Consider the following 144,179-nt stretch of genomic DNA (forward strand, 5'->3'; position numbering starts at 1 on the left):
CCTCCCTCCTACCAGAGGTTACTTTTCTGTCAGATCTGCAACTGTTATGTTTTTAATTACTTCTGTCAGCTTGTTCTGTTGGAGTGACAGGCATTCATTTAAATTCTTCTATTGCCAAATTTTTCTAACCCAGATCTTTTGCAAGAAACATGTAAGGGAGGAATGAAACCTGCAGTTATATGTTGGCCCATCTGAGGGGGCAGGAATCTCTAGCAGGAATATCAGGGACAGTAAAGGTAACAGGGCTGGTTCAACCACAGGCAAGGGAAGGCTGCTGGCAGCAGGCTGAGAAACATTCTATTCCAGAGCACATGGCTGGGAAGGGGTATATCACTGAGAAATATGCCACTGAGGCCTTCTCTTTCCTTTGGATGCAGAATGCCTTTCACAAATTGATTATGTTTTTCCTAGCAGCCTTTCTCATGTGTCCACTCTACTGAAACTGTTCAGGTTTCTCATATTCCTATGTGTGCTGCAATTCTGTGACAGGGTATAGGGGGAGTGTCTGGTTTTTAGAGATATTTCAGAATTTTGGGATAATATCTTTTTCCTACTGGAGCTGAAACGGTAATGTTGACTCCAAATTTATTCAACTACGCATCTTTGAAATGAGAGAAATCAAAAATGTTTCAAATCAAAAATAAATTTCTATTTAAAAAAATTCAGTGTGAAAGGTAGTTCTAACAATAATGCTCTGTTAGAGCTACAGTTCTGTTTTTTCTTGGCTTTAAAAGACTTCCATTCAGGTATTTATTTATGAACATTTGCAGCCAAAAAAGTGGACTAACCCTACAATTAAAACAAAGCATGCATTCCTGTAGTTACATGACAGGAGGAATTGAAAATACTGTTTAAGCAACAACCTTTGCATATCAGAACCAGAAACAGATGTCATAATTTGAGAAGCCTGAATTGGAGGTGTCCAGTCATGTCTGCTTCAATACAGTTCAGCAACTGCCAGGGTTCTTTGACAATTACTGTGATGTTATGCAGAGAATTGCCATTTCCCGCTGTTCTTTCCTATTTTGTAAGAAGGGTTCCCTGAAATGTCGGGGGGGGGACGGGAGGGGGGTGTCAAATGGTGAAGATGTAAATGTTGTGGAACTCGGAGTAGGCAGTAAAACAGGTATCACAATTTTCTGTGATTTTTAATCCTTTTACATGGAGTGGGATTTTGTTTGTTTGTCTGTTTGTTTTTCTCCAGCGTAAGTACGGTACTGGGGGCTTACACCGACATTCGTGTGTTTGGGGATGGGCACAGCAGCAGGTTGCGCGCTGGGTGTGCCCCGCTGGTGCCTCCTGTTCCGCCGGAGGTCGCCGGCCGAGGCGGCAGGACCGGGATGAAAAGAGGCTGGGAGCGGAGCACGGCTGCAGGTGAGCTCTCGGGGCTGCAGGTGAGCTCTCGGGGCTGCAGGTGAGCTCTCAGGGCGGGCCCCGGGGCAGCACCTCCCGTCAGCCGGGGCAGCTCTCGGGGGCGATGGCAGCCGGGAGCCCCGGGCGGGGCGGCGGGACGCAGGGAGCAGCCGGGGACAAGCGGAGAGCAGCATCGGCAGGTGGATCCCAAGGCAGAGCCCTGGCTGAGGATGCTGCGGTTTTCTGAATTTTTGCGCTCTGTGTGCCATCAGCCACGAGGGGTTTTTTTCCCTTTGGTTTTTGTTCGTTTGGTTTTGACTGTTGTTTTGTTTGGTTTGTTTTGCTTTAAAAGAAAACGGACTACCTTTGGATTGATGCTTGCCTTTAGTGAAAAGGTATGCCCGTGACTTCAGTGAATGCTGAAGAAGCTTAGTTGACTGGGGGAATGGTGAGAATCTCTCCCTCCAATCCTGTCTTGGAGAACAAGATGCTGTGGCACTATTTAAGGCAAAGTGCTTCGGATAGTGACTATAGAAAGAAGCAAATAAAAAGAGTAAGGAAATATTTGTGTGATAGGAAAGCTATGTTTAAACTCAGTAATTCAAATTTTTTTTTAAATTATAGTTTTCCTATGTTCTTTGCTCATTGGAAAGAGACAGGATACTTTTTTTGCTGGTAATTCATTGCCTCACATTTATTGAAGACAAAAATGTCTTTAATTTGTGTCAGAAACTGAGCAAAAAAATTAAAAGTAGAGTGATTTTTTTTAAGGCTGTTGTGCAGCATAACCATCAAGTATTAACATAAGGGGTAAAAATGAGGCAGGGCTATTGTATTTGAATGCTGTTTCTTCTGACACTTTACCTTATTTTTGTGCACTTTAATATTAGACTCATGTGAAGTCAAGTCATACCACATGAAGAAAAACATCTTCAATTAATAGTTTAACTCAGATTCAATAAATATCTGCTTTATAGTACCAGCTAGGGAGTAGCCAGAGTTTTTACAGAAAAAAAGTCTGTGAAAGTGTTTCTTTTATTGAATTTGCATTTGTCTTACATAGAAATTTCCAAGCAAATCTTCTGCTACAATATCATTAAAATTCAGTGACCTAATGAAAATGTCATATATTGAGCAAAATTTTCAGTGTTTTCTAGGTTTCTGTCATTATAGTCCATCCCTACCCCAGCCCCACCCCACCCCCCAGGCCACCTTCCCAAAGAAAGGTATCTATCAAAAGGATAGATGTTTGTCTATACCACCATAGTTTGTTAATTCAAGGTTATTATTTTGGATAGGAAGTCTTATTAAGAACAGAAAAATTTAAATAGTTTGGAAAGTTACAGTTGTTCTCTTGGATGAGTACTAGTGAAAAGTGTAAACCCAGATTACCTGCAGTTGTCTCTAATACAACCCAGTAGGCAGTAGACTATATGGGAAGTCAGGGAAAGAAAAAAGAATCTGTTTTGAGTAAAGCAGGAACAGCCAGAAGCTTTCATACCTCTCCTGGTGGCAGGCAGTGCATCACAGAAAGAGCAATAAAGATTATGCTTTACAAGGAAATGTGGTATCACTTGGCTATTGCCTGGTCTTGATGTTTTGTCCATGAGGTTGGTTGTGTGGGGGCACAGACACAGTGGTACAGCAACTGCAGTGAAAAAGGAAAATGTAGAAGTGTGGAGGGTTGATGGTGGCTGAACTCCAAATAGCCACCAAAGCCACTCTACCACTTCCCTCCACAGCTGGACAGAAGGGAGGGAATATAGCAAGAAAAGGCTTGTGGGTAGAGATAGGACAGAAGGGACACCCATCAATTACCATAATGGGCAAACCAGACTCAGCTTGGGGAACATTAATTGAATTCATTGCTAATCAAATCAGTGAGATAATGAGAAGTAAAACAAATCTTTAAAACACCTTCTCCCCACCCCTCCTCATTCCCGGACTTGATTTTATTCCGGAGCCTCAACACCCTCCCTGCAGCATCTCAGGGGGAGAGGGAGTAGGGGTTGCAGTCAGTTCATCACGTTGTCTTTGCTGCTCCTTCCTCCTCAAGTGAAGACTCCTCACACTCTTCTGTGGTGGAAATCTGCTCCTCCCACAGGCCAAATTGGGCTGCAGAGGGACCTGCGTCACCTTGGTCTGCACCATGTTCTGCAGGGGAATCTTTCCTCTGCACCTCCTCCTCTTTCTCCACTGAGCTTGGTGTCTGCAGAGCTGTTTCTCACACATATTCCCACTTCCTTCTGGCTGCAAACATGGTTCCACAGTAACTTTTCCGCCTCATCTTAAGACTGCTAGCCTAGAAGTGCTACCACTGTTGCTGACTGGCTTGGACTTGACCATCGGTGGTTCCATCTTGAAGCAAGCTGGTATTGGCTCTGTTGGAAATGGGGAAAGCTTCTGGCAGCTTCTCACCCCTGTAGTCACCCAGCTACCAAAGCCTTGCCCCAGTAAACTCATTACAAGAAGCATAAATAGCAATTCTCCAGGTTCTGTGATAAAATCCCAGTGGGTTCAAATACCAGGACAGACCCTAAGCAAGCCAAATATTAATGTTTCTGTGTTCTCATTTATCTTGGTGTCCAGTTCAATGGTCATTCCAAAATTTAGTTCTATGTCCAAGTAATGGGAAGTGTCCTGTATCCACCCTTATAAAATTCACGTCAGCTGTTTACATTTATGTGCCGCTTCAGGGTCTTCAGCCTCTGTGGGTGTAAGAGGATGACCTAAGCCATTACCTTACATTTCCAGCACTGATCTTTTCATCATAGTGTGGATGGCCTTGTTCCTTGATGGTGGAAGGGTTTGCATTAGTGATGATTTACAGAGCTGAGCCAGGTATTCTGCAGTCAAAACTTGTTCTTCAGTTCTTCAGCCAAGTAGGTAGACCTCTGCTTAATTACTTTCCTTCTCCTCTTGACACAGCTACCCTCACCCAACTGTTAATACACTCCAGCCCTGTTTATGAACAATCTTATACATTTTTTTATTTTGTTTTATTAATTTCATTTAATTTCTTCCTAGAAATAAGAAACAAAGCATTATCCCTTGCAAGAAGGGTACAGTTAATACACAGGTAAATTGCTATTTCTCTCACACTTGTGTCAGCAGATTAAATTGACCTGTTCCACAGCTGCTATTTTTTTGACTGCTTAAACAATAACCCAAGGGGTTATGCAGGGCAGGCTGCTCACAGCAAACAAACGTTGCAAATTCTCCAAGGGAAGCATAGAAACACAGTCAGGACTCTCTTGCTAGAAGCACCTCAGCATCCCCAGAGTCCTAGCATACCCATTCAAACCGATTTATGATACAGGAGAAGAGTTTTGTTTGTGTGGAGGATGACTAGGTTAGACAGTCTTCAGAGCACACTTATTTTAATAAATTTGTAGGCAGGTTTTTTAAAGAGCTTTAACAGTGAAATCTTTGCATTGTTTCAATAACCTTAGACAAATAGCCGGTTAATGTTTTTTCACCTTTATTGCCCACCAACCAAAAGGGAAATATAATTCTTAGCCTTTGTAAAGTTAGTTTAGTGATGAACCTCATGAAGTTCAACAAGGCCAAGTGCAAGGTCCTGCACCTGGGTCTAGGCAATCCCAAGCATGAATACAGGCTGGGCAGAGGTGATAGAGAGATGCCCTGGGAAGGACTTTGGGGTGTTTGTGGACAAAAAGCTCAACATGACCCAGAAATTTGTACACTTACAGCCCAGAAAGCCAACTGCACCTTGGGCTCCATCCAAAGGAGCATGGCCAGCAGGTTGAGTTAGGTAATTCTGCTGCTCTACTCTGCTCTTGTGAGACCCCACCTGAAGTATTGTGTCCAGCTCTGGGGCTTCAAACACACGAAAGACATTCACCTGTTGGAAACAGACCAGAGGAGAGCCACTAAGTTGAAAACAGCTGGAGCATCTCTCCTATGGAGACAGGCTGAGAGAGCTGGGGCTGTTCAATCTGGAGAAGAGAAGACTCTGGGGAGACCTTATAGCACCCTTCTACTACCTCAGAGGGACTTACAAGGAGGCTGGAAAGGGACTTTTCACAAGAACGTGTGGTGACAGGACAAGGAGGAGTGATCTTAAGCTGAAGGAGGGTTTGATTAGAGAGTTTGATTGGAGGATTGATTTGGATCACCCCAGCCAAGAGAAGAAGTCAACAGTGCACTTTATTAGAATAAACACTGTGTTACTGAAAGGTGTATCTTGTCTGATTACAAATTTATTTAAACTGTAATGGAGTTATTATGTCAGAGATTTAATTTTGAAAATAACATCATCCTGTTCTTTCAAGTACAATCCTGGATGTAAAAAGTCTTTAGGTGAAATTTTTTTTTACAAAGTTTAGATAATTATTAAACAATAGTATACACTTAGATATGAGATTTAGATATTGATATCCAAATTATTAGCCACAAATAATTAATTTCTCTTTCTACTACAGAACCAAGTCCTAAAATCACTGAAGAATGAGTGAATTTCATCCTTTCTGTCAGAATTGTACGCCAGGCTTGATTAACAGATCTTGAAGGGGATGGCACCATTACTAGGTCTGATTTGTTCTCTGGGATTATCTGTTCAACAGGCTTAGCTGGAAATATCCTCATTGTGTTCACAATAATAAGTTATGAAGTGAAATATATTTTTTTATAAGATTTATTGCTGAAAAACTAAAGGATGACTGCATTAAGGAAGTGAATTGCCTAGCAAAGACAAGGATAGAAAGTTTTTCATGTTCCCTTTAGTCACTGATGCTTAATTCTCATTTAAAAAAATAGCTAAATCATGACTATACATAGCAGTAATTTATGTCTGCTTACACTTTTCTGCTATAAGAAAGCATTGAAGTGCATGACTGACTTCAAACATATTCAAGGAAATCAAAATTCATGCCTTCTTCCTGTGTTTCCATTAGAATTGGGAGCAATATTCCCTCTAGCACACAGAAAAGCTAGACTAATCTTTAAACTTTAGTTGTGGTAATAGCAAGGGATTACAATGTTTTACAGAATTCTTTTAAGATTAGTTGAAACACAGTTTTTCCTGCTTTGAAAACTGCATTTCTGCCCCTGACCATTTTAATAACAGAATTTTATCTAACTTTTGCCAATTTACAGCAGCTTCCTAGAACTCATTGCTGTTTTCCAGCATCATCTTACTTTTGGAAACAGGGCCTTAGTGCCAGCTGAGGATTCTCACGTGGCAGGATTAATACCTCAAGATATTTTTGTTGTATGCTGAGAAAGTGAAATTGCTGAAGTTGCTAATTTCTGCGGGGGTCATAAAATCTGACTCAACCATCCTTTACGCAAGAAAATACCTTCTAATATCTTAATTTTAGCATATGGGTTTTTTCCTATGTTGGGAAAAACACCCAAGCTGCCGATGCCTAAGTCAAACAAACTCTAAATCCATAAGCATGTATCTTGAGAAGTGGCTTTTAACTGTGGTGCAAATTTTACATAAAAAATATGATGCATAAAGCGAATAATCATCACACTTTGCATGGACTAACAGAGAGACTCCACCCCTATGTGCTGTGCTTTCAGAGGAAAGATTTCCAAAGGCCAGCTGAGGACTAAGTGTCTGTCAGTCCCTGAGTTTTAGTAAACTTCCCTTGAAACTAACAGAAATTTGGTGCCAGCTACACTCAAGAACTCTGTAGCTCATAATTGGAATGTAGAAGGGGACAAATATGTAAACAGTACATCTAAAGTGAACATTACAGCAATATGACTTTTTTAATGTATGAATAGAGAGGGAGAAAAAATTGGTTATAGTGTCTCTAAAATAATAGAAGGAAACTAACAAGGAACAAAGAAACAAAGATTATTATTTTCCCCTGGTGAATAGTCTTTGTCTAACTTAAATAAAAGTATGAGAGGCAGAGGGAAAGGACACAGACAATGACTTGAAATAAAAAGAATATAATTTAAACCATATTTGCTTGAGAAAATTACAAGCATTCAAATTTATGGGCATGAACATTTATACTCAGGAAAAGAATTTGGAAAGAGTGTGTTAAAAAGTTAATATGGTATTTACCAACACTACAAAAGACAGACACAAACCTCAGATTTAAATTTTAGCAAAATCTTGAAAAACAATCATGTTAAATTCTCACCTTCTACTAACAGATCTGACTGTACTCAATGGCTCTGCTTCTGAGCAGAGCCTCTTCTCTCTTTATTGAACACATTTTCTCATGCTTTTTTTACTTATTTAACTTTACAGAGATAATTCATTTAAGGGAGAAAGAAGCTAGATTATCTCTCTAATAAAGTAGAAAGTTATTTGCAGTAGTAAATGCTTTACTGGTAGTAAAAAATTATAAAGAAAGTACCTTGGAATTTTAGCTCCCCAATTTCATTTGCATGTCTGCCAGCTAGGGACAGACATTTTTAAGTGTAAATTAAAATTATTATATTATCTGCAATTTATTGGGAGAAAATATGAGAAAGTTCTAGTGAACCTTGCATATAATATATGCCTGTGCAGTGAGATTTCATTTAAAAATTTCTAAATCGACGACTTTTCCTGGTCCTCCTTGTGCAAATGACTTTCATCCCTAGGGAATAATAGAGGGAATTCAGATATGTTACTATTGAATTGGAAAGAAAAATGGTGAAGAAAACCCTGCGAGGGTTCAGTGTCAACCTGAAGTACCAAATAATCTTTATCCCAACAACCTAGAAAACTGGTCCTTAGACCCACAGCTCTGGAGACAAGTATTTTATGCAAACCCACTGATTTGGGCGGAGTACCTGTTGGGATAATGCCTATGGCTTTGTATGAAGGAGGAAAATATGATCCAGGCAACCCCATTAGTCCGACTTCATAATTTTGAAAACAGGCAGGTGACTGAAAAATAAAGAGAATCACGTAAAATTTCAATTATATTTAGGTACTTCTTTTCAAATTAACTTGATTTTAGTAAGGTAACTTAGTACCTTAATATAGTAGCCAGTGGTAAAAAAACATTTCTTAGAGTAGATGGTAAGTGTCACAGCACTCTTCAGCTAGAGAAGGTATACTTGCAACTAAATGTAGAAACTGGAAGAAAATTTTTGAAACCTCTAAAGAGGGCTAGATTTTATCTTAGAATATAAGTTATCATGATGGAAGTTATTAGATCTGCTAAAGAACAATTTAATGAGTAGAAGAATTACAACATGATGAAAAAATAGCTAGAGTGTGGAGGGTACTAGGAAATGGTGATAAAAAACAAGTTTCCTGAAAAGATTTTCAGGTGAAAATCAGTTAATGTGGAATTTTCAGGGACTGATTGTGGGGATAAGCAGATATCATATTTTCCCTCAGAGACCTGGGGCAAAGTGTAGGATTGTGTCAATAGTATTCCCAGTGACACCCACTGGGGAGATGTGGCTGATGTGAAGCAGCACAAGGCTGTCAAAGAGAAAGAACCAGATGAAGAATAGAGGGGGGACGAGAGCCATAGAAATGTGTTAACTCTGAATTGCACAAACCCATAGAATTTTTTTCTTACCAGTATTCTTTTATAAATAGGAAGCACTGCTCTGAGAAAACAGAGGAAAAGCTCCTGGGATTACTGCGGGCTGTTATTAGGCTAAAGCTGCGTGAGAAGCACACACAGCTGTAATACATGTAAGGCTTTGCCTTTCCAGGGGAAAGAGGGACATGCTAGTGTATTTCTCCAGGACCATAACAAGGCGTGCAATACAACTCTCACCAGCTGTTTCCAGGAAAGATAAGATACTCAGACTGAAATCAGAACAGGAAAAAAAAAAAAAAACGAACAGAAAATAAGTTTCTAGAATCAGAAGAAGGGAGAACTATTCAAATTCACCTAAATTTTTTTTTTTTTTCAAAAAAGGCTCAAAGGTGTATGCTTGCTTTCTATACTTCGGGATCAGAAACAGCAGACCAGCTAACGGATTTTTTGAACTAAAGGCCAAAACTGGTACAAGAGCAATTGGGTAGAACACAGGAGGTACTAAATGTTGATAACTGGAAGGCGACTTTTACCTTCCAGAACAGTGATGTTCAGTGATAGCCTTTGGTAAGAGTGATGGAAGTAAAAACATTATTTCTGAGATGAAATTACTTTGTTATGAGGATGTCTTTGCTGATCTTGTTGCCTGTGACAGCTGGTAAGTCGACACTGTGACAAGGGTTATCTCTTTCAATCTGAAGTTCCTGGCTTTCCTGTATTTAACAACCACATATATCTATGAAACCACAACACGTTAAACAATGCACCCAGTGCCCTACAACATATCTCAGCTATTCTGTTCTTCATTCCTTGCAGAGATGGAAAGCTAAGTGTCTTTACAGCGAGACAGCGTGCTGTCAATTTTCTCTGATTTCTAAGATTCTGTTTTAGATCTGTTTCAGAAATCCAAAATTTTGTGTTAGAAATGTGGGACTTCCCATGATGATACTTGGCACAGCAGCTGATACATGCCTCTAAGTGATGCTATCTGGCTTGACTCTGAGACTTAGGTAAAGAGTAATATATTTTTGGACCCAAATATCTTGGACAGATTTCTCTAGCTATTGCTAATCTAATGGTAAACATCAAATGATATTGTTATCTAATAACCAGCAAGATAATTGAGCTATTTGTAAGTATTTATTGCTAGATACTGTTAAATGAAGGAAAGCACAGAGGCAAAGATATAGCCATTTCTTTGTGCAGTTTCTCATAACACATACTAAGCAAAATTCAATCTCACAAGATTTTATAGGGCTTACTGTCTTGGGGTGACTTTTCGATGTGTATCCCCTGTCGCCGCTCTATGCCCAGACACAAATCCTGTGCCTTTCTGTGCCTTTAAAACTGGGTGCGAGAGAAAGAAAAAAAAGCCAGGCGAACTTTTCCCAGCAGTTTGTGCTCCAAGGTCACTCTACTCTGTCTGCTTCTGCGGCAGCAAGCATGGAGGAAACACCCTTTTTGCTGCTTTTCTGCCAGCTTTCAGCCCTGTTTCTCTGGAGAGAGATGGGGAGTTAAACTTTTTTTTTCCCTGGGACTTTGGCTTCCTCTTCTTCTCTTCTGGAACTGTTCAGAACACACCGGGAGACTGTATACCATTGATCCGGAGGGGCGCCCACACTGACCCAGCCCTGAAGAGGGGAAGGGAGAGACCACACCCACAGAAAGGACTGTGAAAATTTACCTGGTTCTCTCCACAGCAAGAGGTTTTATTATTTACCATTATTCTTTTCCCATTGTGCATTGTGTCTGTTAAATAAATAGGTTTTTTTCCTTTCACTTTCCTCCTTGGGAAATTCTTTCCGAACCTGGTGGGGGAGGGTGGCTGTAACCTGCCTTCTATCAGAGGACATTCATTTTGGAAGTTCCTCCAAATTTGTCTCAAACTGGGACAATTACCCAATTTGAAAAGAATTCAAGCAAATTTTTTCAGCCCAAGGCAAATCATCTTAGTCTCTCCTTGCAGAGACACTAGTGGAAGTAATATGATTCATCTTTGTCATATACCTATCTAAGAGAACATGAATTGCCCCTGGACTTCTGTTTCCCTGCAGTGCTTATAGGAGCCAAGATGATTCAAAGGAATTAGATGTCTAAATTTCCAACAGAGAAAATTAGCTTAGAAGAATTGCAGCCTCAACTGAAAGGAGAAAAGTCTTTCCTGATAAATATTGATATGTTTTTTCATCCACTAGCAGAAAGTAACATATACAGACATGATCCAAGAGGACACACAATGCATCTGGACCAACACTAAAGGGCTGAAAGATAATGTGAGTATAGGACTGCTGCTTTTGGAACTGCTCTTCTCAGGGACTGAGGATCTAGGTAGATTCCAAGTGAGTGCAGAAAGGAAAAGGACTGTGATTAATATCAGAGCTGGAAATTTAAAATTGTTTCCTCCAACTCAAGCTGGTTTGCTGACAACAGTAAGAGTTTGTAGGGGAGGATGGGCCTAGGTGGGAGGATGGCTTTAAGGCTGGTTTTCCTTGCTATTGCAGACATAGCCCATAAGAGATACCATTTTCACCTTTCTTATGTGAAGGAAGGGTATATGCCTGGGCTTTTATATGTGTGATACCTATAAATCATCTTGTCTTTGACCTGAAAAATCACTTCCAAATTAATACTTCAAGTTAATGAAGACTTTCTGTCCAGGAGGGCCTATATAAATTCTGATGGCAGCATGTAATGCAGTCAGGGAGGCTAAATAAAAACTGATGACAACACATTATCCACTTGTCATGTTCCTTGAAGTTGTCACTGGAGAGACAGTATATGGATTATTATATTATCATGTCTGCTAAACACTTATCTTTATAAAGGATTGGGAACATTCAGATCCATTCTTAATGAGTTTAATCCGTTGAAATAAGAGTTGAAGAGAAGGTAGGACAGATTTGACATATTCCCATATTTTACAGAACAGCAATTGTGTTTCTGTACATGTTTCATAGGGTGGTTCAGAGATGAAATTAACCTGGCATGGGTAGAAGGATGAGAAACTACTGAGAAGCTTTGAAATTTGCAGCGAGACGGTAGAAAGTACTGAAAGGACAAAAAGAAAAAATTTAAAATTAGGGCTATCACTATTCTTTTTAGGGGTTGGGGAGGAAAGGTGTGGAGGAGTGGGTGTCTGGGGGTTATTTTTGTTTAGTTTTTTGTTTTTCTAAAGTGTTAGTTTTAGCAGAAGACAAGCACCTCTGTCTTAAAAGATTAAAAAGTTATAAATTATAAAATGTGGCAAATCTTTTTTGAGATTATAAAATTTACTGCATAAGTTACCATTTAAATATTGTGGCTCTGACATCACAGGCAACAATACAAGAACCTGTGACAAAATAGATGCCCCAGCCTCTGGACATTGATCTAAAATGGCATTGCTTTCTGAACCTCAGCATAGAGCATGAGACAGAGGATATTACAACATTCCCCTTTACATCAGTTGTGGGAGCACAATTATTCAATGCGTAATTTTTGCTGATTGAATTTAACATTGTGCTGGTTTTGGCTGGGGTAGAGCTACTTTTCTTCACAGTAGCTAGTCTGAAGAAAAAAGAGTATGGGGAACCCAGGTGAGTTTGAAGACAGAGGCACAAACAAAAATGAGCTGTGAGGTTGGCCAGTCACTCACACTGCAGTTTCTTGAAATAAGGGTGAGCTGAACTTCTCCTCTCCATCTTCCTCAATGATTTAACTTGCAAGCCCCAGTGTTTGTCTCCGAGCTGCATTAATTCACCAACATGACAAAACAAAAACAAACAAACAAACAAAACCAACAAAAATAAAAAACACCAAAAAACCTGTAGTGGTTCATGCTAAACCATGACAAAAACAAAAACCAAAAAACTTTACAAATAACTGGGCCTTTTAATGCATTAAATAAACCATGGAAGAGTCTGATGAGGTTCAGAGCCAACAAGAGTGTTCTTCTAATGCTACATTTTGGGGCCGTTTTGGATTTGTGCTGTAAACACTGAGGATAACGGTTCTGATCCAGTTAATGAGAGATGCCTCTGCCAGAATTAAGATGTAAATAAGACCATATGCTGAAATCAATAATATAGATTTTTTTAACAGTAAGGTAGAGAGAGAGATCAAGTAGAAGATGGTCACCACCTGTGGATCTGGTGGTGTCCCATTGGTCCTTCTTCACCCTAGGCTTCTCAGTGGTGGGGGTCCCAAGGTAATTCAAAACTTTTCACTATTCATACATCTTAGAAAACAAAGGAATTAATGCTAATTGGCTACACAGTTCTCTAATGCTAATTAGTCTGCATGCTCAGTCTCCCTTTTCTTTTGGTTTTCTTGGGTCAGTGGGCAATGAGAGTTGTGATCTCCCCCTCCTGGAATTACCTTTTTCCTAGTTGGAGCTGATTTCAGCACAGTTGTTGAGTTGGCTTTCCTTATGGCCTGTAAATTCTGCATACTTTGTGTTGATTATTAGTAATATATTCTTCTCCCCCAGCTGTGTTAACCTCCCTCTAGGTCTGAGTTAATACCAGGACAAAAGTAACACCTTCATCTTATCTCAAGTTCCTGCTGCGGCAGCTTAACTTAGAGTCCAAGTTCCAGGTATCCATATCCATGGATGCATGTTTGGGGGGCTTTGGTGGTGGTCACAGATGCCATGTGCCCCATAACTTGGGGTGATCTTTGTTTGACTGGAGGTATGTGTACGAGAAGTTGCTTCTTTACACAGTTTTCCACATAGGGAATTTTTGTCTGGATGCATTACCCAGGATGTAGTGGTCAGATCTTGTCTCCACCAGGCCTAGAGTCAGCGCCATCCCATTGCTCCCTTCTGTGCTTATCTCATGGCAAAGTCCTTCTGTGGCCTTAATAGTGTTTGAGACAGGCAACTGTGCTCTTTAATTCCTTGCAATAACACAGGGATATTGTCATTACTGCTATGAAGCACTTGCACAGGTAAAGGCCTTTTCCGCCTCTCACCCCACCCCACCAGTGAGAAGGCTGAGGGTGCACATGCAGGTGAGAGGGGACACAGCCAGGACAGATGACCCCAGCTGACCAAATGGATAGTCCATACCTCATGGCTGAAGGAATGTTATCTGGGAAGCCACTGCTTGGGAATTGGCAGGACATTTGTTGGCTACATTTGTAGTCACCAAATATTTTCATATTCATCATTTGTCTTTCTTGGACTTATTTATCTGTTATTTTCATTAAAACATTATTATCTTATTTTATTTCAATGACTATTTGTGTTTATCTTGACCCGTGAGTTTTCTCACTTTTATCCTTCCAGTCCTCTTCCTCTCCTTACTGTGGTGAGGAGTGAGTGAGTGGCTGTGTGCTGCTTAGTTGCTGGCTGGGTTAAACCATGACAAGCATAAGGTGTTCAAGTTTTCAATTTGAGATTCTCATTCTGAGTCCAAAAGTAATTTCCAATTTAGCATGATTTATCCTGCCAGTATGAAAGAAATAAAGCAGAAAAAAGGTTCTAACTTTCTCCTAAAAAGACATGGACAAGCAGTCTTCAGATGCTTGAAACCTGTGTGTTTGAGCATAATGGTCATTTGACATCTTGCAGGAAGCACAGTTTGAGGCTTTTCTTTTCCTATAGATTTTGAATCCTTCAACATTCACAAAGCTAAAGGCACTGGAGGAAAAATATCACATATGCGTCATTCTCCCCATGAGCTCGAGTCATTAGTGCCAGCAGATACACTTTATAGCAGTCTGGCTTTGGTTTTAGTATCATAACCAGATGACAGTGAATCATACTTTGTAATTTGGTTAAAATGTTTGAAAAATAACCATTTTGTCTGGCTCATTCCCTCTAGCTTAATTTTTTCTGTGAAAACATAGCTATTTCATAACTTGTAGCATGCAGTGAAGGCAACATGAAAAGTGTAAAATTAGGAACTCTTCTCACACTGGTTCTTTTGGGAAATTATGGTCATAGAGTTGGAGTTCTGAATGTGCTTTGTGGGTGGCCAGGTGGAGTTCTCCTAGCTGCAGGTTCTTCTGCATCTTCCAATGAGATTGAAAAATAAACTGGTACTTTGCAGTAAACTGGGGGAAAATAAATTGATTAGAGATACTGAGAGGCAGTGGAGAAAAAAGCTTAGACCAGACACCTAATTTGTAAGTGAATTTAAGTATGGTGGTTTCTATATGGTGACTGTGGGTAAGGACCTTTTAAATAAAGTTCTGTAACTACAAGATATGTTATAAATATCGATGTGTTTTAAAAGATATTTCACATAAATAAGTACTGTCAGAAACCCTATTTTATAGTCAGGAAAGTTTGTCAGCCAAAAGATATTTCAAACTAAACCTTTTATTCTCAACAAAAATACGTTGTTCACAATTTTGCTTTCTAGTGAGGTTGCATGGGCTATTAATTTATTAACTTCAGCAAAATTATTCATATTCTTCTTGAAAACTATGTTGTTCAAAATGAACATAAGTCTGGTGGACATCTAGAAATATCAGCCTAGCATAAATAGAAGACATTGGAGCTTTCCTTCAATTCAGTAGACCCAGGGCTGAATTCTGCTTAAAAATGCAGACAGGACATTCTTGACTCTCAATGTGAAAATCGGAACTGCTAAAAGAAGAATGATCTTCTGGAGGAAAAAAAAAAATTACATAAAATCAAATATTTAAAGAGAATGCCATCAGTCATGGTTACTGATTTTTTTTGAAAAGTCTTCTTTGGACCAAAGTCATCTCCTATTATATGTCAGAGTGAGCATGAAGGAAAACAAAAATACAGACATTCCTGCATAGCACAAGGCACTGGTCAGTCTTTAAGAAGATGTGGAATTAAACAAAAAGACTCAGTGGGAAGCACAGATGATATTGAACTTGCAACAAAAAGGACAGCATGCTTCCATGGTAGTGGAACATGGTTGCTAAAGAGAGGAAGAGAAAAATAATCAGAAAACAGAAAGAAGAAAGTTATAAATAATTTAGTTAGAAAATTGAAAGTTATAAATAATTTTCAAATGGGTAAAGTATGGCTATTATAAAGAGGCTACACTAATGCATGATAAGAGAAATCTAATTTGATTGACATGCAGTTTAAAAAGAGTCAAGAAATGATCAGTTCCCTTGAAATTCAGTTTTGAAAGCTCGTTCTTATATTTGAGTAATGTGATGAATTACAGTCTTCTCCCATATGTCTAAAGAATTTACGAAGAGCAGTATCTTTATTCTCGTTCTTTAGAGAAAAAACATGCAAAAGACAGTAAGTGTTAAGGCAGGAATAAGACATGACATCCTAAATGAGGAAAGACAGAATATCAAAAACTTTATATGAGAAATAATTCATGTCCCAAGTAAAGCCATGTCTTAAAATAGATATTGTTTTTTTTCCAGAAAGAAAGCTTGTGCTTTCTTTTTTATTTTGAGGTAAGTTTTTCCACCTCAAGTACACTTGCCTAGGGAAAGCTGTTCAAGCTACTTCTCTCCCAGTTTTATCACTGCTGACAGCAATTATGACACTATAGCCAATAAATAAAGGTTTTTCTGATAACAATCTTCCAAACTGTTTTAATGCTTGATAGTTGCAGTAAAGCACCTCTGAATCCACCTAGGAGCTTTTATTAGCCAGCAGTTTTGCTAAAAAACCAACAGTTTGTCAGGCTGACTTTAAAATCACCCCACATTCACAATAAAAGTAAGAAACATAATTTACATGATTTATCTTAGTAAATTTTATGACTGATGCAGCATTGGACATCTCCATGTTCTCTTTCACATTTCTCAAAAATAAAAGCCCTTAGAATTGAAGACAGGAGTAGGTCAGACTCAAGAAGGCACTTCCAGAAGAAGCCTGAGCTGAATAAAATGAGCACTACAGGCAAATTAATGTCTGTCATATAGCTGGATAATGCTTTTATTCCCATAAATCCTCTGCTTCATAATAGGAGTGAACTATGTCAAGCAATGGTCCAACAGAAATGTTAGTATTTCAGCATTTCTTTTTGCAAAAAAAATGTCTTTATAAGGTCTTAAGAAGTGGCAAAAACAGTTGTTCTTGTATGGAGCCTTAGGGGTCATTTTATGAGGGGTACAATGTAAAAAATTTTGGTTTTCATGACTCACTTTAATATGAAATAAAAAGCATTAAGAAAATCTGTAAAACTATGCAAGTCAAGTATGCATGTTAAAATTTATGAGACAGTTTTCTAAATTGATATCAGACACATTTTTTTAATACAGATTTATATTTATGCCACAGGCAGATATAACATAAATTAAACCTGGATGCAACTTTGGTAGCACAACTTTTGCCTATGGGTTAAAAGAAAATTTTGTAAGAAGCAACTCACAACATCTGTTCTCTGGACAAGGATGAACCTAGTTACACATAGACAACAATCCTAATGTAAGTTAACTCCCATGTACATGAAGAGTAAATCTGACTGTCCAACAAAAGGATCACTATGCAAATCTGGCCTGAGTGAAATCAGAACTGTGTGCTGCAGACAGCATCTCCTTGAGCTCATATATTGACAGACTTTTATGCTTTTGTCTCTGGTGAAACAGGAGAAATGATGAGCTGAGTGAAAACGGGGTCCATTACGATGTCCTACTCCTCACTTGGAACATTCCAATGTGCCACTTGACTTTAATTGAAGATGAACATTGCAATTAGAATTGTTAGTAACTAAAATGGCAAAGGACTGATTTGGCCAATGACATTTTAAAAAAGAGCCAAGACTTACACATTCAAAGTAACTGATGCTTGTTCTTTCATGGCACAGAAGATGCAGCAGATAAAGCTTATACCAGACTTTCTGTGACAGAAGGCTATGAGGCACATCTCATTCCCTGTAGCATGAATCCACTGGAACGTGTTAAGGGAAAATACCACCATTTGGGTCCTTCTTGCAGAGTTCACCTGCTTCTGACTAATTTTTCTATGAACTTGGGTTATAAGAAAACGTGTTATCCCCTTGATAGGTGTTCATTTGCCTGTGATTTAAGGTGTACTTTTGGTATGGCACAGCTATATAACCTTGTCTCAGGATCCTGAGAAAGTTGCTAAGCTCTAAGCTGTGTGAAAGTACCTAGAGCAGAACCATGTGTGCCGAGAAAAGTATGATGGATTGAAACCCAAGACAAGATTGCTGAGGTGGAGACAGGCCTTCAGGGGTTCAAGAAGAGAAACATTGGCATGAGGAAATTTAAAATACTAATGAAAATCAAGGGATCTGAAGGTGCCCCTTCATTCCAATTGATACCTGTCCAGCAAAAACCCAGGGGTGTCGTACAAGGGTGGTAAGAGCACTAACACTTGGTCTAGGAGCTTTCTAGTCCTAGCTGTGTGTTGCCTCTATTAGAGATGCCTCTATCATTTATTAGATGATAAATAATTGGTTTTTTGTGAATATCCTGTTTGCAAAATGTCTCTGTGCAGTGGAAAAGTTTTCTGAGCAAGTTCTTGAAGTCTAGGAGTTATGTAGGTACCAGTCAATTTTGAGGGCTTCATAAACATTTATTTAGCCTATACCCTTACAGCTGCAAGCACATGAACAGAGAAGGTTGAGAAGATAAATCTGGAGAAAACAGTTCTGACAGCTGAGAAGAAATAGACAGGTGTTCCAAGCATTTGGAGCAGCCAAGACTGACAAGCATGAGAAATGTGTTCCTGGTTTGCCCATTGTTGTAATGTTGCTCTAAGAAATATTTACCAAGGCAGTATCACTGGTAGGGTGGAGCCAAAACTCTATAAAAATCATGGGCTTTTAGTCATTTAGAACCAGAACCTCTTGATTTGGCATGGACTAATCCATTTACTCATTCCTCACACTCCTTTTTCAATTGCTCCTTACTTCACTTCACAGGCAGCTACAAATTCCCCTGTCACAGGAAAAGGTAAAAGCCTTTTAAAAATTCAATCTCTCGAGCAGCCCATTTGCCTTTGGGTGTAATACACACAAATGCCTCTTGGGCAAGCCTAACAGCAGTATATTTTAAGCCAATCCAGAAAATATATTAATAATTAACATTAAAAAGAATATTTATAGCAATTTTTGATGATGATAATAATAGTGTCAGTATACTATATTGTGACAATATACAATACATAGGAATAATGTTAGGATAGGATAGACCATAGGATAGGTTAAGATATGTCCAGCAGCAGGAAGAAAAAATGAGGAACAATCAAGCTCTACGACACACTTCCCTCTCCTCTTCATATATTCATAACAGAAACACAGCCACATGTTTATGCCTTCAGTAGAAATAAGACAAGATGATTTCTAGTTAGCTACATTAACTAGGAGCACATGCTTTTCATGAAATATTTTCTCTATCCAAGTGTCACCTTGGCTTTCACGATCATATCATGTACTTTGGTGGTCTCAGAGGTGTTCCTCCAGGCAGCATCTTAACAGCGGGTTTGGCAGGAAGGCCAGAAGGAATGAAGCAATAGGCATGGCTAACAAGCACCACACACCTTGTGCCTTGTACTTTTTGAGAGCTCAGCAAGTTCCATCACTGCCTCCTTCTCCCATTCTCTGTGTCAGAGACCCATCTCAGAGACTCTCCTTGTTGTTTGTCTCAGGTAAGTATTATTCAGATTTTTCCCACCAAAAGACTTTTATTACTGATAATTACTTTCTGAGATAAGGACACAGGTCTGCCTTAAGTTCTACTCTCTGTTTGAAGAGGAAATTAGCCCTTACCTGCAAAACAGCATGTTTTCCCAAAAGCACCACTCATGCTTCATTTCACAGATTTATCATCAGAAAACAGACAAGATGGAAAATTACATCCAAACTGAAGGAACCAATAGAAACCCACTGCTACAAAGGAATGGAGACAAAAGCTGCTTGTTAAGCGTTTAGGGTGAGATTAATTTCTTATTGTCTAAAGAAGGCTAAATTGGAACAACAAGCTGGAATAAGTTTGAGTTCTATCAAGAAAAAGAATAATTTACTTTCACATTGAATTGAATTTGTAGTGGTGTTCTCATTCCACCCAGCCTAATGATTTCCTTTTCATCTCTAAATACATTAAATCACTTTTTTTCCTTTGGTTAGATGAATATTAAAAGTGAGAATTAGAGACCCAGATAAATTATCCTTTATAGACACATATGAACGTCCTGCAAACTAATTCATCCAGGAGGCATGAAAAGTCATCTTACAATACCTAGAGAAATACACGTATATGGAGACCAGATTTGCAGGTGTCATGGTGACCCACCCTTCACTTTTGTAGGAACCCTTTGAAAATTCAACTATGTATCCAAGAAAATAGTGTCCACACAGCAAAAGCTGGGATCACCCTACAGACAGGTAGAGATGGGCATCTCTGGAGCTGGAAGATATGGATTCAGTAGCATCCCAGGCTAGAGGGTTCCTATGCACATGCCATGCCTTCCCTTTATGATCTCCAGTGCCCATTTACACACTTCATTTCATTACAAATTGCATTATTCCGATAACCTCTGCAGCTGCTACTGAAATGAGTCACATTTGCTGATGTTAGGTTTCAAGCTGTGCTGGTCTCTGGTCCTTGGAGCAAAGGCAACACCATCCACTAAGCCACACGTCACATGGTGCCTTAAGAGCCTCAGCCTTTTGCACTGCTAACAGGCCTCTCTCTGAAGCTGCATAGCTGGCTTTTAGCTCTGTGCCCGGTCACCCAAGCCGTGGCAGCCTTTCCCAGAGCTTCTGGGGCAGCACTTTCTCAATATTCCCACGCTACAGACCTCGCACTGTTATCCTCCCTGTCCTGCACCTGCAGACACGACAGCACTGTTACAGGGGGTTCTCATGGGAAGTGACTGCCACCAGCGTGAGAATCACCCCTGCTTCCCCTCCCTCTTCCTACCCTGTGGTCAAAGCTTCTGGTCGACATTAGTTGACCCAAAAAACACGCATGACCCAAACTTAATAGCCAGTCAGTCTGCAGCCTCAGCAAAATATGCATTCAGCAACACCAACAGCCTCATAGGCAGGAGCAACTGGTAAGAAGAGAGTCCTGATGAAAACTGGGTTGATACTGTAGAAAAACCATTACAGGCAGAACCATGAACCAGGCACTTGAGCAGAGTCACAGAGAATGATGCTTGCCTGGAATACCAGGAACACCCTCATTGCTCTTCTTCCATCTCACACACTTTAATTCACAGTTTATTTGCTGGTTTGTTGGTTTTGGTTTTTTTGTAACCTCCATTGTTACTTTTTCCTGCATTCATTCTTTGGAAGCAGTTCTGTTAACAATTCTAAAAAGAGTTGTAGTATCATCCCCTTTCTTTGCAGAGAGATGTTGTTGCTTGCACCACTTAAACATATGAAAATTAGCTCAAAGCTTGCTTACACTGTGCTTACATGGAGACTAAGAGGTGAAGTTTTGTGTAAAGGAGGAACAATGACAATTTAAGAACCTGAGAAGCTTGTAAATTACTCTCAATTACACAGATCCTATAAGCAGTATCGGTGTCAGAAGCTATTTCCAAGAAGCAGCCAGTGAAACAAGAGAGCTCGCTGTACCAAGAGTGGTACAAAGTAGCTCTACCATGACAAATGTAGAGGATTTCTATTCCTTCTGTCACCATCATGAGGAGTGAGAATAACTGCGTGAAATCAGACAGCTTTTTAAGATATCATATGCCAGAGGAGCCTTTTGCTGATTCTAGAATTGATGGTCATTACTTTGACCTCATTTAGTGAAAGAACTTGATTGTTGCAAAGCTTGAATAATGAAAAAAATTCTGTTTCATACTCATATTCAGGCAAGACTGAAAATAATTTATTATCACATGAAATATCAATCTTTCTTCATCTTATGCAATGACTCCTGATCATCATTGGCCCAAGGGCAACGACAATAAGCAGCTGAGATTCTGCAGGCATCCTGTTCTGACAGGCTGCTGAGCCTGATCTGTGAAAAGCAAGGACAGGACATTGAGCAACATCCCAAGGTCTTGCAAGCAACACGTTGCTGGCACCTACAGACAAGGATCATCTCACTGGTATCAGATATTAACATTGTAGAAAATGTGCAAGTATGGTTATGTGTTTGTACAGATACAGCAACACAGGAAAGGAGTGACAGATTTTGAAAGTTCAGTGATAATTTCACCAGTATTTAATATTTCTTAGTTTTATCCTTTCAACTTTTTTGGGTCTTAAGTACTCTTAATATTTAAACACAATGAAGCCTACATAATAGAATTCGGTAGAGAAGTTGCTAATAGTCAATCATCAAGAACATTATTTCTAAATATTGTTTAAATTCCTAGTAATTTGTATTTCTCATAGCAGCTAGTAAGTCACTCATTTTCAGTTAATTTCAGAAAATTACAGTTTCAAAATATTTCTGTGCCTAAGACTCAATGTTTTCAGTCCTTTGAAAGGAACTGAGTCAATCTAACTCCCACAAGAGAGCTGTTTCACTGCGTAAACATCTTCCAGAATTTTGCACATAAAAAGACCTGTGTAATACAATTGAAGAGAACAGAATGAAATTTTTGATATGTTTTTTAGAAACCAGCCTTAGTTTTCTACCCTTAAAAATGCCCCAGATCCTCCTCCCTCCTTCTTTTGTGTGAAGTGTTGGCATTCAAAACCGAGTTATCTCCTTGAGTTTCATCTGCCCCATTTCTCTTCAGTGATACCATTCCTCACACACCTACCAGCTCCTACTGCCACAGGCTGGGCTCTTCCACCTCTCCTTTTCATAGGGAGCGAGTTGGTGGGAGTGGAGCCAAGGCAGAACCATAAGCTGGTGGCAATTGATACAGATGCCATTAGCAGGGCTAGAACTTTAGCAATAGACCTCACATCACATTTTGGGAGAGAAACAGTAACTGATCACATCCATAAGCTGGCAGCAGAGTGATGAGAATCACCCTTCTGCCAAGGGTTTTCTGCTGACAAGAGCAGTATCTGCAGCAGCTGCCTGTGCAGCACTAGCGTGAGGTCAGCTGCTGATGGTTTCTGTTTGCCTCATGTGGTTATATCACCTCAAAGCCATCACAGGGCAGTGCTGCAGCTCCTTTCAACCACATTACAGAGCTCAGTGAGTATGACAGCCACAGAGCAGTACCAAGGCCCAGGACAATAAACATTTTCAGCTTCTGTCACAGCCAGTACCTTTTGGCCAGGCGTCATGGGTTAGCAAGCACTACACCAGGGCCATGGCTGGTCCCAGCATGCCAGATTCTGTATGTGCAAAGGATGGACAGAAAAAGGAAGGAACTTATCTCTTTGTTTTGTTAATTTATTCTAAGATGATTCAACACTATTCTTCCCAAAAAATTAAAGTGTGAATTAGTGATCATGTTAATAGGTAGTCTGATCTCATCTGGAAATGAAGGTTCACCAAATGCAGGGGACTTTCTATGTACCCTATCACTCCTGAAAAAATAGAAAGAAAGAATATCCTCTTTTAACATCTCTTACTTGTGAATTGTTGCATTTAATATTCTGCTTTCAGCTCAAAGATCTGAGGGTGGTAAGAGAAACCCTGTGTCTATTTTTCAGGAACAAACTATAACAAATCAATTTAATTTCCTTCTTTGATGGAAGTCACTTGACAAAGAATAAATAGAAACAAAATAACTTGAATTATACAAAATGCCAGCAAACCAACTAGGAAAGATGGTGTCAATTAGACTACACTCACAATGAAATAATGGTTGAAAACCTGTTCTGAGAAGGTGATTATCACTGATCTACTATCAGACTAGAGAAATATCAGGGGACAAAGCAGACTATGTCCTGCATAAATGCTTGCAAGAATCTTCACTAATTGTACAAGTGCTGGAAAAAGCACATACATAGAGAATTTGGAGAACTGAGAGGTATAATTTGTAGCTATCTTGTACTCAACCGTATTCCTAGAAGTGCTGAATGTAGACTGCAATTCTTAGAAGTACTTGCAGTTCTAGGTACCTGCTATTACCACGTATCTCTAAACAAGGATCACCAATCAGAGACCACTTTAGGAAAAATGTCATTCATATATTTTTACCTTTATGAGATGGTCTTTGTATAATGAACTTGTTTGTTCTTTTGTTTTACAGGTATACACTTTATCTTATCATAACAACTTTCTTTTTTCCTTTACCACTGACACTTGTTTGCTATATTTTAATTTTATGTTCCATGTGGGAGATGTATCAGCAAAACAAGAAAGCAGGAAGGTAAAGTATTATTCGTGCTTCTCTCATACTCTGCACGGACTGTAAAGGTTTTATATGTAATAGGGCAAAAGTGACAGTCCTAAAACAATATTTAGGCACTGCATCATGTAGCTTTCAGTCCTCCAGACACTGCATTAGGCTCCAAGGAAACAGGCTACTGATAGGATTCAAGGGAGGGAGCCAAGAGAAACCATTCAGAAGGAAACACTCTGAAGACAGTTATGCCTGGAGTACACCATTCAGGACAACAAAAAGGTACAACTCAACCCTGCCCTTCTGGCTGCAGGAGGACAGCTGCTCATCTTATGACTCCAAGTTCTCAGTTCAGAATTTAGAAAGCCCTGGGAGAATGTGGCTGCCAAGACTAGTATCAGCTGTGGTGCTCCAGAGAGCTGCAGATCAGGTGCCTCCAGTTTGGATTTCCTCTCTTGTGAGAAGGAGACTCCAAGCCTCACATGAATCCCTAGCCACTGTTCACAGTCTCAGAAAGTCTAGGAAATAAAAGAAAATTGGCGCTTGAAACAGGCAAAACACAATTTCCCAGTTTCAGTGAGAACAGCTCCTGGCCAGTCCGTTTTATTTCCAGGACAACATGCTTTGGATTTTGTCTCATAGTAATTTTCTATGGAAAGGAAGTTGATTTCCACTTGAGTGTGGTTTTCAGTTCCTCAGGCAGAAGGATCATATACTTCTTTGCTCTAAGCCTCCTTTAAGCTCATAAGAATCATGTCTTAATTGGATATCTCTGTACCAGTTGATAGCAAAAAAAAAAGTCATAGGTGAAAAGGGATGCAAAGCAATATAGCTCTCATGTTGAAAAAGAGCAAGCATTTTTTACGAAAATAATTGTCAGTATTTCATCAAATACATGTAAACAATACCCAGCAGCTCCTTAGTGTGTGGCATAGGATCATAGCAGAAAAAACAATAATGTGCAAACAACAGAAAAGTGAAGCTCATGAGGGCTGTCCTTTGCTTGCACTGCTTGGTCTCAAATAACTGCTGTTCATGACTGTATTCAGTCCATGCCATCATCTTCTCACGTTGATTTTCCACACTAAGGATTCTTCCTTGTTTTGCAGTTACACCACCAGTATCCCCAGGCAAAGAGTTATGAGGCTTACTAGGATAGTGCTTGCTCTATCTGTGTGTTTGTGATAAGCACTGCCCCCTTCCATGTGATCCAGCTCATGAATCTTCTAGCTTCTCAGCCAGCCCTGACCTTCTACATGAGCTATTACATCTGCCTCAGCTACACCAGCAGCAGCGTTAATCCCTTTCTGTACATCCTGCTTCCAGAAGGATGTCTGGCAGAGCACAAATGTGGAAGACGAGATGGTAGGACAGAATTTCAACATCACTAAATACACCCTCAAGTCAAGTTTTTGAAAGGAGATTCTTCTTCCAACAAAAAAAATGCACTATCTATGTGTAGATTTTATTGGTTGCAATAATTGCAACCAATTATTACAATTGATTTCACTTCCTTCATGAAACTCAGAAGTTTATTGCTGGCTTTTTTGCTGGAATCACAGCAGTGTCAAGCTGATGAAAGAGAAGGATCTGCACCACTGTTTCCAAGGTTAGAGCTCCTAGAATAGGGAATCTGCAAAAGAATTCCTTTCTACTGTGGCATTGTCTTTTTTGTGATGATTTGTACATAGGTTGTCTCCAAAAGGATGGAGACAAAAGTCAGTTTTGAAAGACTGTAGTCCTCTGATAGTAAGAAGATAAAATGACTGTGGAGGGCATTTGGGATCTGACACTGTGTGTGAAGTCATGGAAACTGTACATTAATGACAGCAAAAGAGGCTTAGTTACTGATAACTCAGAAAAGGGTACTATTGATTTTCATCCTAACTACAGCTGTCTCATCTGGCACTCACTTCTGAGCAATTAAAGTCAAGGGAGAGACATGAAAAGCCCTTGTGGAAGAAAATTACTTTTGAATAAACATTTGAACATAATCTTGTAAACAAAGAAGAGAATTCACAGTGTGTGTCATTGGAAATTATTAAATCTAAGTTTTGAAAAGACCTGTATGTGTCAGGGATATGTCTTTGCTCCTCTTTTCTCAAAATCCCTGTTTCTGGGACAGCCCCAAGAAGGGTGCTCCATCCTGAAAGAGCTCAGCACTGGTCTCACTACAAACGCCGAGAGGAACTTGGTGCTTGCCCACGATGTACTCTCCCTCATTTCTAGAGGGGTAGAAGAATGTCTACTTGTCAACACGTAATCTGCAAGGTTTCTAATAGTAGGATGTAATCCAACAACACTATTAGGATCTTGTCAGCTAATACAGAAAATTGGTGAAAGAAAATTCTATTGAAAAAACTAATGTTCTTGAGAGTTGTTTGCATTTTTGGTCTTCATCACACTGTGCGTTTATCCACATCATGCTCTCAGACCACTTTCTCTTATCTCAGGACTTCATTTTTCATTTTTTTGGGGTGAAGATACTATTTCACTAGGACCAGAGATTTTATGACTACAGTTTTCTTGTTATTCAGAGACCTGATTAATCTGAAAAGTTTAGATTACACCTCCTCACACTTGCAGTGAGCTTCCCTCTTGTTCATCCACCCAAATGGGCCTTTTATTTACTTATTTGCAGCACTGTGGAGGTCACACTTAGTGATAACACTCCCTGATCTGCCAGCCTACTGCAGGATTCATGACACAGGGAAGAGGAAAATGTCTTTCAGTGGAAGAAGTCTGTGCCACACATTCCCAAACTGAGAATTGAGGCATTGCTGTCTTATCCTGCCATCACATGAAATGTGCTAGTCCTAGAGGGTCTGGCAAACACAGAAAAAGGCGATCAAGGAGTCTGAAATCACCATTCATAGTTCAAAGCCAAAGTTTTACACAGAAAATACATCACAAAGCATTTGTGTTGGTGTTATTGTAACCATAGGAGCCATGGGGAATACTCAAGATAAACTTTATGAGTGAAAGAAATATCTTAATTAAACTCTGTAGGATAGCTGCAAAATGGTAAGATTTCAATCTGTAAGGGTTTGTTCAGATCTGAAAAGTTTTTCTGCTTTTCCCAGCTGTACAAATTTGTCAATTAGAAGTCTGATCTTGACCTACAGGCCTTGTCATTTAAAATAAATTATTTAATTAACAGTTTGCACACAAGGTGGCTTATCAAGTATTACCAAGATATGGCTGTGCTAAGTATGTTTGTCAGCTCACTGTTCCAGTTTGTGGAATGTGTCACATTTGTTTCTGAATTAGAACTGTGACTTTACAGATTTCTCTTTCTTTTCTTTTTTTCCCTTGTTTAAAATGCGGTGTTTCTGATCAGGATTGTAACGTTGTGCTGTAACTACCACCCAGTTAAGCATTTCAAGCTTTTATTGTATTTGAACCTGCAACAATATGTTGAGGGTGCAAATATTCATCCATTAAATCAGAATATTCTAGCTGAAAGTTTCCAAACCATCAGAAAGCCAGCCCTGACTGTACTACAGGGCACTGTGGACCAGAAACATCTTCCAGAAAATTTAATGTCAAAACTTTGGGGTTTAATATTGTATCACCTGCTACATAAATTGTGATGACTATTTAATCCCACCATCCACTCTAAAACACTGCATGCATGAGCAAACTGGATGCCAGAGTGAAACTGGATAGCTTAAGAGTTGGTAATGGTATGATATATGCAGCATTCCCTATCCAGAAAAAGCATTTAACAGACTTCTTGAATTTTAAGCATGTAGATAGTCTCACAGAAATCAGTGTAGCATGCAACTATGTGACTTGCCATACTGGGGCCCAAACCTTCTGTCCAAATGCCAGTACCATCTGGAGGTGAATTCACAGGGTATAGTCAATTTAAATGTATGTACAAAGGTAGAAAAGAGAGAGGAGATATCTCTGCACAGTTTGTAGCAGGTAAGTGTTTGGAAATAGTTGCAGACATAATTAGCACTTCAGAGGTGATCTTGCAGAGAAATACAATAGGAGGGCTATTCTTGCCTTCAGAAATATTTCCTGGGGCTGGATTGCAAAGGGTTGAGTTTATACCCACATTTGTATTTGACCAGGATACCCTGTCATGGCCATGATTCTGTAGAGCTGTGGTGCCTCCTGTTCCTTGTGCTCTCTGTCAGCTTCCTCTTGCCTTGAAAGAAATTTGTCGCCCGAGTGGCTCTTTAAAGGAGAATAGCACCATCCAAATCAACTTGAATCTCACTAATGTGGTGGTTTCCTGTTTGTGCATACAACACATTTGCACGTGGATATTTGTGGGGGAACTTTCCACACAGCTAAGTGTATTATGTAGAGCGAGAAGTGTGTTTACTGTCCAGTAATTCAGCTAAACTATGTGCAATGTAGTGTTGATCCAATAGTAATGAGAAATCATTTCACCATTAAGTTATTGCAATTAATCACCAAGACCTGTAGGTATCACTAGAGAAGATCCCTGATACTGAAAGAACCTCCAGTTTTGTCCTTATGCAGAGTGACTTCTTACTGCTAAACCTCTACCATGCTGCTAACAATGACCTAGGCCTGTTCCTGGTGCTCAATAAAAAATAATAACTTTTTCTCTCTGACTGGTTCTATGTGAGATAATAAAACATATTTCTTAATTGGGCGTTTTACCATAAAAATTGAAAAGAAACACCTCTGAAGGTGACAAGAGAACCACACAAACTCTTAGGGCCAATAGGTTCTGTCCCAGCTTAGACTTCAAACTTCATCAATATGCCTTTTTTGTACAATTTTCTATATAACGGGAGGATATAAAAGCTAACATTCTTGTTTAGGTCATTTGGACTGAAAAGTAAAATATAGTAAAAGCCTTAGTAAAAGAATTTTTAATATGTTGTTTAAGACAAAAGTTAAAATTTCTTCTGTTTTATCTACTCTAAATACACTGTACTTGCAGCTCTTATTCTGTTACATACTTATGCACCTGCTTCTGCCTATCCAGTTGGTCTGGATTTAGGAATATGTTTGAATATTTTGGCAGGACTATCTTCTGGTCTCTTGTAGAGAAAAGAGAATACCAGAGTTCTCTCTCTCACTATTTGGGAAATCACTCCTTGAAGACAATGAAACTTTGTCTTGGTTTTGTGATATGATGCACTTCTTTGTCTCTTGCATGGTTTGAGATGTGGGCTTTGGCCAGCTTTGCAGCCTCGTGCTAAGAGAGAACAGCCAGGACACAAACCCGCACCCATCAGTTCAGCAAATGAGTTGGATACAGATGAAATTTGATCAAAGATGCATCCTCACAAGATTTTAAGTCATTTGTGTGACTTAAGATGTAGGCTCAAAATAGAAGCCATGCCTGTGAGCCTGGATTTCCCAATTCCTTCATGTACAAACACCTCAGAAAAAGATAATTTTGAAATAGAGCCCATTGGCAAGAAATTAAAAGCAATGCACATGTGGTGTAGAGAAAGGAGAACATGATCAGCAATATTAGATGTTCCAGGCAGGCAATCCTTCCCAGGGCTTCCTCCAGACACGGAGGGGTGGTGAAGTGGTTTTGGGCTGGGAATATGGCAGTGGGCAGCAGTGCCAGCTCTTGGCAAGGAAGGACCTGGGGACTGGCATCTTTCCCTGGGCTCTGGGAAGAGAGAAGCAAGAAATACCTTCCCATTCTGTTTATCCATCTCCTTTCTAGCTTCAGCTCCCAACATTTATTTTCCTCTCCATGTCCGTGATTCAGAAATCACAGCAAAGGACAGGAGGGAGCAGGTAAGACAAAGTGGGAAAATGCATTTCTTCAGTATTAGAAGAATCAGAGCATGGTGTTCTTGAAAGCATTTTCACTAAGGAAAAGAGAAAATACAGAAATAAAATAATTAATAACAAATGTGTTCATTTAAACTTGAGGATAGGTTTTTTTTCCATTTTTTTTTTCATTAGTGGTGTTTTTAACTGCTGACATCATTAAGCCAGAAGCAAAAGAGAACAAAAGTAGCTTGGATAGTCCCATAATCTGCTCTATTCAAATTAATTGGGGTAAAATCTCACCAAAAAAAAATTTAAAAAGAAAAAATAAATTAAATCTCATTAAATCCTTGCTTTTATCTGGAGAGAGAACTAACAGTTGCATTCTTGGGATATAAGCCATTTTCTCTAAAGCTTATATATAGAGTCGAAAAATTTAGTAAGTATTAGTGGCATAAAGAAAATTGAGAGGAGAGCAAGGTCTGGCTTTTGTCAGCACTGTGCTCTACTCCTAATTTGTGTGGATGTAAAATAGCAATTTAACTATAGAAAAAGAGATACAGTAGAGCTGTGCAAGCAGAAAGAGAAATTAATTTACTTTTTTCCAATAATATCTTGTACAAGAAACCTGAAAGGTTTTCGATTTCAAGGCCTAACATTAATAATTTGACAGCTACATCAGTGAAACATTTAATCTTGCAGTTTTTCCATTCATTTTTGGGCAGAAAAAAAATTACTGAGTTGTAATCAGATTTTTTTTACATACACACTGCTTGGCATTTGCTGCATTTCCTTGCAACCACCATATTCACCAGAGTTTGCCTTTACTTTGACTTTTACTACAAACAGAGACAACTGGACTAATGTGGGTGCCAAGCTGTAGCAGCACTGACTCTTCAGACATATTTACTATGCCTTTTGGCCCTCTGGATCACTTTAAAAAGGTCTCTGATGGAACATATTGGGGGAAATTCATATGACTTTTCTATTCTAGCAGGAGCTCCTCCTTTTCACTGTATTTTTACAGCACAGAATAGCTTTGTGTATTTGCCCAACGACCTTCAGCACAAAGCACAAACAAAAATGTCCTAGTAATCCTTTCTCTAAATTCCACTATTTCATTAGTGAATTCTGAAATACAAGTTTTTAAAATAAATTACTGTGGAAGCACATTTAATTCACCTTTAGTAAGACAACTAGCCACTTTTCAGAGCCTCATTTACATAAAGAGAAAAGCAGCAAAATATATTTTTGGAAATCCTTTACAGGTTCAGATGTCATGAGTTTAGCCCCCAGTTAGTGCATCATAAGGGAGATTGCTGTTACAAGTTTCTGAGCATTCACCTTTTCAGTGGAGGATCCTTCCTGTGGGCAAAATTCACAGTGCACATGCACATACCCCTTGTCCAAGTTATCACCCCTTTTCTCCCAAAAGATTAACATGAATGAAAACATTTCAAAAAGTTGAGCATTTTCAATGAGTCAGCTCAAAACTACAATAAAGGGAAAAGTTCCTGTAGCTCATAGAACTGCTCCATTTTACCAGAACAGGTTCCAAAATTTTAGTAATTATTTTGTGTTGAAAAATACCATCTGTTTCTTGGAAAAGAAACAAATTTTAATGAAATTCACTGTGAATGCAAGCTGCAAGCAACAATAATGAGCAGTCCGGTGATGAGCACCCAGTAAGTCACTGAAAAACCCCTGTACAATTACAGTCTTCAAGATCTCTTGGAATGGGCTCAAGTGATTGAGAAAGGGAGTCTGACTTTTCTATTTCATGTTTAAATACTATTTAAACACTTAATTTCCTCCAAGGGGACCTGAATTTGTGTTTCAATAGCTAAGATTTGCCTGGATTTATGGGAGAGCCATCCTTAGCTTGTGACCACTACACAGAAGACTTAAAACAGGATGCCATCCCCAATAAAAAGGGTGAGTAAACAAATGAATGCAATTATGTAGCTTATTCTCAACTGCAGCACAACAATATTTTGTGAGTAAGCTGATATACCTGGCCATAAGTCAATTCATGCTATATGGTGCAAATGATCCTATTTACATTAAAAGGCCTATTCAAACTACTACTCAAAGTCAGTAACCCTAGGAAATAATTGTTTGATCCTAGGGAAGCTGCACTGTATTTTGAATCATACCATCATTTGTTATTTCACACCTCACCAACATGTCATTTAACATCCTATATTAGATTTGTGGTGAAATGGACAAGAAGGTTTTGTCATCCTTCTGCTAACTTTTGAAGGCTAAGGAGGGGTAAATCAATGTCTGGCACAATTCGTGCCAAGACTTACTGTAGAAATCTGTATTAGAATGAGATGGATCCTACCCATTTACTGTTCTTTCATTGAGTTTAGTCTAAGGGGTCCATTCAGATTAGACACAGATTGTCCACCACAAATGCAGCATTTCATTAGCTGAATCACACCTAATAAGTCAATCTATGAGTAGAACATATATAGACTACCCATGTGTACTAAATACTATGCCATTTATTGCACTATTAGCATTCAGATGCTCTCTTGATGACATTAAAATCAAAACAGAATAGAATACAGTTGATGATTTATACCAGTTACACAGTTGTGATCACAGTCATTATGGTGATCCAACTGAAGCAAATTGTGGCTCCTGAAAAAATACAGTTAACGAAAAAAATTTGACTTCCTATCTTTTGAATTATTTGATCCTTGAAGGCTGGGGTTGGAATATAGCCTGAGAAAGCAGATCTCATAGCATCTCATGTCACTTAGTGAAATTTATTTTTCCATGCATATAAAAAAGACCAAAAAGTTTTGAAGAATTTACACGATACAAGGCTTCTGTACTGAATAGCATAAAATAATTCTTTTTAATATAATTTTAATGTAAATTAAGGAAGAACATTTAAAATCTTTTGTATGTTATTACAAGTTTGGATGAAGTTAGGTGCATGTAAGGGTGACAGAAGAGAGGGCATATGTCAGTCTTTTTCACCTGGACACCTAGAAATACACAGGTACATTTTAATTGGCTCTTTAATTTAGAAATAACTTGGTTTTAAGAGCTGATATTTTACACTAGTATGTATTGTTATTTATTATGATCTCTAAGACACTCTGCTGTGGTTCAGGACCTACCCCCAGAATAAGAGCTAGCTGTGCATAGACTAAGGATACATGATTAATGAGAAAATACTAAATCACATGCTAAGCAGTAGTTTCAATGCCACAGCTCACCTGAAAATCAGTCCACATTTTCTCGGGGTCTGATATTAAGCACACTGAGCCTGTGAAAGACACTTCTTGTTTTTGCCTCCTCCCCATTGCATGATCACAGCAATGCATATGCTTATTGCTACACCTATGGTTTCAGTGGCACTGCTCTACTTGCTTCAGGGCCCACAGGTACTGCAGGGTTCTCTCCTTCAGCAAGAGGTGCTGGTCAGGAACCACACCCAGACTTCTGCGAAGGGAGCTGAGCTGTTTGTACCACAGGGCAAATGAGGTGCAGCATTACAGATTTATGAGATAAGGAAGTTACCCAGAGAAAGACGCTCCAGAAATATAATTTGTGCTAATATATGCAACCAGTTGAAAAGTGTGAGATGGTGAAGTGAAAAGAAATCCTACTGCTAATTCAGACCTTATGAAAAGCAAACTGTGTTCAGTGACAGATGGAACAAATACGAGCTAATATGCCCTGTGGATGATCATAAGACTTACCTCAGTGTTCCAAAAAAAAATATGGGAAAATAAATATTGGAAAAGACTTGTAAAATTACTTCAATGACTGTTTGAAATGAACATTAAGATTTGAGCTGATTGTTGGGGCAAACCTGTAAGATATTTAAAAGTAAAAAAGTATTTTTTGACAGTGGGATATGCAGTATATACAATAATCTCAATCAGACTGCCCTGTGCATCTTAAGATACAAGGGACACCTGTCTTGCAGCTGAACCTGGATCTTACATTGCTACATTTCATCCCATTTAATGGCCAGTCCCTAAACAACTGGTCAGGTTTGGGGCTCCCTTCGGCTGTCTGCATGCCCTGGCAAAGGCCACCACCTGGAAGTGTAGGTTGTTAAGCACTTGTTCTTTTTAACTGTCCCATTCTGCCATGTCCATTTTCTGCCATATCCATTTTTTGTGTTGTCCATTTGCTGTCAAGCTTTGTGAGTTTCCTGAAATTTATAGCCAAACACAGGATTGTCATAAGTCAGTTAGACATGAGTATTTCAACTTGACATTTGATGATAAATGGCCAGGGCATCCTCTCCCTGTAAAACTGCAGATCTGAAACAAAGAAAATTTGTCCAATTTGAACCCAGGAAAATTGGTCCTGCATCCTGGCTATTCAACCCTGACAAATTTTTTGGTTTATTTCAGAAAAATTCCATGAGGGGCTATAAAGAATGAGGTAAAAACATTCAAAGCATGGCCAGGTTTGCAAGGGCAGATTAACCTCATCCTTTTAAGAGTAAAGAATTATGACACCCTCAACCAGGGATTACACGACTGCCCAGGACACCACTGCACAGCTTGACTAGCTGGCCTACTGATACCACTAAGAGGACAAAACCCCAACTGGACATGATTTGCAGCACTAACCCTAACCCTAACCTTCCTGGGTTATGCTGTTTGGAGTGACTTTTAGCTGTACTGGAAAATGAGTCAGTTTTTCTGTATAAGCCACAGGTCTATTAAGGAGCTTTGCTATCAAGACCACACTCTTGACAGACACACCAATGGTGTGCAGACTGACCCCAAAGCTCATGTAGGAAAGACGGGTCTTAATTTGTTCAAGCAATTCTACTGTAGTCCAAAACAGCCAAAAATGTCAGGATGTGACCGTTAAGGTGAGAAAGAGAGGGTGGGTTTATAAAAGAGTTTTCAAGATATCTGACAGTCTTCTTTTTGGAAGACTTGGGTTGTTCAAGCAAGCAAAATAGGCTCTGAGAGCAGGGGATGCAGAAGTGTGACCAGGGATGGAGGCTGGCCAAACATTGGCTCTCAGAGTTTAGAGCTGGACTTCCAACAGATGAGGAGAAGGGAAAGGAGGCACCTGCCATGTGTGGACTGCCAAGACCATAGAACATGTGGAGCAGTTTTCCAGAGGTTGTTTTCTTAGCCAATATCTTGGTAATCAACTGCTCTATTAATAGCCCACACCACCTTCATCAATGACCTGAGTAAGGGTTGCAGGATTTAGATATCCAAGACCAGACTGACTATTGAGAAAAGGTATCCTGCTTCCAAAGGTTTATTGTTACTGCCACTTCTTTAGCTAAGTTTGGTCTACTGAACTGGCTCAATTTAAATTTATCATTGTTCAGCACTCAAAACCTGAATTTGACATCTGCACTGCAGTGGCATCTTCACAAGTGTACAATCTGTATATATAAAGTGGTATACAAAATATTACTGTGAATCTGAGGAAAATGTTTTTATTTTCCCAGTGCTCTGAGCCATGTCAAGGGTAAATCTAAACTCCCAGTCTCTGGAGTCACGCTCAATGAGATGTCAGTGTTATACCGGGCACAGCATACCACATCACTAAATATTATGTTGTCAGAGAGGAGAGACTTGCTTCAGAACAATTTTATGAGTGTACAAAGCTACTATGTATGACTTTTGCAATGAGTTTATACTATTATTAATCATCTGTATTACATGAGTTTAGTGGTTTTTCAGTACAGAAACTGTACTGGAACTATATTCCTGTGAGGAGAACACAGAGAAGATGTTGGATTCCTAAACTTTAGAACAAGAATGGGCTGCTAGACTGGGGGAAGTGAGGTTAAATTACTTCTCTTTACACCTGTAGCTTCTGCTTTACAAAATGTAAGCTATACTCAGCTAAAGCATTTTTCCGAAAGGTAAAAGGCATTAATATGCAGATATCAAGAGACAGAAAATATACTGCCTCTCTAGACTATCCAATCAATAGTCACCTTCAGTACAAAAAATGTATACCAAGTCAATCATTTGGATGTATCCGATTCCAGATTTTGGCAATTGGTCTTTATCTTTAGATCCTAGCATCTGTTTCTGGGACTGTTGGTGTATTTTGTATTAAACGGATTCAGAAATACATCAGGCCTAAGCTGTTCTGAATCCATCAGATTTGGTGTTTGTGGTCCTTTTCTCTTTGCCTTTGACTTTACATATTTCTGAAGCTTCATTTTAGCTCCTCACGCCCAGTCGCACCCAAAGTCTGTAACTTGATGATAGGACATTCCCTTTGAGGGAGTTTTGATTAATCTCAAATAAATAAATTCCAATTCCTGTCTTCCCTGTTCAGTGTGAGTAGGGAGGCACACAAGTAAATATTTTTGGCAAAGAAATAGTTTCTCTAAGAATGTCTTCTAGAGTAGAAATGGCATTAGTTGGCACTTTCACTTTTTTTAAGAATGCTCATAATGAAATCTCACCTTGTCTGGTATTGCTGTGTGATGGGGAGTTTCCATGGTGATCAAATAAATTTTAATTAAGATGCAGAAATCTTGACACTGTGTTGCTTGGCTCAGTTTTATGACATTCATAATGCCCCTTAGCTTCAACGAAGTAGTGCTGCAAGTAATTAGTGACAAGTGGTAGATCTCAACACTACTTAATCATGATCAGTTCTCCTGGAATAACTAATTTTTTGAAAAATTATTCTGCAGAACACACCAGCATTTCTAAAGGAAAAATGAAAGAAAATAAAGTTTGAAGTATTGTAAATATATTAAAAGGAAGAGGTTTGATGTCAAGACCTCAACTAGTGTTGAGTTTTGCACTGAGGACCTGACTGAATAGCATCTGCCAATTTTTTTTCAAATCCTTGTAATTGTAACTTTAATAAAAAACAAAAAAAATTTTTAAAAAAGGAAGCAAATCTTTACTTATGATGTGGCATATGTTTAAATTGTTTTCTTCCAGCTTATATTTGCAAAGTTACAGAGGATTATTTTCAGAGCCTGAGTCCTGCCCCCAGGGCCAACAGAGTCAGTTCCTGACCCTGCAGAGAACCATCCCCAAGGGTCACAGCATGCGCCTGAGAGCATTGTCCAAATGCTTCTGGAACTCTGCCAGGCTTGGTGCTGTGACCACTGCCCTGGGGAGCCTGTTCCAGTGCCCAACCACCCTCTGGATGGAGAACCTTTTCCTAATGTCCAACCTAAACCTCCCCTGACACAGCTTCAGACCATTCCCACAGGTTCTATCACTGTCATCTGAGGAGAGATGAGAGCCTGCCCCTCCGCTTCCCCTCCTGAGCAAGCTGAGGCTGCTGTGATGTCTCCCATCAGTCTCTTCTTTCAGCTGAACAGACCAAGTGACCTCAGCTGCTCCTCATAACTGACAGTTTATTTATTGTGATTTTTAGATATTTTCTTTTGCAGCTAAAGTTGCTCAAACCTGTCAAGTGCCGCGTGATGAGACAGGGTAATTAAATAAGATACTCCAGGGTGGTATCTACTACTCCTCTGCCAGAGGCTTTTTTCACTCAGCCCCCTCAGAATCAGCAAAAACTGACCTGTGTTCACTTGTCTGTTGCCACACTTCCCAGTGTTCATTAACTTCACCTCATTGTCAGGCTGAGACCCATGGAGCATCAGACGTGCACATGCCTGCTTCTACTTGCCAGAGAAAAGGGAGGTAAACTGAGGATCATAATTCCTTGAAGTATCCTGCCACAAATTGTGACTTTTTTTCTGAATGGTTTCTTATTCACCCAGTTAAAAAAGTGCATCATACAGAGATACAGCAGCATTCTTTTATTATTCAAATGCATTTAAACTGTGGTCTAGATTAAATCAATGCCAAATCGAAGTTAGTGTTAAGGGAAAAAAGTTCCCTTGACGAAATTCCAGGATCTGCTAGACCTTCTCCTCCATTGTGCTTAAAAATTAGTGGCATACCTTTGGATAGATCTGTATTGCAATAAAGCATAAATCTAGTAACAGTGCATCCTGCCTTCTCTAAAACAGACATTTCTATATGAACAATTCTTTTGAACGCTTGCACTGAAGACAACTTCAGCTTCAAAGAGCAAACCACTGACCTGGGTCAGTGCAGAAAATTTGAAGGATTTATTATACAAGCCTGGATAGCAGCCTTAACTAAGTACATTTGAAAACTCTTTTTTTCTGGAAGACAAAACAATTAAATACTATATGAGTAAAATCACTATGACTGAAAATTACAGGTGTGGAACATCCCTTGTACTCTTTGTTATACAGCTGAGAAAAAGCTTGCCAATTTTATGGTAGTGGTTCCTTCCTACAGTTCTGCTGCTGACTAAAATCAAAGACGTAAGGAATTTCTCTTCCAGCAGGAAACAAGTATAAGATTTTAGAGCCATCTGTGTCCCCTACACACCTATGCTTTTAGGTTTTGCCTTGGTTTAGTCTTATACCTGAAAATTATTTCTATTTTTATTCTTATAACACAGAAGTGGTTGAAACATTTCTGTTATGGCAGCTTCCATTATAAAATTATTTTACTCTAAATGTCTGTGGGAGATCTTTGTAAATTTTTAGGCAAAGCAAACCTCTATTACTATCACTTTCGGACGAAGAATTTTCAAAAGAATAGGGGAAATATTCTGCTGATTTCATATACAGAAAAAGAAAAACACCAAAAAAAGGGCCAGGGGAAAAATGGAAAAGGTTGACTGAAAAGGTAGAAGTGTTTCACTTGAAACCAAAAAAAGTTTGGACCATCCATTTTCTTATCATCCCCAATGGTATTCAAAATGCAAACATCTGTTGCAAACATCCCTCTTTAATTATGTCTTTGGTTATTTTTAACTAGACAAACTTATCTCAGACATTCAGATCCATGCTAAAAACTTTTCATCTTAGATCTTTGCTCATATTCATACTTCAAGCACACTTCAATGTCTTCCCCACTTTTAATGTACCTACAGTTACAATGATGCTTTGGGGTAGGAAAATTTGCCCATGTCATTCAGCAACTGGTTTCTAGTCAAGATTTTGAAGAAAAAGGCAGATGTTAAGATAAATAAGGTAAAGGAGTATGGCATAAGTGAAAGGATGCAAAAATGAAAATACTCTCGTCTTACAATTCTCCAAAGTTAGTTATGAGGTAAGATAATCTCTCTGGTTTTTAAACTGTTACTGTTAGTAGCTGACATGCTCTTTATATACTCATAATTGCTTGGCTCCAAAAAAACATTGGAGGCCAATACATGCAGTTCCTTTCCTATTGTCTCTATAAAAATATCTGAAGATGAATAAAGTAAATTCAATGTAATTTGTGTCATCCCCTTAAAACAATGAGTTACCTATGAGTCTCTTTTACTATACTTGTCATTTTTATTACATTATGATGATTTTGATCCATCTATTATTGTGCCTGTAAATTCATGGAAGGCATAAAACTACACTTCCCAGGATAGTTTAAGCTTTTTGACATGAGATGTTTTCTTCATGTAGTATGCTCTCAAATATTATCTGTTCCCCTGGGAACATCTTTCAAGCCTGTATAAAACTTTTGGATCAATGCTGCCTTTCATACCTGCACATCTGAGTTGTGTCAGAGTCCCGTGACTCCCCTATGGAGCAATGGACAGAGGGCTAGATCAAATTAACGACTTATGCTTAAAATTTGTATCAAATATGAGAAACTGTATTGTAATGACAATGGTAAATCTAGACAGCCTTCTGTTTTCTAAAAAATTAAGGATGAATCTGCAGCAAGTGAAATCTCTGCTCTTAAGTGGTATCAGCAGCAGAGTGCTTTTTCTTCCTGTAGTCAATGTCCCTTATCTAATAAACTGCTTCACATTGTTCCAACTTTTATGAGCCTTTCAACTCTCATCCCCAGCCTCTCACTCCTGGAAATCCTGCCAACCTGAGCTCTATGGCTTCCCTTATCAATTTTCCATATTTCCTAACTTAAAGCTCTTGATTACTTCCACATTTCTTTTCTTCTTATTATCTGGGGGAGGTTTTAAAAATAAATAAATATATCTATATATATACATATGTATGTATGTATTTAAGGCTATAAATCACTGTGCAATGACTCAGAGCAAATGTGCTCTTAAAAGACTGGAAGTGCTTGTTATCCGGGAAGGGAGTACCTGATGATTCAAACACTGCAAGGATCTACTGTAACATGAATGGCTGAGAAATTTTTGTCCAATTCATTTAAGATTACCTCGTAATCTAGTATGGTTTACAAAAATTGTATGTATTAACATCGAATGCACATTGAGATGCATAAATGAGGCAAGCTAGTTGCTTTGTGTCACAGACAATCTGCATAGCTTTAAATACCTATGCAAAAATAAGAATGTTATATTAGAAGTTTTCTGTTGAAAATCAGAGAATGTTCCCTACTGTGTTCTGTAACTTGAGGATATGAAAAGTGTAAACTAATTTGTATGCCACAAGTATGTATCCAGACCAGTAGTTTTTGATCAGGAAACTCAAATAAATTAAATTCAATTCAAAAAGGCCATTTGATTTTCATCATATTCACAGAATCCAATGACTTGCAAAAGTTTTAAAGACTTGGAAAAATAGATAAGTTTAGTAAAAAAAACCCCTCTAGGCACAAAAATCCAAAGTCCACCTTCAATAATGATGCCAGTATGAATTTCAGAAGACACAGCTGGTAATTATTTCAGACTTTATGGAAGCAATTTTTCATGTACAGACAAGCTTTTGGCAAGGCTTGCTTCTCAATAAAGTGAGTTGGACTGCAGATGCAACATGAAAACCCGAAGTTAGCTGAACATTTTGCATAGCATGAACAAGATGCAGCAAAAATTGCTATGGAATGTCAATAATGCTCTCCCAATGTGTTATGAATGATGGAGCTTTATGAAAGATAAGAATTTAATAGTAGCAAGTAGTTATTCCTGAGTTGTGAACCAGGTTTAAGGTACTGAGTCCTCCTGTTTAGCAAAGCATTTACAGACTTACTCAAAGACAAATTAAATGCTTTCCCTGAATTTTAACAAGCTGTCTGTCAGACTCCTCACCAGTTCTTCACTTAAAAAACACAATTAATTCCACTAATTTCGGCTAGACCACTCTCACTATGCCCTTAACTCTATTGTTTAAGAAGAGTCTCAGTCTCATCATGTGCCTATTGATTGCTGAAACCTTATCAAATGTCTTACTCCGTGAAAGACAGGTTACTATGCTTCAACATAAATTTTTCATTTTAACTAAATTATCACCATTTAAAGCCTAATTGCACAAAGGAAGTATCTGAAACTTCTGTAAAATTCAGACACTGTGGAAGGGAACAAATTATTTTTGTCTTCCATGCAATTCTAAGTGAGGGGTGACTGGAAAGCTTAACCCGTTCTGTTGTGCATCTCTCTCCACTGCCTAAAATACTGATCCTCTTTTGAAGCAAATTCTGAACTTCTGGAGTTTACTGCCTGAAATGACAAACCAAATAAATCAGAGGCAGTTTTACTAGCAGATGTCCATGCAGAGGTGTTAAGAGTTCAGCTGAAGGTGGCAATTTTGCCCAGCAGCTCCATGGAATCATCTCGACCACAGCTTCATATAATCATTTTATCATTATGTGAACAGCAGTGAAGATATCTATTTTCTTCTGCAGGCAGCTACATGGGGAATCAAAACAATCGTAACTACCATTGGACTGGTAGTCATGCATATATGCTCTGCCATTACAAAGGACATTTATTTATTATTTTGTAAGAAAAAGATATTGTGTTGAATCTTTATGCAGTGGATTCTTCCAGGAATGGAGAAAAGATTGCACAGCATGTGAGACCAAAATATTGTAGTTCCTAGATAAAACTGAATCCAGGAGTCAAGTTAATCTCTGTGTTGCTGAGAACTTCAGGGGGTTTAAAATGTTTGTCATAGAAGAAAAAAAATTGTGTGGTTTTTCTGTGAAAGAAGAGACTAGACGACAACAGAGAAAAGCTAAATTGAAGTCTATTGAAAAGTTTAAAATATTCAACAATTTTTGTCCGACTTCTCTTATTGCTCAGGTGCTCACAGTAATTTTATCATTTGTCCCAGAGCAATTCCTTAGCTGATCCTACCAGCAATGAGGCCAATGGTCAACTAGAGAAAAAGTCCAAATACACAGCCACCAGAGAAATCCCTCAGGATTGTGCTTTATGTACATCAATTTACACAATCACAGAATATGCTGAGTTGGAAGGGACCCACAAGGATCATCCAGTCCAATTCCTGGCCCTGCACAGCACCATCCCCAAGAATCACACCATGTGCCCGAGAGCATTGTCCAGATGCTTCTTGGACTCTGCCAGGCTTGGTGCTGTGACCACTGCCCTGGGGAGCCTGTTCCAGTCCCCAAACCTCTGGGTGAAGAGCCTTCTTTTAATATTCAACCTAAACCTCCCCTGACACAGCTTCAGACCATTCCCACAGGTTATTGGCATACAGCTAAATTCAAGTCCAGAACTAGCAATTGGGTGCTCTAGTCTAAATTCTTTTATATCGCAAACTATAAAAATTTAGCCAGATGCCATGGAATAGAAACCCACATCTTGGATTGACTGATTCTCTCTGTCCACATGAGCTGTTCAAACTTTCAGACATGTAATTCACCAAGTAAACCAGCATCCTCTGTCAGTGCTAATTTGCCAAAATATGTCAAACACTGGCTTTGTTGGTATTGCTATGAGATGCAAAGATTTGTAGTGAACTGCTCAACCTTTCTAACCTATGCAGAGAATATATTGTCTGAATATCTTGCATCAGAGGACTTCTGCTGCAGTGTGCTATGTGGCAACTCATCCTAAATTAATATTCTATACTGCACACAGGTTTTCTTTCTCCCCTCTCCTTTTCTTGTCCCCTTATGCAAGTCAAACACATGCAGTGGCTTGGTCAGAAAGTGATCTAAATGTCTTACAAATGTTACTGAGAACACTCAACAGGGACACCAAGGACATGTGGCAGATATCAAATGCTTCCCTACTCTTGTGGGTACACAAGATTTTTGGAGGCTCTAGGAGGCCTTCTGCAGAATGATGTAACCATACCATCTTGAGGAGAAGGGATGGCTTCCAGTGATGTCAGAACTACCATATGAAGGACTGGAGATTTACAGAGCTATATAGAGTGTCTATCCTAAGTCCATGGTCCCACAACAGAACTAAGGTCCAAGACCAAAAATAGAGATGTTTGCTCTTGTTCTCTGGCAAGACCTACCTGGTGAACTGTTTCTGTCTCTAACAATTGCATAGAGTTGACCAGTCAGCTGGCAAGATGCAGGCTGTTGGTGCCATTATGAAAATTGTTTCCTTACAGGTTTTGAGAACAAAAAATATACCTCAAACAGTGACTGTCTTTCAGAAAGGAGATTGTTAGTGGTAGGGCCACATTTTCCTGGGGCTACCATATTTATTATGCATTCTGAGGAAAAAATGCATTATGACTGCTCAGTGGACCCAGTGGTTTCCAAAAACAATAGATCAGTGCAGAAGTATGACACAACAATTCTGTACATATACAGCACATGTTGCATTTCCCGCTCATAATGGATTAATTATACTCTCACAGAAAAGCAGTATTAATGCTTGTGCATCACAGGCAGTCTGTGTGCATATGGTCAATCTGGTGCTTGAAAATGTACTCTGCCTTTGTAAAATGTCTTCTACATATGTACATCAGTAATATGGTGGGAGAGGTATAACGGGTAGCAAGGAAGCTAAATATAATTGAGTAAGTGACACTACAGGAACAAACAACCTAACTTGTTACCAAGTCCCCAAAATTATATCCAAGAAGTGAATTTTTCTGGCTGAATAAAGTGTGCTTATAGTCTTCATGTGGTCTGTTTTTTGTAGGCAGCCTTTAGTTATTGCTTAAAGTGGCCAAGAACAAGCAGCTTGGTACAGTCAGTAAAGAGCAGGGCAGATTTATGACATTGTAATTTCTACTCTTAAACAAACCAAAACCCTCTTTCCTTAGAGTTACATTGGTAGGGATGGGAAGATGCGATCATCTTTATTTTGGGGAACTCCTCTTTTTTGCCATGGTTTCTGAAACCAAACATAAATAACATGGGACAGTCCACAAAATTCACATACGTGATGTGACAATAGAAAATCAGCCTGGAAAAGCTGAAGGCAAGAGAGACCTCTCTCCACATCACTATATTCAAACAAAAAACCATTGTCCTCCTCCTTCTAACACAATGTCTCCAAACCAAGGGACTTTCTCTCTATGCATTTCTGAGGCATTGTCATCTGAAATGAACCTGGACGTTCAGGTTTCTTTACCCAACATGCTCAACTAGAGACTACTTCCCTCTTCAGTACAGGGTCCCAGGGTCAAGAGGAAAAGGAATGGCATATGTGTTTACATTCACAGAGGCTCAAATATCTTACTGATTTGACATGCATATGGATTGCACATTACCTCAGATATACTTTTCTTTTACAGATATGAGTTTTTCAAACTCCTGTATTATTTGTAAGCTGATTTTTTTATAGGTTTTAGATACATGATATCAGCTAACTATAAGAGTATGACCCATTTTTTACTTATATGTCATTTAATAGATCGATGTGTCAGGTGAGTTCAGGGGAAAATATCCCTTGAAGTGTTACAAATATCTGATGGAATTTTGTTATGAGTTCACCGTGGCTGGAGGCACAGTCATTGCAGTCATATTTTGACACACAATACTCCCTGAAACCCTCTGTAAAAAGCTCCCATTAGAAAACCCTTTTTTTTTAATGCAATCTCAATGCTCAGTACCTTGCTGGTAACCAACTTAGAGACCTCTGGCTAGCAGGGCATGCTCATCACCAGCATCCTCTGTGTTACAGCCAGACTCTGTAAACTGTTTAGCACACCCCCAGAACTATCTGCCAGGAAAGTTGCCTATGGATGGCTTATCATGGCAGTAACTTATTTCTGCTACTATTGCCAACCTTTTGACTGGATCACCAAAAGCCTTTACATGCTTCCTGTTCCCCACTTCAACACAGTGGGAACATCTCAGCTTGGCAGAATGTACTAGTTTGAAAACTAGTAGGAGACACCAAGTCAGAATAAAAATTAAATAGGGAAATAAAAGGAGGGGGGAAAAAAAAAGTAAAGGCGGATAGCACTGGGTTAAACTGACAGAGTCAGGATACAACCTGGCACCCTGTTAGGCAGGGTGGTGGTAGCAGTCTGGTAGAATGGTAGCTGCAGTCCTCCTGAAGCGGTGATCCTGTAGAAAAAGGGTCTGCTCTTCCTCAGGTACAGTGGTCGCTGTGTAGCTCCTGTCCTCTGGAAATCCAGTGGAAAGGGTTGTCTCTGGTGTTCAGAGTCTCAGATTATATCCACGATGGGCTGCTTGGTTCCTCACTCTGGGTGGAGCATCTCACAATGGGGTAATGAGTCATGAGGCCAAGTGTTGATTAGGCTCATTAACAGAAGATAGTCCAGAGGGAGTTATCTCTGAGTCATGCGGCAGGACAATGATGGGCCATTAACAGAAAGATGGTCTGGGGGGAGGAGGCAAGGAAACATTGCCCCACCTGGTTTCAACAGCTCTTGAGGATGGTAATAGAATACACTGCAACCCAGGACACAGAAAGATAAGGATCTAAATACTGTGTGATAAAGTGCAATATCTACTTCCAGGAAGCAATGGCTTTGGGACAGAGCAGCTGGAAATGACAGTCATTATACCAGACTGTGCTTATTCTAATACCAGGGATATCAGACTGTGCTTATTCTAATAAATACTGGAAGGAAAACAACAGAGTGTTCTGCTCAAAAGTATGAGCCCAAAAATTACATGTACACAAAAAAAATTATTTGAACATTTAGAAATGGACACTTTTAGTGGTGGACTTGGCATTGCAAGGTAACATTGAACTTATGAACATTGATGATCTTAGATGTCTTTTCCAACCTAAGTAACCCTATAATTCTAAGGTCTCCACATTGCTTCTCTTGGTAGATTGTTCAGTCATCAACTTTGCTATGATGTTCTTGAGAGTTCTTAAGGAGGACAGTGCTAGAAAGATCTTTATCATCTTCTTTTTTATGAGTTTATTAAACTCTTCTCTCTAAAAAAGAATGACAATTGCCACTTCTGCCCTTTGAGTCTTACCATTCCCTATAATTCCCTTTATTATTTTAGGGGTTTTATTCATCCTTCAGATTCTTCTCTTCCTTCTTTTTGGTCCTATAAGCCATTGGTAGGTTTTTTGGTTTTGTTTTTTTTTTTTTCTGAAATCCTGATTCTTGTAGTCAAAGCCATAACTGTATGCTGTGAAAAAAATTTGTATAGTTGTTCTATTTTTACAATATGTCTTTAACCACCTCTGTTAATAAGTGGAAGAGCACTGGATTATGTGAGTCCTCATCTGAATCAAAATAACCATTTTTATTGCCTGTTGAATTCTTAACAATTTTGTGCATAACAAACCTACTAAATTACAATGTCTTCTTTTGATTTCCCCTACTTCTGGTTGTGGTATATGGATTTATACTCAAATTTCTGTCCAACTCATTTTATTAACAGTATTATTGTCATAGGTGTCCTCTTTCCTACAGGAGCTACAAGACAATGCAGTAAGTTTGTTGCTTTCTACAAATGTTTCCCATTTCACGTGGTTCAAAGTTTTCAGTGGTATCAATCTGCAAATTTTCCTATGCAAACATTAATCAGTTAAATGAACTGTGAATGGGAGGAACTATGTAAATCTGAATCTTCTCAGAGCTTTTTAGACATCCTACACTTCACTTAGGGGTGGGGAAGTTCATGCCTTCCTGGAGTGTTACATTTATACCAAACACATAATCCTTTCCTCATCTAAGATCCACCCTCTTGAAAGGGAATTGTTTTGTGTTCTAATTTCTCCTCAGCAAAACATTTTAAGAGCTCTCACAATGACTCTCAATAGACTTATTTACTTCTGACACAAGAGCTTGCAAACATACCATTTTCAACACACCTGCAGAACCTTTTTCTGCAAATTCCATTGTTAAAAGCAGACCTGACAGTGGTCAGCCTTGTGATGCTTTATGAAGGGCCTGAATTTGCAACTTAAACAAGACAAGTCTCAGTCAGAACGAGATAGGTATTTTGGATGTTCCCATTTCTATGTCTGTCCCATTTTATTTTGGGTTTCACGTGGGATATTTAAACACTATTAAGTAAAAACAGCAGGCTGGTTTGGATGCACATATAGGTTGGTTGGCTGATTGCTATTATTTCACCTCTTTTCCCTTCAGTTTCTGGGTGAACCAACATTTAGGGTCTAAGTATATCAGCTTTGCTAGAGATGCCTTTTACAGCCATCACGGGTATGAAAGGTAAAGGAAGGATCAGCAGTACTTCTCCATTCTAAAAGTTTTTCCACAATTGTTTCAGTTTCCCAGTCTGGAGCTCAAACACTTGTCAAGGAACCTAGACCTGAAATCAATTCTTCCTATAACCTGTGGAGACAGAAGACATCTGCTAAGACGGTGCCCTAACAGCCAGGCTGTGCTCTTTGCATTGAAGGTTCTCCATCCGTATTGAAGCAGTGTCACTACACAAAAAAAATCATGATTCATGGGTCCAGAGTGGTCTGGCTCCTGTATGAATATGAGGCACTATTTCTTTTTCCAAATGCCTTTTAGAAGAAATGGGCTGCAATCACACTGTGCAGGGGCATCTTGTCCTAGTGGCTGGCAAGTGTGCAGTTTGTTCTGCAAACAAGACCAACGGGGGATCAAAGTGAAGGGGAGTCTGGATTTAATTCATAACTTGATTAATAATTTCTGAATTATGATTAGCCATGGATTTGAACAAGTCACTGGGATATTTGGACTGGGGCAAACAGAGGTGCAACTGCAATTTCAGAAACAAAGTGAAGGATTTGTGTGTTTCAGTGCTCTAAGGATAATCAGCAGCTGAAAAGGCTATGTGCATTTTTTTTTTCATTTCCTCATTTTTGGATTCTGGTTGACCAAATTCTCACTTCAAGAAATAGGGCACAGGATTTGAACTGCTTTTTTGGGGGAATAGGTTGAATTTACGTGCCTAAATCCAGGAGAACAGCTCAGCAAGTTTCATGTCTCATATACCAGTGAATGTTAATAGGACAAGGCTCAAGATTAGAGAATACTTGACTGCATGCAGTAATCATAGCTGATAGCACTTCAGAGAATTGCAAGAAGGCAGCAAGTGTGACTCACAGCAGTGGGCCACAAGACAGGCTGAAAGATGTGAGAGGAAAGGCATTTTGGAATCACAGTCCTGTCACTTTGAATTTTGTTCTTTCCCTTCACTAAATTAGTATGAATGTTTCTCTTATGGTTTTTCTGACTCATTTTTTTCTTGTATGTTTTTATTTCAGATTTTATCAGTGTCATATTCAATCTTTCATGCTCCTTTTTTCTTTTTTCTAGTTTGCATTAATTTGTCTAGCAATATAATAACTAGTGGCATATGGGGTTTTTTCTTTCTTAGAAAGCTGTATAACAGGCCTCTAAATTTCCATTTTTAAAGCCTGCAATATTTCTAACAGCACTAACTATGACTCACCAGCAAAATGTCTTAGCAGCTCTGGAACACTGACAAGAGATCCACTTCCAAAGACTGGGTTATGGTTTAGGTCCACAAAATTTGCAGACTTTTAAAGCTCTGTGTTCAACATTTCATTCTTTTAGGAGGAAAATGAACAGATTTAGACTGTTCCTTGAACGAATTACAGTAATATATTGCTGTAAAGTGCAAAAGCACCACAAGCTTTTACAAGCACATTTGGTCTTGCCAACATTATTAAAATAGTATCATCCAATTAGACTGTGAGCATACAGCGTCTAGTAACAAAAATGAAAACAAAGCCCATCAGGAGTCTTACTGCACCAAAAGTCTAGCACTGAGTATAAATTACATCATCAATGTTAGCCTGTGACCCAGCATTCATACTGGCCCATTGGCATGTGTTATGTGAGTGAAGTGCTCCATCTGCTGTGTGCCCAGGTAGGCAAGGCAGGCACTTTGGGACATGTGTTCACATGCCACTCAGGGCTCCAGCACTCTTTATTAGCTGCATTTGCAAGCACAAAACCTGTGAGAGCTCAGAGTCACCTGGTGTTCAGCCAAAACAAAAACCAAAAACCAAAACAAAACAAAAACAACAACAAAAAAAGGAGGCACAGATGATAGGTTACTTGTCTTGTGTAGGCAGTTCCTACAATGCTTTGCAGTTAGCAAACAGGACACTTGAGAGCATCACCTACCTGTGTGACAGAGATATTTGAGCATTAACAATTGAAACATGATGTCAATGTGCTGTGATTTGAATGTGCTTAATTATTTTCCCACTAGATTCCATTGCATCATCCAGTACACTAGGTGTGCAACAACCCAAACTTCAATTAGTACTTGAGCTCCACAGAAAATCAGGAGGCTGTATCCCCAAAATTTCTTTATTTATTTACTTTTATAGTTATTTTCATTTAGATCTAACATATATTTCAAGGTAAATTACTTGTCTTGGTTTATCCTGAGAATCTTTTCTACATTAGCAATTTCTGAACTAAAACTTCCTTTGTCACAGCTGGTTCTGCTATATATTCCCCTTTGGGCTAGCCTTGGTAAACATGCAAACACACTAATTTGGTCTAGATAGAAAGAGATGCTTTCATCTTTGCAGTACAAACTGTTTTTCCCATTTGAAGAAACCCCAAACTACTATCCTTCCAAATAAATATATAACTGCAGTACCAAACACTTAAGCAAATTGTTGCTTCCATTGAAGTTAAAACTGTTAAAATGATAGTATTTCATACTGGAAATAAAAGATGCATTTTGTGTTTTGTGGTCATATTGAGGCTTGGGAAATATGACCTACTTAATAAGGCTAGAACAGGCAAACACCAGCTGGTTATTCCAGATTTCTAAGGGGGTTTTTTGTTAAATACTAGGTGGTTCCTAAAACGTGCTGAGCAAGTAGTTGACACTGCTGAAAGCTCACTTTTCTAGCTTATGAGAAAGAATTGTGTCTTTGAAAATAATTGTATTTTTTTCATGTGCCTAGATAAAATAGAGTTTATGTTTGGAAAGTCCTTGCTGTGGTTATGCCTACGTTTCTTGCCTAGTTTTAAACTAAAGAGGGAGAGACTTAGATTAGATGTTAGCAAGAAATTATTTACTCAGAGGGTGGTGAAGCTGGAACTGGAATAAGTTGCCCAAAGAGGCTGTGGATGCCCCATCCTTGGAAATATTCAAGGACAGGTTGGATGGAACTGTGCGTAACTCAGTCCAGTGGGGGTGGCATCCCTGTCCTCGATGGGTGCGGGGAAAGGGCAGGGGGTCGAAGTAGGGTGAGGGGCACGGGGCTGTAACAGGGAGGAATGGTTGGAATAGATGAACTTTAAGGTTCCTTCTAACTCAAGCCATTCCAGGATTCCACGGTTCTGGGATTTCCCTTTGGGTTTTTTGTTTTCCCTTTGATTTTCCTTTCCACACAAAAAAAATCTCTAATAAGTCATCTGTCTTTTGGGAACTTAGAGGGATCAGAAATGCACTGGATGTCAGATAATATCCAAGCAAGAAGGCCTGCTTACAAGTCAGAGTTTGGTACAGCTCTCCAGTGACTTGAAAAAAGTGGATTAAGTAGAACTGATCTAGTGCCCCAAGGGTTCTTGCTGGGCTGTCACAGTATTGACATGAGAGGTTCAAGGCTACCTGTGTAACATAAACAACGCAATCTGAGGGCTGAGGATAGAGGAGCTAGCCAAGTTTTGGACGTGTCTTTGACAAGGAACATGGTTGCAAAGAGCAGTGATGGGTACTCCCCTTAGAGACCCCTTAGGTGTCCGTGGTATCAAGTGTTCTACTCATGTTTGATACACAGTAAATCAGATATAGGGAGAAGGAAATACAGAATGGCCTGGCTGGAAATCTAGGACTCTCACTCTTCTCCCACACCACAGATTGCACTTCATCCCTTCTCCCCCTCATCCAGACGTTACCAGCTTCCAACAGGCTTGAACTCCTCTCTTGTACATCTGTACATCCCAAGAGCCTGCAAGCTGTCACTTCCAAATGGTTTAGCAGGATAACCAGCAGGCTTCTTCATCACCACCAGAGAGTTCGTGTGGGTAGCCAGCTGGTCTGTCTTCCTAGTTAGGCTTCAGAAAAGGGTGGGAATTTCAGAAATGCTTAGCAACACAGGAAATATTTGTACATTATTTGTCCATTCTAAAAGTGATACGTCCTTTTTGATTCGGTAGCAAGATCAAAATGGCTCTATTGATTCTTGATACTGGCAAATAAATTGTTCTGGGGCTAAATAAGACCCAGTAGATATCACAATATAGTGTGATGTCACAGTGAAACAACTTGTTGGAAATTACTCAGAGCTTTTCTTGGAAAGCAGTAGTTCAAACCTGAAGGAAACAAGGGCTACATCTTAGCCCAGAAACACAGATTTTAATAATTTGACTAAAAGACTCCTGGATCACTGTGATCTACTCAGTAAATCTGTAACAGCCCAGGACTACCAGACATGATGAGTTTGCTGTTTTTTGAACTCCTAAATTATTTAGAGAGCAAGAATTGAAGTCTAGATCTCAGACCACAGGTGTTATTAATCTCATATTTTTATAAACTACATGGTTTTCTTGAAGGTACTTCTCCTAAATTAGCATGACCCAGCAGGCATTCTTCTTGTCTCCCCATAAATTTTTGGCTTGAATCAAATTCCTACTTGGAGGAAAATATTTTTTAAAAAACAAACACTACAAATAAGATAGTGGTAATTAAGAGGAATTAAATAAATAAAATGCAAGCCATCAGGCACCAAAGTGTCTGTATACTGTATACTGTTATGCCTGTCTTGCAGGGAGAACAGTTGTGAGCTGATTGTTATGAAGACATAAATTTTTCATGAAACAAAGATTTGTAGGAAAAATAATTGTCCACTAATTCAGCTGGGGGGAAGGAGGGGCAGGGGTGTGGAACAAAATAAGGCAAAGAAGTGCTTGGATATGCAAGCTTTCTTTCAGATTCGAACATCTTTTCTCTGTTTCAGTAGAATTTTGTCATATCCAGTAAGCATCCCTAGGGAGAGCCTGGGGCAAAAATCTAGACCCACAATCCCCACACTGCATTGCCTGAAGTTAATTGGGTTTGATCATAGCACTATTAAAGTCAAACCACCACATAATGCATGAATGGAACTCATTCTCACCTTGTAAGATGGTGGTACAGCTGTATCCTTCACTTTACAGTAGAGATTTCAGTCCTTTCTGGATCTTTAAGCTTCAGATAAAATTTTCAGCTGGCTAAGGCTCACACAACGCCACATGCTTCAGAGAGAGGGAAGTCTGGACACTGAAAGCCATGGATCCACACTGGAGGGAAGGTGCTCCACCACACATCTGACAAACTGCATTTTTAATATTGATTCACTTTATGCTGAAGAAATTCAGAAGTCTTGCATAATCAGAGTGACTGGGAATGTGTATACTGTAACTGAGACAGCACACAACTCGATGGAAGTTTGTATTGTTGGTGCTATTTGTCTACTTTGGAAGGGGTGAAATGTAGAGAGAGTACAAGTATGATATGAAAAAACTGCTTAACTGTCAGAAGAAAGCTTCTGAAGAACAGTGACCCTAATTCAATTTAAGGTTAAAACACCTAAGGTTATGTTTCCACATTTAGAGATCCATGTGCTATTCAAGTGCCTAAATTCATATCATGATCTGCAGATAAAAAAGATCAACAGTATTTAACAGTTATTGGGGAGAAATTTAGTTGACCAGCTACTAAGAATCTTATCTTGAGATGAGATCCTACACAATGAGTTCAGGAAAATATGGGGTTTGCTGATAGTGATAAAAAGCTGCTCCCTGCTTACGTAATACCTCCAGGAACCAGGACCTCACAGCAGTACAAATCCAATAGCTATCAATACTCCCGAGAAAATACAAAGTGTGCTCTTTGTGTCTTCCTTCCTCACAAAAGTGCCGTGACAGGAACAGAAAAGATACACAATCTTTGCTACAGGCATCTGAAAAGTTGGCAATATTCCCAGAAAACAGGGGTACTCTGGGCAGAGACAGCATTGCATGACCATTTGTGCCACGGAGCAGAGGGTCCCAAGGGATGCTCTTGAGGCAAGAGGCTCTGCACAGCCTTGAAGGCCAGCCCCTATCTGAAGTAACATAAGGCATTGAGCCTGCTACACATCCCACAGAAATCAATGATAATCCTTTCAATTTCATGGGTTTGATATGCCATTGCTGTCACTGCCCTGTTCCTACACACTTCATCCTGCCTTCTCCCTGCCTCAGCTGCATCCACCCACTGATGCCTCCCAGGAAAAACAAGGTTGCATGAATTTGCAGGCTCAAGTTTTGTGCGAGGAACTTAGATATTTAATATGCAGCTTGCAGTCATTTCTCCCAGCTTCAATAGCCATCTGGAGAAAAGTTTTGAAGCTCACTGACATGCTGGAGAAGTGGACCTGATTGAGAAATGATGTTCAACAGCTGCCAGAGGGGAGGGGGATTGGAGCTGAAAGTTTTCACCAATGACTCTGGCATTGCCCCACAGTGCTACTAGCAAGTAAATATATGTTTGTAAATATCAGAACCTACTGATCGTGCCCAGTTTGCATTTCATAAATCAAAATGTATCAGCTGTTTCTTAAAATTTTATTTTCAGTCTTCTTTTGGTCACAATTTGGCCTAAGGACTACATCTGTTATGAATTCCTTGTAACAGGACCTTGCCATTTGGACTACAGTTGTCATCAAAATATTCTAGCGTGCTCACACAGGCTGAGAGAAATATATTTTTAAAAATATTCTATCACTCAAAAATTAGTTTAAAAAATCAGTATTGCTTACTGAGTTGAAAAATAGTCTGTATTGAAATTCAGTTTCTGCCTTGCTCTGATTGGAAATGTCTATGTGTCTGAGTATATATATATAAACATAAGCACAGCCACACAATAGCAGGGATATGTACAGATAGTAAATAAACCCGTGTAATGTAGTTTTCCAAAACGCAATTTCTCCTCAATTTTAATATTGCATAGCAGCTTGAAGACAACCCCAAGTGTTTGTTTTGACACATTATTTTCTCAAATCTGATTCTTATTTATATTTTGAAATCAAGGCTTGCTTTTATCAAGCTGTATGCTCAGTGCAACAAAAGGTGGCAATTCAGGTGCAAGGTTCTGGAGAAAGACTTGCATTTCAACACTGAAAGGTCCCACCTCCCCTCTGAACACCCCTGTGCCTTTCCCAGCCCTACACCAGGGCATGTTTATATCAATCTGCCCAGACTGTTGAGAATAGTGGCCCACCAAGGCCGGCACGTCAGGAAGAGCTCCACTTCCAGGAGCTGCAGCTGAGGTCTGCTTCAGATGAGGAGTTGCAGGAGGGACAGGGAAGCTGTATGAAATGGAGGTGGTTCATCACTACTGAGTATCTAATGGATTTCAGGAGGGCTGTCCTTGTGGAAAATTAATAACCAAGGTTGTCATTAGATCAAAGGAGAGAATTAAAGCCAAACAGGGATGGTTGTGACATTATTGTCTAACAGACCACAGGCCAAAGCCACCCATTGTGCTGTCCCCATTGGCTGTGATCATACTGAAACAAACTTGGGAGCTGTGGTCCATGTGGAATGTGGGAGTGAGGCCATTGTTTTGCCTCTGTATAGCTGGGCAAGTACACTGCTGTCCAGCTTTCTTATGATTCCTCTCACCTCAACGTGAGTTCTTCCTGAGTATTTGTGCTACAAGTGATCCAAAAAGCCCATGAGCTTTCTCAGTCTCCTTCTTCCTATCCCCTATGTCTGACCCCCCTGGGGAAAGGCAGGGTGTGAGATGCTGTGTGGGAGTTTGGCTGCCATGCAGGGCCAATCCACCACACACCAGAGTGGAGGGTCCAGAAGTTTGATTGACTGCTCCCTAGACAACAATAGGATTTCAGGTGTCACCACTCCTGCTCCAAGTATAAACAAGCAAGTCAGCCAGCAAATATTAGCTTTTGCTTTTCTAAGTGCCTCTTCAGCACAGTGTCACTTCTCTCCTATTCATCTGCGGAGACCCATAATGAAGTGTCAAGGCAAACACAGCATGATGTGGAGAAGGGCTGAGAACCAACATCTGCCCAAGCCCTGCTCTTCAGCTGCTTACCACAATACCTGTGCAGAATAAGGAGTATGAGCTCAGACTGGCAGCAAATGAAAAGGGGACAGGAATTTGCCTATTCATTTTTCTTCAGATAATAGATGCCCCTACCAGTGAGAGCAGTGGAATAGGACAGCATCCTCCCATTGCTCCAGGGGTATGTTTACACTGCCAGGTAGCTCTGTCATGTCTGTGCTATCTCTTCACAAACTAGTTCAGGTACTAGTTCAGAGTTCTTGAGCTGTGACTACAAGGCTAGCAGGATAGATTAGCCCCATGGAGCTCTTTGGTGTGCCTAGGCTTACTTGCAAATTACAACATCTTTGCCCCTGCCCTTATTGCGTAATTTTTTAAAGGCTTCATGCTATCAGTGCTTTTCACAGGAAAGTCAGGCCCCACAAAAGCACAAGTGAGAAGGAAAAGACAAGAAGATCTAGGCCCCAGGACACTTTCTAGTAAGTGATATCAGAAATACTTTTCTGAGGAAACATATTTGCATTTCAAAACTCCATGGCAGAAGAGACCTGTTTGTCTCTTCTAGTCCCCATTGACTCTACTAACCATTCCACAACATTTTTCATACTTTGACAGCTTTGACATCTTTGCTGCTGTCATATGCGGGTACGCACAGTAGTCCATAGATCATAATCTCCCTTTATCCGAGGAATCATGTCATTGCCAGGGACAGGGGCAGGGAGTTTTTCCAAAAAGGGGTTCCTTCCAGTCAGGGTAGCATGGCCCCAGTTCCAAGCCAGAGGGGTGGGTGTAGCATGGCAGAGGGAGAGGTGGGGTATTGCCTATTACCAGGGGTTTGCACAGTGAATAATAATGTTCCTTTCCTTGTGCACTCTATCATCAGTATTGTTGCTGTTACTATTCCTTTTCTTATCTCATTGCTGTTTCCAGTAAACTGTTCTTATCTCAACTCATGATCGGTGCCTTATTTGTCTCCAATTCTGCTTTCCATCCCGCTGCAGGGGAGGGGGAGAGGAAGGCAGGAGGAGCAAGAGAGCAGCGTGTGGTTTGGAGAGTTTCAGTGGGGGCAATGAATTGGGAAGCACCATTCTCAAGCCACAACACCTTTCTAAATGAGAAAGAAGTAGGCATAGAAAGAAATGACAGCCACCTCAGGAATACTCATCTGAGACATGGAAAGCCCAATTACACAGTTGTCCTCTGTTGCCATCTTCAGCTCCTCAGCTGTGTCAGCACTTTCCCTTGGTTTACACTGAGGTTCAAACATGTTCGGTCCTTTCCTGTCTTCACTGAAACATTTTACTGCCTGCAAGCAGTCCCTGCTCATGATATTCAAACAATTGATTTTTCTTGGTTTCTCACCTGCCCAGTGAAAAATTAACATTTTGGTACAAGCTATTTTTGTTACAACTCCCAGAGGAGGAATTAGGTAGGTACAACTTCAGGGCTTCCATTTAGGTGTACCAGGCTCAAGTCTGAGTCATGTGGGAGTCAGACAGCCCAGGCATCCTGGTGCTGTTCTATTAGATGTCTATCCTAGCACTTCACAGTGCATATCACCACAACTGCAGGATTCCTGTACAATTTGAGTTTTTAAAAGAATAAAATCCTGATCAAGTGTTTCTCCTGTGCACTTCCACCTTTCTGGCCTTTAATAACTCTTGGTAGCTGGAAATTGATTTGGAAAACCCAACAGCAGATAAAATTGCTTAGTTGGATGAATGGTCAATTTCGGCTTCCATTTTTTGATCAAGTTCTCATTTATCCTCATAGTCTCTGAAGTTACTGATTCTTTGAACCTGACTGCTATTCCACATAAGTAGTGTTTTATGTATAATCAACTTCTTTATTATATGACAACCAGTAACATCTGAAAGCTTTAAACATATTCTAACATTTTAATGATAGCAAGGAAAGATTTATGGGCAGAGTAAATATCTTTTATTGGCCCGATGATGTAGCTGGAAAAATGCAGACTTACTTTTGGGCACCCAAACCTTTTTCTGAATTTGAAACAGAAGCTACAAAATTGTGGCTTGATGGTTGCCATTTCTTTTTGTTCTGAAGCAGATCATGGGTGTCTGAAGTCTTGACTGGTTTCCCAGCAGTGCAAATAGACAAAGCATTAAGTCCCTGCAAACCTTAATTTGGTTATACCCTTAGATCATCATGGATACATTACACAACTATTTTAGAATATTATCAGATTCATTGTAGATGGAAAGAGTCATATACTTGATGATCTTGCCCTTGAATTGTCATATTATGTTGTGTTGTTTTTGAGTAGTACCTTACCTCAAAAGTCTTTCTAACCAGCCTTTGTAGATACATAATAATTGATGTTATTTTCTAAGTTGTATTTCTTTTTTTAAACCCATAAAAAATGTTTACTTGCTTTTAGGTCTCCTCCGTGAAATTTTCTCCTTAAAGGGAAGGAAAATGCACCATCTGTGGCATAATTTGTAGCTGCTTATTTGAGGCAGACTGTTCAGAAGGAAGTAAATCTTTCCACATTTTCGAAGGCTTGCGAGGGAAGGAATTTATCCACATTTAGCAGACACTGGGGTAAGTACATTCTTCTGGAAGCCGCAGGTTTGGGGGGCAATAAATCCTTCCATTGCTATTAGACAGGAGGCAATAAATCCTTTGATCTCTACCACACTCAATGATTTTACTCCACTCAGAATGTACATTTCATTGAGGTACTGTCTTCATTTTCCCATTTTCCTGGTATTAATTTATCCTCTTCTTCTAGGTTACTACCCCTATTTTTAATTAATTGGTTGTATTTCTCAACTGTTCACTCTAAGGGCATGGCATTCAGTTACATTATCTGTTAAGAGAGAAAATACTTTTTTTTTACTTTCCTTTCATCATCTGGGCAAGAGACTCTGAAGTTGTACCTGTGTATTCCCTCTCTTAAGAGTAACAAAGTATTTTCTCTTTTAGATAAGCAGGTGCCCTTAAGCTTTTTGAAAGAATTTTTCTCTTGAAGAGCTTTTTTACACTTTTGGCCAATTTCACATCGGACATTTTCTCTTACATCTAGCTACAAGCATCACTAGGCTTAGTGTTGGCCTGAGAAACACTAGAAATCTAATATTTTAGGTGGAAAATCTGGAGGAAAAGGTTTTCTATATTAATTCAGCACTATTTTTATCTGCAGCTTGGATTATGATGCCAGTAAATAAATGTAAATGAAGAATTTTAGCAGCACAGCATGCCTCAAATGCTGAGAAGTTACATTATTTTTCTCATTTTCCAACTGCCTTTGGTATTTATATTAAAAATGAAAGCATTTAAGTCCATTTAAAACAAAAGCATCCCACTCCAACATATCCTTTAAAACTCCATCTACTGAGAGGCCAGATGGAGAATTTTAAAATGAAACCTGCATCTTCCAGCATACGAGCCGAGAAGGCACCCGGAGGTTTTGAGCCTAAGTTTATTTCTGTCAAACAGTGACACCCGGTGGTCAGTCAGACCAAGGCATTGCGCCTTACAGCCCCAGCCCCAGCGCCTGCTTCTGCCCTTGAGAGACGGGGCAGAAAGCAGGAGGGTTTCCGGCAGCCAGACGCCTAATTAGCAATGACGGGGACTGAGTAGCAAATGAAACAAGCACATGGTCGGATATATAAAGCGTGAATACACTGAAAAATCTATCTTCCATCTTTTTTCTTCTGGTGTTTAATAGCATCATATTAGGCTAGAGAGGCTTATCTGTTCCCCTAAGGATAAGAAATATTTTAAATTTTGCTTATAAATATGTCAAGTATTCCCTTCTGTCACTGCATTCTTGTACAGCTGGTAAGCTGGGGACAGTTTCCAAAAACTGCACTACAGGGTGAAACTGTGTTGTCAGACTTTATAAACCATCTGGAACAGCAAGCTGCTTTTCATGCCCTGAAATTCCCAAGCCCTGCTTTTTCACACCACATGTAAAATTGATATCTTCCTATAAAAGTATAAGACTTAACCTATGAAATTATAATAAGAAGTTCCAGACTTTTAATTAAGTTTCTGATCTTATTACCGAGGTGGAAGGCGTGTTTCACACATGAATTATCGGACCAAATGTCTTGCAGCAGCCGTAGCAATACCTCAGCAGTGCCAGTCTCCAGCTCCCCAGGGCTCTTCTCTGCCCATCAGTGCCCTGACACATGGCACTAGCAAACATCAGTTCTACAAATTCAACTTAGGGTCCAGTTTACCATCTTGTCTAGGAAAAAAAACCTGAGAACGAGACAGAGACCTTCCATGACCTTTGCGAGGGAATTTTCTCTAAGCAGCTTGGAGTAGGTAAGATTCTTTCATCCAATACATCCATCACTCCTTTATGAAGGGTGCTCCAGATTAGGAGTTGGGTCGTTGATGACAAAAGTGCCTTTCAAGTACAGCCAAAGGGGACTAGTGAGAGGTGGGAGCAGGACTGGTGAGGTTTTGCATGAGGTCTGCTCACACAGCCAGTGGATTGTTCACTGAAAAATAGACTCTTCCCTGATTCATTCATTCTTCTACAAAGCCCTGTTTTTATTCCATGTGCAAAAAAATAACATTGGGAAGATCCTGTTTTCTGGTTTCATCAATGAGGAGAGCTAACATTCTGTTAACTCTGCTTTACACTATAAACTCTGCCCTTTCCTTCTTTTACATCCCTAAATGAATGGAAAGACCAAGTCTGGTTATAAAACTTCTTTGCTATTGTGAAAGATCTACCATTTTCTCTTATTGATTCTTTTCTGATTATCTCAATCAAAGCTGTGAAATCGAATTAAAGATGAGAGGCTAGCTGAAATATATGTGTGTGTGTGTGTGTGTGTGTGTGTGTATCTAACAGGAAATTTCTGATTTTCCTTGTAGTCAGGATTCTGAAACATACTGTTATATTCAAAAGAAACTCAAATATGCTATTATGATAAATGCATCGTAAGACACTCAGCTAGCCATAAATCGTTCATAATGATGCCAGGTATTTAAAAAAATGCACTAGGGTATATTACCGTGTCCCACAGCCGTAGGGAGGATGAGAGAAGATCCACCAGGCAGGAATTGCAGCAAGATTGATTTATTTAATTATTTTACAAACTCTTTTATAGACTTTTTTCTTCATAGTCTAATAGGACAAAGGATCAGTCACCCCTTGGGGTGATTGGCTAAAATCCTAAAACATCCATTGTCAAAATATTTTTCTACTGTACTATAAACAAGACTTTTCAAGGCTGCAGGTGTTTGGTTGTTTACATAGCTCTGCTACTTCTTCTGTGAGAGAGAAAAGTCTCTCACAGGCTTAGAAAATAGCAAGAAAATCCTTGCTAGCAGCATTTTTGTATCTACAGCCAGACAATGCCATGTTATTGTAACAAAGATATGCGTTCTTATAGTGTCTGAATGGATTTTACTGATTTAGACAACTTTCATGCAAGGCAAAATCAATATTAAGAGTGTTTTCTTTAAACTTTAGGAAAGGAGGAGAGCCATTTGACATTAGTACTGTTCGAAAATATTTTCTTTAAGTCTTTCTGACCTGCATACATTAAAATCATGTTAAAGCAATTACAAATCCAGATACTCAAAACTGTCAGTCCACACTTGAACTTAGTTCCTGAGGAAATAATTTGCTGCATGACATCACCAGGGCAAATGAGGTAGCTTCTAAAATGACTTTCAAATAAAATGCAGGAGCTGATTGAACTGGTGCTCTGAGGTCCAAATTTCCCTCCAAAGTAAAACACCAAGTCAATAAGAGGCTCGTTATATCTGCAACCAGAAGAAAAGGAATGCTGATGTATATTAGTTTGGCTGTGCAAAACCACTGTGGTCTTGATTTTATGATAGTAACACTTCTGCATGGAAATGCACTGCTTTCAGAGAAAACTAGAATAAATATGTCTTATTCATTCTTGGTTTACCCTTTTTTCTGTTCTTTGCTACTCTTCAGTATCCTTTCCTTCTTTTTTTCTCCCCTTTTTTTTTGCTACCAGATTCCAAATCTGTTTGTCCCTTTAGTCTCTATACTGTAAATCTGTCTTACCTCAGTTTCTGTCTCTCCTTCTTCTATCCTCTCTTCAGTCCTTCCCCCTTGTATATCTTGTTACACCTCTCTTCCCAGCACTAATTAATGCTTCATCCTTCTTTCATTTTTTTTTCTAAATCCTATCAGGCTACTAGCTATTCAGTTATTTTGAATGTCCATTATAGCCTGAGAGTTTCTAAACTTTAATTAGTAGTTTTTTAAATGCCCTTAGTATAACATTTTTGTCTTTACTTCTTTCCCAGCAGCTGAAGAAGGAAAGGTTCTTGCACACAGACTGAGTGCCTATTCAGTCAGGTCTGAAAGAAGAGCATAAAAAAGATGGAAACATCTACAGTTACCAGAAATTTTTTAAGTCCTCATATGTGAGTGTGCTTGAAAATATGGCTGTTCCAACCAGGTTCATTTTTATTTTTCTTCATTAATTTTCTGCCCTTTGTCTTCATTTCTATTGTCATTTGGCATTAATTAGTTAGCTGAAATGTTTTGTGTAATTGGACTAAGCAACCAGATTGATAATAAGACAGAGCCCTAAAGGTCCCAAATTCTGTAGCCTCAAAATACTTGCAAATTTTCCTTGTCAACAAATGCTGCCCCTGGCAGACAAAATTCATTTTGTGCTCCATTAGGCTTTGCTGTCCTCAGTTTTCTCTATCATGCCTGCCCCTATCTTTCCTTAGCTGCCTTCTACAGGAGCTTCTGTCGCACTTAGCATCAAAAATGCAGTTCTTCAGAAAAACCTGTCAACGCAAGAATTTAAATCTGAAAAATTTACACAGTAATACCAGCTTGGGGCAATGTACCCTGTACATAAAGAGACCTTTTTATCTTTGGATGTTGGTCCTTGTGACCAATTACCAAACCCATCTTTCCAACTTATTTTTATCATGACATGATAACATAGTGGCTGTCACAAAGACCTGTAACATTTCCAGCGTTAATTCTGCTGATGCACAATTGTGCTTTAACATGCAACTCGAAAATTCCTAAAATATGCCGAAAAAAACCCACATATTTTGCTGTAATTCCAATGGAACATGCCTCCCTTGGATCTTTTTTTTTTTTTAAACCAAAAAAAAAATTAAATAGAATGAAATATTTGTAAAGAGAGGCTAGGAATTTCATGTGCATGTTTCACTGTCTTAAAATGTCAAATAATTTAAATTGCATCATTGTGCAAACCAAGCATTCTACTGAGCTTACTGCATGTTTATTTTTTTTCATGATGGTGCAGCCATCTTACCTCCGTGATGATTTTAAACAAGGGGTTAGAAAAAGAACGGCTCTAGGGGTAATATGAGAATGCCAGCGTTCAATAACTTTGTCCCAATTCCAAGACAGGAGACAAGGGAAAGCCAGATAAACCTTTCGGACTGGACAAAGGGATAGATATAAATACAGATATAGATCTAGAAATAGATTATAGAGATATAAATATAGGTATAAAAGACACTATACAGTGTAGAAAGGTAGAAAGGCAGCAAAGAAAATGGCTAATGAATGTTTATTCACTGTTTATAATATCAAAAATTTGCTGAGTACTTATTCATTGATTCTTTTTGGAACTAGGAACTACGAAATTGAATTAGCAAGTAACACATTTTTTAAAATAAGCAATTTTAATCTGCAGTTTGGCAGATGCTCATTACCAAATAAATGTTATTTTTATGCTAAAAGTATAAATGGATGTTAAGAGCAAAGAGACTAAACCATGGAAGTAGAGCCTACCTGGGTTGCAGCATTTCATCCAAAAACCTGGCATCTTGGAGTGAGCATAAAGGGAAGCGTTTCCTTCTGTTTACAATGTTCTTGCAGGTTTTTCCCTAAGGTCCTGCTCTTGGCTAGAGACAGGATACTAGGCCTCAGTACTTGCTAGATGCAATGTGTCCTTCCCACTTCTGGCCATCACTCTGAGTTCAGTACAGCTGTTCTTGCATCAGTATTTTATCAGTACAGGTCTTGTTTTGTCACTAAGCATTTGAAATCTGTTGCTTTCTAAAAACACAGTATTTTAAACGCATTTCAAAAATATAGGAGAGAACACTATGCATGACTGTTGAACAAGGTCAGTGTCAAATCAGCAAAGAGTTTCCCAAATCCAGACAAGAAATGCCTGAGCAGGATACCTTTCTTATACTTTATACAACTTAAACCAGAGGGATGTTATACCAGCAGATTGAGACTGAGCAACCACGATGTCCCTAGGCCAGCCAGAACTGCAGACCTGCCCCATCAGTTGCCCAGTGAATTCAGATCAATGGTGTGAGTGAAATATTCAGCTTATTCCACACAAGTCAACTTCTCTGTCTCCAAAGGAATTCTATGGAAGTGCTGATGGACTCAGCAAAAGTGGCAGGTGGCTTGTATTCCTGGGTCATGTGAAAGACCCAGCTCATTCTGAGGAGGCACCTAGTCCTGCTAAACAACTGGAGAGGGCCCTCAGACTTTATAGTGGGTGGTACAGGATTTCCAAAAATTCAGCTCTTGAGAGCTGCACTTTAAGAGGAGTTTCCTTACTATGGCAGACATGACCTAGGATGCTACAGGGGCCAATGTTCCCTAAATGGAGTGAAGAGCTCTCTCACATCTGAGAAAGCTGTATCAGTTTTCACAGCCACAGCGCATTAAAATCCAAAAACACATAGTACACCAAAAAGCAAAGATTTCAGTGAATAGGCATAATGGCTCTGTTTGTTCCTGCTTTGCTGTTCTGCACACCCTGCAGGAGAAATATCTGCAGAAAAGAATGAAAAATACATACGCTGTAGCTTGTTTCTACATGGGGAATTATCTCCATTCTCTTAAACTGAAGACTGTGTGTAAGTAGCGTCTTGGACTAGCATATATCTTGATGAAAACACACTGATCCGCTCTGAGGAGGTACAGAGACAGTTTGGTGAAGATCTGTGAGTGTTTCTGGCGTCAGCTAACAAGGTCTCACTTTTTCTGTTTGAAGGCAGAGCTGAGAACAGCTAGGGATGGTCTATGATATTCTGGCATAGACTTGTTGCTGTGATAAAGACTGAAAATATCACAAAATATAGATCTCAGGTATCACAATATATGCATACAATGTGTCATTCAAAAAGAGAGAAATATAGGTAGAACCAATTTGATCAATTTTCTGCTCTTGTAGTTTGCTGCTACTTGATGATCACCTTTAAAGCAAAAATTCTTTAACAAAAACCCTTTCAAACTCAGGTGGGGTTTTCTATCATAGGCTAAGCCCACTACTTTGTCATATCAATTCCTACATTTGAAGAATCCTCTTGAATAAATTTCAAGAACATTTTCTCTATTCCATTCACTCTCGGTTTCTCAATTTAGGTGACTGTTCTCTCACAGAGGTTAAGGGAAATTGTTAGCAGGGAGAAAAATTGTGATGTGATTTCACTTCAACACATGGACTCAAAGCAGATTTCAATGGCTGCTGGTTCCAATTTAACTTCCAGCCATCCCATTCCCCGGAGGAAAACTTTAAGGCATATGTAACTCCTTTTATACGGCATCTCTTACAAATTTTCTTCCTTCCATAACCAAAATAACTACTTTAGCCTGATGTTCTCATTTTCTACCTTTATAAAGTACAATTCTTCTCAACTTTCATTACAAATGAGTAACAAAAAAAAAAAAAAAGAAAGAAATAATAAAGGATATGATCCAACGGAAAACTAAATCAAAGCATTCCATCTGAGGCAAAATTACTATATATAGAAACAATTACATTTCTGAAGAACAATACATAAGGCATCACTTCATAAAAACTAAAGTGATGGAAAATCCACTTCTTTCTTAGTAGTGTGTTTCAGTGTTATTCACTCTCACTGCTTGCATTCTGCTATGTTCCCCAATTACATTTGCCTGGTTTCAGCTTCCAGTCATTAATTCTTATGACCCTTTTTCTCTTCTGGATTGAAAAGATCTTTACTAAAATCTTCATTAGTCCTTCTTTCTGAGGAAAAACTTGGTCTTCTTATTGAGGAAGCAAATAGATTACCTTCTTGGCTGTAAGAAATAATCTTCAAGTCTTGAATGATTTTTTTCTCCTCTTTTCTGTGTTCTACATAATTTTTCTTTCTTGTGTGATGTCCAGTAGTGAGATAAACTGAACCCCCAATTCCTATTGCCATCACCTTACTTGTAGAGCTATAGATGTTTTTTCTCTGCTGAGTTGGGCCTCACTGAGACACAATGTAGACCTATACATTAAGATGCTCTGCAGTAAGAATGACAACAAGTAACATGGTTAGTAAATAAATCTGTACCTACCCACAAGGTCCACCTCAAGTGAGCTGTAAGAGCGAACACTTCATGAAAATATTCCACTTGTCCTTTCTGCTCCTTTTGACAAAATCAACACTTTCTGATTAATGCATATTTCTAAACTTCAGATTATCCCTCTCTGTTTACTCAGCTGGGGTTATAGTAGAGCATGAACTACAATTTATTTTGATGTGAATTTTATTAATTTCTAAGATGACTGTCAGAGCATGTCATCCTTCTGCTCACTTTTTAGAATGCAAGGAGCTTGTCACTGGTAGAGAGGATTCTCAGTTTTGCACTGAGCCTGGCAGACAGCAAAACATCATTGTCGTCAACATGTCCTTATTAAGCAAAGTACTGGGAAATCAAAAGGCAGAGGAGAGAGAAATGCTGGTGAACACAGAGCATGAGAATGGTAGGCTGAATATCTGTCTACTGCAGCTTTTACAAAAGACCTTCACTCATGAAAATGCAGAAATAAACTGAAGAGAGGGTGAAGCCCAAGAGAGGTTTGGGGTTATGTCACAGGATTATGTAGGAAATTTTTTCTCATACATTTCAAGATAGAAGAATATCATGCAAGTGCTGGTAGTGATCTCAAGGTGCAGGGCCAAAAACAAAACAAAAAAGTAAAAGAGTAAAATTAAAATAAATGGACTGGAAGGTGAGAAAATATTTATTCTATCTATAAGTATTCCTTAAAAGTATTCCATTTCCTAATTAACAACGACATTTGTACAATCCCAGCTCGTTATGGGTCTGCAGAGGCTGAGCCTCTGCCGCGCCGAAGCCCAGCAGCAGATGGAGCTCTCGGCTTGCGTTTGAGCTGCCTTTTCCAGGCTTGGTTTCATCTCTTTGTACTTTTTTTGGTACATTTCCGTTTGCCAATTAAATACATATATTGCAGTTGAAATTTAGAAACAAGATGAAACAGGAAAAATAAATTTGATATTTTTTTTAACACTAAAAAACTATATTTCTTTTTGCGCTTTCACACCATATATGTCTTTTACAAAGCCACTGCTGCTCTTGTCCAACAACTGTAAAAATCGTTTTTTCTGTAGCTGAATCAGGCCCCAAATGAGATCACACCTGTAAAAACTTTAGTAAATTCACTTCTAATAAAACTCACTTTTTTATTAGAAGTTAATTAGTCATTAATTAGTAAAAAGGAACTATATTATTGGTATGATACTATATCAACTATATTATGTAATTGGTTTCATAGCAGATTTCATCTAAGGTTTAGCCTGGGTTGATATGTATCTAAAAATACTGATTTAGATGCTTTTTTTAGTGCAGAGAATTTGAATTGCCATTCTTATTTGGACAAAATAGTTTCCATGTTACTTTAAAGTTGAAGAAATCAGACACGTGTCTTAGGGTGACCTTATGATGTGTATCCCATATCGCTGCCTATGCCCAGAAATTAATTTTTGTGCCTTTCTATGCCTCTAAACTGACTCTGACAGGGGGAAGGAAAAAAACTGAGTAAAACTTTTTCAAAGCAGTTTGCAGTTTGTTCAAGGTCACACAGAGATAGTGCTTTTTTTCCAGCCGCAGCAGGGGAGGGAGGAGGCACCCAGCTTGCTGGTTTTTCCAGTCAGCTTTTGGCCAGTGGTTCAGCTTCTTCTTCTCTGGAGAGAGACTGAGAGTTGAATTTTTTTTCCCTTGCCTGGAATTTTGGATTTTCTCCCTTTCCTACTGGACTGCTACAATATTAGAACACATCAGGAGGACTTTCCACTGGGCACAGAGGGCCTGGCCCTTGGCCAAGCCCCAGCTCCGAGGAGACCAAAGGGAGGACTCGAACACTTTCCCAGGTTTTTCTCCACAGTGAGAGATTTTATTTAGCATTATTTTCCTTTTCCTCTCTGTTTGTTAAATAAATAGTTTTATCTCCTTCACTTTCCTTTGAGGAATTTTTTTTTTTTCCTGAACCTGGTGGGGAGGCGTGGTTGTGCCTTCCCTCAGAGGATATATTTCTAAATTTGGCCAAACCGGAACAACATGTTTGGTTCAAGACAGCTGATAGGACAGGTGGCAGCATCCTTTTATATGCCGTCTTAGCAGGCAGGAATCCTGAACTTCAGGTCCACCAAAGTCTTATCACTTGATTGTTTGCATCAACTGATTTAATTCCTAGTAAAATGCCATGTTTCCCAGCTCCAGGGATATAGTCTGGCACAGGGCGTTTGGAATGAGGAAGGTGGTGTTTGCAGGTAGGAGGGGTGCAGAAAAGAAACCCAAGAGTTATGGGATAAGGTAAGGAGTAAGTACAAAGCAGCTTGACTGTGATGCCCTTACCAAGGGTGCTTTCCAGAAGTGACTGAGAGGAATGGCATCAGGTTTCTGCTTAAAATGGTATTTAGTTTCCCTGTTTAATTTTAATTGGAAATACATAACCCATAAGCATGACAAGGATTAGAGCCCAAGATTTCCATATTTATGAGAGGAAGTAAGGGGTTTGCTCCTTATGTGCAGGGAGCTTTTTGCAAGCTACAGTCTCATATCACCAGACTGGTTTTTGCAATAAAAAGAGTGTATTGATTCCTCTTTCTCTGAGAGTCATGTGGCTTTACCAAATTTTTGGAAGTATTTTAGCAGACCTCATGTTAAAACACCCTTGCAAAGCACACTAGCTCTATCATCTAAATATGTTCTATTGCCTAAAGACAGATTGTTATCTCTGAGGAAAACAAAAATGCTTCCTTTTCATTAAATTAATAATTCCAAAGCACAATAGTGAAAGTCATAGATATACCATGTAGCATTCTTGCAACATTTACATTTTTACATCTTGGATCTGGTAGCAGAATGTAAAATGTAGTCACTCCGTGCCAGGAAAGCAAAATTAGTGTTTCTGGAATCTTCTTTTTCCTTCAGCAGCAAACAAACTGGTCAATCTGTTTTAATCTCTCAGGAGCAAAACTGCTGGGAGCAGTATCCACTGCTTCTGGGATCAGCTAGCAGACAGAAGTCATATAACCAGCCTGGTCATATATATTTCACAAAATATACTAGAGAGGTTCCTTAGCTTAACCATTTTGATTTAAATTTGTAAAGAAACTCCAGACTCTGTCTTTTGACCTCTCGGGCAATTTTCTGGCTTAAAGAATTTCCAAAGAGTAGAACCTGGCAGAGAAGGAAAATCCAGCTGCCAGGAGCAGGCTGCCAAAGGTTGCCAAGCTCTGTAGTGGATAAAGGGTACAAAGAGAGCATGACTGGTAGAGAAATTGAGCTTTTCAGCCTAGAGAGACAGTTATATGAATGCTGAAGCCAAACATAAAATTGAAACAGATAATTCAGCTCAGAAAAGCCTACTTAAGTACTATTACGCTGGAACCCCTGAAAGGAGAGTCGATTTTGAAAGTACCTGCTGTGTGGGGTTTTGAGCCAGCACAGGGAAATTCAAGCAGCAAATGGGCATGAAACAGGATTCTGTGTTTTCTCTTCACCACCACCATGTTTGTACTCTCCAGCTCAGTCTGTTTGTAGAATATTTATTTCTGCACAACAGTTTGCCTGCATGAAAAGAAGCATACACAACAACCAATAGCTGAACATCACATTAAAATAATTCAACATAAAGTTTTACATTTTTTCCGGTTTCAGAAGCATTGAGAAGCTTTGAGTTATAGCTGTATTTGTGATTTAAGATTCACATCTGAAACCTTTGAGCAGAAACATACAATATTAAATCCTACAATCCTAAACTGTTCAGGATATATGAAATACATTCCAACAGTGAACAGGTATAACAACATTAGAACTGTTTTCAAAGGAAAAGTCGGTGTAGACAGGGATGACTCAATGTAAGAATAACTGAAAAATTATTTGAACTCACATATTCTGCAATTTTTTTTCCTATGGTTAAAAACTACCAGCAGTTTTCACACAATATTCCATAGACTTTCATGAACATGTCTCCATTTACACAGAAGATCCTTTAAAAGCAAACCTAAAACATTTCTGTAAATATATATAGATTATGCGTTACCAAGATTACATTTGTTACCTGGTGATCCAACCAATTTTTTTATGTACCTGCAGTAGGATGATGCATCTATTTTTAAAATCTCTGATATAGACACAGATTAGATATATCAAGGAAGAACTTGAGTCCTTAAGTAAGGGGCAGCAAAAGGATGCTGTTCAAAACAGAGCAGCAGCACGTCTAACCCCAGGAGTCTTGCTCCTATGCATCGCCACCTTAGGAGCATTTGGGCTGACTTGACTTATTCCAGGGGCCGAGCAGGTTCTCAGCTAATCCTAGGACATTCAGCAGTTTGTACAGCTGCCTCTGACTTCCCACAACCATAGCTGAAGTCTTTTGACATCATCAAAATCCTTATGTTAACATGAGGGTGAGTAATACAGTTAAACAGTATAATTGTTTTTGAGACAGCCTTCTCAATTAATTCTGTGCTGTCCTGAATTTGTGACTTTAAAGTGCAGCACATCTGCAGGTCTTCAGAAATATCAAAGCATCAGTAAAAACAAAAAAAAACATTTAAATTAACATCCATAAATAATACTACATCTCATGAGTATGAGTGTTTGAAAACTGAGAGAGACACTCACAGGGAAGTACAATTTTTAAAAAATATTTCCATGCTTCTTCACACTGGACCTTTTTATCTTCTTGTGGAAATGTATGCTGTAGTACACTTTAGTCCCCACTCATAGCTGGCATGGCTTTCATCTTCCTGCTTGATGCATGGTGGCTTTTTTCTCTGCCTTGCTTGTGGCAGAAAAATGTTGCCTGAATTTTTATTGCCTTACCTGCATGAGAGGGGTAGCTTCCATGTGCAAAATGATTTGCCAGCACTTTAGAAAACTGGCCAGTAAGCTTGTAGGTAGCTCTTCTTGTAAGAAGTAATAGGAACTCTATTACATAATCAGTCAGCCTCACTGTTCTTTTTGACAAAACAGAAGAGGGGGAAAGAGCAAACCCATGGAAGTACAAAGACACTGTCAACATTTACCTCTGCGTTCATTCAACTTGTTTCAATTACAGGAAAAGCTCTGGTGAGTCTGCCTGTACTAAGGGCTCACCCAAGCAGTGAGACAATGAGAAACTGATCCCTGTGCTTGGAAGGATGGTTTCTGAATACATCCCCAAGGTTTCCCCACGTTCCGCCATCGCCAAGGACAGTTTCCCCAGTGCTCAACCATGGAGCAGGGTTCTGTCATCCTATACCTATGTCCCCTCCTTACATCTCAAGGATAGTGGCTGTTATGAGCACTAGTCTTTAGGTCTAGAGCTAAAATGCTTTCATCCAAGAGATGACATTCACCTTTAAGCCATTTAACACATGCAGTCCATAATTATAAGAACCTTGGACTGGCCTAGAAAACACTCGTGAAGGGAGGAAGAATATGGCCTTTTTCAGAGTGAGAAGACACAGGCTTAGAAAGTGATTAACTAAAGTCACAAAAACATACATCACAAAGAAACCTCGTGTTCTAATGTATGGCCTCTTACAAGTCCTGGGGATTCCTGCAAGCTGTGAATATACCTGAAACGTCAAGTGTGATTCCTACCTGAGCACAAATGCCTTCTCCAAGCGACTAGTTGCCTTTACTGAAATAGTGCAAGTAGGGGAATGACTTGGACACGACTGTAACTTTTCCCCCTCTCTTTAAGAGACCAGTTGATACTATACAGACCAGATTCTAAGTCTATCCTTTTCTCCTTGGCCCTGAGGAATACTGCTCCTTTCAAACTCTGCTGTTCTGGCTTTTCTTCTGTTTTATGCCAAAGGAAATAAGCTTGCATGGAATCCCTGCCAGTAAAAAACAGTGCACCCTGAGAATCTTCCTCCTGCTCTTTGATGAGCTCTATTGATGTCAATGGCGTTTGTCTGTGAGATGAAGATCCCCGTTCAGAGCCCATCTCATTATCTTGTAACATAGTGGAGGAGAAGCTGTATCCCTCCACAGCTTCCTATCATCACTGCAGTTGTAAGAGCTTCTGCAGCCTGTTGGTGCCCACTAATAATTTTTGTGAATGACAACTGGATATGAAAACAGTGTAACATTCATCATCATTTTTTACATATATTGGTCACATCAACCCTAACAGCTTGCTGAAAACCACCTACAATTGTATTTCTAATCAAAATCAGCAATAAAAAGCTCACCATCAGAAATTATTTACAAGCTACTATGAGAAAATTTTTGTCCCCCACCTTCTATTCTTCATAAAAATCACTGCTTCTGAAAATTGAAGACCTTGAAATTCCTTAGGTCTGAAACTGGAGCCCAGCAAGATAGTAATTATCTCCTATCAATTTTCTACTTGCCCTTTATCCCTGCAAACGTCACATTTGTGTGGAAGGGCAGCAGAACATAATGCATCCAGGGAATGCTGTGACAAAAGCCTGCTTCAGCTCATTTCCCAAGGCTGAAAGTGAGCACCTTGACACAAGGCTCTAAAGGCACCTGAACAATGAAAAATATTCAGGGACTATCTCAGCATAGGAACGGCCTCACATTTTGGATTCTTGAATGAAAATACATGAAGCCATGTCTGTCAGTGTCTCACTAGTTTGATGATTATAGTTTTTAGTCTATTTAGGGGCTACCATGAGCATAAATCAGAAAATAAATACAGCCTTTAAGGAATAGGAGTTTTATCCTGTCTTCAATCTCCATCATATTCACATATCCATAAATTTTCAGGCATCTGCCCCTGCCTGGAGTCTGGACAAAGGCGTAGAGAGGCTGAATAGGGATGATCCACTGCAAGAGCAAACTCTCAGCATGGCAGTCCTATATCAGCTGGGCAGGGTAGATGGTAAATTGGGGTGGGCATCACCTCCCACCCCCTGGATTTCTTCACCTCTTTTACAGTGTGATGCTACTGGAGACATCAGACACAGGTACGGCAAGCAACAAAAAGACTCTTCTGCTGCCAGAAAGTTAGGGGAGGGTTCTCCTCCCAATGCTTTGAGTTAACATAAGCTGTCAAGTAGCCTAGACTGAAACATCAATAAGAGATGAGGCATTAAATGTGGTTAATCTCACAGGGCCTCAGAGAGAAGTGGGTTTGTTCTACCTCTGTTTAGTGTTAGATGGGCTAATGGCTGGCACCCATGTCCATACAGATTTTGAAGACTTTCCTCATGCAATATTAGTTATCCACATCACAGACAGCTTCTGGCTCCTGGCAGGGTGATCTAGTCCTCTGGCAAGCTCCATCACTGCAGCCACTCTGGCTGTGCAGAGAACTGTGCTGTACTGAACAACACGCACCTAGCCACTTCCCTCTTAATTTTTGCATTCCTTCTCAAAATGAACTTAAACTTTTGAAAAAAAATGCTTGAAAAATTTTTGTCAGCACAGAAGTCTAAGTTTTCTGCAGATGATGTAACAGTAATGCAACCCCCAAAGGGATGAATGAGGAGCAGCTCAGCTCCAAGCAACTTCTTCTTCTGCAGTTGGCTCTGAATGCCAAGAAGCTGGGGTGCAGGTGTGCATTTCTGCTTATGCCCAGTGTCATAGTTAGATACAAATTTATGTGGAACAGAATGGCAAAGACAACCATCTTTTGATTCAGGCTAAATCTGAGCATTTTCTAAGGTGCCTTGCCCCTACTTTCTCATACTTACTTGTCTCCCAATAATGCTCTGATTTCTAATTCCAAAAAAGCTACAGTTTTGCCTGTTTTCACTGTCCAATAAGTAATGCACTAGTAATGTGGAAAGGATGAAACTTCAGGGTCACAAGCCACACTAGATTTGTGAAGAGCTGACATCACTGAGAGCTCTGTGTGTGGAACAAGGACAGTACATAACGCTGCTCCCAATGATGACTTATAAATGTTTCTATTGGTTTTACATGGACAGGCTTAGTGGTATTATCTGTGTCCTTAACAGAATATTCATCAAATGAAAAATGTGTCTGATAACCCACTCTACTGGACAGCATGTCCTGACAGCTAGGGACTACCACTGCACTCCCTCAACTTGGAACAAACCAATTTTGCCAATGTCATTTTTCACTAACTGAAGCCTTTTCACCTCATTTTTATCTCACTGACAGCCCATCTCCAGTAACCACCATTTACACTGACAACAATCTCCTTCCACCACATGCTCCACTTGTCAACAACAGCCACTTTGTTAATATAAAAGCAGTTTCTTGGAATTTTGCTCAGAGTCTCACTCAAGTGTAACTGTATAAGATGTATCTTCCTTCAAAATCCTCATCATCTTATTTTGCCCTGCTTTACTCAGCCAGCTAAGGGTCTAGAAATTATAGCCACATTTCCTCTTCAAAATATATCTATTTGTTATCATAGAATCATAGAATGATTTGGACTGGAAGGAACCTTTAAGATCATGTAGTTCCAAGCTCCCTGCCACATGCAGGGACACATTTCACTGAACCAGGTTGCTCAGAGCTCCATCCAGCCTGGCCTTGAACACCTCCATATGTGGAGCATCCATAACTTCTCTGGAAAACCAGTTCCAGTGCCTCGCCACCCTCATAGCAAAGAACTTCCTCCTAATACCTAATCTAACCTACTGTCTTTCAGTGTGAAGCCATTCTCCCTTGTCCTGTCACTACACACTCTTGTGGAAAGTCCCTCTCTGCCTTTCTTGCAGGCCCCCTTCAGGTACTGGAAGGTCACAGTTAAATCACCCTGAAGCCTTTTCTAGGCTAAACAGATCCAATTCTCTCAGTCTTTCCTCATATTAGAGGTCCTCCATCTCTCTAATCACCTCGGTGGCCCTGCTCTGGACAAGTTCACGTCCTTCCTGTAGTGTGTTCCCCAGATCTGGATGGAGCACTCCAGCTGGGGTCTCACCAGCAAAGCACAGAGGTACAGAATGCCCTCCCCCACCCTGCTGGCCACACTGCTTTTGGTACAGCTCAGGACACAATTGGCTCTCTGGGCTGGAAGAGCACACTGCTGGCTCATGCCCAGCCTCTCATCCACCAGGATGGGTGTGTGCATTTGCAGTGGTTCTCATTTCTGTATTTCTTCTTACCTTATAATTTCCATTTAAATTCCCAAAAACCAGGGATGCAGTCTCATTTAACATCTTTCTGTCTCATTATCCAGTTCTAAACCAGGCAAACCAACTCTGGAGTGGAGCTTCAGTGTACATATTGTAAAAGGAGAAAGGGAAGGAGCATGGAAAGATGCATATCTTCCAGTGGAGAGTAGTGGATCAGTGGGTAGCCTCTGGACACTGGGGACATTTTCTGGGATGAAGGTTGTCCAACAGACCACTGTTACCACAGCCACCCATCAGGGATACCTGCTCCATATTCCACTGATTAATTTGGTCCTCCTGACCTTCACCTATCTTATCTGTTGCATGTCAAAGAGACATTTCTTTGCATTTCCGAGTCAAAGGCCAAGTACAGCAGTTAAAGGGAAGTCAAAGCAGGATATTTTGAAGACTTTGGAGAAAGATTAGATAGCTATACTGATACTGTATAAACATGGGAAGGGCAAAACATGGGATTCCTGTGTTGTCTGCTAAATCATGGAGCCTAAGAGAAGCAGAGACCCTCAAAGCAATGAATCATGAGGAAAAGAATACCAAAAAAAGTAAAAATGCTTGGTGCTCCTGCTTACAGTTGATATCAACTGCAGTGAGAGCCTATACACATAAATAAACACTCTGAACATTAAACAGAGAGTTTCTGTTTATCACACATTTTGGCTGGCAGTCTTTCTACTGAATGCACTAAAAAACTTGCCTATTGCCCAGAGACCTGGATCCCAGCAAAAGCACAAAAACCTGCTTGGAAGGTTTGGAAGGTTTTTGAACAAGGAAATTGAAACTGGGATCCATCGGTGGTCAGTTTTTTCCCTCCCAAAGTCTCAGGCTTCTGGTCTCTTCCAGGACTATTGCACATCAGGAGGTATCTTCCCTTGGTCCTGGTGGATGTAAAAAGGAAAGTAAGCATTAGATTGCTTTCAAGACAAACAGAGGACTAGAAGGGAAAGATATCACTGCCAGATCTACTAACATAACTGTTCCAGGCTTGGATTATTTTCCCACTTTTGTATGTTGATTCACTGTTGCAGATTTGTACCATTTTTTTTCTCACGGTCTCTGTTCTATATTCCCAGTTTTCTTTCTCCTGTTCCTTTTTTTCTCCATCTGCCATTTTTGTACACTGTACTGCTCCTCCCAACCCTTTCTTGTCCTCTTTTGAGGTCAGAAGTATGTGCAGTGCAACAGTTGCTTTCTCTAGCATTTTCAATCATACATGTATACACAGACAGACAAATTCATATACTCGAGAAGACAAATCCAAAGCCCTTTATTGCTTCTTCATCAGGAGCAGAAGATGGTGATGTTTGTGATGAATGTCATGACTCACTTAAATCTGGGCCCTGAGAGCCCTGTCCTCTGCGCAGACAGGTTTTGTCTCGGTGTAGATGATCCACTAAGAGAGCACTACAACTCTTCGGTTGGATCCTCATCCCAAACCTCTCTGTATTTCAGGCCACTGAAAGCCAGTTAGAATGTAAGACCAGCCTTGGAAGTAGGTTTGATACTCTACAAAGACGTAGTGCAACCTCACAGAGGTATGGTATCCTTGTAGTAGCCATCCAGAATGATGCTTCAGGGCTCTGTGCCAGCCAGAGCATCAGGCCTAGGAAAGAAGAATTGTATTGCACTGTTACTTTTCAAATGGCCCTCTCATTGCCCAACCAGAGAGATAGACTCTGGTAGATAATTTGAGTTAATACAAAGCTTTGTTGAGGCTACAAGAGTGCTTAGCATCAGCAAGGAAGTCTGTTGGAAACTGAAGAGTTAAGCTTCAGGTGAGAGGCAACTCAGTGCCTCACTTGATAGGAGGAATCCCATTGCTACCCATCAGACAGGTTAGTGGAAGGACTCACATCTCTGTTACTCCTCTCAGCCCTGTCACCTTTCAGATGATGAATTAAGGACATATTTGAATGAACACATGGATGTTGTATGAGGAGGAAGGAACTTCACTTATCCCAGACACCATGTAAATATGTCTTGCAACTTTTCTGGTCAGTGCTTGTTCCTTCTGGTACATAACACTGCTTAACTCATAAGAAGGGGTACTAGCAGATGAAATAAGAACAATTTGTCTTAGGTCATGACAAAATTGACAGTGTCGCTGGACATAACACTGAAGCCTATAAAAGGCCTAACAACAAGGCAGAGTAATGGAATAAATAAATCAGAGATGACTTATAAATCATACAAAATTAATAACAAATTTTTTCTATAATACTAAAGCCCCTGTTCTGAAAAAAATTTACATGACAGACCACAAAGGATTGTTAATATTGTATATATGGAAGTACACACACATAGAAGAGTACCTTGAAAAGGCTTGAAAAGCTCACAAAACCAGCACTTCCACAATTATGCAACCCAGAATTAAAGTTTTCCATATACCCTTAATTTTGTCTGTTTATGAATGACACAACAATCGTTAGGTAAATTTGTAAAGTTATCTTTTCCACACAACTTGGTTGGTGATTGAAAGAAAAGCAGTTTATTGGATTCTTTAGCTTGGTTCTTCAGGCAGAGGTCCCAGACACAGCTTGAATATGGTGTTCACAGCCTGTTCGGTTTGGCATTATTAGTTTCCAACTGGGATTTTCTCTAGCGCTTGCTCTTTACTATATGAGTGGTCAATTTCCACCAGAATTTAGCATTGCATGATCTCTTCTTGGTACCTAATCAGTAGGACTTACAACCTCTAGTTTGGATCCAAGTACTCTTCAAATTACTTTTTGTTAGAGCTAGGCATCAGCAAGTGGGAGCCACAAAATCAGCATAAGGGTATCCAGTAAAAAATGTCAAGAATGTGTATAAGGTCCTAAATGAACTTTAAGAGAGAGAGAGCTCTTAGAAGTTAGAAGATCCTCAAACTGTCTGCACTCAGTTTGGTAAGATGGAAAGATGGGTGGGACTTCCATTTGGAGTCCTTCAAAGGCGTCTCCCACACTCCAGTGCCTAAGCAGGGAACTATGCTGTTTATTATAGAAAAGCATTTGGATAAAGTGCCTGAAAGCCCTTCACCCCCAGGACCATGACTGAGGATTTGCTGGGGAAAGATGCAAAGTGGAGGAATTCAAAGCCATGAGAGCACTTTTTTCACATTTCATGCAACTTTGTGAGACATTAATTCAGGTCACTTTACAGAAGGATCTTCAACCCTAGTCTCTATAGATTTCTGCCTGAGTGTTTTTAACTGCTACTTACTTTAAAAAAATCCTTCTCTGAGAAGTCTATTGGATTGAGCCTCCAAAATGAGATCAGCATCACACAGTCATATTTTATGATTCTTCACAGGCCTGGAAGAAAAAGGGGACAGAAAATAGTCTTAGAAAGAGGACATCATTATATGACTGTATATGTCTAGTGACAAAATGAAGATACATAAGTCACAAAATGATGAAAAGAATTGTATATGCATTTAGGCATTTCCAGGACAAGGTATAAACTCAGTTGGTGGGATGGGGATATGAGCACTAAATTTAAGCACCTAAAATGGCAGTGGCCATTATGTCTTACCTGTACCTCTTCTTAAGTCCTTCTGTGCTACACAGGATTTCCAAAAGGACAGTTTCTCAGGCAAACAGAGACCTTGGTGACACACAGACCACGTGAAAACATTTGCATGTGTGCATGGTATTACTTACATTTTTAACTTTGTGTTTATGAAAGACTGCCTTTTAAGTAGTAAAATTAATGTCAGGAAGAGGACCCAGAAGGTATTAAACCATCTTTACATTATTTAGTTTATGTGGTCTAACTAAGGCAGCAGGGAATTCAGAAGTGCTAGAGGGGAAACCGCAGGCTGATAGTACCATATGCTTTGGGGTACTCTGAAGGGGAAAAAAAAGTGAGAATACTTTTTATAAGACCTTATAGTCTTTCTTTTCATGAAAAAGTGCATAGAACAAGGCATAGCGAAGCAGTTGAAGTTTTGTTTCCAATGCATGGCGCACAAAGCCCACTACTCTTTATATAAGCACCATTCTTTATAATGATTCATACAGTTGCTTTTGTATTATCTACTCTCTACCATGTCTACAGAACTTCCATAAATCTGCCATTTTCTGCTCAATGCATTGACATAACTGAGTTTTACCTTATTTTGGATGTCACATAAAGTATGTGTGATTCTACCAAACAACTTGTAGGTCAGAATTATATCGAACCATCCAGTGCTACACCTTTGATATTGTGTTTCTGGAACAAACTTACATAAAATCACTAAATACTGTTAGCTGTTGAAAGAAGTTATATATATATATATATATATAAAATGAGATTATATATACAATAAAAAATATGTTTCCATATGTGTTTTATTTTTGTTAAGTACATTTTTATTTTTGTTATAGTTGCAAAACCAATCTCTTTTTGCAAGTATGATGTTCCATTGTATTTTAAGGTATTCTTGCTTAGGACAAATTAGGATAATGATTATATTATTATATTAATATAATCAAAATATCTACTTGGCAAAAGAAAATCTGCAGCAAGTATCAGCAAAATTTTTACATAACTTTTAAAATACTTACTGCAGCTGGACATAGGAAGCTAACTAGATATCAGCGCTGCAGCAACCAGCATTTTGACAGTCCTGTGTCATTCTGGCTAACTATATAATACACTATATATACTAACAATATAAGCATCCCCTTAGTGATGCTCTTTCAGAAATGGATTAAATAGTCAATCAAGTTCAATGGTTTTCCATGGTATGGAATTGTATACGGCATATCTGCCAAAAGTCATTGCTACATATTCAAAAGCATGTTATTACTCCCCTGTTAGGTCTTGAGGACAGACTAGTGTTCAGCTGGTTTTATCTAGTCCATCTTTCTATCTATATTATATTAAGTTCTAGAATTCCTATCGCGGTTTGTTTTTATCATCTGAAATTGTGGAATGTAAGTAATCGGAATTCTTTTGAGTCTCATTATTTTTAAAGTTTTCATTTTGATTTTTGTTAGGCAAGAATGGTTTGAATAAATTCAGGACTACATCTTTGCCTGGTTGAAGCTAGTCTTCAATTGCCTAAAACTGCCTTGATCTCACAACACTGCAGCTTAGTCATAAATTCAAGGAGGCACAAGTCCTTAGTTTGCTTTACCACTGGTAGAGATATCATTTATTGAAAATGCAGTTCTATCTAAAAGTCTGTTGCACAAGCTTTGTGGAATTTTAGTCATCATTTTAGTAGGTGATACTTACAGTTTGACCATTCTCTATCTTGCCATTCAGGACAAGGATGTACAAAATGACAACTGGAAAAAAAAAAATCTGTGAACCTGTGCCTGCTTTCGAATTGTTTACTGTGTTTTTTGTTTGCTAAGAAATTAGAGACATTTCCAGGTCCAAACAGTCCAGGACACATAATGCAACAGCAACCAGATTACTGAGGAAGACATCTGCAAGAAAGTCTGATGTATATATCAGCACATGGGGGATGCTGGGATTTTTCTTCAGCAGGGCTGAGTAGGAAATTCTTTTCTCATTCTGGCAGGATTTTATGATACCAAAGAGAGTATTCTTTGAAAATCTCTCTCAATCTCTCTTTGAAAACTCCATTTTTTTTTCCACAGAGAGATTATCAGTGAAATATTGGCTAAGGTCAATTGAAGCAGATTTATTTCCACATTTCTTATCAACCATTTTATGGTTTAACTTTTTTTTAATATATTTTTCTTCTTAAAAGGAGAAATTATTACAGGAAAACATACTTTGGAAATGCCAAATATGAACATTTATAATTTCAGAAAAACTGTATAAATTGTCAAAACAGAACTTTTTTATGTTGATTTCAAAGGACTACGTTTCTAAGGAAAACTTCCCCCTGTTCTCCTGCTCCACAGCTTTGTGTCCCATGTTTCCCATGTAAAATCTACCAACACCTCTGTAATTAAGGTGCCTGTTAGCAGAATGGCTGATTCAATTTCTTACCCTTGTTTCATCAGTCCTGCTGGCTTTCCTCTGATGGTTTGATCCAACACCTCCAAGGCCTTTTCTAGGCTAGGAAACTGAACAGGACACGGTCCTGAGCACTGCCTTGCAGTCATGCATGCTGCTTAAATCATTAGCATCTTCCCCAGTATGGTTTTGGTCCATGCCAACCAGCACTCTCCCTGCTGGTGCTATAGCATGAACAGATACACAGCTTAAAAACACAGGTATCTAATGATCAAGTGCAGGTTTGGGAACAATTCTGATAGCAATTCTGAGTAGGGATGCCCTATTTTGCTTGGAAAAAATCTTATCTTTATGGATTAAAAACCTGCTATGTTCAGGTAAGTCTCACTCAAAGCAGTCAGAGAAACCTCTCAGTCAATGCTCTTTCCTAAAAGTGTTCCACTACTGAAATAGATCATTTGGGTATGTAGAGACACCTCATTCATAAATAGGTTTTTGTGTAGACACTTTGTCAGAAGTTGCTTTCAAAGTGTTAAACACAGTCTGGTCTGTTACTATCATGTATGTTTTTCTGTGAGAGTTGAAAGGCCAGGCTTCAGTAGGAGCACCTTAAATTAAAAAAAATAAATCAAAATGCGTCTTTTCTTTGCACATAGATGTGCTAGCACTTCCTTCCCTCTCACTTAGCCCCACTTGCCACTCATGAGGTGTAGCCACCCATCTGCCCTTATGCCATATTTGTAGCTGAGAAATGCTTCTGTGTACTGCAGAAGCTGAGCAAGATGTACGCAACTGTGCTGGAAATGCTGCTGAAAATGCCCTCTTTCTGGTGAAGGCTGGGAGCTAAGAGAGGGGTAGGGGTGCTTGGTGCAGCAGTTTGCAGGCTGTTTGGACCTGGATTTACTAAATGCATGCTCACAATTATATACTTGATCTTCAGGTCAAGGAGTCACAGTCATAAATCTGTTCAATCAAATATGTGCTGCTGCAGCACTGAGTTACTCAAGCACTGGAAACCCTGAAACCATCACCTCAGTGCTCCAGGAATATGCCATCCCATAAAACAGCTGTAAATCAATCGCCTTTGTGTCTTTTCTCAAATCAAATGTGGCTGTCCCCAAAATTTTAACAATTCCAGAGAAATAGTTTTGTCACTTTTTCTGAACAATGCCTGTTCCACAGAGGTACAGTAAATAATTCCTTGTCTCTGAATTGGTTTACATTTACACTTCAAAACTGAGGAATAAATATGACAGAGCTATTTGATCTTTGCATGAAAATGGACTTCAAAGCTGAATGTGTATTTCTGTTCATTTTACAGCTACAGATTTCTAGCAGAAAGTGATTATGCCTCTGATTACTGATGCCTATTGTAGTAGCAGTTTCATCTAGTGCTTTTTCAGAATTTAATCATTGTCTTTTGTTGACCAGTACAACAGTACAGAGAGCTTTGTACTACATGTGTAAGTGGCTAGTCTAATTGAAAAACGGGCTAAATCTACCAGATTTTTGTAATGCAGTAAATTGTGAATAAGAGAATGAAAATGTGCTCAATGTCTGCATGTGTATTGTTACTTTGAAGCTACTCCCAGCTACCACCACCACAGGATCAGAGGAGAAGCTAACACCCACTACTTTAAATAATTATTAGATTCATTTTTCTCATTATTTCTCATTCATTCTGTTTTGAGCACCACCCCACTTGATGTTATAATTAGTTCTCTGAAAAACCTTTTGCAGAATAAATGGTTCTGGCTTTGGAATATCAGAGATATGGCAACTATGTGTGTTAGGCAGAAGAAACGATTTAGTCATCAAAACTTGCAGTTAAAACCAAGTTTAATTTGAACACTAGTAAGAAAGCCATGCATATAAAGAGTGTATTTTATATTTTCCTCCTTATAAGCAGAGGCCTTAAGTGGATGCATAGAATTTCTAGTATGTTAGCGTGTGGCTCATTACACTGAATTTTTCAAAGACATGCAAATGGAAATTCTTACATTTTTTTTCCATCAAATGTGTGAAACCAGCATAAAACATATTGGGGCAAGTTCACCATCTGAAGTAGAAGGAAAACGGTGATGTTTGGTCTGAATATGTCTATTCAAAAGAAGTTTAAGGAATTTCCCTCTGTTCCTCTATAAGCATTTTTAAGAATTTTTGGCAGAAGGGCTTAAAAGTTCCACACAGTAAAGACCCTTCATGTCTTGTTTTATCTTCTCTGGCTTCTCCTCCAAGTCTTCTTCAGTCTTTTAACTTCTGCATTCCCTGTGCTCCTGACTTTGCATACTACTCATCCCAGAGGGTGCTTCCCCTTCCTGCAGCACAGAGTGAAATTGCAGTTTTAAGTCAGTCTGAAAGGTTTCTTACAAGCCTCCACACACCAAGGGCAGCACCTAGATAGCGTTCACCCAGTAGGAGACATTGCCTATGCAGCAATTATTACATTTACTGGAGTTCCACGAGTCCAACAAGAGATAAAAGCCTCCAAAAATTGTTGTCCCTCCTCTCTTTACAAATTCAGTTGCAGGGAGGATTATATGCATGTGCTGGTTTGGGCAAATTTAGAAATATATCCTCTGAGAGAAGGCAGGTTACAACCATGCCTCCCCACACCAGGTTCGGGAAAAAATAAATTTTCCTCTAAGGAAAGTGAAAGAGATAAAAACTATTTATTTAACAAACACACAGGAAAAGGATAATAATGCTAAATGATAAAACCTCTCGCTCTGCTGAGAGAAACCTGGGAAAATTCTGAGTCCTTCCGTAGTCTCTCTCTCCCCCTCCTTGGAGCTGGGACGGGGCAGTGGGCCCACCTCCAGGGCCAAGGCCTCAGTGGAAATTCCTCCTGATGTATTCTGATGTTGAAACAGTCCAGCAGAGAAAAAAAAGAAAAAAACCCAACGTCCCAGGAAAACAAAAGTTCAACTCTCTGTCTCTCTCCAGAGAAAAAAAGGAGCTGAAAAACTGGCCAAAAGCAAACAGGGTCCTTTCCCCACTCTCGCTCTGCTGCTGCAGCTGAACACAGAGTGCTGTCTCTATCTCTGTGTGCTTGAAAACATGAAAACAAACTGCAAACTGCTTAGAAAGTTCCCTCTGTTTTGTCTCTCTCCCCTCTCAGGCTCAGTTTAAAGGCATAGAAAGGCACAAAATTAATTTCTGGGCATGGGGCAGCAATATGGGATACACATCATAAAGTCACCCCAAGACAATGCATCAGACAGAAAGAGAGCTTGGAGTACTGGCTCTTAAACACTGATCCCAGACAGACCCAGTCTTGCATGCAGCTCACACAAAGAGAAGAAACAGAAGAGTGCCCAGTGAATTCAGTGGGTTCAGTGGCACTGATTTGGTACTTAATAAGGCTTAAAGAAATGTTGAGCTCTTACAGTTGTCTGTTGGTATAATAATTCACAGCATTAGTGGTAAGATTACATGGTGGCATGGCGTGACTTCTAGATTTCCTTCTCTCTTGATGCCCACTCACCTGTGCAAAATGAGTTTGCAACCAACTATTTCCTTTCCAGGAATAGCTTGTGTCTGGAAAATGCTGCAAAATAAGGAAGTAAGTCAGAATCCTAGAGAATATTGGCCAGTTTGCCCATTACTAAATAAAATTGGGGTACCACTTTTATTTCAGTTATTCCATTTGTCCTGCCAAATGTTTGTTCCAGTGGAAAGAATTCAGGTGTTCCTCATTATCTTTCTGTGCTGTTCTAGCAAATAAAAACATGAAATTAAATTGAGCACTATTCATTGGACAGTGTTTTAATGATTCAAATAGTATAAAGTCAGTATTAGTATTCACGTCACATTCAATTATCTCCTTACCATGTCCCCCCATTTGCTTTTCCATGTGTTGGTTCATCACACGATGCTAATTAGGTCACTTCAACTGGACCATAATTGACAATGACACTTTTGCAGGTTTATATTTTCACACAGAAAATCTGAGAATAAATTAATGACCAGCAATTTTGACAATTACGGTCAATTAAATTTGTCAACATCACAATTGACAAAATTAATCTATATTTAATATTGAAACCTTGACATTAAGAATGCAGTCTTGGCAAGTAATCAGATTTAGGTGACAAATGAGCAATACTGCATCAAAATTATTCATTCTCAAAAGATATGGGCTAAAATATTGACATCTTTTAGATCTAATGTCCTACCAATAAACAACTAAATAAAAAAAGACCCTGAAGCTCACATGCAGCAGTGGGAAAAAAAATGATCTTCTAATTAATGACCACACCATTTTCTAGGTTTTAACAAAAGTATAAAAAATTCCAGTATTGGGGATTCAGTGTTTAAATTGCATGCCTATTTCATCTAAAACTTTATCTAAAAAAAGAAAAAAAAATCTCAACGACATGTCTTTTCTCATTCCTAGACTGGCTATAAATTTTTATAGGCAAACTGCAGGACACCTTGGGAATTTACTGACAATAATCGACATTAATCTAATACCACTGGGTCCATGCACCAGAACTATAGATTTTGTTGATTCTTCTGGGCAAACAATTACTATTACTGATAGTAATCCTCCCCTCAGGCTGCATATACCTTATAGTCATAGTAAAAAAACATCAAAATTAAATGCAGAACAAATTCCCTGCAAAATTAATTAAATCATAATTAAAATATCAGAATAAATATGACCATAGAAAAATAAATTAAAACACAGAGTAGTCATTTCGGTTTGTGATATATGTATGAAAGAACTAAAAATATTATAAAGGATTCCTTCTCAAGAAGCCCTGGAGAGCAGGTTGTACCAAACCAAAGCTGGATGAGACTGGCAGCAGTTTTCCAATTTTGGACCTGGAAGAAAATGAAAAGTCCATTTACTGAACTTCACTTCTGAAAAACAATAAAAATTCAATTTTAAATCCTCTTTATTGTTACTACCTTTTGCTTGAATACATTTTGTCCTGAGGATACACACAGGTCAAATAGTTGCATTAATGCAATTCAGACAGGCTTTTTGAAATTAACCCCCCACACACTTTGTAACACCCAGGGAGACTTCAGTCTTCTGTGGTCATTTGGAAGTCATTAGTCAAGCTAAACAGCCATGAAAAACATTGATGGGACAGGATAGTAAATCAGACACAAAAATTCCTTATTATCCAGGATATATTAACTTTGTGCTTAACATGGTGCTAGTGCTATATCAACTGTAAAGCAAGATGGCTTGACAGACATTGATATAGTTGGAACTGTATTCCTGTAGCCAAATGCAAATTGAGGATAAAGCTGGCAAATCAGAGAATAGACTTCATTAGCTTTCCACGCATGTGCTTGCACGTGGACATCATATTGCCATATTCATTTCGACCTAAAGTAGTTAAATTCATTAAAAGAATTAGCAATTCGTTACAGCACTGTTTCCTGATTGAACTATGGGGCCTCAGTCACTATTTTCACAACTGCCAGGGAGGCCAAATCAAATTTAATTGGAAATTAGAGTAAAAAGAGCTGTGTGTCCTGTATAACTCCCCTTGCATTTTTCAGAGTGTAAGACAGAATGTGATAATGTGATGTCTAAGCAAAAGTTAACATTTTCAGTGCTCTGTGGGAATTATTTTCACCTTTCTTTATCTAAACCATCGGATTGGGTAGAGAATGCTGTTGTGCCTAAAAATTTAGGTCTTTAAGTTTTTATCAGTAATGTTTGCATTACTAGAGTGCTTAAGAAGTTCAAAAAGAAACAGTGTTCTAGCTGACGTAGTCTTACACCAGAGTGGAAGCATGATTATTTAAAAGCAAATTTAAAGTCACTTTGAAAATAAACAGGTGGAAAGAAAGATGGGAGAAAAAGCAAAAGAACACAGCTCAAATTCCATTGTAAGCAAGAGAAATATGCATGAAAATGCCCAATTTTCAGAAGAGGTCCACCTGCAGAATCCCACATTTAGTTTGCAACACAAAGCAATGAATAATCTTGGCTCTTGAACACTTCTGACAATCTGTTTCCTTCGGTCAGGTATTTCCTCTTGTCCATTCTGATTATGTCAGAGTAACCAGAGCAGGGAATCCTTCTGCCTGTGATCTGTGTCACCATTTCTGACAAAGCAATGGTGACAACAGTATGATATCCATTTATTCACTAAAGAAACTGCATGGTGAGCTCAATAATTATAAAGCAAGAATATAACTAATACAAAGGGTTATTTGACCACTGGCAATAAATGTGCCCTCCACAATGGACTACATGTCAAAAGTGAGACAAAAATTCTCATATCTATGTGGGGTGTAAATCTCACTTTTTAATTAAGCGAGGAACCCAAAAATGGACCAATGGAGTACAGACTCCCTCAGGAGGAAGGAGGCTTGTCTGAGTTGCCAAAAACACCTCACTGACTTATGTCCATACACAATCTTTCTGGCAGCTTCTCACAGAAGCCACCCCTGTAGCCCCCATACTATGAAAACCTGTCTACGCAAAACCATACAAAGTCTAATGACTCAAAACCTAGCTGCTAGTTTGCTGTTTGGAAAATAATAAAGAGAATGTGACTGCTTTAAAATACCCAAACTGTTCACAGCTTGTGAGCTGTCATTCGTTCAAATGTACTATGGAAGGTCAGCAAAATATTTTTTCTTTCTGTATCAAATTTTTGCCACAGAAACAATTGACAAATGTAATTTTTGAATATCCACCTTTGAACCATATATATAATGCCACCTTTAATAAGACTGGCTTATTAATAAAGATGAGAGGGTATCAGAATGGTTTAAGGGAAGAAGCATGGGATTCCTTTGGAGCACATTATTTATTAACTCCTAGATGATCACCTGGATACAGTAAAATGATGTAAGCATGACCAGATCTGTCTTCCGTGGCAACTTTAGTGAGTTTTCTGTGTGTTAAGATGGAAACTCTGAAACTGGATTTTAGAGAAGCAAAATTGCTCTTTCTGCCACTGCTGCTGCATTTGGGGATGGAATCAGAGAAGTTTGTTCTGTTCCAGATATGCTCAGCCTCTAACACTGACATGCATGAGTCATTTTTGCAACCAGTTTTGCAACCAATTTTAGAGATAGAGGTCTTTTGAGATTTTCAGGAGAGCATTCCAGCTCCTCCATCCAGGGAAAATCAACACTAGTAACACTTAAGTGAAAAAAATGTGCAATATATTTTACTAAAGTTTTTTAAGATTATTTAAAACCCTTAAATGGAAGCTGCAATCAAAGTTTAAAGATGTCTAAATTTGCAAGGAATCATTTGAATGCTATTTATTTATTTGTTTTTTTTAATCAGGAACTGCAGATGAAGAAACTCACTGATCTTAGCATTAAAAGTGCAATGTATCCCCTCAGGGATGAGAAGGAAGCTCTGAAGTTATCACAATACACAAAACACTCTTCAGTACCTCTGCAAAGTTGCACAAAGCATGAGGCTGAATAGGCTTCCATACAGATATTATTTCTTCTGATAGAAATAAGTACCTTTTAGATGGTGTCAATAAGATATAAATACAGCCTCTTGAATCACACAAACATACAGAAGAAGATTACAGATAAGTGAGACCTCCAGGGAAAGGTCTACATCCAATATTTTTACAGCATGGTTGATGCACAGCAACCATCTCTTCTCAGAAGAGTCATTTTCTTTTGCTGTTGAGAGCCATGGCGGGCAGGAGGCAATTCGTTACCATTCCCACTTGGTTGGGATGAACAGGAATTCCCACAGCAGACCCACACACTTTGAACTGCCCCCACCAGTTGGACTTTCCTTTTTATGGCTTTCTAATGCTCCTGACAGATTAGAATTAAGCAATGATAAACAGATTCATAGGGGTCCGTGAGAGAAGAACACACAGCCCCAACCACACAGCCCAAGGGTGATTCCAGCTGTCATCTTTGCAAGATGTATTTTCTACCCCAGGCATTTGCCCTGTATGAGCAGGAAGAAAAGTTTCCTCTGTGACAGCTAATGAGTCTCTTGCATGGTTATGTGTTTGGAAGAACAGTATCAATCAGACTTGCCTGCAAAGAGCTGCTTTCCCTGAGCATCCTTTGGCTCAGCACATTTAAGCACACCATTTCTGGCCCAGTTTGGGAAGGATATTTGCATATTTTTTGTTGTTTGCTTTGCCTGTCCTCCATTAGGTTTTTATGATGTATTAAAGAGGTATTGTGGTCTAATCCCACCTGGGAAATCTGCCTCAGACAGTTGCTTGCTCACTCCCTGCAGTGGGATGTGGGAGAGTATCAGAAGGCTAAAGGTGAGAAAACCCATGGTTAGAGATAAAGACAGTATAACAGGTAAAGCAAAAGCCACACATGCAAGCAAAGAAAAATGAGGAATTCATTCACCAGTTCCCAGGGGCAGGTAGGTGTTCAGCCATCCCTAGGAAGTCAGGGGTCCATCACATGTAATCATAGAATCATAGAATGGTTCGAGTTGGAAAGGATCTTCAAGATCACCTAGCTTCCTTCTAGACTTGGAAAGACAAACACCACCACTATGAAGGTCCCTCTCTTCCTCCCTCTTCCCCCAGCTCTATAGGCTGAGCATGACACCATACAGTATGGAATGTCCCTTTGGTCAGTTGGGGTCAGATGTCCTGATTATGTTCCCTCCCAACCTCTTCCCCAGCCCCAGCCTACTCATTTTCAGGACAGCCTGAGAAACAAAGACCTCAACTCTGTGCAAGCACAGCACTATAGGAAGCTCTATAAAGGAAATTAACTTTATCCCAGCCAAAACCAGTACAAGGGAAGATCAGGAATAACTCACTAAAGAGTTCTGGTGGCAGAGAACTAAATTTGTCTGAACTGAAGCTGCAAGAAGTGAAAACCAGCAGCTGGGAATGGCAGTGCACAACATGGAAAGACTCCTTTTCCAGACATGTCATCAACCCCAGTCCATTCCTTATCCTTTTAAAGGATTTAATTATTTAATCATTCAACCTAGGCTTTTGCTAATCCCAGCTGTCCCCACCATATACTACCAAAAAAACTGTGTAAATACTTGCAAAGACACAATCATAAAAGATAAAAGAAAAAAGCCTGTTTATGTTGACTAGAGAAATGTGAATTTTCATGACTGCTTTTAATTTTTCCCATGTTTTTTTCTCCTTATTTGTTAAAAAACCATGAAAAAAGTTGGGCTGTTTGTGTTTCAAGTGAACACTAGCCTCTGCCTCGAGCAGGATGCATGGACATGACCGTCTGGACTTTCAAAGGTAGGTGAGTGAAATGAGAAGCACAAATTACACCAACTTTTAATTTTACCTCTGTTTCCGATGCATTCAAACAATCCTGAAGTTCTCCCATGAATTTTATTTCCTATCTTCCCCCTCCAAAATATTGAATGGGATGGAGTCCTACCAAAGGTCTCAGCCTTACATGGATACGTGAATTGGAATTTGACCATTTTTCTAATCTAGGTATGACACAGAGATTTAACCATCTTTTTATGATCAACTGGCACTGCAGCTGGATCAATAGGAAAGTGGCTTATGGCAGCATTAGGAAACTCTCCCTGAGGTCAGCAGGTAGAGGCAGCATCCACATGGCAGTGTGCCCTGCTCTATTTCTTTCCTTTTCTAGTGGCAAGCAAAATGTCTAAAAGAGTGAAGGAGAGACTGGTGTAAATGAATCCATTTTGGATTTTGCTGGAAGCACAGTGGGTGCTGGGCTGGGACTGCAGGCCCAGTGAGAAAGGCAGGGCAGTGGGAAGGGGTGTAGTTCCTTTCCCTTGTGCTTTGATTCAATGTCAGTGACTTGTGGCTTCACTTCATCCAGAAATGTTCTTTAAAACAACACTAAAACAGGACCAAACAATCCGACATACCAAAGTCAGCTGAGCACTGCTCTAGCCAAGTATTTCCGTCACTTAGGATTTTGAATCTTTTCTTTATCGTGTGTTGCATTCCCTTTAACTTGCATCTAGAGTGTTACTGAAATAACAGAGGTTTGTTGAATAGCCCAAAGGCAGAAAAGCCCCTTTCTACGGCTGTGTTTTTGAAATCTAAATTTAGAAGGGGCTCCAGGACACAGTTTCCACTTGGGTCCTGAATATTCTTTAATTATGGCTGTGTGTTATGGCTGTTTGGTTTTCACAGTAGAAAAGAGGAAAGTCATAAACTAGTGGGAAGATAATTGCTCCCCTCTCCTCAGAAAACAAAAATATACACAGAGTAAATTACTTTTATTTTTAAATGGAGATGTCTTGCTCACTATATTAATAGATCTAAGAGTTATTTGCATTATGGGTACAGCAAATGTGTGATTTAACTGTAGCTCACATCCTCTAAAGACAAAAAATTGTAACTGATTGCTCTAAAGTGCAATGCATGGCAGTTCATTTAAGAAAAAAAATAGAATCAGTAAAAATATAAAGCATGGAGAACAAAAAAGGCAACGGAAATTGAATATGCATATAATTATTTTTCCAAACTCATTGCAAAACCATTCATATAATTTAAAAGCATTCAGAAATGAGGTCAGCTTCTGGCAGATCATGTGGTCCTGACTTTACTGAACCACTGTTCTGTGATCATCTCCGTATGTGTCATCCTTCTGCTGTGTAAATTTGTTTTCAAAGTCTACAGATATCATTAAAGTGACATGTCTGCAGCCTGGTATAAAAGACTGAGCACTTTGCAGTTAAAAAAAAGTCACGAATTTGTTAATCACTAAAGATACACAGAAGATAATTTCTCTGTAATTACTGTATAGTCATCAGAAACATCTTGTTTATTCCTCGAGAGATTAAATTTTCCAAGACAAGAAAAATATTGCTGTAGACATAGAAATTCAGTTTTTCCTAAAGCTTACCAACAGCCCTCAAATTTTGTACACTTTTCTCTTTTCTTAATATCCTCCTCATTCAAACACTGTGCTTCCTAATCTCTTAAGAGAAGGCAAGGTCTGGAACAATGTCTTTCACACTGTCGTCTTAAAGCAAGAGCAAGTACTTAAGATAAGGATTAAGGAAATAATATTGGTCTATAAGAGAAATCAATTAAATAGTTGATACAAAGTCAGTATTACCTGGATGTCTAAGAAGAGAAGAGGGAAGCATTGAAAATAACTTGGTTTTGTAGCCTGAATTTCCCTGAAATAAGTTTACTGGTCCAGAGAGGCTTTTTTTTCCTCTTTGGTCTTTTAGAGCTCAGATTACTCAAACAATAGTGTATTTTTATAAGTACTGAGTTCAGTTAAAGTACCCATCCTAGAAAATTACTTTTTCCATTGCTCTTATAAGAACTTTCTATGTTAAAAAAAAAACTTTTAAACTTTTGAAGAAACTGTCTTAATCTTCCAGTTTATGGTCAACTTCTCCAGGTGTATTAAGGGTTCTTAAACACAGTGACAAAGAGCTGCAAAACTTATTACCAAATCTGCACATCAGATTCTGCTGGCCTTGCCATGCATGAGTTGTTTCATCCTGTGAACTAGCATTCACAAGTGTTTTATCTTTACCAGTGTTTATCATTACCAGCTCATCAAGTCATAACTCACCACAGTGTAATTCTTACAAAGGAATTATCCCGTATTATTGTTTTAAACAATAATACAGTGAAATGTCCTGTGTGCTCTGCTTCCATAAACTTGAACAATTACATTAGGAAATGTTTTGTGCTTTTTCCAGCTTTGAGCTGGCTAGTACCTCATAAAAATTGATTATAACAAATAGTTCTGTCAAAAAAAGTGCTTAATTCTAAGTAGAAATACAAAAATTAATCTGAATATTTGGAATAATAAGAAAGGATTAGAAAATAGAGAGATTATTATACCACTCTATAAATTAATGTTTCACATCATTAATGGATTCTGTGCCGGTGTCCGAGGTAGAAAGAGAGTGTAGAAGGACTGCTGAAGGTACAGAGAATCAAAACAGATGGATCACAAAGGGCAAGCAAGCAAATATAACAGCTTCTCTATGAGGAACAACTGAACTAAGGCTCCCCAGATTCAAAAAGAGAAAATAGAAAGAGAAATGACTGAAGGATAAAAAATTATGAGCAATCTAAGTGAATTTGGAACAGTGAAGGTTTGCCTTTTCCAATAAAAAAAAATCACATGAAATCACAGCTAGCAAATTCAAAACAAAAAGGTCTTTACAAGATGAACTCTTAAGATATGGAAATCCCTGCTGCAAGATGCAATTTAGCAATTTAGAAAAATAAATCCATTGATCAAATCCATTTAGAGCTATTTATTGTTTATTCTTAAATGTTATTTCTGGGTTTCTGGCATTCTCTGAACTACAAACCACTGAAGAATGAAGAATTCCATGGAACAATAATGCTGTACCCTACTTCCTCACCCTCTTAACCAGACATATTACAACTGAAAAGAACAATGGTAAATGGATCTTTACTCTGACCCAGTGGAGAATTTTTATGATCTGAGAGGCTGACGGGTTAAGATATACACTGCAGATTGACAGCTCAAACACTGAGTTGTTTTGGGGCCACAATCCTTTGCACAGAAGTTTTGAAGCTGCAAGAGTTCAGTAGTTTTCACAGCACCTGCTTGGCCATCCTGGATCCATCCAACACTATTGGGTGTTCAGAGCTCAATTCACTGGCTGCATGCAAATCTGGGATCAAAGTACTCAACCAGCATCTACCTCAGATATGGAAGCAAGTGGATACTCTCATGCAGAGGTTTCCCCCTAGTCTAAGCCAGGGGGAAGGCAGGCAGACACTTCTGACCTCTCTGAAACATGTGGCTTGTCTTCACATTCAAGTGCAGATGCAGTCAATCAAAATAATCCAGTCTTGTGATGACAGACATTGTCGTACCTAAATTGGAGAAGACATGATGTTTCCTAGCTTGCAGTCAGGGAAAAAAAAAAAAAAAAAAAAAAGAGGGGGGTTTTCAATTGCTTCCTGAAGCAGAGAGAGTATTTTGGGAGAAGCATTACCCTGTACTTACACTCTTCCCACAGTGCCCTCTGTTGTTACTGTCATAAACAGGACACTAACTAGAGAAATGCAGCTGCTCCCATGTTCTTGTAAGAATATGCCCATTTTTATCTGGCTATATTTAGCAAAATATCAAACAGTCTTTAAAAAGCCTGATAATCAGTGTATTTTAAAAGGAAGGAAAAGAAAAAAGGTGATGACTGAGGCATAGCTGCATAGTTTACTCTTCAGAATGTTTCTCTTTTTCAACCATAAAGAGAAGCATATCTTCATTGCTCTTGACCCCAGTTTACCCAGGTGTTTTCTGTTCAAGACTTTTGCTTTCTTACAGACACAGTGTCCTCATGCCAGTGACAGCAGTTGCACTGGTGAGGAAAGAATTTTATGGGTTACCTGCTGCAGTTGGTAATTAGATCATGGTTCCTGCTTTTTCCTGAGGTGGTGGAGACAGGGCAATACAGATCCCTACAGAAAATTGTGGGTAGAGATGCTCAGAGAGAGGAGATAGCAGCCTACAACTGGTCTGTGACCACCTGGTCTCACCAAGTCCTTAGCAGGGTAGAAATTGCCTGTCAGCCACAGCTACCAAGAGCTCTGGAAGCTGAGACATGGGCAAGGAGTTTTGCAGCTAACTTTGAATAGGAGCAACCAGGGACATTGTTCAGAGGACCAGAAATGACATCCCTACCACATCCAAATTCACTGTCATAATATGCTAAGTCTTCATTCACTGGCCTGAGACATTACAGCTTCTCTGTGAAACAAAAAAAATATGTTTTCCTCTGGTTTATTGCCATTTCATATAGATTTCTTTACTTTTAAATAACATTAATTGGAAACTATCACCCTACACCTCTTCCATTCTTCATTTCTGAAAGCTTCAGTTGCTTATAAAGGCCTTTACAATCCAAGCTGCTTAGAAACTGCCATATGACATGAAAGTAGCTGATCTGCCAAGACAGTTTTCTTAAATATATGCTGGTTTTCAGGTGTACAACATATGTTCTTGAAAAAAGAAAAAAATCAGATAACTCAATAGTTAACTAATTAAAGCCACAGAATTTCACATAACAGGAAAAACTCCAACAAAAAATATCATTCTGGAGTTCATTTTCTTGCTCCCACCCTCATATTCCCATCAGAAAACATTTTTAAATTGAAATAAGTGCCAAAAGATTGGTTGGGGCGTTGCTTTCTTTTTTTAAAGCAGAGATCCCTATCTCCTTCTTAGTCCAAATTATAGCCAAGCACTTTAGGGTTCTTTAGACACACACTTTCCTACTGAGGTTTGTAAGACTGAAGTAGGTGATGTACGATATGGGCATTACATTTTGCTGCTGCACTTTTTTAAATTAGGACATCAAAAATTATGAGCTGCATACCGTCTTGAGATAAGTTTCACAGTTGTTCTTGTTCGTCAGGGACCCCTTCAGACACTTCACTCTTCTTTTGTCCATTCATCCAACAGCTCAAACTTTATTCATATTCAAGGTCTATTACTCAAAGTCTGGATTTTGTTTTTTAGGTGATATGAGGAAGCTTTTCAAGGGATTACAGAAAATAGAACCATGGCAGCGGTGGAGATTTTAGTATCCATAAACAGACCCTTACCTTTTAAAGCCCCCTGTACTGACAAAGTAGAAGAGAAGAATATTGTTTACATGTGAAGTACTTTTCTGTGAATCTTGATATGTGACAAATGTGGAAACTGGAATGTTGTTTTGATTTTGCATGAGCACCAGGTGTTTCGGTAAGCAGCTGAAGGATGGCAGATAAATTGAAATGTATATGTGGCTGGCTGATTGACCCACGCAGAATTACAGGAACTGAAATGAAGCAAGAAACTGATAAATCTTTTTGGTTTGAAAACTGAAGTAATTCATCTACATATGAAGTATCATAATCCATATTCTGCTCTTGCTAGCAGGTCTCCCAGGAAAACAACAATGCTCTGCATTGAAGTAGCTACTTACACATAAAAAGTCAGACAGTAACATGAAAAGGTAAGATGAATTTACCTATTCAGTATTTCACTAAGCATTTCTTAGACCATTCAGTGCACAAAATACCCCCAAATACCCCCCTCTATAAGTGGCTTTGAACATACTACTTGCGCAAGTTCTAAATTTCTTCTTTTTAATTGAAAACTCTTAGGATTATTCAATGTCAATGACAGACCTGCAAACATACGCTTACTTTTAACAAACTCAGGTGAGCTATCTGAATGTTATTTAAAATATTCGCTCTCATTTTTACATCATACACTTGACTTTTATTTTACTGTAATTGTCTGTCTTTGGCCACAGCAATCTTTTTTTTTTATTGAGTGGATTATAAAAAGTCAAGTAGCATTGTCTACTTTTTGTTGTTTCTTAATTAAAGATCACATTTTCAGTAAGTATTTGAAAACACCTACAAATTTCATGACTAATTCTAATTTTCATTATTCTGAGTATCTAAGGTATAATTAATACTTTTATAAGTGGCAATGCATGTTTTAGGGACAATAAGATGCAAGTTTATAATGAGTTGTTCGTTGAAAAAGATTAAATAACTTCCTCTTTTATTGAAATCTGTAAAATATGCCTAATTTATTAATATTTTTAAAGAATACTCTTAAATTAATGGAAAAATCACAGACCTCCTGTACTCATACATGCTAGAAGATACTTTATAGCTTACCCTCAGAAACTTTGTAATGACAGGCTGCACCAACCAAATAGATTAACCAAATAAAAAACACACAACCTCTCCTATTTTAAAGCTATCATATAGTTGAAATTAATTATTTTTATTTAAATTTTTGTAATTCAGGAAAGTTTTGGAAATATTTATTGTAAGGGCAGTGTAATAAAACTTTTTTTAAATGCATTGATAGGAAAACAAAGCTTTAATGCCTGAAATATTCTTATTCAATAGCAACATTTCTCTGAGTAAATAAATATTAGTACATGAAAAAGAATGATCATACATCAAAGTAAACACTAAAGCAACGTAGGCACTCTTGTGTGCATGGAAGATATTTTCAGCTGCTGTTTTCAGTAACTGGAACAGTTTTGATAGTCTTCATCTTAGATTTTTAAATACCTTCAAAATAAAATACCTACAGTTTTTCAGTCAACACATTTTAAAAAATACTTCCATGTAACTCTAAAATATATGGTAACTAATTTTCCCCATTTATGCTAATATCTGATTCTGCTTTTCAACTAAATTTCACTTTTTAATATCATCAACTAATCAGTATTTGTAATTAAAATACAACAACATACTCTCAGGAGTAATGAAATACTATGCAAATAAACATCAGAGAATATTTTTAAACACTTTAAAAATATTTAAAATATTGAGAATTTATATAGCTACAGCATGGAATTATAAGCATTTCTACCACTTGTTAACCAGTCTTAGGAAATAAATACTTTGACATTTTATCCAGATCGGGAAAACAAGTAATGATCCAATATTGCTACATTTCACTAGTTCTAAAAATGATGCAATTATAAGAATAGAAGAGTAAAACAGTGGTGTACAGGAAAAATCTATGCTCTTTATCGAGTAGAATGCAAATTATAGGTAGCCTGAGAGATAAATAGACATACCAAAAATATTTTAGAAACTAAAATATTATACTAAAAATTAAATATCTCTAGTTCCATAACTGAAACATGATATTTGGAAATTTAAGTAATTTTAAAGAGTTTAAATTTTAAAATATTGCTTTTTTTTACCCAGTCTATTATTTTCTATTCATTCATCACTCAAATATACTCCACAATAATGTCTATAAGCAAATATATCTTCTTCGTAAAGAACAAAACACAGTACCCAAATCAATATTCTGCAAAGGAGCAAACAGCATTAATTTAGGTTTTAGTGAGTCCCTGTCTCTAGCTTACCTCAGAAATAAGTTCTCCAGCACACGAGTCTTGGAAGTCTCTGCAGCACATTTCTACTCTGCTGAGACCATACCTACATACATATGCTTTATATTTATGTATAACATTCCTGTGGAAATATGCTATGTTAAAGAGCCTCAGCACCACAATGTAAGAAAATTGTGGATGGTTGTGAGAATATCATGCTCTTGAAAAGCTTCACAAAGCATAAGTTATTAAGTGAGCACTGTCTTGAGCCTGAATTCAGCTAAATAAAGATGAAAGCTTGTCAAAAAGTTGAAATGATACCCTAACAAATTGACAAAATTAATATATTATTATAAGTCATGAATAGTTTAACCACAAAATTAGATAGGCAGATACAGTGTTGTTCTCTCTTTAATCAAATTACAAAGCCTCTCCATTGTAGGCACAGACGCGCAATTATATTTCCATAAATAATTATTTAAATTATAATCTAAACATTCAACTACTGTTAATATTTAAAATATATTCATTGATGTTGTGCTATAGTGTAAAAGAAAAAAATATAAATGCTGCCACAGGTAATTATTAGTGGCTTGGCTGTCAGTTAGTCAAATCAACTAAAAGACCAATTACTCTGACGATACACAGGTTGAAAGGCTGGTTAAAGTAGAGTTCATTGCTGACATTAGGCCATGTTCGGTGAGTTCTGATTCTACAGCAGTGGGGGTGAATTTCCTGTGAATTATTATAATGAGGATATTTTGCATTTGAATTCGCATACAGTAACTTGTTCTCAACTTTAATCTCTTAGTCTTGTTTAAACCTGTAAAACGCACAAACCACACTTCACATAATGCAAGTCCTGAATTACATTTCTTGCTAGAAAAACTAAGGTTTAAATAAAGACATAGGTAACAACACAAAATGTTTTCTGCAAACCTCTTTTTCTTTCAAGCACGTCTACAGAGAGCTGAGTAGGTCATGTAAGAAATTCTGCTTCCAAAACATGGTAAATGGCTCTTGAAAATTCTACATAAAGAGTACAATCATATCCACCTCTTGGAATATGTTTCCCTTCAGAAACATCAACTCCGAGGTGATTTTTTAGATGACTATAAGCAGTCTGGAAGGACTAATCAGTCAGATGAGCCGCCTGCATATCTGACATCTATAGTCTGCTGCTGTTGATTCACTTTCAGAGAACAGCGACTATAGCATTAATTACTTTCAAAGACCTGTAGTACCTTCTTTGCTTTCATTTAAAAAAATATTTTGACACACAAATCATAAATTTAGGGAAGTAAATTAGAGAAGGATGGCAAAGTTCTTAAAAATATCTCCCAATCACTCTGAAGAATATTTTTAATTTGTTCTTGTGTTCATGCATGCTAAGCACAAAACCAGAGCACCTTAAGAAATCTCAACCTTTAGTCTCCACTGCTCAAAACTTTTCATAGTTTTATTCAAGAAAGAAGTCTACTTATCTTCTTCAGTCACTAAGGAATTTTAGTACCACGTATTGCTGAAAAAAGATACTAAACCAAGTGCTAAAATGTTGGGAGAAAAGACATCTACGTGTTTTGGACCAAATTCAAGTATTAAGCACCATAACACTGTGTTCATACTCAGGGTACTACATCAATAATTGTGTCTCTCCTTACACAAAAATAGACTTATCAACTGGTTGCTATTTATGAATTTTATTCCTGCCGCAAAAAAATTAGGACGTATAAATTATATAGTCTTTTTACCTATTGCCAAACTGGTAAAAAGAGAAATGAACAGAATTCTTTTTACTACAGTGAGATTCTTCATCCACTAAACAAGAAATAATGACTGAGTGAATTCCACAAACAATTTAAAGACTCAAAATATCACAGAAATTATATGGAAAATAATTAAAGCCACTCATGCATTTGTAAGTAAGTAAGGCAGGGACACTTTTTCTCCCGTTTAGATGCCATGTATGTAAATAAAAAATGAAAACTTTTTAAATAGCCATCTTGTGGTACACAATAATTGGCAAAATTACTAATTCTTTTATTGCTGACCGCAAGCACTTGCAGTTTCCCTTGTCCATTACTGAGCTCCTGAATTGTAAATGAAGAGCATCATTATTTAGCTGCATTATTAGCTGATTTTAGTAAATCAAATTAGTTTTAAGTACCTGATATGTTAATGTATTTAGCTTACAGTGTCTCCTGCTACTGGATTTCTTGAGACTAAAAATTATTTCATCAAAATGTGAGCAGATTTATATAAAACTCTATTTGTCTTCATTTATAATGAAACATCATTGTTAATGATGGAGCACTCTATGATGTGATTTGACTTAGAATACAAGCTTAGATTAGCTAGTACTTGCAGTTAGAAATAGTAGAGATTTTATTTGGTTTTATTTGTTGCAATAGTATTTACTTGAATCAGATAGTAAAAGTGGAAAATGCTGAGGTGTATTTCCACCTCAGTAGAAGATGAATATTGGTTCAAACTTCACTGTACTAATAGATATAAGACCACTATTAAATACTGTCTTTTATTTATCAATTCATCTTTAGAAACTGTCAGTGATGCAATTTAAAGGGGGAAGAAACTTAAACCACAACAGCTTAATTAACACATGGGATTTGGTTTTCTTTGTATCTCTCTTAAATGTAAAATGTTAACATTCTACAACACTCTCCAAATAAAAAAAACCTAAGGTATATTTCTTTATAGAAATCCTTATTAGAATTAGATTTCTCTTTAAAGCAATCACCTTTTTAAAAGATGTGAAACTGTATAAAATATAATTGCAGAAGTATTATTTAAAAATAAATACATAAGGTCTGTTAAGTAACATGAAAGGAAAAATATTCATTTTTTAAATTCTACAGCCACTTGATCTGGGATTAGCAGATCTTAGGCAATACTGTATTTCCTTAGACTGCAAACCCTCAGGAGGTTTAAACAAATATTCTTTTTACCGTTTCAGGATACAGCCTCTCCCAGGAAAAAATTACCGAGCCTTTTTCTCCTAATATTTTATACCAAAAAAATAATTGGCAAATAAGAAGAATTTAAATTCTAAGAAATGAATAGTAATGAACTGATAACTAAAATATTGCTTAAAGGTTCAAATACAGAGATTGCAATAATAGTACTATTCTGTTAAGCTATGTATACTTCATCGAAGCCAGCGGAAAGGAAAACATACCATATCACCACCATACCGCAGGCATTTTCATACAGCCTAGTGCAAATTCAAAGCTTTCTCTGACTGTGTCCAATAAAACAGCCACAACTATTTTTAAATACATCAGGAGTCCATGACCCCATAAGTAGTAACTTCCCTTTCTTGATGGAGTGCGCATCTCACTTTTGTAAGTGTCAACGGTTTCTGGCTGGCTGGCCAGAGACCACGGCATACTCTGCTTTTCTCCCAAAAAGGCCATGTCATTCTTACACAACTTAATCAGTGGCTACATACAAGAAAGCAACACTGCAGCCTTTCTGATCATTTTAATGAGGACCCCTGGCTATTCAGTCATTGAAATATAATTGACTTGCTCTTCTCTTATTTTCATAATAGACACTCCAACCTAGACCACATTTATTTTGCTATAAGAAATGTCAAGAAAGATTGGAAGTTTTCTGAGTGTCCCCATTAAAACTGAAAACATGCCACCCTGTCTTTTGCATTAGCTGCGATCATTTTGTGTAGAACTCATTATGCAGATAGAAGATGCAAATGTTTCATCTATCTCACATCTAACCAAGCTGCAAGTGCCAAGAAAATAAGCAGGAGAAAAATAATTTTCTTTCTATGTCTGTGCCTGAGCCTGTGGTGTTTGCATTGTGTCACAATGCCAGTACCCATGTGTGCATGTGTACACACATGTGCTCATAGACAACATAAACACAGCTCAAAGTCTTTTTATCTTATTTCAGGTAGCATCTAAAGGTTGCTTGGCACACATTATCACAGTCAAGAAAGAGCATTTTTCTCAACAGAAGCAGCTCTGTGTAACAATAATTATTACTTTAAAATCAAATGAATAGCAGAAAACATTTGAATGAGAAGCACAGGAATGCATTCAGTGTTGGTTTTTAAACAGAATAATGAGCATGTGCATGCCAAATATCTTATTTTGAATGAGTCCTAGTCACTTACACGGCCACCCACTTCAGTAAACAAAATGTCAGGTAAAGAACTGTGTCTACCATACACTAACTAAGTTCTTCTCATATCTGGCTGGACTGTGACACACATTTCCCAGCTGAACACCTTATACAAGATATCTACCATGAAAACTCATTCACTGTTGACTTAACTGTGCAATTTGCAGTGCAAGAGAGAAGATGTCTCTTCCTGTCAATTATCAACACATACAGCATCTTACTGATCCTACCAGTAAATATTATCCCTACTACATCATCACTTTTTAGTAATTTAAAGACTTGACTACGCAAGTGTCATTACTTAGCATGCTACTAAACATCCAAAATAAAAACCACACATCTCAAAATTTTCCAATCAGGTTTTCAACCTGAAAAACATTCCCAAAAACTTATATTTGAGTTATCCATGACATAGGCAATGAACAAGGAAAAGATCAGAAATATAATTGCTATGAGATCTGATACATTTAATCTGCATTTGAATAGAGAAAGTGGATTGATTTTTACAAGACTTAGAAAATTCTGTTCTGATGTATTATATATTATTACAGAGGGGACAGAAAAATCATGCTTTACCTCCAAGCAACTGCATACTGAAATAATAGAAAGGGGTGGCAAAACAGATATTTTAAGTCAATATTTAGTGTCATACATTATCATTTTTGCTCACAAGAGTCCTGACAATTCCCTTACCCATTTTTAGCATAAAAACATGAAAGTATCATCTTTCTGGCATATTTACACAGTTTATTTTTGACATCTCTACATACAGGGCTTGAGAAGGAGTGTTTCTGGGCCTCGTTTTAGTGGGGTGCTGTGCACCAACTAACCCCAGCCCTAGAGCAATGGGGCTGGGTCCTTCCCATCTGCCCCATGCTTGTCTTCTCCTACAACTCAAAGATGTTGCTGCACAGCACCTTCAGGAAAAAAAGACTTCTGAGCATCATGGAAGCTATCTGTTTGCATGTACATCCTGTCACCAAGCCATGGCCCCTGCGTGCTTGCACAGATTTCTCTGGGCCTGGCAGAAATAATCAGCGTACAAGAGGGAAAGGAAGAACCCCTAGGCTTCCTCTGGATCAACATCAGTGCACACGTTCATGCTACTTTGGCAACATATTGGTGTACCTCACAGAGTACTTCATGCACAGCAGCAGCACTTGGATCCTAACAAATGAAGGTTTCAGTAATGTAAGCATGTACAAATACAGGTTTCACACAGGGATAACACTATGTAATTTAAATGCCTAGACCTGCAACTATTAAAGTGACTTTTATTTAGTCTTTTGCTGCAGATGCTTTACAGATTTCATATACAAAACTTTAGATAATGAGATTTCCAACAATTTTTTTTATGGAAATCATGAAAAAATTTTCAGCCTTCTCATGAGGATTTCATTTTTAATTTGGAATTGTAAACACATATATGAATAAGTAACTCCTTGCTTCTATCCCAGCTGTGTGTTCAATAAGAACTGTAACAAATGTCACTCTTAAAGAGAAAACAAGACCCATCATATAAATTAACAAAACATAAAAACTTTGCAGCTGGTTTCACACACAATCTCTTGCACTTCATCATGCCTTTAAAGTGAAAATATTTCGTAAGAAAAACTAAAAGGACTTCTTTTTGAGAGCTCCTTGGCTGTCTGATGATGTCTGCCAGGTGCCAGTAGGTGAAATGAAACTCAGTTGGCAGAAAACACTTGAACTCCTCCCACTCATCCTTCTTGTCCCATGACACCATTCCCACTTTCAGGCTGTGGCCAGGCAGGAAATGTGTCTGACTTCTCTGACTGCTTCTTGTCTGTGGTTAAGAGGTTGACAATACCATCCCCTCTGGCTTCAGAAGTATTTCCCCCAGACAGTCCATCCAAGAACAGGCAAGAAGCTCTCATTCCATGACATATAAGAAGCACCAGCCCTCACAAGTGTTGTCCATGAACTGTCTCAATAAAAATGCACTTGGTCCAGAAAAGCAGATTCACAGGGAGAAAGAAAAAAAGGAAAAGGACTACCACATAGGCAAACGACCAGTTTTGGAACTCAGTGGGTTTGATTCTGTTTCTGATTCATCTTTTCTCCTGTGAGTTGGAGAAGGAAAAGGCAAAAAGGCTCAGCTTCATCATGTTCTCTGTGTAAGAGAAGACCCTTTCAGTCAGGAAATTATCACAACCTCCTTAAGATGATGATATCTGAGGACTAAGCCTGCCTCGCAGGGCTGTATTGCAGTCCTGAGGAATGTGATTTAGAAAGGTGGTTGTGCCAGCCCATGTAGACAAGTGCTTCCTGTGACAAAGAGAAAATCCTTTTCAGACACAGCACAATAACATCCCTCTCTTTCCATTCTTCAGCAAAGCTCCCGGTCCTCTCTCATCAGCCTTGAAGACTCTCTATACATTGTCATACATGTCTTCCTTGTTCACCTCTCCCTCAGCCATCTCTTTGCTATTTTTCAGACTGTTCCCTATTTCAGGAAACCAGTACTGCTATTCCAGCTTGATATGCCTGAGGAACCACTTCTACAACCTCTATCCACAGCCCACGAGTGAACAGTGCTCATGCACAAGAAGAGGATGACTTCAAAAGCAGAAATTATGTGAAATGAAAAATAAAATTGGCAGTGAAGGAAAGGTGGCAGGAGGAGAATCTTATTTATTTAACCTGTAATTAAGTGTATTAATGAAAGTGATGTTTATCTTCTTCCATTTGCATTTCACTCTAATCAAAAAGTAGTTTTAAATGCCAATAAAAAATACTTTTACAAAAATACATAGAATTATTTGCAGGTGGGTGGTGTTTGTGATGACTGAGAGTGGCAGAATTCAGACCCTGTGTTTTGTACTCTCTTATCAAAAGCCAGAAGCACATCTTTCTACTTGCTTTAGGAAAAAAAATTCTATCAAAGCCACAATGCAATTGGAAAATAATCATAGAATCATAGAATCATAGAATTGGTTGGAAGGAACCTTTAAGATCATGTAGTTCCAAGCTCCCTGACATGGACAGGGACACATTTCACTGAAGCAGTTTGCTCAGAGCTCCATCCAGCCTGGCCTTGAACACCTCCGTATGTGGAGCATCCACAACTTCTCTGGAAAACCTGTTCCAGTGCCTCGCCACCCTCACAGCAAATAACTTCCTCCTAATACCTAATCTAACCTACGGTCTTTCAGTGTGAAGCCATTCCCCCTTGTTCTGTCACTTCATGTCCTTATAAAAAGTCCCTCTCTGCCTTTTTTGCAGGCTCCCTTCAGGTACTGGAAGGCTGCAATTAAGCCTTTTCTTTTCCCGGCTGAACAAACCCAGTTCCCTCAGCTTTTCCTCAGAGGAGAGGCATTTCATCCCTCCAACCCTCTTGGAGGCCCTCCTCTAGACTTGCTCCAACAGGTCAATGTCCTTCTTGTGCTGAGGACCCCAGAGCTGGATGCAGCTAGATGCATGTGGGGTGCCACCAGAGCAGCACAGAGGGGCAGAATCCTGTCCCTCCTCCTTGCTGGCCACGCTGCTTTGGATGCAGCCCAGGATACATTTGGCTTTCTGGGCTGCCAGTGCACATTGCCAGCTCACGTCCAGGCTCTCATCCCCCAGCAAATCCAAGACCTTCTCAGCAGGGCTGCTCTCAATCCCTTCATCCCCTAGTCTGTATTGATAATATATGATTATAAAAACATTGTAATATTGCAGGTTCTAGGACATCAATAGTGATATCTTCTGTCACATGTTCTTAACTCATTGTGACCTTTGTTCTTCTGTGCTGATCAGCCATGTCAACCAGAGTGTGCTGGAATATGCTGGGAATGGCAAGGTGGGGCAGAAACTCTTTTCGGACTGGTGAACTGACTCTCCCCCTGCCAGTTCCTGTAGAAAATTGGTCCCAAGGAGCCACTGGGCCATGTTCTTACAAAACCTACAACACTGGTATCCAGGGAAAAAGATGGGTAAACAGTCAAAGTGTCTGACTTGAATTTTCAGCACCATGCAGGGGTTCCCCTCCCTCTCAAAGACCTCCAATTTCTCAGAACAATATTTTTTTGGATTACTGGACATGGCTGGAGCACTCATAATCCATCTGAGCTATTCTAGAAGGTCTCTGCTGGGCAGATGACAGATCTGTTTCCAGCACAAAGCTCCTTTAGAGAAGATCAGCATTTAGCTATCTTCCAAGTACCCTCTGTTTCCTTGCTATTTCTACTTCTCCTTCTACTGCTAGAAATCCCAGAAAAAGATCTTACTTTCAGAACAAATTCTGGGATATTTTTATACTTTACAGTGCCCAAAAAATTTTATCTAATAAAAGAAATCAAAGAATTCCTTATATGTGCTAATGTTCTTGGTGACAGTTTTGGTTCCACTATTGCAGAAGTGGAAACTACTTTTTTTTTGCCTTTTAAGCTACTCTGCATATATTTATCATGGAAAAATAGCAGGGTCTCAAATATTATACTGTACAAAAAGAAATTTTGATAATGTCTTTTCCCTGCAAACATTTCCATGTACCAAGTGGTTATTTCACTCTTTTGTTTACCCTAATCAGAGGAGACCAGCTATCACCCACAGCAGCAGTGTGTCTTGATCAGAGTTTGATTTCTTGGAAAAGACAAAAAGTTCTGGCTAATTGCACGCAAATCCAGGATACTTTGGACACCCCAAAGGAAAAGTGGACCACTGGATAAAAGAAGGAGATTTACAGTCACTTTCCCACTAAACCACTCTGGACCAAAAATGTAAAAATACAGCCATCAGTAAGAACTCTCTACTTCTCTCAAGCAGGCTGATGGAGGGGAGAAGCTGTATTGCTGCTGCAGCACAAATAAGAAATCTTACAGCTCAGACAACTCTGCTGTGTGTCAAAGAGAGACAATAGATTCTATCAGGAATTAGGCATCAAATTCCTTCTTAGAGTCTGAGTCCTACCTTCTACTTGATACCATTTTTAACAATAAGACATTAGGAAGTTATAGATCTTTAAAAATGGACATGGAGTCTGGAAACAGGGAGAGCCACATGGTCATCATATTGTCACTTGTTTTCCATGCTTGCTACATTCCACAAGTTACTGACAACAGTGGTAAGACCTGTTAAACCTACCTTCCCAGGCTTCCGTATTTGCCAGGGATTAATTGGAGTTTTTGGACTTAATTATCTTCTTATCATTTATAATGTGCTTAGCATTTGGAAGTATTTGCAGTTTTTATACATGTATGTACAGACACAGATATGCGTGGGTGTGCATCAAATGCCGTTGTAGCTACAATATAGTATATTCAGTGTCCTGTATAAATATTTATTCTTTTTCCCTTATGTGGGGAAAGCATGTACTTCAACAGAATGAGACATAACCAAAATATCACCCCAAAAAATCTACTTTTGAGGAATTTCCAGTCAATCCAAAAATTTAAATTATTTAAAAATTTAACAAAAACTCTATCTCTGGATTTTCAGACAATTTTTTGTCTGTCTCTTTGCTTACACTGTATAATACTTCAGAGCTACACTCTGTCCTGACTGTTGTTTTTTGCTTTTTTTTCTCATTTGAACAGGGGAAGCCTAGGGCAGTGGATGTCACTGGGAGTCAAGGTGCCTCACAGACAGGCATGCTTGCCTTCAGCAAATCTATGGATCTGGTCCTCGGGAACTCTTGCTATCTCCATGAAGTGGCAACTAAAAAAGCATTCTGAATATCCACATTTCAGATGTAAACACTTAAATCCTTCTGCAATCTTTAATCTCCCTGAGTAGGATGGCTATTTAATTGAAATGAAGACATCTAAGATGCTCACCCTTAACTCTTTGTGCAATCAATAGCACTTTAAGAAAGAGACTTATCTTATACTAAAGTCTGATCTTTTACAAATAAGACAAAATAAGTCATGCCTAGAAATGCTTATCTTTCTCCACTGACCCTTAACATCAGAGGATGCTTAACTGGGATTTGGAGACCTACATTGCAAGCATGTACATTTGCTCAGATGAGCCCCACCTCCAGTTGTCCTTTTATCAGTGGGAAATTACTGCGTATCCCATCCTAATAGCAAAACAGTGATCATAAATGCATCAATGATTCTGAGATATGGGAATCCCTAACCTTGGTGATGTGTCATATAAACCTCTTTCAATGTGAGGAAAAAAGCACTGGTCTATCCTTAAGTACGGCTATGTTCAAATACAAATGAAAGTTTCTTCCAGACAGTTAAAGCTGTACAATTTGTGATGCAAGTAGAAGTTCACAGTAAAGACCTCACCATCAGGGTTTTATTTTGCTGCCTATTTGAATATATTCCCTCTGGGATTCAATCATGACCCTGGCAGTCACACCAAGTAATGTCTTGCATTACCAGTTATTGCAGAGAAAGCATTGTTGGAAAGTGGCCCGTTGCATCCAAAGTTCTGGAAAATGTAAAAATGCAAAAAGAGACAAGCAAGTAGAAGCAAGTTTCCTTAGCTAAAGGTATTGTTCCGAGCCTGCCAGCAGGCGAGTGTGTCCCTCCTACACCGAGGTCCAAGACACATACCAATATAGTTTGTTTTCATGAGTGTAATCAAGTTGACATCTATCTACACTGATTACACTTCAGAAGGGGAGAGGGAAATTCGGGAGGTGGGAGAAAGGTTCTCTTCTCTCTGGTGGCTTCAGAAGTATCCTCCACAGGGTAGCTTGGGCCTCTGGGCATAGCCCTGAGAGATGGGTGGTGCGTAAGGAATCGTGCTGGAGGTCTTATGCCTCAGAGATGCTCTTCCCTATTCCTGCTTGCTCCTCAGGGGAGTAATTTGTTGCTGGTCTATACCAGCAGCAAATTATAGCAACCCCTGTGCCAGTTCAACTTGTATCTGGGAACTGGAAGAGGCAGGGGAGTGAGGGACAGAGGGCTTTGGCCTTTGCCTGACCATCTGCCTGGTGAAGCACTGGTACTATTTAGTCAGTTTTCTGCCCACTCTCCAGTGCATGATGCAGGGGAAGCTACGGTGACTCTGAAGCTTCATAGTCCTGACTGTGCTGTCTGTCAAACACAACTCAGTCTGCTCTTTTCTTCTGACTCTTGCAATTCACAACAATACAAGAATTTCTAAAAACACAGCGGCCAGACCCTGCTCCACTGAAAGCCGTTTTGCATCAGGGAGACTGGCTCAATTCTAAGCACTTCAAAAGCCAGTCAAAGAAGAAATGCTGACTATACTTTATTGTATTTGTATAGCATTCCAAATGCCCCATAACACTGCTCTTCATGCCTTTATTACATTGCTCTACAAATGACAAGACCCTACTATTGCACGATGCACCACGTGAGTCTGACAAGTAACTAGCCGACCTTTATACAAATTGCATTTTTATTCTCCCTTTATGGTGGCAGTTTATCTCAATCCTCATTTTCAGTTCCTTGCATGATAGTTCAGCTGGTTTCTAGCTCTGTTTGGTTATCACGGGTTTAAAATCATTGTTGCAAACACGAGTCTGTCCTCATTACCAACAGCATTAAATAAATATCAGCTTATTAAGAGTAGAAGTGCTAAGAGATTGCTCTTCTTTTGCTAGTCTTGTATCCTAGGCAAAAGACAGTCAGGAAATCAGGCTCTTTTCATTAGTATATTACAAATGTACCCTATGACCTTGAATGAATCTCCTCTGAAGAGAACTAGCCCTTCCCCTGCCTGCCTAATTCTGGCAGTGGTGTAGAAGACGGAGTGACAACTCACTTTTTAAAATGTAAATTCATACACCACAGCTACACTGGTTGTGTAATCCACACAGAAACCACTTATCATATCTTCCTGTTTCTACTTGTCTTGCTAAAGCCATTTCCTTGATCTTTGTCTTGTCCCAGTACATAACTATAAGATCACCAGGAGACATTTGGATGTTTGTGTCTGGGAATCCTGCCGTTAGCTAGCACTCTCTATGTGCAGTTAGTACATGGTCTCTTGGCTGACTTCACGGACCTCCATCTGCTAGACTGGCTGTGTGCCTGCTCACAAGTCAGGCAGACTGTTTCACTAGGACACAGGTGCCAGCAGGGACGCACTTGGATGGACAGCACGCACAGAATAGCAACGTCCTACCTTCTTAAAAAAAAAAGCAATTTTTTGGCATGGTATGGCACTACTGCTTTTGGACTGTCATCCCATGCTGCACTTCCACTTTCACAGAAGTCACTGAAGAAGGGGAGGAAGGCTCATTATGAAAACATTAACTGAAATACTTTCCCATGCCTCTCAGTTTGCATCCATAAATGCAATCCTTCTCCCTGTTCTTCATTAGAAAGCGAAGTTTGTGTGCAACACTTCTGTTTTCTCCTTTGTAGCTCCAGTGTTTCCACAAAGTGTGGTATGTTAGAAGGAACCAGTAAATCCAAAGTTCTTGCCTGAACATGTGTATTTGAGCTTCACTTTCTAGAATGTATAAGGAGAAATTTGCATAATAAATTGTAAAACAAGGTTTTGCACCAGCAAGCTATATACAAGACTTCTAGCCAATAAAAAAATTAGTCACCAAATCTGATAACCCCAATAAATCTGCTATCAGCTCACACAGACTGAGGATAGATTCATTTCTAACACACAAGGCCACATCTTTTTAAACCAGAAAGGCACAAAGTAAGGTCTAAACACCTACCTGTGTATTAAAGAATGAAGACTGAACATGTTGTCAATGACAGGTATTAGCAGTTTTTCACTGACTTTTGGTGTCCTGAGCTCTACATGGGGTTACAAAGACATATACAAACAAAAAGAAGATTTAGAAAAAGCCCCACTTTGCAATCACTCACTAACACACTTTCTACACTCCAGCTTTACATCATATTCCTGCAGCAGCTCATCCCAAGTCCTTTGTCTCTGCAACCAAAACTCTCAAACATGTCATTTATAACATGACCAACACCTTTAAACCTTGGGTACAGGCTTATCCAAACTGAAAAAAGCCTCCAGTAAGCTCGCTGGATCATTGTTTATGTCACTTGCCTGCTGCCTTCCCATAACTCCCTCCACCATGTATAAATGAAATTAAACCCACCAAGCACCTGGAGATAGAGCAAAGTATTCACAAGGAAAAATACCGAAGGAAAAGTGCCAATAGCACAGCTAGAGCTGTAGTAGGGGAACGCACTCAGATTAGGCTATCCATGCTGATTTGGCTGATCACTTACAAACTTGGGTGATGATGGCTTATGAAAATAACAAACCACATATGAAAAACATTGGGTGTATAAAGAATCCTAGAAAAAGACTCTCATATCTGCTCACTAAGTTCTCCATGGAACTGAAACAGAGAGGTTTTCTAGAGGAATCAATAAATATTTATATATGGGAAAAGGAGGAAATTTTGTATCAAAGATAAGCTTATAATCATTACAACCCTGACAAGAAATAGTTGGTATTTAAGAGCAGAATGACCATTCTCTCTGTTTTGATGACAGCTCTTGCCATATATGACACTAAACTTCAGTAAGACTTTCTGTAGGTTTAGAGGGAAAAAGCAGCAATCATAATTACCTTACTTTTCTACAATTACATTATATACTTATCCAACCAAGGAGTTCACTTTCAAGTATCAATATGACACTGATCCAAGGCAATTTACTGTGCTTACACCAAAACACATTACTCCCCATCATTCTCTCATGCACACGTGCCTTAATATAGGTGCATAGCTTTTAGAAGTGTTGCATTGACATTTTAACTCAACTGGCTTTACTTAGTCACCACACACATATGCAGAGATAGAAAAGAGTTTTGTTAACAGCCAGATGAGCAACAAACTGAAAACTTTAATGACTAAGTAAAGCCCAGCTCTGCACTTGCCCTTAATTACTTGAAGTCAAAAAGGCTGTGTAACATCTGTTTCTCCTTTTGTGAGATTTTTGATCTCTAATCATTAAATAATAATCTCTCTGAAAATTTATTGCTCTTAATTTCAGTATTATATGGCAAACACTTCGATATTTATTCAGATGAGATTTCCTGTTGGTGAATTTGGTGTTATTAGTTGTAGAAACATTGTAATTGTATAGAGTTCATTTTTATGTGAAGCATTTATTCCAACAGCCCTAGTAGACTGGAATAATTTCTTAAAGACAGAACACTCTGCAAAGCAAATTTACTACAGGTCAGATTGCAATTGATTAAAATATAATTGTTAATATAAAGAGTTTTTCCTCTGCCTTGTAGGGGAAAAGGAAAAAAAAAAAAAAAAAAGGAAGGGGGAAAAAAATCAAGGTTTCAGGCAGCAAAGTGGTAGCAGAAACTTGGTGATATTGCCCTCCTTTTTATGTACCTATCTCAATCCATTTGCAAACCGTAGCATTGGCTCCACGCTGCCTCAGGGATGGGAGACCAGAAGTGCTGCAAACCAGGACTGATGTGCCTGACAGAGCTGCACAGCTAAGTCTGAGTGATGGCCTGAGCCATGCCCGGCAGTAGCCAAAATTATGAGTGGGTTTTCTTTCCTGGAGCGCTGCATTCGACTACAATCACAAATGTGGCATATGTAGTAGCCAGTCAGCTGCCACTTGATTCTATATATATTTTTACATTAAGTTTTTGAAAGCCATGTAAGAAAAAGGTTTTGCATGCAAAGAAATATGCTGCAGCTTGGTGACTTACAGAAAGCTTTGGGGGGCACAGCCAGAGTGGTACATTGGGAGATCTTGCTTGGCATGCACCCAAGCGCTTTCACTTAGAAGAAACATTAAAACCTGAGATACCTCTGTGTAAGTGCTGTAGCTTGTCCCAGTGCAGATGGAATTCATTTAATGTATTATTGTGTACCAAATCAACAGCTGCAAAAGATAGTATTCAGCTAATGAGGAAAATTAATCACAACTATTTATACCTACATTTTGCTCTATAGGAGTTCAAATTAAGAATAGAAATATTTCCTTAAAAAATGAAGAGGCCAAGAAGGACAAAAGAACTTAATGACTGAAATAATTGAAAAAACCTAATGCCTTTTTTAAAATAGTTTCTAAGTGGCTAGATAAGTGGAGTAGAATTTAGTTAGGGGGTGAGTCTTAGATTGTACTGAAAATTAGTCATAAAAGAGTCATACCCCTCCATGACAGCTTTGAAACTTGGGGCTTTTGACTTCACATTCCCCACCATTTTGTAAAAACGTGCGGCAGTCATTCTCAGATGCCATTTCATTGCCTGTTACTGTGTTCATGTTCATGGACGAGTAAGCACTCTGAAACTGTGACTAACTTGTGGTTTAACAGAGAGTTTTCACAAGTCCCCATTGAACATCAGCTCTAAAAGATGAGAATCTGCACTGACTATCCGCAGACTTAAACTTGGATCTTAAGATTTACAGCACCAAACCATTTATTTTGCTACTAAGGATTGTAGGATGCTTGAGAGCTGATGACCTCTTCAAGTTTAGCTGTAAGAACTGAGTGTTTTCCGCTTAAAAAAAATTATCTCCTTCTTGACATACACACAAGCACACACACAGAGAAAATCAGCAGGTCCGTTAAGAAAGGGTTGGCAAGTGGCTTGCCAAGATCTCCCATGTATTTTCACTGAGAACTCTAGGAACAAACCACTTGGAAGATTAAGAAGAAACAGACAACGAAAGAAATATATTTTCTTTTCCTTTTGTTTTGATCAGAGTTCTATTTAGATACAAATGATCTGGAAAGTAGTATCTGAAAACCTACATTAAAAAAAAAGAACTGGGAACAATTTTGCATCCTCTCTGGAGAGGAAATCAAATCAAATCTACAAGCCTTTCTGCTACGATTCATCCTGATAGAATTTGTAACAGCCAGAAAATTAACACTGAACAATGAAGCTCGTAATGAAAACATTGTGAGTGACAACATTAACATAATACAGAGAGAGCCTCACTGCCTGTCTACCAACCGTTAAGGTCCATCCCCCATATGCAGGATGCTCAAGTAAGAAAAAAGCAGGCCAGGTTTCTAGCTGCTAATCAGTGTTGATACAAGAGCAGTGTGCAGCAGCAGAAGAAAAAGAGGAGATTAAAGTGAATATTGCACTAATGAGTATGTTCTTCCTGATGAAAGATTTTAATGTAGACTATAAATCTCTCTTTCACATGCTTATCATAAATGTCTCAATTTGTTAAACTGGATAGCAGAATTATATGTGTAGGTGCCAATGAACATGTACTTAGGTCTGCAGCTAAAAAGGATTGAGGTGTTCTAACTCTAAATCCTACAAGGTGCAGTTTCAAGGCATCTGAATTTCTCCCATCCCTGCACAAGGTCTATAGTATTCTACATGATAACAAGGTCTCATTAGGCTATGTCTGTATTAGGAAGTATTTCAGCCCAACAGGAGCCTGTCTGTAGTCTGGAAGAGTTGATGCTGGGAACCCAGTCACTGCAGAACATGCATTTTGTGGGTTTACATCACAGCAGCCCAGCCTGGTCTGAGGAGCATACCCTGTGTCCTCCTGGACTAAGTTCCTCTTTTCATTTCTTGCAAAAGAAACCAGACTGAGGACTGTGAGAACATTCTGCAATGCAAAGCACCTGTTGTCAATGGGATGAAGAGGAGATTCCACTCAAGAACACACTCCTGATCAAAAAGAAAATAAACAGCACATAGTTTTTGCTGCCTCAATTCATGCCATTCAAACAGATTGCTCTACGAGCAATGAACTGCCAGGACAAGCTGAAAACATCAGCTTCTGCTTAATTTATGGAGATGACGCACTATATTTACAAACAGGTTGATGTTTCTCATTCATTCCACAGCCAAGAGCCTCCACAGAGAGCATGGGGGCTTCATTGAAATGAAGACTTGTAGAGAACCACCTCAACTTTTTTATCCAGTCAATGAGCTAAGCAGGATTAGGCAGAGCAGAAGCAGACAGGACTGATTAGGAATAGAAGTCGTTCTATCAACAGATAAAAAAAGACATTGAACCTAGGTGCTCTTCAGCCTGCCTGAGCATTCTGCAAATTGAGCACCTCTGCCTGAAGAAGGAAGCACAACTTTTCTTTTGCTGTGCTTCAAAGCCAGCTGCTGCTGGTTTAATGTGGAACTCAGTATGTGGGTGGTGGTGCCCTTGCCCTGGGAAACCTCCATGAGCTCTAGTACTCGGTCTGTGTACTCAGTTATGGGCTTGCAGACCCCAAGAGGGCTTAGGAATAAAGTGAGATCCAAAGCATAAGCTTCTACATACTGATGTTCAGTACAGGGAAGAATAACCACAACAAACAAACAAAATCAACTTAGTAAGTTCCAAAAGACTTTAAGCACTCCTAGTATTATGTGAGGAATGAGACAATTCTTGGTAAAAATTAAAATAATTTATTTAAACAGAAAAATTGAAAAATTACTAAAATTAGAAAAATATAAAAATTGGGGATCCTATGGCTCGTGAGTTGCTATGCCCCAGGAGCGCAGGGATTTGAGATCTTCAGGCTTAGACAGCACTGGACCTCTGGTGGAAGAATTTGCAGTGCTGGGCTGATTTTAGCTAATCCAAAAGTCAAGAACAATTATTATTAAAGGCTCCTTTATAGGACTAAAGCTTTAATACCCAGCACTGACATCCACCACAGCTAATCTGCAAAGGCCTGCACTGCTCTGAGGCGTCTCATTATTTTATAGTGCCTTTGCTCCGCCCCAGTCCGCCCACAGCCCGCCCACAGCACACCCCTTTGGTCCAACGTGATTGGTGCTTTCCCTTTGACAGAACATTTCTGTCTACCAATAGCTCGTCGTTGTCAGGGGGGTAGTAACAGCTGAAGCAAGGGTGGTAACATGCCCTCATTAAGATTCAGGTTGCCACGGAGCTTGCCTGCAGAATAATGGCTATGGGGCTAAAAATAGCTGTTGGCTGTTAGAAACTGGGTTTTGGAGTTGATCCTTGGACTAAAGTGCAAAGTAGAAACCCTTAAAAAAAAATTAAAATACATCTAATACATCTTAAAACATTTGTAAAAGTAGACAATGAACATGGGAGAAACAACTCTTATAGTGTACAAGTGGTTTAAAGTTTGAAAAGGGATTTTTAACTGGGAAACTTTTAACTGGAGGATTTTAACTGGGACTGGTGCAGATAAACTACTTTGAACAAGTGAAAGCACTAATAATAGAACTTGATTTTTGTACCTGGGCTGATGGGTTAACTTTAACATTCAATTAAAAAAATATTTAACTCAGAATTAACTAATTAAAGCACTTAACATGCAAAGACCAAGCTAATTGGGGATTCCATGTATGACATATTAGACATGCATATTCAGGAGCACAAGACACCAGCTCTACTGAAGAGCTTTTAGAAGCTGATGTAGGTGTTCACTGTTTTTTTAAATTAAAGCACTCAGGTACACCATAAATTTTTTTTGTGTTCAGGATGTAATTTTAGCATCTATATCTTTCTTATTTCTGCCTTAATCATGGTCTGCAAAGACTTTACAAAGGCTACTTGGCATTTCACATGCATAAATCTCATCCACAGCCTGTTGAGCAAATCTGAGATGTTCTTGGTGAGTCTGAGAAGCAAAAATAGGAGGGGAAAGACAGTTTTCAGATCTCTTGGACTCTCCTAGTATCAGACAGCATCCATCCAACGCAGTTTTATCCTAATTAGAATGCATTGACGTAAAATTGGGTGAAACTTCACATTCCAAACTGCAGGAAGCACAGAGTAATACAATAGCGGCTAGGTTTTAATGGGTTATTTTCAATTTAAATTTAATTTTAAATTAAATTTGAACTAAGAACATTAAGCTCCTTTTCTACTCTATTTTTTAACTTGTATAACCAATATTGTATAAAAAAACAATTTGAAACATCCTGTAATCATTTTGACTGCAAAATTATTTTGTTTACGGATCATTCAGTAATAAAGACTGAACTTTGGCCATGGTAAAAATAACAATTAATTGATTCTTATTTTGAGTCACATAGTAGCTTATGGATGAAATTATATGTTTCTGTGACTGAAAATAATGAATAATACACAAAGGAATTCATGCAATTATATGTCTAGTGTCCTGTACAAAGAACCAGCGAAGGCACAAGACCCTTGTGTTAGAAAAGCTACCTAAAATGCCATCTGCAGTTGCCAAATGCTGGGGAAAAATATTATTGCAGCCAGAAATTCAAAAAACAAACCTATTTATCTGAACTAGCCTTGAAGCATGAGCACAAAAGTGAAACAAAACAGACATTGCTTGTTGTAAGCACATGTATTTTTAAGCAAAATGTGGACACAAATGTCCAAATTTGGAGAATGAAATTAGACGGGAACAGTGTACGGCATTCCAGTTCCACCCTGTCATGCAATGAATCCAACTGCAGGATGTTGCATTGCCCTTCTTTCCCTATCTCAGCCCTGTCCAAATTCTGGCTACTTATTCCAACCTATCCATCTTGAACCAGATAGCTGATCTGGCTGCAAACTTATTTTCTCCCCACACATACAGAGGTTAGTATGCAGCTCTTCGGTAATTTTTTTACACAATCTAAATCACCCTGTCACCAAACACTAATTTCAGGATTATTTTCTAACACCTTCTATCCTTCCTAGATCTAATGATGGAACCCCACATCCCCTAATCTGACAATAAACTGGCAATTTGAAGCCACTATAAGATAGCCAAACATTGGGTAATCAGTGACAGAGGAAACCTTTAAATCAGAGCAGTTGATGCTAGAGGCCTCAGGCTGTCTCTCCTACCACCATAATGATAATTTTGGCACTCAATGGAAAAAGGTCCAGGCTTCTCTCTCTAAATGAAGGGAATGGAGCCTTACGTCACAAAGGCTCAAGAGAAAAGACTACACAATTTGAAGCTATGTTTTGAAGACCTTGTTTGCTGTAACAAAGGATTGGACACAGAAATGTTTCCACACTACTCCCAAGATTCTTCATAAAAATTTGAAGACAGAAGTCCACCGGGGATATTAGATAGAATGATCCAGATTCTGAAGGAGGTAACCCTTAACCTAGTGTCTTCTGGAAGTTTGGAGGATGTACAAGAGGTGGGATCAGTCTGCTATAAAAACTTTACTGTTTCAGGTACACTTTTCCTTAAATATCCACTACTGGCCTAGAAGGTGGTATGGGATTCACCCAGCCTATGACTAGACCCAGATGGTGACCCTTAAATTTTCATATTCTTGTCTCTACCAAATGCTGCTTAATGATCAGAGTTATGAAAATATAAAACCGGGTTGGTGACACATGTTGCAAAGAACTCTCCCTTGTCTCCATTTCTCCTGTCTTACATTAGGGATTGTTTCTTAGAACAGGAGTTTAGGAAGAAGCTACAGTAAGTTTTAGGGCTAAAAGAACACGCTGGGATGAGAACAGGGTATTTTATGAGAACCAGGTAAATTAAATGAAACAGTAAATAACTACTGAATCTTAAGAAAAGAATGCTACAAAAAGTACAAGGTAGGATAGGATGTGTAAATAAAGATCTTGTTCATCAGCATAAAAAGATTCCTCTGAGGAATCAATAAAATATCATACAGGAAAAGAAAATTGGGGAGTTTCTTTTCAAAAACTTTCAGTAAAATTCAGCAACAGGGGGACTATTGAGAGACTGACCATAATTTTAACAGCTTGGACATTAGAATTAAAAATGATTGGGAGGATGAAAGAACAGCAACGGTCAGTTTTCTGTATAACATGATAAATAGACACAGTTAAGGCAGTATTGCCTAATACAGAGAGAACCCATGGCAGCTGGCAAAGAAAAACAAAAACCTGGGGTCATAGAAGGTGCAGATGACATGAAAGCAGTTGGGCTGTAAACTCATGAGCACAGATGCAAAATTGCAGGTTTAAACCTTCAGCAAGCGGTGCAGCAGCAGCTGTGTGCACACAGCAAGATTGGGAAGCCTGACAATACAGCAGGCTGCACCTTGAAATACAAGCATGAGAAAATTGTCCTCAATTCACGCAGGGAACACTTCTTACGGTTTGGGGAAAGGCTAAGCTGCTTTTAGAGATCGAGATGTGTACTTCCATCTTTTTAAAAACATTTCTTTTCCCACCAGGCCCAGTTGATGCAGGTGTGATTGGGCTGCTGCTGCTGAAAGGCCTTGCAGCAATGGCTGAGTGCGGCTGGCACAGGGAACTCACTGTAAGCAAGGACGGGTTGTGGTGCCCTTCCCAACCCCTGTAGTCAATGAAAACGTGCAGCTGAGAAATGACAGAGCTTCATTCTCACTCTTCATAAAAGCCAGACCATTCAGCTGCACTTGGAAGAATATGAAGTGATATGAGTGTCGTGACAGACCACCAGTACATCCTGAACTCACATTCATTGATTTTAATCAGTTTGTTCCTTTTTCAGAAAATATATACAAAATATGCAGCATTCATGCAAACTGGGTGGCGTCCCTGTCCTCCAGGAGCAACAACTCCTGTGTGATTTCCAGCACTTGCTGCAACTCTTCTCTTGTGTCACTGCCCACAGCTGCAGCCAACCAAGGCCCATAAACCCATGAGCCACAAAATGGGGATCACCAAGTATCGGGGCCTGCAGTGGGACCCCGACCTGGATCACACACCCCCTATAAAAAAAGGAAGACAAAGGCAGGATGCAGAAGGGTTGTCAGAGAAGCATGTCCTGCCTGCTGGACCACCTTAAGAGACTAGAAAATACCACTATCACAACACCTGCCTGAGTCTGGATCAGGACTTAGATTAAACAAGCCTTTCCCAACCCACATAACAAATTGAATAGCAGTGGGGGAAGCATATTAACTTAAACTTCCCAGAAGTCAGATGAACCCTTCTAACTGCTGGTATTAAGAACAGACCACCCTACCTTACTAGCTTTCATCCAACAGCTAATCAGTTAACAAAAGGAAACATCTCTGCTGGGAAAGACTGAGAGAGCTGCCCTGTTCAGAGGGTGCCATAGCAGAGCTGTCAGGGTATTTTTCTTCAGCAGCTGTACATGTTTACTGAACCTCCTTCTCCATGGCCAAAAAAAAAGGCTGTAACAAGGTCTAAAACAAGGTTTTATTGGCCCACAGATGATCCCATGGGAGAGTAGTCAAAACCACATTTGGGGATGCTCTCAGGCACAGTTTAAGTTTCATTTTTCCAGACTTGAAGAGAGATTTGGAAGATGGTTTTCCTGATATCAACCAGGAATCCCTCTTCCTACCTAAAAAATCCACTCTGCTAAAAAATCCACTTGCTTTTAATTTCATGTAATCAAAATCAGCAGGCAGAAAAATTCAAAGCAAGTATTTTTGCTTTGAATCAAGTTTCTAAATAGCTTTCCTGAACTGCTCCCCCATCATTATCATCATCATGTCGCTGCTAATGGTCATGTTACCAGGCCTCATTTTTTACTTTTTCTCTTGGATCCAAACTTCCTTTTCCCTTATTCATTCTTCCACCCAGCCAGGACAGCTCTGTAGTAACCTTTCCCAGATCTCCAAAAACACCTTTTGTAACTTGCTCTCAGTTTGCTTGCACCAGGGGGAGGGAATCTTGTGACTCAGGCTCCCCTCCTGCTGTGCTTCTTCACCAGCACACCAAGGTGCTCCAGGTCCCTCCTACCCAAACCCACTCCTCTCCACTTCCCCACATCACCACCTTTCCAGCTGTCACCTTGTCTGCCACACAGACTAAACTATTCAACTATACTTCTAAACTGAGTCTGGTAAATGTTCTAGCCCCAAGCAAAACAAAACAAAATCTTCCTCCTCACAAGTGTTGGAGAGATTTAAATGGCTCATTTGGCAGATCCAGCTGAGAGCTGGGATGGAAAAACAATGGGAGGAGCAGGGCTGAAGAGGGGCAGCAACCTCCCGTGGAGGAGGGTGAGAACTCACAGCTGGGGGAGGCAGAATAAAGGTGGAAAGCTCTCCAATCCTGCCCAGGAAATGCAAGGGAGAATTGCAGGTGTATCTTACAGGCTGAGTGAAATAAGTTAAATTCTATTAGTGGGTAGGTCAATTTAAATGAAGAGTGGAGTGCTAAAGAAAACAATGCAACAGCAAGTGAATAGAGGGTGAATGTTTTTGCGGAGTAATGGTTCATATGGTACATTATTTTCTGGCAGAAAAAGAGGAGGGAATTTTTATTTCATATGTTTTTTGATTTTGAGCAGCTAGATGCCTGATATGTGTAAATAGGAGGTAAAATGTGGGCGGGGGGGGGGGGGGGGGGGGTTCTGTTCTTTTTTTACAACTTCTTCCAGTAGTCTCTCTGTGTTTTTAAAAGTCCTATAAAACTAGGAAAAGCACAAAAAGGAAAACGCATGTACCCATATAAAAGTGGATGTTTACATTACTGAGTTTGAATATTTCTCACACAGGAAAAAAATACAATCAGATAATCAAATCCTTATCAAATAAGGATAAATTCTAATGTAATTTTGTAACAATATTTGTTTTTCTTTTTTAAGTGTATTGCAAATTCTGAGCACTGCATTCTGCACTACAGTAAAACCAGCACTGAATTAACAGAAAATAAATCAACCTACAAAACCCTCCAGCTTTTTAGCAAATACAACACATGAAAATGTGATATATTTGATTGAAACTTATAGTGAGTTGCAGGACTGCTATTAGAGTTTTCCTTGTATCAAAAGTTTTGTCAAATAAGGGCAGAACTGTGAGAGTCTCACATGATTAGTACCTGCAGTCACCCACAGGAAAAATCAGTGTAAGGCAAAGAAGAATGCTCATAAAAGTAGTGAAAACACTATTGCAGAGTCTCCCTGAGGTTCAAAGGCAAATTTTGAAGGTAGTACAGAACTTTTAGCCCAAAAGGTTTTACAGGTGGCCAGCTAGTCTGTACCATCCATGAGGAAGAAGACTGCAAAACAAGGCAATAAATGTCACCATTGTTCCCTACCTGCAGACTGGCCTGCAAACCTAAAGCAGGCACCTGTAGGCAACCAGAAGAGTTGATTTCAACAAAGTGTTTACTTTGCCACATGGCCAGAGGACCTCTGCTGCTCAAGATGCACAAAGTTTTTCGCTGCATGCTATCGTGCCTCTCCCAAAGGGAGATGAGTTTGCTGCCACTTGCCCCCTGCCACACAAAAAAAGCAGCCATTGCTCTGCCACAGCACAATTGCTCCCATAAACAAGCATTAATCATGCACATTATGAACAGCATAATACATGTGAGCTTGTCAGCAGGCAAACAGCTCCATCTCTGAATGAGAACCCTTTCCAAATTAGGAGAACCAAATTGCACAAGCAGGCAGCTGTTTGCTGACCTACCTAAAACAATTTGGTGGTCTCAGCCCAGTTCCTCACAGGCAGGTGTCTGTTTCACAGCAAACATCAGCGCCATTTACATTAGTGACAAGCTAGCTAGCAGACTCAGGAGGAAAGCCAGGGCTAGCCTTGCCGAGGCTTTTTCCCCTCTTGTCCCCAGGGCTGATTCCCCCAGGCAGGGAGGACAGACAGGGAATGCTTGGAATGACAGTCAGCCCCCAGCCAGAGGCTGAAAGGAGAGTATGAATTTCCAGTCATCTCAGTCTAGCCCACAAGGAGTCTGTTCCACTGAAAACAACTGAAAAAGCAAGAATAGTGTGGATTAACAGCATAAAAATCATTGAAAACTGATGGATTTTTAGAAAGAAAATCTAGGACAGCATGGCTCTGTTTAGTGGGAACCTTGCCATTCTATGTCTAGAAGTCCTGTACTAAATTCAGTGATAATGGGCTTGATTCTCCACATCCCACTTATTTTCAGTGTCTTCAAGCAAAACATGAGTAAGAAATAAAGATCGTGGGCTATTAAAAGTTTGCTTTTCATTCACTGCTTGAGGATTTCATTATAGAGTAATAATGCATCTTTGTAAGGAATTTAGTCCACTACTTCATACCAATTCTACCAACCTCATGCAGAAAGAACTTATGTCAGAAGCCAATTACTTATCTTAGACAAGTAGAGGGATAGAACCAAGATATCCTAAATGTCAGTGCATACTTTTAAGCCACCTATGTGCAAACTCAGACATTTTTACATCCCAGATTTTAACATGTCAGGCTTCAAAATAATCCAATTCTCCAATCAGTCTGAAAGGACTTGTATCAAGCATCTTCATGATGAATTTTAGAAGTTTCCCTTTTCCTTCCAGTTTAGGACAGAGCACACAAAAGAAAGAAAACTGATATTTCTGGAGTAGATTCTCTGCTCTTGGTCTTTTTGCTGCCTGAAAAGAGCATCAGTGTTGAGCTTGGATGGGATACCCTTCCTTCTCGGACCAGGGTAAGAGAGCAGAGGAGGCTGCTGTTCTGCTAAGTTCTTTATTTCATAGCCTCATAGCTTTCTTGAAGGCAGAGTTCGAAGGGGATTACATGATAAAGCCAAGCAGCAACAGCAAACAGCAGGCAGAAAACAGCTTCTTCTTCTAATTTTAGTTTCTTCTAGATGCTCCATTTTTTTTCTTGCAGAAGTGTGGATTATATTTGTTAACTGACCAATAAGATTAACACACGATTCCAGTTTTCCTTTTCTTAACCTATCCTGGTCTAATTCTAACAGTTGTAGGTCTTACACAAGTGTTACACAGGTATTACACAGATTTGTGTATACAGTTTCTATCAGCTCTGTTTATGTGAACACTCTATCTAAAAAATGTGAACAGTATAATTCTATCTATATTTTGTCTAAAGTAAAGAATTCTGTGAAAAGGTAACACTGCTGCAGTAAGAACTGTGTTTAAGGTCTCTGCTGCAGCTTTTCAATGTTTAAGGCACTTAGCATATATTTCTACTAGAAGTTTAAAATCTGTATTTCTATTTCACTTTGGTGTGACTTCATGTATCTCAGCTTGTCCAAAGGTTTTAATTCAACCCCTGTGCTTTGGCTTTCCTCTGGGCCTGAGTCCTGAGAAGCTTTCACTCCAACACATCAGGACCATTGACACTCCAAAATCATAGAATGGCTTGGGTACCTTGTCCTGAGATTCAGTAAGTAAGGAGGCAGCTCTGAAGGCAGTAACATAAAAATTCAAGTTACTTGTTCAAAAGCTATCACATGGGGTTAACTGGTGTCACTACCACCTTCACTTGCTCCAGAAACTCTGAATTTGAATGTCAGGAGCTTTGGGGATGGATGCATCTGTAAATAATTAGCACTGCTTTGTTGAACACAAATTGTGCAGCTGTGCTGGAGAAAGTCTCAAAATAGATGTTATGAACTGCAAAGGACCAAATCGTCTCCGTACTCCCCCCTGACCCCAGAACACCAGAGCTATTAAATGAGAGCATGGCATGGCCTCAAGGGCCAAATTCACCTTTTGGTGAATCTTTTATGAGTCATGTGTTTATTAATCAGCCTCACAGGGTGAGAAGCTGATGTTTGTCAGGAGCAATGACGATAACTGGTAGTCTCTTTATCCAGCCCTGGGTTCGCCATGTGGCTTACCAAGAAAAAAACTAAGGGGGAGAATGGATTCATAAGTCACACAGAGTTCACTCAATCAGCAACAGTACTGTTTTGAGTCTGTCTTCTAAAAAAGAGTATACCTGTGGATTCCACTGCAACGCTCCTTTTTTTTTCAACACTGGGAATTTATGATGCTGTACATAAATAGGTTGTTTTTTCTCCACCAGTTCATATCCCTTTACGTGAAATAAAACATACCCCACCACCTGGGAGAGGACACTTGCTATTCCCATAACACCCTCCCTGCACCTGTTTCTAAGATTTTCCAACTTCCGATCCCTCCAGCTGCCCTATTCAATCAGTTCCCAACCCTATTCTTGTGCCCTTCTTCTTTCATCTGTCTTAGTATTGTTCCTCAGTTACTCTCCAATTTCCCAAAATATCAACCACATACATCTATGACACCAGTGCTTCCCCTGTAGTCCTCCTAAGAACCACCACTGCACACATAGCTGCATGCATATAGCCACTATCTTTCTTCCTTCTCTAACCTCAACTCCCTCTAAAATGCAATCATGCTTTCAAATTAGATGGATCATTTTGGCTTCTGAACTAGGAAAACAAAGAGCAAGATCAACCTCCCACTTCAGCTTCCTGAGATTAGCTTCTTATTTTCTTCCTGACAAGTGTCCAAACGTAAACTGTTCAAGGAATTTCAGAGCAGTTTTTAATGTTCTAAATACCTTTCCAAGTTTCTTTTAGCTGAAAGGACTATAAATTCATGAATATGTTCGCTACACCATAGCTTCATTTGTCAGTTAATCATTATTTGTGAAAGAAAATCCCATTATCATGTACTGTTCATTACTCTGGACTCCTATACTTCCTCCTGCACTTACCAGCAATTCCACCTCCTCAGCATCGGATTTCCCTCAAACTTTCAAACACATCTTCTCTTACTTCACCACAACACAGATGTAGCAGTTATTGGAGCATCTCCTCTGCTGTATCCCCCTATTTCTCCTTCAACCCATGAGATTCCCCTCCAGGTTTTATTGATTTTTTTCTTCATTGTTTTCCAGTTTCCTTCAGGAAATTATCACCATATGCTTGCTCTGTTGCAGTTCTCTTTCCCCAAGTGGCATCTTCTTTTGGCCATTGTTACAAGTGTAGTTGGCTAGGTTGACTCAGTATGGCCTTTCTCATGTTAATCTAAACTGAAAGTACAGCCTCAATCTCTGCATCTGTCTTCTTCCAGCCAATACAATATGCTAGTCTGGCACTATGGCATTCTCTCTGAAATATTTAATCTTTGTCCTAAATGTTACACAACTGGAACTAAATTCTTGGACTTGAGTTCTTGACCACAGTATGACAATGCACAGATAAAAGGCACTTGGGTTTTATATCTCATTCAGGTTCTAATGATTTCATAGCATGGTCCTTGCAGCTTTCTCCTGACTATACCAGGTGTTCTCAATTTGTGGAAAACTGTAACTGAGATTACTCCTGAGATTATCATTTTGACTGTCATTCCCATATGTTAACTTGTTGCTGTTATTTCTTCCGCCACATGAAACTTCATTTTTAGACTTCATTCTTAGACTTTCATTGATTTCAAGGACTGAGATAATTTTACTTCTCTCAACCTTGCTTCTTCTCACCTGTTTCCTTAATGATGCCAGAGAGGACAGTCTGAGTGCAATGGCTGGTTTCCCACCCTTTGCCCCATTCTGCCCGTTGGGGGCACAATGGCCCAGTCGGTAATATTGCCCTATTCTAACCCCTGCTCAAAATTAATTTATTTCATGGAACTCACTTTCAACAGTTCAGTTTTTTCATATTAGAAGTATTGAAAGAAGAGGAGTGCTGGGAGGGAGGTGGAGAAGTCAATGCTGTTTAAACAAGCAGTGGGGAAGGGGAGGCACCTCAAACGAACCCATTGATGATCTCTGAGCTGAAGCCTGATGTATTCCCTTCTCTCAACTCATACATTCTTTTTTAAAACTGTTCCCATAAGAAGAGAGAGTATGCTATACTGTACCCACAGGTAAATGCACAGCCAACAACCTGTCTGTAGTGTTTACTACAAAAAGATGTGCCCACGTGGGCACATAAAGAAAGAATGCTATGTCAGTAAGACTGCCGTTATGACTGTGATGGACACCCTGAAGTGGCCAGCCTTCATATGGCCACAGCAGCTGATTGCTGTCATCCCTCCTATACTGGTTGCTGTGGAGTCTGGAGGAGACACACCCTGGAGCCTTGGCCTGCCTTTCCACCCCCATGGTTTGAACCATGCCCACTTACAGTCATGTGGCTGTTCCTGGAAACAAATCAGAATAAAGGTTCCTCCTGAGGAGAGCTAATAATGTAGCTCAGGCAGAAGCTCTCCATAAGCAGCAACAAGATGCTAACTAACATAAGGCAGAGCAGTTTGCTGGAGTTTAATTCGAAAGGGTGTCTTTCTCTAAGTAGTAAGCTCAGGAGCTGGAGAAGGTAGGGAGCTGCATGAGTGAGAAATAACAAAGCAATCTTATACAAAAAAAAATTCTTTGTAGTAAGAACTTGAGAGCAACTAGCTTCTTCAGCAGCTCAAATGGTGTAGAATGCACTAAAGCATTTAGCAGTTTAGAAAGCAAGTACCACTGGAAAAGCTGATTTGCTAGGCAATATGTTATATCTTCTGCGGGACCTGTCTGAACTAATTAAGAAGATCATAGTACAAGAGCTTTTTCCAAATTGGAATTAATATTCCCATTTTCTTTCATTTCATGGACCTGAAATGATCAGCAGCTCTACATTATTTTTATTCCTTATCTTTGTTGTCATCTTCAGATGTCTCCTCATCTACTCAATACCGAACTACAAATTAAGTTTATTTTTGAGATTTGCGCTCCTAAGCTGACATTGCAAAAATCTCTGCCACAACAGTATACATTAAAAAAAAAAAAATCACATATCCCATTAAATGACTTAACACTTCGTACATCTGAAAGAAATAATAAATATTAATCCATGCTACTTTCTTCCCACATAAGAAAAAAGTAAAGAATTTCTTCCCAACATGTAATCTAAATGTGTCCTCTTTCAGTTTAAAATCATGGGTCCTTGTCCTGACACTATCTGACCCTGTAAAAAGTTGCTCTCCCTCCTATTTATAAGCCCCCTTTAAGTACTAGAAGGCCACAATGAAGTCTCCTCAAAGCCATTTCTTCTCTAGGCTGAAAAACCCCAGCTCTCTCAGCCTGTCTTTGTAGGCAAGGTGCTCCACCTCTCTGATCAGCTTCACAGTTCTCCTCTGGACTTTTATTTGTAAAAGTTCACGTCTTTCTTGTGTTGAGGATCCCAGATCTGGATGCAGAACTCCAGGTGGAGCCTCAGGAGGGCAGAGTAGATGGGCAGAATCACCTCCCTCAACCTGCTGGCCACCCCTCTATTGATGCAGCATAGGATGTAGTTTGGGCTTCTCACAACTCCTCTGGGCTGTGAGAGCACTCTATGAGATAAATTCACCACCTGTGGGTTGGGTGGAAAGCAAAAATAATCCAAAATGAAAATTACTTGACTAAATATCCATCCCTAGATTTCCTTCTTTAGTGATATTTTCCAACTGCATTTCCAAATTTCTTTCATACACACCCTTTTCTCAAGACTCAGGAAGAATAACCAATCCTAAATTTTAACATCATTGGCATGAAGTCCCAGCTGCTATAACTTGCAATCCTGGATGCCTCCCTTCTCAGTTGTTCCATTTGAGTGTCTTGCAAAGTAATCTCACCAGAATCACCATTTGAACATTCTGAAACAAATCTGCAAGAAATAAATCTGAACATCCTCAATTGCACATGTATGAGGCTCCAAAAGGAATATTTTAAACTTGAAAAAATTGCAACATACAGTCAGAATTTTTCCAGCTACAGCATATTTTGTTGATGTGATTCCCAGCTTGCAGGACAGAAAGCAAAGGTGTTAGCAAGAAACGTAAACAGGTCTGGAGCATGCATTTTAGTCAGATAAACTTAGAAAGCATAGGCATGCAAATTTCACCCATTTAGATTTTGAAAAAATCCCATTAAATCCCAGTGGCCACAGTATATCAGATGGACTTTACACGTTCCTTCAAATTTGACTGCTTAGTATTTATCCTTGTGAACTGTTTAAAGACATCCTCATGGTCCTGTGTAGTTAGACCAGCTTCACACATTTTTGTTCTGTAGCCAAATAAATGTCAGTCAGCTTTACCAGCTGCAACCATATAATTACTCCATTGTGTTGGCTGGACCTGTAACAATAAGTTAGGGTTCAGAACTGCATTTACAGAGTGACTTTAGCTGGCAGATTTCTGCTGTAGCCATGCCCATGGCCATCACGACCCAGTTGCTTCTTTCCTTGAGACTTTTAACTAAGTACACACACACCGAGGAGCTTTTTTTCATAGAGCTGTCATTCAAGAAGTTGCTTCACCAGCACTCTTGGTTCCAAGTCATGACAGCTACACAAAGCAGGTATACAGTGCCATGTGGAAATATCACAAATGTAAACACAAATGGTTGTTTACAGACATTTGTGCTTAAAATGTCCCACTTCACCCATATTATTGGGGAAGCTGTGATTGCAAATAAAACTTGTCCCTACTTCCCTGGAATACTGGTCCCTTGATGGGACTGACTGCTGCATTTTAAAACTCTTTTTAGATTAATAATGATCAATAATGCAATTATTTGTGCATGATTTTGTGTTCTTTCCACACAGTACTGTATTATCTCAGTTCAAGACTATTCTTACCAGTATAAAGGCCAAGACAAAGCAGGTACTGAGTAACTTAAGAGTCTTCTCAATGTCTTTTTGTCACCAGGTCCTCTAGTCCCTTCAGCAGTGAGCCCAAATTTCCCCCAGTCTCCTTTTAACCACAACATACCTGAAGAAGCCCTTTTTGATGCTGTCCCTTGCCAGATCCAGCTCCACAGGGACTTGGTTTTCCAAATCTCATCCCTGAATCTTTAGACCACGTCTGTATATTCCTTCCAAATCACCTGTCCTTTCTTTCAACTCGTCCTTACATTTAGCTTGTAAGCTCCAGCAGCTCCTCGTTCATCCATGCAAGCTTTCTCTATTGCAAAAGATAAGGTCCAGCAGATCATCTCCCTTCACTGGCTCCTTGACCATCTCTGTCTGGAATACAAGTGCTGTATTGTTGTGTCTTGCTGTGCCGTCCCTCCCGCAGATCTCAGCGCAATTTTCTTTCTCAGAAATACAACAATGCTCAAGCAAGAGTTACAGTCTTAATTACAGATTACTGGATGTGCATCTTTGAATGTTGTACACAAGGAGCCAGGAGCCAGTTGTTGTACACAAATATCTATCACTAACAGATATTTGGGATCACCAGGAACGCTGATGCTAGCCATGTACACAACTAAACATGTAGAATGAAGTAATTCCCTTGTAATTGAAATTTCTCAACCATTTTAACATTCCACATGCATTTATACTCACATGTACTATAGAGTTGCTGGTACACCTTACAGTACTGCAGTGAGATCCTGGAGGAAAGGATAGCTGGGTTTGCTTGTGTTTTGAACAGATGGCAGAACACATAATAGAGCCATTGACTGCCACTGGATAATATAAATGGACTTCCCCAAAAGATTCCAACACTGTTTTTGTCCCATTCTAAACTAAAAGAAGACTATTCTACTGTGTGCCAAGATGCATTTGTAGATCAGGTCCAGACAGTATTGGTTCACATCTGCATACTGAATAGCAGGAAAAACAAGCTGTATAATCAGTAATCTCCTACAAAAAGGATCCTTAACTTACTTCCTTAACTGATATATTAATTTCTTCTTTCCCTATTCATTGAGTCTCTCTGAAGAACATACTGTAGAAATACATATTAAATATTGATGTTTTCTACATTTAAATAATTCCATGATGACAGGCAAGTAGCAACTCTTTACTGGCACCAGCATATGCTGATGCTTGCACAAAAGACCAGCCTTAGTGTTGAGTCCTTCAGGTGCCGGATGAGGTCTCAGATCAATATGGGATATCTGTGGAACACATGCTACCTTATTAGAGATGCAACTAATTCCTCCTCATTCATGGGCATCATATGTCTGGGAATGAAAACAGAAAATACATAATGTCATTACGTAACAGATAGGACGTAATCTGTGACATAAACAACAACAACAATGGAAAAAAATCCCAGGAAAAATCCCCCTGAATGCCTTCAACATGGTCCAGTATGTGAGTAACTCACTGGGAAATGCAAACTGTGGACACAGGAGCAGGGGTCTGCTCTGCTCAGGTCTCAAAGCCTTTCTCCCACATGGCACTCTAAATTGTACATGTGTTTGCATAAATCCATCAGAACTGCAGCTCAGATAAACAAAAAAAAAAAATATTTCCCAATTGACCTATTCTGCTCAAGTTTTTTTTTTTTAAATGCCCTGTTGTTTCCAAACAGAATTATATGAAAGTACCTGTGGCTGTAGTTAGTAAGGAATTATTTGTAAACACACAGAAACTAATTAATTTATTCCTCATATTTAAAATAGCTTTTAACATTTACAAAATTTCTCCCAAATAACATTTGAATGTAGAAGTAAAATAGCATTCAATCTGCTTGATGAGAGTTGATATTAAGAAGCATTTTTTTAAATGCTTACATAAATACGTATGGTTTTTGTTGGCTTTTCTAGGGCTTGATTCTGAGAAACAGCACCTTTAATCCTTCATGAACAAAACACAAAAATATCTTACTGATATCAACCATGGGGACAAATCCTCTATAACAACCTGTGGCTTGTCTGTGGACCTTAATTAGTTAGAGAGATCATGATATAGAGCCTCTTCAAAGAGGTTGAGTGGTAGTTCTCTATGGAGGAACAGAGTAACCTTTTGTACCGGGTAATTTCAGGAGCAGCAACAGGCTAATCCGCCGCCAGCGCGGGGCAGAGCATGTGGTGTGGTTCTCAGCAGAACAGCAGGCCCCTAATGAGGTCTAGGAGTGGATAGCAGCTGGTAAACTCGGTGCTCAAGTAGGAGGCTCAGAGAGCCTTTATTTGATAACAAAAGGCTGCAAATTGCTCAAAGGCCTGAGCAGGCAATGAGAACATGTTCATATGGTCAGCCAGTATACAAATTTCCAAAACAAATATTACAATATATATGTTTTCATTGCAGCAGGACATGGTGGAGTTTCTGAGGGCTGGGAATTTCAGAAATAAGTCATACATCAACTTCTTGCTGAATTGAGCCCCCCAGAAATTAAACCAGCTTTTTTTCTCTGCATTGCAGCAACTGGACTACATATACACATCTATGTGTTTACATTTTCTGTTTAAAATAATCTCAGGTGAGCTAGGAATAGAGTTAATAAATCAAAAAATATTTTACTGCAAATACTATTTTACTGTATATATTCTGCTGCCACTTGAGTCTAAGAATTCTTGAAGTGCAACAGATGGAGAAAGACGAACTATGTATCAATCATAGGATTTTGACAAAGGATATCATAAACCACAAGTTCAGAGATCAACTGTTTGAACAAGGTCAGAAGCTGAAATTTACTCATATTTTTAATGCATCTGGCCTTATCCATTGTTTCCTATATAGTATGAGTATAATTCCACAGGTACAAAAATTTGCATGTTATAAGCATGTTTCAGTAGTAGCACGTGGCTTACAAAAGATAAGTTGTTATTGCTCCCACAAAACCCTATGGGACTCAGCTCCCACTGGAAGATCACTATTACTTTCTGTTATCACAGCAAATACTAAAGTAATTTGTTCATTATTTCCTGAAAACTGTAAACAGGAGCTAGAATCAAATTTTGATTTAAAAAAATAACAGTATGTGTTTCTTATCATTATAATAGAAGAGTAACACAATTATAGGCGAGTAACTTAAAATAATTTCCAATGAAGCTCCAGTTAATACAGACAAATACATTTGAGGAAATTTGGTAGAGGTTTTGTGTTAGAATCACGAAGGTGCAAAAAAATGTCTTCAATACCTCTTAATATTAATAACAATCAATAACATTAATCTGGGACAAAAAAATACTGCAAGTTTTCACCTAAAATTTAAGCTTTTTTTTTTTCTTGGGCTGTGAGATTGAAAATAACATCAAACATGGACTCACACATTCTCTTGCTCTATTCCTAGTAATTAAAATCTAAAAAGCACCATATTTCATCAGGTTTGGAGAAGGAGATTCAACAATTGGCAAGTCATACATCAAATATAATACAGGAACCTCAGGAAATCAATTTCTCCATTAAATTGTCCATAGTGATTATACCATCTTTTCCCAGACATGTGAGTTAGATTTAGCATTTTTTTATTTACCTGGGGATAATGGTAAATAGAATATTTTCCTAAACTGTCTTCCCTCAACTGATGGAACTGTGGAGTGCAGCACTGTTCATAAATGAGGTATTGGCTTCTCAAAAATAGGAGTTCCCTAGCTCTGCTGCAGATGTGAGGACGGTTTAAAAGCTGCCACACAGAAGAAGTGAATAACCTGCACTCAACCTGAGCTGGCAGTTCCAGCCCTGGGCACTCGTGTCACTGGAGAGTGGCAGCGCCACAGCAAGGTGCAGAACCTCTCTGCCCTCGCCAGTGCTGCTGTGCTGTCCTGTGCCCTTGGCTTGCAGCAGGCTCTGGGGCCAGGGAGGGGCATCCCCAGAAGCTCCCCAAGAGATAAAGCAGGCTGCTCGCTGGCCTGCTCCTTTTCAGTCAGGAGATGCCTGCTCTCCACTGGTTTTGGCAGGTGCCATTTAGGATGAACACAGTAAAGGAATAAGTGTACACTAAAAAGAAGTATTTTACATCTATGTGACAAATGTGGTTGTTGGGTTGGTTTCTCTTAAGTAGAATCTGCTTGGCAGAAATGCAACATAATAGAGTATTTTACAATCACACTGGTATAAGAAAAGGAACCCCAAGGCAGAACATAATTTAATTAACTCTATTGCAGGAAATTATGATTATCAGAACTCATTGAAGTTAGACCACTGTGTAATCATCTACAGCTTTCAGAAAATATATGCTACTTTAACTTTGATGAACTTGACTCAATAGCACACCGTCTGAATAGGTTCTCATTTGTGAGTATTCATTATGTATTCAAAGAGCTTTGGTACAAAATAAATTCTCAGGGCTGTACAACCAGACCCCTGCTAGACTTGTAATAATGTTGTTACAAAAGCAAGATATTTGTCATGTTTTCCTCCTTATAGCTACATTTTAAAGCAGAGACTGGAAAGATTTTATACTGTCTTTAAAAACAACACTGTCGGGCAATGGATAAATTTGAAAAACAAATATCCAAGAATCTATGGATATTAAACAAATTATCATTCGGACCATGTATTTTTTACTTGGTGAATTTCAAAGCCTAAGACTAGGCCTCTAAAAAGGCAAAGAAAATACTAACTTGCCAGGTTACATTAACATCCACTCCCAAATATTGGTAGCCCAATTTTAAATGAAAAGCTGACCCATGAAGCCCCTTCAGTAGACAGGATATATGTAAATATCCATGCATGATCCTGCAGCATGAAATAAATACAAATTTTGCTGCAGATTATATAGGGGTGAAATTTAAGTCTTTAAAAAGTGCATTTTGTAGATTAAATGTTAGGGATAAAATAATTTTGTTTTGGTAAAACCCTTATTAACAATTATTGATTTGATTCTCTGAGATATAAAATGTTGAGAAATGTATAGTAATACAGATGATCTCTTTTTTACAGAAGATAGATACAAAAAACAGAAGTTACTTTTAGTTTAATTGTTGAGACAATGTAAGCAGAATTTGACCCAAAAAACTGCATGGGAAAGATGAGAAGCAAAATCAACTGCTTTTTAAATTAATACATGTTTCTGAATATTCTGTTAGTATGAATATAAAATTTTGCAATTTACATCACAATTACAGGATGTAAGAAAACAAATGTCACACCTGTTATTAAAATACAGTGTTTAAAATGGTATGATGATTATTTTATGGTTTTATTGTTCTATGAAAAACTGTCATGCAATTGTTCTATAGGCAAGATTAACTCCACAAATGAATTGTGAGTTTTATTTTCATTATGTTGCATGTGAAAGTAATTTCAACCACCTCACACTCAAAACCTACCAAAAGGCTACAAAAAATCTTGAAATACTCTAGTGGAAAAAAAAAAAAAAAACGAGAGGGAAGTCCAAGATTATTTTGGTCTTTTAATAACGCATTTATCCATTGTTTCTTGTCAATAGTCTGTAGTTCTGATGGACAGCTTGTAGCACTGGATGGGGATAGGAAAATAATGCAAAGAGAATGGCTCCCTGGAGGAAAGTTTGAGATGGGGCCAATTGCCAAAAAGAGAGTCCAGGTCTGAATAAAAGTGTAAAAACCTGGCCTTATTGACATTAATGGCATACTCCCAATTATTTTAATATGGCAAGATTTCAACCCTGGGGAGAGGGAACAATCACCATCAATGCAAGGAAAGAGAATTTACTGCTTGTTTCATCCCTCATCCTTTTTAAAAAGAGAAAATATTATCTGTTCCTTTTGGAGTCTCCTGAGCACTGCTGCTTTTTGCTACACTTGAAAAGTAGGAAAAATATTGTGCACTTTCTGGAGTTATTTTTCTTTCCCAAAACCTTTCACCAAAGAGGCTACTGAGACCACAAGGACTACAGCAGACAACTGATGATCTCACGTGTTTCTTTTGCCTTTTCAATCGATAAACCGGTTTCAGATCATCTGATGTCAACAGAAAGCAGCTTTTTTGTTTGGTTGGTTGGCTTTGCTGGAGGCCAGACCCGAGGACCTGGCTGTGTAACAGCCTCTTGCACTCAGAAGGAGGCTCTCAGGCCTGTTGTGGCACCGGCATCTGCTTTGTGCGCAGGGATGTGCAGAGAAGCTTAAGTAAGTGTGGGAAAACAGCAACTGCAGATCAGGATTTGCCATAAGGCAAGACCTAACACATAGCTCTTTCTGGTTCATCACAAACAGATGGAAAAACACATAATAGACTCCAACTAAAAGTCTTCAATTCTATTATCTTTCGTATGAATATACCACTGAGAAATTAGCAAAGTTGTTCAAGAACACTCACAGAGAAAGTAGCTATGTAATTGCAGAGTCTTTTTTGTGTTAACAGTTTTCATACAGATATGGGACACATGATAATTACAGGAATATGTGTTCAGTGTAGCTCACAACGAACACGGTAATTTTTACAGCCCACAGTTTTTAAGCAATGTGGTGATCTTTAGAGCACAAAGGAAAATTAGGCTCGTCACACTCACAAACCCAAGGCGTCATATGCAGAACAGGGGGAGGTCCTTCTGCAGCAAAGAGCCCCCTTCTCCTTCCTTTTTTTTCCCCATGCGACCTTAAAGGGTGGTGGGAAGAAAAAAAAACAGCAGGAAGAGACTCTGACTGCTCAGTGCAGCTCAAGTAATGTCCCCCCGGATACAGGGAATGGTATATAAGCCTCTCCATACCAGCTGGGATTTTTCCTTGTGCCAGTTTCAGCACAGTTTCATCTGCCGAGTTTAATGCAGAAACTCTTGGAGCTAAAATCTCCCAAAGGCATTGCATGCTGACAGCCTTTTCTAATGGGGAGGGGGGAAGTTTGGGTGAGAAGCAGCAGAGTTTTCCCTACTGTAAGTTGGGCAGGGTAGATAAGTTTGCTGGTTTGTTTCCTGTATGATACCCTAGCACTTCAAGAACCTGAGAGGTGTCAGCTGAGAAAAGCTGGAATGTAACCGGTGTTCCCCCAAAAACACTGATTACATAGATAAGGCAAGTCCCCTCTATCTCCTATAGTATAGAGCTAGAATTTGCAGGGAGACTCAAAATTAATTAAAATTATAGAGGGATTTTAATTGCAGAATACAATTAGACAACTTGGCATGGTTTTATGTCCCCTAACCTGAGGCTTCTGTACTCTAAACATCCACATCCCAATCAACCATCCAAACAGAATAACCCACCCATCAATTACAAAGGAAGCCTGTTACAACCACATTAGGGACAGGTACCTATATGTGATAAATATACAGGTCTCATCTGGCAGGTGACTTCCACATACTGCCACAAAATATGGATGGCCTCTGGCAAAACTTTTCACCCATTCCCTGTGAAAGCTAATCAGTCTGTTGGTTCTGCATAAAAGTGTCTTCCCCTTCCTTGCTTGTGGAGAGACCTGGCATACCCTGTCTCTCTGCTGGTGGCAAGCAGGAGTCTTCCATGGCACTGTCTGACAAGAACCTTTTCTTCAGATGTTTAAAATTGAGTATTGCCAAGCCACTATGGACTGCCTCAAACTGCCTTGTATGACACTTTGTACATACTTACACTATATTGGAAATTAGTGTATTAATTCACTTTCTACTAGACATACCCTGCCTTCAGTCTAAAATAGGGTACTCAGGATAGCATCTTACACACTGCTTTGTACATGATCCTCCCAGGTATGCTCCCCATGGCCCCAAGTGGGGGTGGAAGGCACATTCACTCCTAAGAAAATCCTGGTTTGCATTCTGTATCCCTAATACATATCTAAACCAGCAATCAAGTTAAAGGATTTGCCCTCATTTTGTCTTTCCTTGTTTATTTGGAGAAATCAGACATGCATCAGTGCTTCCATACAGACAGATGAAGAGCCTCAATGTCCCTCCTCTTGCATCCACCTGCAGCCAGATTAACTATTTTGTTCCCAGTGGAATTACTATCACTGCATACGAGTGGAGGAGAGAATTTGGCTCACTCTCACTTTCTCAGTGTTAGTGAAAATAATTCTCATTCACAGACAAGTCAGCCTCCAGTGGCAGTCAGAGAGGAGCAGAGATGTTTGTCTGCCTGGCCTGGTGTCTAGCAAGAGACTACAGACAAAACAAAAGTTAAAGATTGATGCCGCAGAGCAACTGTTCATTTATTCCAGTATGTGCTTATTGTACTGCACTGGAAGTAATTAAAGCAAACCTGCCCTGGGAGTGCTGCAGTTGTGGTGTAACTCCGTGCCAAGTCGTGGAAGTAACAGCAATGGCTGAGCCATCTACTGCTGAGCTACAGAAAGGGCTGTCTTTGGCATGCTTTTGCCTGAGGAAAGGTCCAGCAAGCAGATGGAGAGATGGGCTGCGGCTCTGACGTGCTGTTAGCCAGCACTGTGGCAGCAGCCTCATTCAGCATGGTGTCCAGCTGCTGGCAAGAACATCAGAAGTCACTCCATGACTCAGCCAAGGCTGAGCAAGTTGCCACCACAGGATTTAAACTCCTATGGTTCAAGAAAGTTAAAGAAGGAGGAAAGCAAGATAACACTGAGTATTTAATAGCAGGCAATGCCCAAAGAAAAATGCCAGGTGGAAGAAGTGAAAATAGCAACTTCAAGAGTCTGACTCTACAGGCAAATGAGAAAAACTCAAAAAAGTTAGTTAAAAACAGCCTTCATCCCAATATCCAAGGACAGGCCATCCATGAGGCTAACAGAAGGACAGGGTTGTGGTTTCAGCCATCCACTACCCTGCGGCACAAGCACAGCTGGCAGCATGGCCACAGCTGGCAGCATGGCCACAGCTGCCTCCCAGCCCAGCCACACGCAGCACAGCTGGCTGGCAACAACTGCACCCAGCCAAATGGGAGTCTCACACTGTGCATCCCATGAGCTCTGCCCATTGTCCTCCCACCAAGATAACCATTTGTGTAAGCATCAAAGCTGATGAGTCCCCCACAGGTCAGTGTCCTGTGATTGGCATCTTCCAAAGATGCCAAGAAAGAAAAAAACATCTTTTGTGGAAGCAGGTGGTAGGCTTTTTTTGCCATAATTGATTCTTCAGAGGAAACAAAAATCGAAGTCATTAATCTCTTATGAATATCTGCACCATTTTACTACTTTCATATATGGCAATAATTCCAGATTCTGGCTGCTGCTGGCATTACATCTGAATCCAGAGCCTTAGTACATTTCATTACTGCTTAAAGAATATCCACAGATAATTTTTCTTTGTAACTACACATATCTCTATGCAGTTTATCTGGTCTTGATCTTTAGATATTAATTCTATATTAGTGTAAAACAAATTAGCTTTTAGTTATCAAAACATCAAATTATTGTTGTGGGTTTTCAAATAATTAAAAGAAATATTACAAGGCCATCCACAAGAAAAACCTGTAGTCTTGTGACCCAATTCTTTCTGGTTATGCAAGAGACTTCAGATTTTTGATATTTCCTCTTAATGTTCTTTAAGGTAATTACATGCACTTACAAAGAGGGGACATCAAGAGAAACTGCTTGAAATAATACAAATTACAACTCCAAGAATTCTGATCAAGAAAAAAAAATTGCTGGCTGATCCTACAACTGCTGAATTTCCTTAAACCCTTATCTCCCAGGAGACTGATAGAGCCTAATAAAAATAAATTATATGTTGCACTGATTAAGGTGCAGTTATTAACTGAAATTCCATTTATTAGAAAATAATCTAGCTTCTACTAAGCAGCTATACTTGTTTCAGCAGGTGATAAATGAATTGGATTCTAAGATATAATCTTCTTTTTAAGGTATTCCACACCTAGTATGCTAATTTCTAAAGAGAGATTAATGTTTGTATTTGCCTGCATGCTCTTTTTGCCTTAATAGAAGGTCACCAAGGGATCTAAAGAATCACCTTTCCTATCTGTCCTTTTACTTCTGCCTGAGTGGCAAATAAATGAAGAAAGACCCGGAACCTGGCTGGCAAGTTTTCTAACATGCAAGGTGGAACAGAGACACATTGGTACAGAGAGTATGCATGGGAAAATTCTGCTTTATAGAGGCTCAAGATACTCTTGTTTGACTTTCATTTTCATTTTCCTCCTAAATGTGCTATTGAAACTCACTTGTAAGCACAAGACAAGCTTTTCAGTAAGTATAAAAAGGAAAGTATAACTGAAACAATGAATAATGCTCAACTCACCATCCTTCCCGTAAAGTCAAGCACCAGCTTCTTTGAGCAGTTTGCAAATGAGCAGAAAACCACCAGTGATACACAAACACAGAGATGCACACAGGCCTGTTTAGAGCTACATTTCACAAAAAAATGTGTTTCAAATCCCTTCTCATGCAGCAAGAATGTAAATGGGAAGTATCACGTCACTGAATTTCCAAGCACCAAGAACTCTGTGCTATCAGCAACCCCACTTGCAAGTTTTATTCATATCACTGGAAAGAGGTTAATGTTTAATATGAGCATCAGACCCTTCTGCTTTTGGTAACATCCTGTGACCACTGAAACCACACTAAGAACTAGTTAAATTTTTCTTTAAAACAAACCAGAAATATCACCTGTGAATTCAAAGAATTTGTGTTCTTTTCCAAGCAGCTGACATTTCATTTTTTTCATTTTGTTTTGTTAGAAAATATCACCTACTCTGGAATGTCCTTTGCATAAGGAGCCTCTTATAAAGGTTATAACTTAAAGAGGTTATCATCCATAACCTCTTTCTAACAACAGTCTACAATTCTACAATGGTCATTAAAAATCATTCTTCTTCTTCTTGGTTTCATTGTGCTTTTCAGCCCCTCTAAGGTTAATAAACTCACATTTTGAGGATACATTTTCTCACATTTTGTCACAATTAATCTGCTAGCATAATATTCCAGCGAAGAGGTAAAATGCAATCTTTTACATTGGTTTTTGGTGTTGCCACATTTAGATGTACCATCCTGGACCTACATCTTGACAAGTGGTCTTATGAAGAGGACAGTTTGTTTGGAATCATGTTCTTAAACTTGCAGGTCCCTGGCACAGCCATGAAACACATTGATCTTTGCCTATCAGTAGCATTTCCCATTACTGCAAGAAGAGCAACCCGAAGATGTGTTTTGACATATGCAGCTGCACAGCATTCAGGGTAAAATTAGTTGGTCCTCCTTAAGTTTCCTCTAAGTTAGCCACTCACTTCTGCCAATATTCCAACAACAGTCAGTATTTGTGAGTCCATTACATAATTTTTGCTACTTTTAGAGGAACTAATATTAAATGTAAGTCTGTTTGCATTAGAAATTAATGTTAATATTCTTTCTTGTAAAGCAACCAACTTTTTGCAGAATCACAGAATCGCAGAATCACAGAATCACAGAAAGAGCTGAGTTAGAAGGGACACACAAGGATCACTGAGTTCAACTCCTGGCCCTTCGCAGGACACTCTTAAGAATCACACCCTGTGCCCAAGGGCATTGTCCAAACAGTTCTTGAATTCAGTCAGGCTGGTGCTGTGACCACTTCCCTGGGGAGCCTTTTCCAGTGCTCAACCACCCTCTAGGGAAGAACCTTTCCCTGATATCCAGCCTAAACCTCCCCTGACTCAGCATCAGGCCATTCCCTGGGTTCCTGTCACTGGTTACCAGAGAGAAGAGATCACTGCCTGCCCCTCCTCCTCCCCTCATGAGGAAGTTGTAACTGCAATGAGGTCTCCTCCTCTCCAGGCTGAAGAGACCAAGGGACCTCGGACACTCCTCATACAGCTTCCCCTCAAGGCCCTTAATCCTCATGGCCCTCCTTTGGATGCTCTCTGATATCTTTCTATCTTTCTTATATTGCAGTGACCAAAGCTGCACATAATATTCAAGGTGAGGCTGCACCAGCGCAGATCACATACAGTGATAACAATTGAAACTGATGGAATATAGAGATGATCAGGTGCCTATTCTAACATATGACTTGGTACAGTCCCTCAGTATGTCACAACAATAAATAAATAAATAAATAATAAACTATTCGTTGAGTACTAACAGATGCAGATCTGAATGTCAACATGGACTTCTATCTCTTGGATTTCCTTTTCAGTTACCTGATAGAGAAATTAGTTTAACACAGACATATAATTATTTTATTTTCACGGTAGTTCACCTGAGAGGTGGATGAAATTCTTGGTTAGTTCTTTTCACTATTAGTTAATGTATTGTATTTTTATTTCCTGAAGTGCCTACAATAGCTGGGGGATGGGGCCAGGGGGAGGGGGGGCAGCAGAGAAAGAGCAAAAACAATACGCTTGCCAAAAGAATTATTCAGGTATGTATAAATTCATAGTACCAAATGAACCTGATGAATATCTAACTTCTGCCTTCACCAAAAGTTTTTATATACAAATACAGCTTCACTGTCGAATCTAATATCTTTCAAATTGAGAAAACAGTAGGTCATTCAACGATTTTTTTTTTTTTGTTAAAAAGCTCAAAACAAAACACTGATGTTATAGACAAGTTTTTTAATACTTCCTACAATTTTATGTTGACCTTCTTATCAATACAGAATAGCTGAACATGAGTCCCTGCAAACCTGGCCAACAGTATAGAAATCATTGATGAAGGAATTTCTGTGAAACAGTAAAAGGCAAAATGCTTCTTTTCTCTTGCAATAGCTTGTTTTGTCTCTCCAGCACTCCAGGAGTCCTCTTAATGGTTCTAATATAATCATGTTATTTTTCAATATTTGGACCTCTTAAGCAAAACTAATTTGTTGAGTGCTCTTCTATCTTCCTTTGGGATATGATTCTGAGAGCATAACATCATTTTGAGTTCAGAATGTGTTACACCTCACAAATCACCTCGCAGAGTACACATTATTATGGGTGGCATCTTCATGTGCTACAGCAAGCAGTCTAATAAAATATCCTGAATACAATCAGTAATTTTTAATATATCTTATTGTGGGCCTTTGCTACAACCTTTGTCTTAAAAAAAATAGTTTCTCGAAAGCCTGTTTTGGATTTATTTTAACCTTGCTACACATCAAAGTACAAGGATGAACCTTTGTTCTTGCTGTCAAGACAACCACTGCCTCTTCAGCAGAAGGGGAAAAAAATCAAAGACTTGTAGAATGCCAGTTGAGTTTGAACCTGAAGGCCACAGTCTCTGAGCACACCTGGTACTCCCCACAAGAGCAGGATACTCAAGAAAATTGAGGCTTCAAATGAGCTTCCATATAACAACCTATAATTTCTTTTCAGGGAGTGGGGAAAAAATGTTAAAGGAAAATTCAACATGATGGTCCCTTTGCTGAAGCACAAGGAGGGGCTCAAGATGATCTTCAGAATGCTGCAAGACAAAAGCCTCATTATACATAATAACTGCTTACCAGTATCCCAGACTGATAACAAGCTTCCTCTGCCAATTTTGTTCTATCATTATATGAAGAGGTGATTAAATTATTTGACAAATCTTTCCTTGAGCAATATAGAGTTATTTACCTCAGGTAGAAAAGAGCAAGGTTAGGTAAAAAAGGGGGCTAACCAGCATGGCAACTTTAAAACAGCAACATTTGTTCAACACTTGCCTACAATGTGCAGAAAATATTCAAGGTAACTAGTGGTCTGGTGTGTATTTGAAAACTATCAAATATATGTTGTGACATCATAGGGCATGTCAACCTTCAGGCACCACTTCGTGTGGATTGCCTGCTTCTCCTTTGCAGATTGAGGAACTCTGCCCGATTTGATGGCTCCCCATCCTCCCTGTGTCTCCAGAGTAGCCCGGTGTGGCTACAGCTGCCAGGGTCTGCTCAGACCAGGCACGGCTGCCTGGGCGATTCACAGCAGGCTCTCAGCATGACACTTCTTTGCCCCTCTCTGGGTGTCTGCAACAAGAGTAACCATGCCACAGGCCACACTAAAAATACAGTGCAGATGGTTGCAACAGAGCAGCTGGCCATGTACCCTGGTCCTGTTTGGTTTACTGGTGCAGACATAGCCAATCTTTTCCACTTTATCATTTCAAAAGACATTTCTCCAGTAATCAGGATGTTGTAATTCCCTTGTTGCCCATTTACAGTCTTTCTCTGGAGGGGCAGGAGGTCTACACCAATTACCTGGGTTTCTTTGCTGCTGGAAACGTTTGCAATCTCAAATCCTGCAACAGGAAAATTGTGACTGAGAGCAAAAGACGTATGTTGCATGACACTAGCTGAATTTTCTGCACTGAAAGAAACTGTTCTGTCCTTACTGAAGTGAATATAACTGAGGTTTATTCAGAGTTCAGACAGTGCTGAAGTGAAAATAAGGCCATGAGAGAAGGTCACTTTTGATAAACAGCCCCACTCCTGGTGAATTCAGCAGGAGGTGCCACATAAGGGACAGTGGTACAGCTACACAGAGCTGTACCAACCTACTGTGCTGAAATGAACTACCTGAATGCCAGCAGCTGAAATGGCATCAAGGCAGGTAAAAGGAAAGGTCAGGGTGATGCAGCAGTGCTCTGACAGTGTCCAGAAATAAGCTGCATGATCCCCTGGTACAGTTATATTCCAAATTAGAAAATAAGAGGTGTGGAAGAAGAATCCTCATCTGACAACTGAGTGGACCGTTGCTCTTTCCACCTGCAAGTGAACATATGACTCTGACTGTGGCCAGAGCTGTCTCCACTAAGCTCAGCAGATCAAATGTACACTTCCCCTTCCTCCTACACAATGCATACCCAAACATCCCCAGTGGCCTTTCCAAAACTCACCTTAGCCAGCAGGCAACCACCTTCTCACCAGGCTGCATAAAGGCAATCATAAGTGTTCAGACTCATTTGCATGATCTGTCGGCCAGCTGAAAAAAAACTGCTATCCAAAGCAGGTGCTGGCAATAATTGATTCTTTCTAAACCCCATGGGTTGAGTGTGAAAATGGTACTACATATGCTAATTTCTCACTATAATATGTGCATGAACTATTCTCTTATTTTGCCACATGAGTGCTTTGTTTTGAAAATCCCACGCTGTGTGGCTTCACACAGGCTCTGCTGTGCTCTTCTCCATTCTGTGATTCAGGGCTGGTGCCTCCCACCACCCCCTTCCATGCATGACCATGACCAGGCTATGGCTGTATATGTGCTCATTATAAAAATAGAGCCTGGAAAGTAGAGTTTACTAGCAGTTTTTTTAAAAACGTAGTTGAAATCGAAAATCCTGCTTTCCACATTAGTTTTTATCTCAATTTTTCTACTACCTAAAATACTAATTATATTATTCGCTTGGTCTAAAACATAGTTCAGCTATTGGATGGGGCATATGGGATTCTTTCTTATATGTTTATTCTTTCTATTGTGTGGTTATCTAGAAAGATTCCAGAAGACAGTCATGTTTTGCAGAGCATTTGTAATCTTACCCATAAGGTGTCTAACACTAATTTTTTACAAGTGGCAAATAACTATTTACTCCTCATGAGACTGTCGTACAGAGGCTATCAATTTCCTCTCCTCTTGATAGCACCCCCACCCTTCTCCAGGGATATCAACTCCCACTGCCTGTCTACTTGCCTAACTGGTTAAAAGAATTATGGTAAGCTCAAATAAATTGATCTCTAGCAGACTTTGCTTGTTGTGTTTCTAGAATTACATGCACACCAACAACTGTCATTCCAGCTTTTTCATTCTTTCCAACTGTATAAATTGCAATACTAAGTTACCCTATAATTCTTGTTTTTATCATATCTACTATGTCCAGAATCCATCAAAATATACACTTTTTTCCCAGACTTGAGTTTTGAAAGAATTACATCGGTCTTTCTTGAAAATCAGGACTAAAATGTCAAAGATGCAATGGCTGTTTCATGAAAGTGTTTACTTGGTAACCAGTTGTTTCTCAGCTTTCTGTATTAATTAATTCCTGTTTGTTGTGATTAAATTCTGTAAAAGTATTTGGCTTATTGTATGGGAACATTACATGAGCAATACACTCCTGGATTCTTGTGATTCCCTTGTGAAATACATTTACTGTGGTAGTTACAGAAACAATGTGCACACATACTTCTGGTTTTGGATCACACGGTTCTGCCATGAACAGATTCATTCGGTATTTGTTGATTTGCAAGAAGTTTGTTCTTGATTGCTAGTTAGGTCAGGTTAGGAGATGAGCCAAAAATGACAGAGGAGGTGTTGGGGAAAATGTATTTCGGGATTTAGTCTTCTCATAGTACAGGCCTGTA

General features: G+C 39.1%; 1 long non-coding RNA gene across 4 annotated transcripts; it reads left to right on the forward strand.

Moving 5' to 3' along the window:
• The first annotated feature begins 1,280 nt into the window (after positions 1-1,280).
• On the forward strand, positions 1,281-110,998 carry LOC104691869. Of its 4 annotated transcripts, none has more exons than XR_005604301.1 (7): positions 1,281-1,374; positions 57,172-57,335; positions 61,050-61,166; positions 89,115-89,194; positions 94,818-94,893; positions 101,690-102,108; positions 106,461-110,998. It is a non-coding gene; the product is annotated as an uncharacterized LOC104691869 (long non-coding RNA). The 4 variants fall into 4 exon arrangements; XR_752287.4 differs by lacking the exon at positions 106,461-110,998 and adding an exon at positions 95,045-95,101 and having other exon boundaries at positions 101,690-102,958; XR_752286.4 differs by lacking the exon at positions 106,461-110,998 and having other exon boundaries at positions 101,690-102,958.
• The last annotated feature ends 33,181 nt before the right edge of the window (positions 110,999-144,179 follow it).

This window comes from Corvus cornix, chromosome 3 (genome assembly GCF_000738735.6).
Source record: "Corvus cornix cornix isolate S_Up_H32 chromosome 3, ASM73873v5, whole genome shotgun sequence".
NCBI classification, from domain to species: domain Eukaryota; kingdom Metazoa; phylum Chordata; class Aves; order Passeriformes; family Corvidae; genus Corvus; species Corvus cornix.